We start from the raw sequence: 144,179 nt of genomic DNA on the forward strand, positions 1-144,179 counted from the left end.
GCATAAACATTAGTAGGAACAGTCTATATTAAATGACCTTGACCTCATTCTGTTTGTTGTCTTAATTTTTTTTTTTTTTTGTCAAAAATATTTTTGTAAGAAGCCTAAAGTAAAATAATAAAATAAAATAGAAACATATATGACAATACAGTAAGTATAATTAATATTGCCTTAGTGTAAAACTTTGTAACAATCTGTAATATAGAAAATCTGAAGAAAATATTTGGGAACATTTTTCTATTTTTTTACCTCATGAAATGTTTCTATAAAATTTCATTACAGACAACATTTCTTATAAATATTCTGTCTGAGTTTGGCAACAGTTTGCCTTGTTCAGGACCATCTACAACCTTGACAACAACATCTGGATAACTCTTGATAATACAACATATAACTGACCGTGGCTGAATACTGGTTCTGGCAAGTAAATGCCAACCTTTTCAAAGTTTTGCTCTTCTGAGTCTTTCTCTTTTAGCTTTTTTCTGACGCTCCTTTTCTTTTTCTTCAATCAATCTATTTGCTCATATTTTTCTTTGTCTTTCAGCCTTTCTTTTGTTGTTGTTTACTTGTTGAGCTGACCGTTCTTCCAGGAGATGTTGCTTATATAGGATTTGATTGTCTTTGTCTTTTGTCCTACTTGACGTATCCTTTTTTTTGGGTGGTATGTTGTTAGTAGATACGTCTGAAATATTTTCTCTTACAGCAATACTGGCTTGTATGTGGCTGTAATATGCATCACTGTATTGTGTGCCTTTAATTTTCTCTCATAGTAATACTGGTTTGTATTTCCGTAAAATGCCTGTAATTTTCTCTGACAGTAATACTGGCTTTGATGTCCGTAGTATGACTTTAATTTTCTGTCACAACAGTGGGCAATCAACAGGGTGTCCCAGCAACTGATGTAATGTGTGGCGTGGAGCTGATAATCGCTCCTGTGACGTCTCCCCAGCAAGTATTTTAATCTGTGGTGGCGTGCAGCTGATCATTGTATGTGTGGCGTCTCCCCAGCAACGAATTTTGTGCGTGGTCGCAACTACCCAATCAGCACTCTACCCAGCAATGATGTCCTTTATTTGCTTATCATGCACGGCCGCGGCTAGGCCATTCACTGTGTGCCCAGCTTCCAGTGTGTGTGCATCCACGGTGCCGTGCGCGGCCCCGCGCATGCGCACTTCACCAGAAGACACAGCCACACAGACAACTGGACACACACAGGGGTTTTATTAAAAAGATATATATATATATATATATATATATATATATATATATAGTGACAGGCAGCCAGAGCCATTAACACTAGAATTACCAGAGCCTACGAAAAAACTCGTAATTCCGTCCCACCTTAAATCGCTTCTTAAAATCGTTCACAGCTCTCCACCAGCGTCTTTTGTCATCTAAATGTGCTGATAAAAATCAGGCTGCAAGCAGCCGGCTATTCCATCCCCCCAACGACTTAGAACGCGCACAAACTTCTCCCAGCTCATGCCTTGATTGATTATCTGGGAGTGAAGTGGAGTTTTAGAGTGGAAATAATAGATCATTATTTGGAATACACGCATTTCACGTGTGTTCCGTTTCTACAGTAATCCGTGTAAACACATTTTTAAAACAGAAACGTTTTCATATTGTAGTAGTAAATGACAAAATGTAAGCATAAACTATATAATGTATGAAGCCTGAAGTCCAAATATCAAACACTTTCACAAAAGGTACAAATATAACAGAACAAGTATGCTTTTATTCAAAAATATAACTGCAGAAAAAAGCCACCTTAGCATGCCATATTGACACATACTTACTACAGCTGCCATGATAGTGTAATGGTATCAGCCGCTGACTAGTATCCAAAAGGTCATGAGTTCGATCCCACATGGTTCAGTTTTGAGAAGTAAACTGCTCTTATTCTTACTATTTTAGAATAAAAACATGCATTTGATTTCAGTGTGTAACAGCCAGTAATTTATGATACTTGTAAAGGTTAGTTTTTTTTTTATTCACTTTTCATTCTCAGTCTCAGTCGTGTTCAGGATCCTTCCCTATCCCCCATCTGAGAATGCTGTTTTCACATAAAGATGCACTGTAGCTCTGCAGCGTACTTGTGACTGCATTCTCGTACCAATGCTTGCGAACTGAAGTGCCTGCGTGCACTTTTCGTGGCATTACACGTCTATTTTTTTGAGCATGCCCGTGTCACTCAAACACAGGAACATATGTTGGTGTACAAGAATAAAAAACAAGTGCACTTTTATTCTAGACTATAAGTGAAGAAAAAATAAAGCAAGTTACAGTAGGCGGTTGATACGACAGCTTGCGTGGTGCAATGCTAAGAACTGCTGATTTCCGATCCGTGCTATATAAAATCATCACATTCAAATATTAACAATTTCCACACACCCTTCCTACATTCACGACATGTGTACTTGTTGCAGTGTACACATCTCTCTGTGCTATGGTTCCTATTACACTGAATGAGCACCTGACATTGTACTTTCTTCCCTATATAAATAACATTTGAGTATAGCGTCTCCAAATAAATCACATTTGAGTTATAGCGCGTCTTTATGTGAAAACAGCATTGTCAGATTGGGGGGGATCGTGAGCGACTGAGAGAATGGAACTGAATAAAAAAAGACTGAAATCAAATGTATGTTTTATTCTAAAATAGTTAAGTACATGCAATATTATTTGAAAGCGAACAGCGTCAGATCGGGCGCATATTCAAACCCGATCTGACGCTGTTCGTTTTCAAATAATATTGCATTAGTGCGATGATGTTTTTACATATATTGTCTCTTTCATTCATCTTGCGGTTTGTAATCAGTGACCGCGTGTTTTTTCCCCGATCTTGCCAGTTCGCACATGTTGTATGGTGCTGTTTTTTTTGTACTCCAGGACAGAATAGTACAGAGCAGTAAGTTCAGCGCTATATGCAATCAGACAGACAAACAGGCAGAGAAGGCACTAGATATATAAATAAACAGGGAAGGCACTGTATAATAGATATATAAAAAACAGCTAAGGGGATAGATATATAGATAGGTAGGAAGGAAAGGCACTATATGATAGGCAGACAGGGAAGCTCCTATATAATAATAAAATTACTGTTATTACTATGTAGATAGACAGGGAGTTCAGCGTGCAGCGTGTATTCAAACCCGATCTGACGCTGTTCGTTTTCAAATAATATTGCATGTACTTAACTATTTTAGAATAAAACATACATTTGATTTCAGTCTTTTTTTTTTATTCAGTTCCATTCTCTCAGTCGCGTTCACGATCCCCCCCAATCTGACAATGCTGTTTTCACATAAAGACGCGCTATAACTCAAATGTGATTTATTTGGAGACGCGCTATACTCAAATGTGATTTATTTGGAGACGCGCTATACTCAAATGTGATTTATATAGGGAAGAAAGTACAATGTCAGGTGCTCATTCAGTGTAATAGGAACCATAGCAGAGAGAGATGTGTACACTGCAACAAGTACACATATCGTGAATGTAGGAAGGGTGTGTGGAAATTGTTAATATTTGAATGTGATGATTTTATACAGCACGGATCGAAATCAGCAGTTCTTAGCATTGCACCACGCAAGCTGTCGTATCAACCGCCTACTGTAACTTGCTTTATTTTTTCTTCACTTATAGTCTAGAATAAAAGTGCACTTGTTTTTTATTCTTGTACACCAACATATGTTCCTGTGTTTGAGCGACACGGGCATGCTCAAAAAAATAGACGTGTAATGCCACGAAAAGTGCACGCAGGCACTTCAGTTCAAGCATTGGTACGAGAATGCAGTCACAAGTACGCTGCAGAGCTACAGCGCATCTTTATGTGAAAACAGCATTCTCAGATGGGGGTAGGGAAGGATCCTGAACACGACTGAGACTGAGAATGAAAAGTGAATAAAAAAAACTAACCTTTACAAGTATCATAAATTACTGGCTGTTACACACTGAAATCAAATGCGTGTTTTATTCTAAAATAGTAAGAATAAGAGCAGTTTACTTCTCAAAACTGAACCATGTGGGATCGAACGCATGACCTTTTGCATACTAGTCAGTGGCTGATACCATTATGCTATCGTGGCAGCTGTAGTAAGAATGTGTCAATATGGCATGCTAAGGTGGCTTTTTTCTGCAGTTATATTTTTGATTAAAAGCATACTTGTTCTGTTATATGTGTACCTTTTGTGAAAGTGTTTGATATTTGGACTTCAGGCTTCATACATTATATAGTTTATGCTTACATTTTGTCATTTACTACTGCAATGTGAAAAACGTTTCTGTTTTAAAAATGTGTTTACACGGATTACTGTAGAAACGGAACACACATGAAATGCGTGTATTCCAAATAATCTATTATTTCCACTCTAAAACTCCACTTCACTCCCAGATAATCAATCAAGGCATGAGCTGGGAGAAGTTTGTGCCCGTTCTAAGTCGTTGGGGGGGATGGAATAGCTGGCTGCTTGCAGCCTGATTTTTATCAGCACATTTAGATGACAAAAGACGCTGGTGGAGAGCTGTGAACGATTTTAAGAAGCGATTTAAGGTGGGACGGAATTACGAGTTTTTTCGTAGGCTCTGGTAATTCTAGTGTTAACTGGCCAGGACACCAGATGAATGGAAGGACCTGGGGAGAGAGCACCCGCGGGCCACTACCTCCCCTGGGACACTAGAGGGCAGCCCTCCTGGGCAGCTGTGGTACCACGGATTCTCGCAAGTTTGGTACAGCTCTATTGGATTCTGTGGGGACCACCAGGGGGAGCTGCAGAACCTTACCTTGAACTTCCTTCACACCTGGGAGTGATTCCAGGTAACGCTAATGAGCCACCAGGAGTATTTCCAAGAGCCAGAGTTAGGAGGAAGACAGAAGAAGCTTGCTGGAAGAGGAGTGGAGGTGGAAGGAAGGGAAGGAAAAACAAACTGTATTAGCATAGTTTGGTATTGTACTGTACTGTACTGTGCTGGGCTGTGCTCTGAGGAGCAACAAACAAGCGTTTCAAAGCTCGGAAATAAAGGGTGTTGTTTGTTGCACTTGTGTCTCTGCCTGTCTGTGTCAGTTTAGGGCTGCTGTACACACCCCGGTGGTCCACAATATATATATATATATATATATATATATATATATATATATATATAAAAATCTTGGGTCGAGACGTGATCTTCTCGGAGACACTTTGATGTCCTGCGAGAGACACTTCAATGTCCCACGAGACAAGGCAGTGAGACAAAATGGCAGCTGCTATACAGGCTTTTAAATGAATGACGCACAGTGCAAGCAGCAGAACATGCAGCATAGCAGGAGAAGCAATAAGCAAGCAGGTGATCCGTCAGCATCTCCAAAGTGTGCTTTCCGCCACCCCCTTCATAACGCGAGTGGCAGAGACGCGAATTGGCTGGTGTGTAGTGTGCCCCGTTGTGTGGGTGAGCAAAGCAAGCCTGGGTCACAAAGCCCCCTAGTGTGTATGTATGTATATATATATATATATATATATATATATATATATATCTCAATAAAATGTGTCATTTATCTTGACATCTCACTACATTTATAATTGCTGCCACAATACAACACTCTAGTACTTAGAAAAAAGAAAAATACAAAGCTTTGAAAATGTCTGCTGTGGTAGAATGAGAGCACCAATAGGCTAAGAAATTATATAATGGGTTGTATTAACAACAACAATTGGCTTCTAATTAAGAAACTGGTTAGTGTGGATCTGGTTGGAGTCTGAGGGTCCAACTGAAATGGTCATCTGTTGGCTTGCTTCACGTCTCATTTTTGTTTGGCTGCCATTTAAGGGGAAAAAAAATATTCAGAAGACTGAACCATAAAAAATCAAGGCAATTAAAATAAAGGGAAAAGAAGTTAATTAGCAGGAGAAACTGGTCAATAATTAAGAAAAGAGTTAGAGTGAAAATCCGCAGGAACAACAGTTTTCCAGGACCAGAGTTGGACACCACGGTATAGAAACCTAACTTTACAGGCTTGGCTATTATTGGATAACATAAACTAAAAGAATATTACCTGCTTATGGTCATACAGCAGGTACCTTGAATTCTATTGTTGCAACAAGAGACTTTAATTTCCGCAAGGGTGTGCAGAATTTTGGCATCCTTAATGTTTTGATGTTAATAATTCTGTCAAATGAACACTAAACTAAATTACCAATAGCACTGAAATAGATTAGCAATGGTCTTCTTACAGTAACGTTTAGAGAAAGAGGCGATTTTGAGGTGAGGCCTTTTTAATGTCAAGCTCCTACTTAAAACTGTGTTGTTGCACACACCCAGTCTAACAAACATTATTGATTTTCAATATAGGTTACCATTTCATTTAATGATTTTATCTCTTTATTTTTTAACCTAGAATACTGACTCAGAGAGTTCCTACACTAGAGGACTTAAATACAGGAGAAAGTTGGGTGAAATGACACCATTAATTGGCTAACTAAATAGATTACAAATGCAAGGTTACACCTTACCTGATGAAGGGGCCTTAGCTGCCTCGAAAGCTTGCATTTGTAATCTATTTAGTTAGCCAATTAAAGGTGTCATTTCACCCTACTTTCTCCTGTATCAATCTATGGCTAACACTGTACAATAATCTAATGCTGTAGAGGAGTTAAAGTGAGAGCATTCTTGAAGTGATGGAGGAAGACAACATATCACTGCAGACATGTGTGAACTTGGCCATCATATTGAAGGAAATGGTGGTCATTGAAGACCTTTGGGATTTCCCCAATGCTTTTGTGGTGCTTTTTGGACTCCACTTTGCTCTGAATCCGAAAGGGCTCAAATATACTTTTGAAGCAGTGGAGAACATCTTTGTGGATTTGAAAAATAAGTGCAGCAACAGAGTTCAGTCGCCAAAGAATAAACTGTTCAAGGACAGACATTGTTCTAGATAAGGAAACGTCTCTTTTGAGTTTGTATGTTCATATATTGCTGTCCGACAAAATGTGTTAAATGTACTTAGAAATATTTCTTATAGCTAGAGAACTGTTCACACCTTTCTGTGAGTTTATTGCCTGCATTTTTCAAAGATACAATCAAAAATATGTTTGAAATCTATAAAATTGTGTGAATGTTATATAGAATTTGGAGATGGAGAGGTGTAATGGTAGTTGCTAACTAAGTTAATGTAGTTGTTTTTTAGAAAAAAAAATGACAGCAGAATTAATTTTTTGATTAATGCATTAGTTGACACTGTGACTAATTACAGGTATTGATGATTATTAGTAGAATGCAAAAAAACATTTTGTTTACTATACTTGCCTGAACTGTTTGGTATTGAATGATTTCTTTAGTTTAGTAGCAAAACCCATTGTATTGATTTCCAATGGCATTTTTTGTTAGCTCAACTTAGAAAAAAATTGTTCAGGGAGCAACAATTTAAGAATTGAATACATAGATTTTTTTTAGTTTGATAGAAAAATACAGATGTTAGAACAACTCAGAGTATTTTGTTCACTATCAGTTACACTTCATAATACTTTCCAATGTTAGCTCAACTAAATATTTCTTTTACAGCTTACAACTGACTGTCAGCAAGTATAACTAAAGAACAAGAGCTAAACCAACTAAAAACATATTGGAAATTGGTACTAAGATTTTTTTTCTTGCACAAGCTGTAAATTTTTACAGTGTGCCTAAAAGTTTTGAGAGTGACACAAGTGTTGGTTTTCACAAAGTTTACTGCCACAGTGTTTTTAGATCTTTTTGTCAGATGTTTCTATGGTATGAAGTGGAATTACAAGCATTTCATAAGTTTCATGGGCTTTTATTGATAATTAGATAAAGATTATGCAAAGAGTTAATATTTGTAATGTTGGACTTTCTTTTTCAAGACCTCTGCAATTAACCCTGGCATGTTGTCTGTCAATCAACTTCTGGGCCAAATCCTGACTGATGGCAGCCCATTCTTGCATAATCAATCCTTGGAGTTTCTCATAATTTGTGGGTTTTTGTTTTTCCGCCCGCCTCTTGAGGATTGACCACAAGATTAAGGTCTAGGGAGATTCCTGGCCTTGGACACAAAATTTCAGTGTTTTCTTCCCCAAGTCACTTTTGCCTTATGACCTGGTGCTCCATCATTTTGGAAAAGGAATTGTTCGGCACCAAACTGTTCTTGGATGGTTGGGAGAAGTTGCTCTCAGAGGATGGTTGGTTTACTCAGCAATTGTCACACTCTTGGAGCTGGTGAACTCAAGAAGAGTTACTGCAGACCAGAGACATTGTGGGTACACCTAGGGGTGGGATAACTGTCAATGAAATTTGACTTCAGCTGTACTTGTGGAGCTCAGGAGGTTTCCTGCAGCTTGACACTGTTACTTGTTTTCGGAGGTTCTCAAGGTGAGGTTTGACTTTGCTGAGCATATTGATCAGATTGAGGATTCATTTTTGGCTTGACCTCCAGCAAAAGTGATGATTGCTGTGCTTCCCTCGAGTTTATGCCACTCAACCAATTTTCAATATGTTTCATAAACTTGCCAAGGGTTTACCCTGTGAACACCCTAACATCAAAATCTTAGAAAAATGGTGCATTTGAATGTATCTTTGAATTTTGCACTGTCAAATGTATACATGCAACATTTCTTATTTACGAATGTGTCCTTCATTTTCTCAAATATTTTTTTTCATAATCTTTTCTTGTAAAACTTTTCCAGGTTGAAAAAATGGTGACTCACAAAAGAACAGATGGCAGCTGGAGAGATCAGGAAACACAGGCACTCCAGTGGGCTATGTTCTGAGCCTACTGCGAAACACAGGCACTCCAGTGGGCTATGTTCTGAGCCTACTGCTGTACTCTCTAGTACCGTACATCAAGTCTAGTTTTGAAAGTCCCTAACGTCTTACTGTCTACCACACTACTTGGTCGCTTATTCCAAGTGTCTCTCATTTTGTGTAAAGAAAAACTTCCTAATGTTTGTGCAAAATGTAACCGTAACAAGTTTCCAACTGTGTCCCCGTGTTCTTGTTGAACTCATTTTAAAATAAAAGTCTCGATCCACTGTACTAATTCCCTTCATAACTGTAAACATGTCTATCATGTCATCTCTTAATCTTCCTTTGCTTAAACAGAAAATGCTCAGCTCTTTTAATCATTCTTTATAATTCATCCCCTGTAGCCCTGGAATCAGCCTAGTTGCTCTTCTCTGGACATTTTCTAGTGCTGCTATGTTCAAAAATGACCAAAACTGCATACAGTACTCCAGATGAAGCCTCACCATTGTGCTGTAAAGGTTGAACAGAACCTCCTGTGACTTGTACTTCACACATCAAGGTGCTATATAACCTCACATTCTGTTAGCCTTCTTAATGGCTTCTGAACACTTTTGGGAAGTTGATAGTGCTGAGTCTACTATGACTTCTAAATCCTTCTCATAAGGTGGACTCTCGATTTTCAGACCTCCAACTGTGTATTCAAACCTCACATTTTTACTTTCTATATGTAATTCTTTACATTTACTGACATTAAATTTCATCTTCCACAAATCTGCCCAAGTCTGTATGCTGTCCAAGTCCTTTTGAAATGATATAAATGATCCCAAATTATCTGCCAATCCACCAATCTTGGTATCATCTGCACACTTAAGCATGTTCCTAATGAGACAACGGATGGTGTCCTGGGGAATCTCCTCCCAGATCTGGACAAAGGGATCATTGAGCTCCTGGACACTCTGAGGTGCAACCTGGCAGCATTGGATAGACCAAAACATAATGTCCCAGAGGTGTTCTATTGGATTTAGTTCAGGCGAGCGTGGGGGCCAATCAATGTTCTCAATTCCTTCCTTCTCAAGGAACTGCCTGGATACTCTCGTCACATGAGGCCGGGCATTGTCGTCCCCAGGAGGAACCCAGGACCTACTGCACCAGCATAGGGTTTGACAATGAGTCCAAGGATTTCATCCCAATACCTAATGGCAGTCAAGGTGCCTGTAGAGGTCTGTGCGTCCCTCCATGGATATGCCTCCCCAGACCATCACTGACCCTCCACCAAGCCGCTCATGCTGAACGATGTTACAGGCAGCATAAAGTTCTCAATGGCTTCTCCAGACCCTTTCACGTCTGTCACATGTGTCTCTCTTCTGTGAAAAGCACAGGGTGCCAGTGGTGGACCTGTCTGTTTCTGATTGTTTGGTCAGAGACATTCACACCAGTGCCCTGCCTGGAGGTCATTTTGTAGGCTCTGGCAGTGCTCATCCAGGTCCTCCTTGCCCAAAGGCAGCAGATACCAGTGGGTCCTGCTGGTGGGCTAAGGACCTTCTATGGCCCTGTCCAGCTCTCCTAGAGTAACTGCCTGTCTCCTGGAATCTCCTCCATGCTCTTGAGACTGTGCTGGGAAACACAGCAAACCTTCTGGCAATGGCACGTATTGATGTGCTATCCTGGAGAAGTTGGACTACCTGTGCCAGCTCTGTAGGGTCCAGGTATCACCTCAAGCTACCAGTAGTGACACTGACTGTAGCCAGATGCAAAATGAGTGAAAAACAGTCAGAGAAGATAAAGAGGGGAAAATGTCAGTGGCCTCCACCTGTTAAACCATTCCTGTTTTGCAGGTCATCTCATTGTTGCCCCTCTAGTGCACCTGTTTTTAGTTTCATTAATACCAAAGCAGATGAAACTGATTAACAACCCCCTCTGACACAAGTTTCATTAACTTGATGCTATACTCTGATTAAAAAGTGTTCCTTTAATTTGTTTGAGCAGTATATATATTAAAAACAGCAGCAGCCCTTGCACTGTCCCCTGTGGAACACCACTCTTAACATCGGCCAATTCTGATGAAGTACCTCACACCATCACCCTCTGCTTCCTGTGTCTGAGCCAATTCTGCACCCTGAACTCCCATTCCTTTTAGTTTGATGCCCAACCTCTCATGTAGCAGCTTATCAAATGAACGACTTCCGGCCTATCACCCTGACGTCACATGTGATGAAGACCATGGAGTGGCTGCTGCTTTATTACCTGAGGCCACAGGTCCGCCACACCCTCTGCAGTTCGCATACCAGGAGAAGATGGGAGCAGACGATGCCATCATCTATATGCTACACAGATCTCTCTCCCACTTGGACAGAGGCAGTGGTGTTGTAAGAATTATGTTTCTGGACTTCTCTAGCGCCTTCAACACCATCCAACCTCTGCTCCTTACGGACAAGCTGGCAGAGATGGGAGTAGATTCATACCTGGTGGCATGGATCATGGACTATCTTACAGACAGACCTCAGTATGTGCATCTCGGGAACTGCAGGTCAGACATTGTGGTCAGCAGCACAGGAGCACTACAGGGGACTGGACTTTCTCCGGTCCTGTTCAGCCAACATACATCAGACTTTCAATACAACTTGGAGTCCTGCCTTGTGCAAAAGTTCACTGATGACACTGCTATCGTGGGCTGCATCAGGAGTGGGCAGGAGGAGGAGTGTAGGAACCTAATCAAGGACTTTGTTAAATGGTGTGACTCAAACCACTTACAACTGAACACCAGCAAAACCAAGGAGCTGGTGGTGGATTTTAGGAAACCCAGGCCCCTCATGGACCCTGTGATCATCAGAGGTGACTGTGCAGAGGGTGGGAAAAAATAATTTAAATGTCTACCACATAAAACTTAAAAAAAAGTGAAGGTTCTGAAGACTATCTCAAGGCACTAAACATCGACCATTTTGACAATGGACATTAGCAGCTGAATAAAATTATCATTGTGAAACTTGAAAGTCTGACGTGTCTTTTCTAATTTAATACTGTCAGTCTTGCATTCCACGCCTTATCATACTGGATGGTCCTCATTTAATTTGCACTGAATTGTAATATTTTTGTTCTATAATGTACTTTTTTTATTGTGTATGCTGCTAAGGGTGCAATTTAAAAGAAAGACTGTTAAATTTCTAATTCTGAGGATGTTTGCTTTCCTTTTGAATAAATTTCCTTGTCCCTTTAAATGACTGCTAAGCATGTTTTCGTTAAATACTGTGCAGAGGTTTTCTATTTTTTTTTTTTTACTGTAATTCTCTTTTTTAAGATTAAGCATAACTATACTTTTATATGAGCACTTGCATCAAAGAGACTTTTTTGTCACAGTGATGGGTTACTTATCAAAAAAGGGAAAACAAAAACCTCCCGAATTGACCGGTCCCTAATTTAGATGGGCGTGTTACAGTGCACCGACCGTCCCGCCCCAGTCAGTATAATTAGCGCTTCGTCAAGACTCCATTTAGCAGCTGACTGCACATCCAAATTGCGTGAACTTCAGACCTCAGGGACGGTAAGCAGCCCGCCCGTGAGTTTATAATAAAATACATTTTGCAATAAATGCACCAAGCAATGCATCTTAGTTATTGCACCGTCAAGGCAGGGTGACTGTTATTTAAAACTGGGCTGTTTGAAGTTAAATTCTACTGATTTAATAACAGGCTTGTAGTAGCGTTTTGAGTTGGTACCTTATATAAATATAACGGGACAATACTAAACACGACTTGATTCGATATTCACATTATAAGGAGCTAATTGTGCGCTTTCGCAGATGACGCTTCGATTTAAAGTTAGTAAAAAGGGTCCATGATGTTAAGTCGGTGGTTTGGGCTATAAGTAATTTTAATGGACTTTTAAAATCCTATTCATATAAAATATTGAGAATTCCAACAAAAAACAAGTGGCGGCCGCTTTTTGAACAAGACCGGCTTAGCCGGCCTAGAAAGACTTTGACGCTTTGCGCAGTATGGAGGAAATTAAAACACAAGTCTCTGCGAAGAAGGTGGAGGTCCTGTCGTGCCAGATATGCAAATAGTGCTCAAAATAAAGCGGTCCGTCTGTAAGTTTTACTAATGAGGGTAACAAGCTAAGCATTCAAAATGACCAAAAGGCTGATCGTGGAAATGAAGAGCAAAAAACAGATCAGTAAAAGACTGCAGCGTTTCACAGCACATCTTACCTAACACAATGTCGACATTTGTGCTATAAAAACAAACAACCGTTCTTTGACAATCAAATGTTACCTGCTTAAATAAACTTGAATTGTATTGGAATGGCGACATTCGATTTGACAGCCCTAGTAGACAGTAGGATTTTAGGGACATTCAAAACTCAACTTGACGTTATTATGGAGGTGTTAAGTGGATAGGACTGGCAAGTTTTGTTGAGCTGGACAAACTGCTCTCTTCAAAAAAAAAAAAAAAAAATTCTAATGCTCTAATTTATTATAAAAAAAAAAAAATTAACAGACTTTTTTTTTTTTCCCCCACAGTGGCCCACAAAGTATTTAAATTGCTCACCCAAGATAAACTTTTAAAGCAGACAGAATGTGGATTCTGACTCTGTCTGTACTCCTTTTAAATGCTTTTAGCAAGATAGAAGGTCAGTTTAATTTATTTTTTAATTTCTTTAAAGGTTGTATAAGGAAAAACAGATTCTACATCTTACACTTTTGAAAAGAGAAAGTATTTCATGGTAGTAAGGTTCAAAAACAGATTCAAATCTTCTCTCTGTCACTTTACTCATCTTGGGTTTTGTACACGTATTCTCTTTCCTTGTATTTCACACAAAAGCCCTCAATCAAAATTTGTGTAAACAAGTTTGTTCCCATCTATTTATGATCTTCACTAATGTGCTAGTGCACAATAGGCCTAAGATCGTAAAGATAAAATGATGAGGGGAATGGAAATATTAAAAATACAAAAAAAAAAACTGAAATAAACCTTTTGTAAATGAAGTCAATTTATATTCCATTTATATTTATAAATAATTTGAAATCATAGCAGTCTGGAAAATGAAATGCAGTTCGATACACCATAGGGTCAAACATTTGACCTATAAGAGCTTGTTGGACAGCCCACCCCAAAACCATGAGCTTTATGGTGGAGTCGGCCCTCTGTTTGTGGCCATAACAGCATCCACTCCTTAAGTTCCTCCAGGTCTTTATGAACCTGCCTTTGTGCACAGAGGTACACTCATGTTGGGACAGAAACGAGCCTTCACAAAGTTAGAAACCCTCAATTGGTGAACGTGTCTTTGTCTGCTGTAACAAACTACTACCTGTTTTTTTTTTTTTCTTGAGTATTTTCCTTTTAAACTTTTAAAAGAAGCTATAATACCTTTTAATTTGTTTGACAAGGGACAACAGAAAAAATTGTTTTTAATTTAAAATGTTAAATTCTTGAGTTATAAAATGGGTAGAATTACATTACAATTTGCTCTAAATTTATATAAATTGGTGACTTTGTAATGAACTGTATAAAAACTAAATATACATGGGGAGGGGAATTCAATGTTGTGTCATTCTTAACACAGCTGTGAGCGGATGTACATATTTGAGCAGGATGCGTTATGACTGTCATTTTGAAGCTATGGTGTGTCAGAGTAAATAAAGCAGAAACTCTCACTCACAGATTGGACTGTCTGCATCAATTTATCATTCGACTCAATTATGCCAAAGTTATTGAAAGTTTTAATGTGAGCTCCTTCTGAGTTTTTCATCCATGAATGACATAGGCATGTTCTCCATATCACAAGTGCTGATTATTCTCACCCTTTCCTTCTTTCTCTTTCTTATTAGCAGGGATACCTACGACAGGTGGGAATGCTAATGGTGCCCCCTGCGTTTTTCCATTTATACACCAGGGAAAATCCTACAGCTACTGCATTACATACAATGAAGACCGGAGGCTGCCATGGTGCGCCACCACAAGTAATTATGATAAAGACAAACAGTGGGGCTACTGCCCAAAATCAGGTAAGCACTTGTGGGTTTCTTTAAGTCTCTTCTGTTATTTAAAGCGTTTTTTTGATTTTTTGTGCATGACATCTGTCATCATAATTATCCACATTTCATGTGTCAGATGTCCATGTGGTATAATTGGACATTGTGAAGATAATTTTAGCCATTTCTAAAGCTAATGTTACCCAATGAGGAGATCCCTGATTTCTTTGTTTGACTGTGGGTGCTAAGTTTGCTTTGTGTAACGGAGCTAGTTCACTTACAAAATCAAATGTAATTTGGTACATTTTTAAAGGGTGTTGGAACCAGATAGATAATATGGAAACCAGGGGGCATCCTCAGACACAACAGCCACAGAACCGTAAGTCCAGCACACAACAAAAGTTTATTTGTGTGGGAAGTGCTACAGTACAAAGTACCCAGCACAATAGAGTCCTTTTTCTTTACTTTCTTTTTCTTTTCTTTCACTAATGGCCCCCATGGAGCCCAACTGGGCTGTTTCCAACTCCCACAGCCACCCAGGGAAGCTGCCCTCTAGCATCCTGGGGGGAGGTAATGCCTTCTGGATGCTCTCTCCCCATTCCTTCCATCCAACTGGCAACCTCCTCACCCAAGAACCTCTGGCTTGGATAATGAGAAAGCTGTTTCTGGCTGAGAAAATGCTTAACACCAATGGTTGTAAGGCAGGACTCCACCCCATAAGACGTCCTAGACACAAACGCATGCACGAGTTTAGGAGTGACCATCGCCTGGTGGTATGTTCTGCTTCCAGAAAGAGGATCAGATGGCACATACTATATACAGAATATCGATTCATCAGAAAAGAAAATTGGGGTTGAAGAGTAATCACCATAATGAACACAATAAAATATGCAGTGATATTTTTGGACAAACTGTCTATAAGTGGCCTGGGTTAGCTTATAAAAAATGTGACAGAGCAGAACTCCTGCAGTTGGTTGCAAACCCCCAAATGCACTGTTTAGTGCCAGGGTAGTCCATAACGCCCAGACCCACCTCTAAAAGAATTGTGTAAAGTAAAAACCTGCTGCTTCTGGACTCTTCTTGTGCTCATTACCACAGATCACATGCATTTTTGGATACAATACTTTACTTTTAAATACATTTTACTGGAAAAATAGGCACTGGGCATGCAGAGGAAAGGCAAGTCGAAAGGAACTGAGAAATTGTACTGAAGATCAACCCCAGAACCTACCCCCATTGGTTAAGAGACCTGTCTATCTAAAATGTGTTTTGCACATTGTGAGCATAAAACTGAATTACTGATATGATCTTTTTGACCAAATTATTTGATGTTGTATGTCCAGCATTGGTCACCATAGACCGCCATTCTGTCATAATATTTATCTTCATTTTACATTAAATCTTGATTTGATTTTTTCTTTTTCCAGTCGCCAATACAAAACATAAAGGCTCAGTAGCATATTAAAAAAAAAACATGTAATATTTGGGTTGAGTATTCCTTTAAAGGGTGTTCTACAAATTCTTGGATGATTCCATATTGTAACTTGCAACATGAAATCACAAGCATGACATGCGCTAGAGGAGTGTGAGAAGGGTTCAAGGAGAATTCTTTTAAAGTGCAGAACATGGTCTAGTTGTTGACCGCTCCTTCATGAGCTGCTTTATTGGGCAGCTACTTCCACTGTGAGCACTGATACCTACCTACGACATGTCATGTTCCATCTGAAAATAAGAGTGGATGGTGTGTGCCAGCTTCACAGAACATCTCCCATTTGGTGGAGCGTAACCAAACAAAAAACAAAATTGTGATTAAAAGGACTAATTGCCATAACAAACACATTAAAATATGATGCAGTATTTTTGGAAGAAATGGCTGTAAGCAGCCTAGGCATATCCTATAACAGGGGTTCCCAAACTTTTGGACGTCAAGTACCACCTGAGGTTAAGTGAGTGGCGTTGCGTACCACTCTCACCTTGTTGAAAGGGAGGGAGAGCTATAAGGGGGGGAGTTTGGGTCTAAACCGCCACAAAATCTGAATAAAAGTTAAAGAATTGGAAGAAATTATGCATAAAATTAATGAAAAAATTTGTGCATGTACATAAATTGATAAATTCTGCCCCGAAACTAAATCCTGCCTTCGGCCTGTATGTGACGCAGTTACCGAAGACGAAATTGTATCAGCTTTGTGCTTAGATCTAGTGACTACGATGTGATGAAGTGGCAGTGCACGTATAACCACAAACACGAGCGGTTTCTGTGAGGCAGAGTTACCGAAGACTAAATAGTGTTGGTGTTGTGCTTTCATCTAGTGACCAAAAGCTCAAACAGTGAAGAAGTAGAAGTTGACTTTGGAAACGGAATTATGGTAGCGTTAAATGAACTAAATACTAATTTGAATAAAAGGTTTTATTTATTCAGATGACAAAATTTCACACCACACTAAATTTGGGAATCCATGTATTATTGTATTTAAACAGTTTCATTGTTGTTTGCTTCCAACAGGCTTGTCATAAAGGGTTTTGCACAGATAAATTAAATTTCAGGGACCGCGATGCATACCACCTGAAAAGGCTCCACGTACCACAGTTTGGGAACCGCTGTCCTATATGTTGGATAAAAACCAAAACTTCAGCGTCTTTTCCACTTAATTTCTCCATAATATCAAGTTAAGTTTTGAAGGTCCCTAACGTCTTACTGTCTACCACACTACTTGCTAGCTTATTCCAAGTGTCTATCATTCTTTGTGTAAAGAAAAACCTAATATTTGTGCAAAATTTACCAGAGTTTCCAACTGTGTCCCCGTTTTCTTGATTAACTTATTTTAATGTCACAGTCTCGATCCACTGGACTAATTTCCTTCATAATTTTAAACGCTTCTCTTAATCTCCTTTTGCTTAAACTGAAAAACCTCAGCTTTTTTAATCATTCCTGATAAGTCACCCTCTGCTATTCTGGAATCCGCCTAGTTGCTCTTCTCTGGACATTTTCCAGCACTGCTATGTTCTTTTTGCAGTCTGGAGACCAAACACGCACAATACTCCAGACGTAGGCCTCACTTGTGGGATATAAAGCTTCAACATAACCTCCTTGGATTTGGACATTGTGTGGTTGGTGCCTGCCACTCACATGGTTCTTCATTGGGCACCTGCTTCCATTCTGAGCTCTGCTTTCTACAGCCCCAATTCCAAAATTGTTGGAACTCTGAGTAAAATGTAAATAAAAACAGAATGCAATGATCTGCAAATTTCATAAACTCATATTTTATTCATAATACAGTATAAAAAAAACATGAGAAACTGAGAAAATGTCCATTTTAAGAAAAGAATAAGATAATTTTTGAATTTGTTGGCAGGAACACATCTCAAAAAAGATGAGACAGGGTCATGTAGAATACGGTGTAGTATCCCAACCGTCCATAAACATTTGGGACCTAAGGAGATCATTTGCTGGACTTTTGTTGTCCCATTTTTTTTATGATATACGAATCTACTTGTTCAACAGTCCTGGGTGGTCTTTGTCATATTTTTCATTTCACGATGCACCAAATGTTTTAAATTGGTGAAAGGTCTGGACTGAAGGTTGGCCAGTTTAGCACCCAGACTCTTCTACTATGAAGCCATGCTGTTGTGATAAATGTAATATGACTTTCAGCATTTGTCATGCTGTAATCTGCAAGGCCTTCCCTACAAAAAAAGATGATGTTTCACACTCACTATTGGATGCTCCTATAGAGTAACCTTACACATACAAGCGTGCGTACGCACACAGGTGCTCACATGGTGATTTCATAAGTATGACTTGGACATCTTCAGCACATGACCTAAGGTTGTGGTGGCCCTAAATGCCTTAGTAATAATTACTGTATGATTGTCAGCAAACATTTTTACTTTTATATATCTTCATGTAGCTGATGCAGCAATGTTTTTGTCTTGTGGTTTTTTCCCCCCCCCCTCTCTTTCTGCAGGTCTAGAAGCGGACTCTGGTTCATTTATTGTTTATTCTATACGAACCCCCCCCCTCCCCCTTTACCTCCATCTCTTCCTTCTCTCTCTTCTTTTTCTTTCACTTTTGTCTCCGTGTCCGGTTCGAATCTTAAAAACATCTAAAAATATTTTTAATAAAGTTTTGGTATCAGGCGTGACGTCAGCAGAAGCTGTAACGCTCCACCGGAGAGAAAAACTGTAAGGCTAGTCGCCAGCATTCAGACATCAATTCTGATTGCTTCACAGCCGAACAGGACACGGTTAAAAAAAAAAAAAAAAGATGATGTCCGGATGGCAGCAGATGTTGCTCTCAAACCTGCATATACCCTTCTGCACTGTTGGTGCCTTTCCAGATGTGCAAGCTGCCCATTCCACGGACACTAATGCACCCCGTACCATCAGAAATACAGCCTTTTGAACTTGGCGCTGATAACAAGCCAGATAGTCCGGACGACGTGGTGTCCATTTTTTTCCAAAAAGAATTTCAAATTTTGATTGATCTGACCATAGAACAGTTGTTCACTTTGCTTTAGTCCATTTTGAATAAACTTTGGCCCAGAGAAGACAGCAATGTTTCTGGATGATGTTCACATATGGTGGCTTCTTTCCATGATAAAGCTTTAACCAGTGTTTGTGGTTGGCACACCCAACTGTGTTCACAGACAATGATTTCTGGAAGTGTTCCTGAGCCCATGCAGTCAGTGATTGCTGTGACAGAATTAGGCCTGTTTTTAATGTAGTGCTACCTGAGGGCTTGAAGATCATGCGTATTGTAATATTGATTTTTGGCCTTGTCCTTTGTGCACAGAGATTTCTCCAGATTCTTTGAATCTTTTGATAAAATTAGGTAGTGTATATGATGAGATATTCAAAGTCTTCAAAATTTTATGTTAAGAAACATTATTCTGAAATTGTTCAATTTGTAGACGCAGTTTGTTTTGCATCTTGGTGAACCTTTGCCCATCTTCACTTCTGAGAGACTCTGCCTCTCTAAGGTGCTCTGTTTATACCCAATCATGTTATTGCCAACCACTGCACCACCATTCCTCTGTGAGATCAAAGAAAGAACGCAGACAGACGCACAATTGTATATTTCATCAAAACAAAGCAGAAATGCCGAAATCGTAATGAAATGTCAGAAAAAATACGTATGTCTTTTTAAAGGCAGAATATTCAAAGTGGGGGTGTCATGATTGAAGCCGCTGGCTCATTCTATTTTTTGAAGTCGCACTGAAGCAACTCTAAACTGTCTGTGCTGATGCTTTGCACTTTTCTTCTATCAAATAGATTGAACCATCTTGTAAATAGTAATATATTTTTCATCATTTGGGGGTGCATGGCGTCATGCTCTTAAGGTTTGTTTTCATTCTCCACGTGGCTAATTATACATGCATAGGGTACGCACCTCCTTCTCTTATACTGACATGGAACTCGAAGATTGTTCTGCACATTTGGCGACAACGAGAGAACTCATTATTTATGCTGCATATGTTTCATAAAAACAAAATTAAGAACCTGCATTATTTACTATTATTTATCTGTTCTACCACTAACTAAGTCTCACAGCGTCTTTTATGCAAATGATAAGCATTATATACCCAGCGGGTGGTCCCATCCAATGTTGGCTGTTACAGCTCTGGCACGCAGGCCTCGCAAAGCATTATGGGGTGCTGGTGAAAAACGTTCTCCTACACCAGCCTAATTATCAGTAAATAATTCAACAAACAAGAGTGAAGGCAGCCAATTCACTTCAAATAACAATTGGGGGGAATACCGGTTACCACTTGTGTGCCATATTTGCATCATCTTCCCAAGTTGTCTTCTTTATTTTATATATTTTTTTTTTCAAAGGTGTGCAGTGCATGTTCTGTAACGTCCATTTGAACTTTTGCCTGCTGTGTGTGTTTCTATAGCCATAGCAGAGTGCAGCTGATTTTCCATGTGGAGGAAAATGGAAAAATTCCTGTCCTGTTACTCTGTAGTAAGGGAAAAATAAATCTGTGAAATGGAAGAATATACACAACACAATATGATGATTTTCAAAATGTTATCTCCAATAATCTTTCTGGGTTATTTGTTCTCAATAAGCAGTCTCCAAATTCTTAGAATTCTGTTTATTTGAAAATGAAGATGTTGTTGCTAAATGGACATGGCCATCTATTGTAATGTGAAGAAATTCTGAGCAGTTTTATTGCCAATGTTCACCCTGCCCTTCGCTCAAAAGATGACACTATGGCAATTGTTCACTTGGGGAAAATGATTGTGACTTGCTTTTTTACTGTAGGGGTTTATGGTTTGAATACTAATGAAATCAAGCTCTTTACAAAGTCTACGCATCATTTGTGAGTGCACATGTAGAGTAAATACTGTTTTTAATTAATACATTCTTTGAATAGAAGCATGCATAAGATGAAATGTAACAAAGTGACCCCATTTTGTTTTAATCCTTGTTTTTATGGCAAGTAATAGGCCTGGAGGTGGAGTGCATGGATGGAGACTGAAATATAAAATGGATGGTTCATGATGTAGAGATCCAAAGGTCGCGTGCCATTCATCTACACAGATGGTCTATATTTGTTTTTGTCATCCTTACAGGCATTAAGGCGGTAGATGGGAATGCAGGTCCAGAGTGTGTCTTCCCCTTTGTCTACAAAGGAAAATGGTGCTTTACTTGCACAAAAGAGGACAGTGACAAGAAGTGGTGTGCAGTGACTAGTAACTATGATGAGGACAAGAAGTGGGCCTACTGCTCAGACAAAGGTGGGTCATTTGCAGTGCTGATTTTTGGCATTAAAACTATTGTGGTGGTGCTATTTAGTTAGTAAGAAAAATAGAGATTATACTTAATGGAACCATACTCGCATATCCAGTAAATATTGTCTATGGTCACAATGAAGACACAATGCATTTCTATATCACCAAATCTCTCTGGTAAAAAAAGTCAGCCAAATAATACCATCTATAATCGCACATCCATCCATTTATTAATTTTTCAAACTCCGCCCTGCTCTGTATAACTGGGAGGAAGCTGTCGTCCATTCCAAGAAGCACAAGACACGCACAAGATTTTGCAAGGTGCCAGTCCATCACGGGGTAATAACCCATGCACACACTCGCACATTTAGTGGTACTTTGGTATCGCCAGTCCACCCAACTTTCATGTCCTTCATTACCACCAAAGCACAATGTTGTCTCAAAATGGAATCTTTAAGACAGAAGTCAACACCAGAAAGAGAATAAGTCAACTTTGCTAAGAAAACAGATTTAAAAATGAATGCCCACAGTGCATTTATTATGCAATTTACACATTTTATTATTTTAGTTTTATCTCTGAATATTGATGTGATTTTATTTGAAATTAATGCTATTCTTTCTGTGTTATGTAATGGATGATAGTTTTTTTTGGATTATAGAGAATCCATTATGTGAAGTGTATGGTGTTTATTATTTGGACACTTTTTTTTATTTTGGCATTATAATCTTTTGTTCATGTGACACACAGTTAAGTATTGCATGACAATGTGTTGAACATATGCTGAAGTTCTACTGTAAATATGAAAAATCCGCAGTGCAGCTTCATCCTTTGGTAGATATATTCTGTCTAAACACCTTCTAGAATAGTTCATCCAAGCCTTGTTTCGATTTTCGACTTCCTTCTGCTCCCAACTTATGTTTGGATTTGCCCTCATGTTTTGTTTGCTGGTTATTACGATCTGCCTGGTTCTGTCCTTTGCCTGTCTCTCATTATGAGTTTGCCTGATGTGACATCTCCGGGTCTCCTTGCATCTCATGATTTTTGGAGAGACTGTTTCAACAGGATTAATACAAATCATTTTCTGAACTGAATAATTTGTGGTTCAATTACACTAAATTGACTTTTGTTTTTTTGTGTTGTCATATCACATGTGACATACATCTAACACCTAACAAGAAAGTTACTGACTAACATTTTAAGGTTCTTCATAGTGGATAGGAAGAAATGTCAAAAGCAGCTCTTTACCTGTTACTTGTAACTCCTTATCTATCTTAATGTCCATACTGTACACCGCATATTCAACATGCAGGCTGCTCACTGACCGAAACTCTCTATTTCTTTCACTCCTTTACCTCGACTCAGTTTTCCCACCAATACAGGATTCCACAAAAGTGTCCATTTGAGCCCTTAAGGAATTACAGCTAGATAAGGAATGACAGTCCAGTACTTTTTCTGAAAAATGATGTGTACAAAGTAACTAATAGCACCAAATGATATAAGAAATACAAGCAACTGCACATCCTGGGTGGATTCATGCAGTCTTCATGCAGTTCCAGGTGGCAGTTCCTTAGCGACACATCATATGCCCTTTATCAAAATATGAAACTAAGATTTCTTACTACATTTACAGGTAAACCGCAAATAGAAAACTCCATTTACATGTCTATGTTCAGCTGAGCTGAGCTCTTTTTATATTTGAGTCCTAAAGCAGCTGAACTAAATGCTCCAATTTCACAATAAGCACCAGCTGAACTAAGCTGAAAGAATTCTTTTAAAAAAAATTCGTAATAAAAGACTGCCACTTTCTCGACTCTTTCCTTTCCAAAGAAGCACACACACTTGGCTTTGTTTCCAGTCTCCGAGCAGACCATGATATCACCCAAACTCCAGGTCAATTCCTATGGGAGTCAAAAGCTGCACTTTGCAACAAACCAAAAATACTTTGAATCATTTGGCTTTCCCAGAATACACTGCACTTCTGTTCAGCTTGGCAACACTTTTAGGCTTTAGATGTGTAATGGAAGGATTTTTCTAAAGAGAGGGGGGGATCAAGAGAGCAGATGGGCGTTGGTCGCTCAGCGCGAAACCCAGCTGCATTACTAATGTTTTGGGAGAAACAGCCGGGAATGTTCTAAAGATACAGCCATGGCTATGTAAGGAGTTGTTTTTCACTTGTTTTTTACTTTAAGTACTGGGAATATGGCCAAAGGGTCATGCTGACTTGTTTTTCACTTGTTTTTACTTTGAGGGGCTTTTTATTATACAGCCCTTATTTTTGTGTGCCTCTTGGTACCAGGTGCCGTCTCCATCAAGACCAAGTGCAAAACAACACCGCGTCCCGTGAAAGGGTGTGTACTGAAACTGATCACTTCTGTATACACTGCTTACACGTAAGCCGCTTTGGGCAAGGACGCTTAATTAGTATATAAGGGAAGGTTCCGCCCTCAGTTTCTTTGGAGGCTCAACCGTGGGGACAGCGCGCACCGCCCGGTAAATATGAAAGGCTAAAAGGGTTGATCCTTTGACAAGACTGACAAGCGGGCCCCCTCAGTCTACTGGTCTGGGATGATGGCTCTGGGTCTTTTGATGTATGTTACTGTATGTATGTATGTTATTGTAAGTATAAGTTTGTCTCTTTATTTCTATAACCCAATTATATGTATTTAAATGTTATAATTGATTAAGTAAACAAAATAGAAGTATTGGACCTCTTCTCTCTGATTCTTTGCCTACTTATGTTCATATCCCTGGAACCATTTTCCCGTAACAAAACATTTTGGCGTAGTCGCTGCAGGATTTTGGGGAATCTGGTAAAATATTGAACTATTGAGTGAGGCAAAAAGAAATCAGAGATGTCTAAAAAAAAGGATAAAAACCCTGGCACGGCTCCTTTACCTCTTCCCAGCTGGGAGGAAACAGTATGGGAAGACTGCGCTAGAGAATTGAGACATGGGGGGATTAGCACAATATTGGCAAAGTTTAGGCCCCCCAACACCAGTGAATGTATTAGCCGCACTTAAGAAATGTCAAGTGTCTGCAAAGGAACCCATAACGGGCTTGCAGACGCGGGGGTGGGTTTTGCTAACTGCGGTTAAGAATCTGGACGAAGAAGGGAGATTATGAAAATGCAAATGGACTTGGTGGGTGCGTTAGGGCGGGCCTCGATGGCCGAATCCCAGGTAGCTGTATTATTGCCGCGGGTACAGCGGGCCGAGGAGATGACGGAAAAGGTAGCCTTATGCATAGCCAAGACGAATGCGAAAAAGATGTATAAAGAGAATGCCATATAGATTAAGCAACGATCGCTCAGTGTTAAAGTGTGTGGTGGCGCAGTGGTTAGCACTTATGCCATGCTCAATGACAGTTTAGTCTTTTTGACGAGAGTGCCGTCTTGCTGTAGTATCGAACCGCGTGATTTCTTGATAGTTGGATTTGCCCTAATTGTCGCAGGAATGGATCGCCACGGAAGCAATTCCTCGTTGTCGCTGAGTCATTTCGCCAATGGAGTCTCCTTGATCTAGAAACCAGCGCCGTTTCGAGCTGAGTAGAATCGTGTTAAGAGTTAACATCCGCTAACGTCATGAGAGGCTGTTTTATATTATAGTCTGATAAGTAAAACAACCTTCAGAAAAATGTAGGAGGATAGCACCAAAAAGAAAAATTAAGCGATAGGAAAATGTTTGAGTATATAGATTTGTGTGCAAATATGTATATATCTGTACTTATATTTGTGGGGAAAGAATAACAAGCGTTGAGAAGAATATAATGCGCGAAAAAGAAAAAGTGCACTTCAAAGGTACCTGGCGCTCGCTAATGTCTGTGTATGTGAATATGTCTGTGCTGAACTTATTCAATGTGTGTGCCTGCATATTATGTGTATGCCTGAGCATTAATTGTTCTCTGTGTGTGTGTAAATATGTTTGCGCTAAAAATGTGTGAGCGTGCCTGTTATTTGTTCCGTGGGTGCGTGCGTGTGTTTGGGAGTAAGAAAGCAAAAACATGGAGACTTCTGGGTAATGTAGTTCAATTATGATTTGCTGAAGCTGCCGTGTGCATATAAACTTCCAGAGCTCTGAGTAAATATGGGTTAAAATAAATGTGAGTATGAGTAACATTTGATAAAATGAAAAATGCATTCACTTTTAAATAATAAGTGATAATAAGTGACAAAACTGAGGTAAAGTTGAATGTGTTAAAACAATAGTTTGGGTGATTTTGTGTATGTTATATAGTGTATTAAAGGGATCCCTATGTGTGTATGTTAAATAAGTTTCAGTGTGTTTAAAAGTATGTGTAAAAATATGTGGTGTTGTTTGCAAGAATTAAATAATTGAAGTAGATTTTTATTTAAATATGAAGTATTTTCTTAGTTTGAGATTCTGGGAAAAATTTACCTGATAAAGAAGTGGGTTCTTCATTCTAAATATGGGTAGAAATGTGCAAATTTCTTAGAGGGCTTTATAGTAAATAAAGACACATTTTGCATTATAGGGCATTTTGATATATTGATTTCTTTCCTCATTTCCTTTGTGTGTAATATTGACATGTTTGTGTGAAATACAGTGGAATACTGGGATCACAACAAAACTAATGGAAGGTTCACTTTTATATTTTTGATGCATTAATGAAATATTGAATAAGACATTTTATTAAGATCCAAATGTAATGTGGTATTTTAATAATTAGTAATAAAAAGAAATAAATATTACTTAGGATACATGTATAGAAACTTTAAAAATGAACACCTTGTGCAAAAAGAAAAATGTTTTAAGGACTTTGTATAACTGAACAATGGTTTGTGATTAGATACATGGGGAAGAAATGTGGAGCCTAACTTTTTGTTATATTTAATGTCACCATGGAAAAGATTAAGAATTTACCCGTCTAGATTGTGGATTTCTTTCTTGACTCTGCTTGATATGTTAAGAATGAAAACAGCAATATTGACACAAGTGTCAATAAAAGTATTGGTATAAGTATGTTTAATTTTATTTAAATTTTACATTTTGAAACCAGTTTAAATTTTGGAACTTTTTAATTATTAGGGAACAAATGCAGATAATTTGAATATTATGTCAATATTATTGGGACCAATTTTTGTAATGATTTATTATTGAGTACTTTTCCTTTTGTAATACATTGATTGACTTTATTTTAATAATGACTTGGGACATGTTTTTTAATTGAGTGGAAATTGCAACCGCAGCCAAACTGGAAACAGCTATAAAGGAGGACTTGAACATTGTGCTTATCAATTTAAACTTTTACTCTGACTGTTTAAAGACAAATTGACTCAGACAAGCACAGACTGGATTGAACTGACCATTTGTTTCACTGCTAGCAATATTTTTAATAGGGGTACCCCCAACGAAACAGATCTGACATCTTATGACATATTGTTTTTTGGATCCATAAGTAGCTACTAATGAAGAATTAATAGGCTGACTATTTAAATGAGCGTTTTTAAGTCTTTACGCCTGCAGGTGAAAGCTGTTTTTTCCTAGTGCATCGTAGATGACAGCATTTGAAGATGAACCAGAGATTGGGCTGTGATAAAGGTCTGCAGATAAACTAATTATCTGACTCCAAGGAGAACCCAGCCATACCAAAGATGGAATCAAGTCATGAATCAGGCCATCGATTAGCTGACTACTGGACAACGCACCTTGATTCCAGTTCCAGGCATCATGGATACCTCCTGCCAAGAGCTTAATTATGCTGGTGATGTTTGAGCCCAAAAGATCATCGAGATTCGAATCATAGATGACATCTGCCTACTTGGGTCCTTTTTGCTTGGGATGTTGGACCCCAACACCTGCTTTGGTCCTTATTAGAGAGAAAATCTGTCATACTTTTACTCTGCAGGGCTCAATGTTCTTGCTGGAGCCTGCTTTGACTGTCCACTTGTTTGACAAATGGCAACATCTTTTGGGTTAAAAGTATTTGAACTGTGAAAGATATAGAAGGGAAAGCTAATTATTTGTAGACAAAGCAGAATATAGGAATTCCTAAATAATATGTATTTAATGAATGTTTGTATTAATTCATAGTGGTTATTTTTAGATAAATGTTTTGATATGCCTTCTGATATTTTGTATGAGATAATAAGTCACCTTTAAGGACCAATGATTTGGTTATTTGTAAAGTTAATCAGAATTGAGTCTAATCTAACATAAGGGATCTATTAGAGATTGTTAAGTGATTGTCATTGAAGGGACAATGCACTATTACTAGTTGGGGTCAGTCCAGTTTAGATATTTTAGGTTATTGATTGTAGTGTTATAGCAAATAATGTAGAGCTTTACATTTAGGTACATTTAATTAATTAAAAAGAATAATAGTAAACATATGGGATGACACACATGACTAGTATTTTGGGGATAAGGGACACATACTATAGGTCAGGACATCTATAGCTTTTAGAAGAGGATAAAACAGTTTAGGCTAGCATGTTGATGGTGATACAGGTCAAATGATTAACATCATGGCTCGATGAGTATGGAAATCAGTGAAATGAAGTAATAATTTGGCCCATAGGAGATGGAGTGTCTTATACATACAGTGGTGAGTGTGTGGTCTGTGAATTAAAAAGCCCAGATGAAGTTTGAAGATCTCTGAAGATATGAATCCTTAATAAGAAGCTTGGGTATAACCCTTGAAATTGAAATGAATGTGACCTCAAAAATGACCCAGTGATTTGCATTTTGGAAGGTAGTGCTGACATCTTCCGAAGGGAGGATTGACACCTACTGTCCACAAAATGGTTGCATTAATGTGATAAAGGTGGCTCAAGGTTGAGACCACAGCTGGGTGTATATTTGGGCAATTTTATAAATGAGTGTGTTAAGATGTGAACATGGTGAGGTGTGTAAGGATCTCTGATTATCATTGTGCACAGCGGTGACAACCTAAAACTGAGAACTTTTGAGTTATTTAAGATAAATATTTATGCCATCTGTATCATCACCAATAATATTAATCAGTATTAGCTTTATTTGAACCTGGGTATCATGGGGGTTCATGTTAGTGAAGCAGAAATTACTCTCTTAATAGTATGTTGTTGCTTATTACTAGTTTCCTAATTAGTTATTGCTAGAGTTGCTGTCAAACAGGTGTGCACCCAATTTCTTGAACCATGGACACCTTCAGTTAAAGATTCTTATTCTTTTCTTGATGACAATGTGGATGATGAAATACCAAATCAGAAGAAACTCCTTGGGTGAAGTGCTAGTAACCGCTCCCCAGGGAGGTGACCCTCTACGGTGCGCAAAGTACCTGGGTTGAAGAAAATTGTAATTTCACTGGAAAAATATTTCTCCAAGCGAAGAAAAAGCATTTATTATGGATAATTGTTTTATTATTATTGCTTTAATGACTATATTTAACTGTTATGTATTTTGTGCTTTAGGAAAAATTGCAATCAGAACAAGAAGGGCAAGAGCGCTGGGTTTGCGCTGAGCGAGGGGCCGAATGTAATGGAAGGATTTTTCTAAAGAGAGGGGGGGATCAAGAGAGCAGATGGGCGTTGGTCGCTCAGCGCGAAACCCAGCTGCATTACTAATGTTTTGGGAGAAACAGCCGGGAATGTTCTAAAGATACAGCCATGGCTATGTAAGGAGTTGTTTTTCACTTGTTTTTTACTTTAAGTACTGGGAATATGGCCAAAGGGTCATGCTGACTTGTTTTTCACTTGTTTTTTACTTTGAGGGGCTTTTTATTATACAGCCCTTATTTTTGTGTGCCTCTTGGTACCAGGTGCCGTCTCCATCAAGACCAAGTGCAAAACAACACCGCGTCCCGTGAAAGGGTGTGTACTGAAACTGATCACTTCTGTATACACTGCTTACACGTAAGCCGCTTTGGGCAAGGACGCTTAATTAGTATATAAGGGAAGGTTCCGCCCTCAGTTTCTTTGGAGGCTCAACCGTGGGGACAGCGCACCGCCCGGTAAATATGAAAGGCTAAAAGGGTTGATCCTTTGACAAGACTGACAAGCGGGCCCCCTCAGTCTACTGGTCTGGGATGATGGCTCTGGGTCTTTTGATGTATGTTACTGTATGTATGTATGTTATTGTAAGTATAAGTTTGTCTCTTTATTTCTATAACCCATTCATATGTATTTAAATGTTATAATTGATTAAGTAAACAAAATAGAAGTATTGGACCTCTTCTCTCTGATTCTTTGCCTACTTATGTTCATATCCCTGGAACCATTTTCCCGTAACAAAACAAGATGTTTACCTGAAATCTGCCATCTGAGAAGTTTAGAGCATCTCCAGTATACTTATTCAACCGAGAGCTTAATCCTCATGGATTAAATCCTCTGTCTAAAATGTTTAAAACAGACTCTAAAAGGTGTTAGAAATTTAGTGCACTGGTGTTGGTCCAAGTCAGTTGCTGTGTTGTCTTGAGATGTTGTTGCTGGATCTGTATTCTGTATAGTTTATCCCATCTCAACCTTTAGAAATCTGACTAGATTGGAGTTTTCTTGACCATGGAGGTCAATGCAACTATCTGAATTCACTACTTTGAGAATTATTTCACGATTCTCTTACACCCCATGCCATTCAGACATTCCATAAACACATCTCACAAAATGACATTCCTACTACCAGCTTGTAATGTTGAAGCCTGGCAGGCTGGATCCATAGACGTTTGCATTAGTCTTTGACATAACCCTTGTTTCTTGCTATGACTCATCAATAATAGCATTTTCAAACAAAACAGTGGTTTTCCCAGTCATACCCACTTGTGGTGCAGGGTAGGATGAATTATGCTTTTTGATGCGCCTCATTCAGCAGTCCTGTTCCACCCAGTCACTAGTTAACTGTTAGCCTCCATGGCTTGTTCAGTGATATCACCATTGACTGGACACTTTTGGGCTGGTATCCATTCTCGTAAAACTATAGCTAATTAAACTTTAGTAAATTAGCCTTTTATGATGCTTGTGCATTTGACACCCACTAGCAGGCCAGATTTGGAACCTACTTAAACTTCATTCTTGCCAAGTTTTATTTGTAAACAATTGAAGCTTACTGGTTTTAAATGTTATTGTTTCAGGGTATGATGGTGTCAGATTAAAATGTGCTTTAGATATTGGGCAAGTAGACCTAATACAGAAGATGCTTGGTGTATGAAAATGGATTTGTGAATACATATTTTATTTTTTTTTCTCCAGCCTTTGGAGTTTTTTTTTGTTTTGTTTTTTCTGTCCACCCTGGCCATCGGACCTTACTCTTATTCTATGTTAATTAATGTTGACTTATGTTTATTTTTTATTGTGTCTTCTATTTTTCTATTCATTTTGTAAAGCACTTTGAGCTACATTATTTTGTATGAATATGTGCTATATAAATAAATGTTGATTGATTGATTGATTGATATTGGCTTAATTATTTATTCTTATTTATACACTTGTTCATTTACTATGTGTTACTTTTATGTTTGATATAATTTCATTAATTTACAATTTTTAATTCAACACACAGGTGTCCCAGTAGTTGGTGGAAACTCCAATGGCGCCGCTTGTGTTTTCCCCTTCATCTATGAGGGACAAAGTTACTCCTCTTGCATTAAGAAAAACTCTGATAAGCTATGGTGTGCAACAACCGGCAACTATGATAAGGACAAGCAGTGGAGCTTCTGTCCAGGTAAGGAGTTGGGTATGCAGAGCTGAGGAGGGCCCTAACAGAAGGAAGTGTCATTCACTGGTGGTGTTGATCGGCAGAATTTACCAAAGCATTTTTCATAATGAATATGCTGTGCTTGCCAGTGACCTCGTTTGCAGAAAATTTGCCATGCAGCCAGCTTAGACAAACATTGGTTTTCCCAGTGCGTTTGTGAGGCCAGCCTGACATGACAGAGCTGTAGCAGCCATGTGTAGAACTTTCACATAGGTGTACTGTAAAAATGTTTTTTTGGGCACATTTTACCCCCTGCCAAATCTGCTTTACCCAAGCGTGATGTCACTACTCCACCTGTATTTGCACCCCATATGTGGTTTTTTTGTTTTTTTTTTAAAAAAAAAACAAAAACTTCCAGTGTTTTTCATTGGAGGGGTGCATTAGTTGGCCATAATGAGAATGTTATGAAAATACCTTATTGATTCATTGTACCTCACTGCTGGATTCAAAATTTTATGTTCCACTCTGTGTAGCACAGACCAGGTAGTGAATGACAGTCACTTGTCCCTGAGTGTATAATGCTGATTCCTTTGCATCACAAGTGTCTTGTTTAACTCCATTATTTGTATATAATCTGACGGTGCTCCAAAGCTCAAACAGGAAATTGCTGGTACGGAGAAGCATAAACCGGTCTTTGAGACATGATAGCCACGCACCAAGTCCATATAAGATGAGAAGGTGTGGGTTAAATGCATGTGCAATTAGCCATGTGCCGCAGAACAATCCTTAAAGGAGCCTGAGTCCGCCCAAAGTGTTACTTTGCTTCTGTCAAAAAGATAGAATCTGCACAAATTGATGGGAAACACAAAAGATGTGTTAGCTGCACCCAATCTGAGCAGTTTTCTCTTCCATCAAAATAATAGAAACGCTTTGTAAATATTAAATCTTTTCATAATTATTGTTTTACTGAGTTTAAGATTTGTTTAGACTCTGCACCGCATTGCATCTACTTTAGTAACATGGACACCGGCACCCAGCTGCCAGAACTCCAAGATCAGTTTAGACTACATGTTTTGTGACGGGGCCAATTAGTACCCCTAAGATAAGAACTCTGTGCGGAATGATATCTATTTATATGGGGTGTGTGGGGTTTTTTTTTTTGTGGCCAGCTATTGTATTTTTTTTTTTATTTATTAATTTTATTACAATCAATACATAGCAATCAAGTTTTTACAAAAAAAAAGAATTATGCTAAGAACAGATCGATCCCCACCCTTGAGAGAGAGAGCAAGCCAAACGGTGTAAAATTTAAGGCTTGCAAAAATACCTAAATTAATAAATTCTCTGTGCTTTATAAACTCATTTCAAAATATTACTGATTAGATCCTGCCATGTTTTGAAAAAAGTCTGCACGGATCCTCTAACTGAGTATTTGATTTTTTCCAATTTTAAATAATATAACACATCAGTTTCCCACTGACTTAAAAGAGGAGAATTTGGGATCTTCCAGTTTATCAGAATAAGTCTGCGTGCCAACAGTGTAGTGAATGCAATCACAATTTGTTTGTCCTTCTCCACTTTAAGACCCTCTGGAAGAACCCCAAACACAGCTGTTAATGGGTAGCTATTGTATTTCTTATCGTTCTGTCTGCATCTTTTGTTTGAGGCATAGTGGTGCAATGATTAGCATTGCTGCCCCACAGCTCAGGTCATATTATTAATTTTTTTTTTTATTTGCAACAATAATTCATCCAAAACATTGAGCAGACAGGTCCCTAGACCTCAGAGAGACTTTAAAGACCATTGCACCATATATAACCCTTTCAAAACAAGTTTAGTTCCTCTTTCCTCATTGATGTCAGTGAATTTTGAAGTCTGGCAAAGCTACTGAACATTTTCGTGATTTTGCTGAGCATGCAGCAAGGCAAATTCAGCAGGTTTAACCCATCACTTTTCAAGATTAATGGTTTGGACCGTGAAGCTCATGTCTCATGGTTGGTGTGTTTTGGGTTTTTTTTTTTCTCTTTTCTAAGCCATCTTCCTGTCCATAAGTGAATCAGAAATATCCAGCATGTAGTATCTAGTAGCTCTTCACCTGTGAGGCCAGTGGAGGCCTATTATCAATTTCAGATGTCTAAAAAAAACATAACAGTTTGAGTCACAAGCATTTACAGTAGTTTGGAATATGGGGCTTTATTGCCAGCTATTTCTGAGTTTTGCATATTTAAATCTTTTAAGTTTGAGGTCACAAGCAATTCAGGTGATGCAGGGCTTGTTCTGGAAACTTAATTTAAACTGAGAGGTAACAATGATTCAATTTGATGAAAAGCATGAATATGTGCTTACCCAAAAAAGGGAAATTTACTGTCTGGCCATTTATTGTCCATAAAATTAAAGCTACTAGTCCTGTGAATGCTTTGACCGTCAAAATAAAGAAAAAAATGTATAGTAAAGAATAAACCTATATTCTGCACAAAAGATAGTGTTTAGCTAAAAGTATTCTTCAAGTTCTAAGTGAATTAATGAACTAGCATCGTGGTGTACCTCAGTAATACAGGAGACACATTTTGTAATATGATATACAAAATCACACAAGGTGTGCCGCAGTGGGCTTTAACAGGCCTGGTTTTAGATGGCCTCCCAGGCTTGACTCTCTAAGAAGACCAGGAAAAACCCTTGTAGGCAGAAAAACAATGAAAGAAACGTTGGGAAAGGCAGTTCAAAGAGAGACCCCCTTTCAGGTAAGCTGTGCATGCAGTGGGTGTCAAAAGAGGTCAATACAATACACCGAACACGCAGGCTTTTAAACGTGGATTATTGCAGCAGCTCAACATTTTCCTTTCAGAGACCCACAGATTTGAGTTTTATAATTTATAGTCAGAAGTGATTAGTTATTAATCCATTTCAAAATGGCTCTTAACTGGAGAGTAGAAGGAAAACATGTACAACTGTAAAGAGTTTGGGACAGCATGGAAGATGCCGATAACAAAGTCTAAAGTCATTCTAAAACTGATTTGTAGATTCTGTTCTATTGAAAATACTACAACACCACATTTGGTCTTTTTACCTTGTGAATTTAATTGGGCCGGTCATTCATCACTGTATCACATCACCATTTCTTTTGATAACCAACTTATCTGCAATGCCTTAATGCTTAATAAGTGTTATTAAGTAGAATTTTCCTTCATTCGTCCATTACTGTATGCAAGTCTACAGTTGCACAATTTTATGGGGGTCTTCATTGCTGTATTTTGTGCTTCATAATGCACCACACAATTTAGGACTGCCAATCTCATACCCAGACCCTCGGCACTTGCAATCCAGGCAGAATATGGTTTGGTGTTGTCCTGCTGGAAAATGCAGGGATGTCCCTGAAAGAGAGAGCATCTGGATGGTGGCATAAGTTGCTGCCATATTTGTCTATTTTTTGTGCATTATGTGCTCTCATAGGTGCCATTGGCTTCTGGACCTGAGACTGTTAACCGCTTGGATGGCCTTTTTCTTCTTTGGCCTGGAGAACACAACGGCTGTTTTTCCCGAAAACTGTTTGAAATGTTGACTCATTGGACCACAAAACATGATTCCACTGTGCTACTTTACATCTAAGATGAGACTGAGCCTGGAGAGGTTGGCAGTGCTTCTGTATAGTAATGAAGTGTGGCTCCTGCTTGGTGTAGTAAAGTCTTCACTGCTACGTCCACAGATGCATGTTAATTGGGTATTCTGGGTCCATGTCATAATTTCCATTACAGTTATGTGACAGTTTTTAAGACTCTGGTGTCTGAGGGATCAGAGCTTGCAGGTATTCACTAGTGATTTTCAGCCCTACCCTTTACTCATCATTTGACAGGATTCCTTGTATATTTTTAATTATGTTGTGTATTTTAGATGGTGAAATGCTCAAACTCCTAGTAATTTGCCTTTGCAGAAATTTGTTCTCAAGGTGCTGGATTATTCGCTGACAAATGTTTTGACAAATTGGCAAGCCTTGACCCATCTTTGCTCCTGAAGGACTCTGCCTTTTTATAGAGGCTCCTTGGATCCTAGAATTTGACAAAACAATACAACTTATTTTTTTATAGCACTTCTCACTGATTGCAGACACAGAGCGCTGTGAACAGTTCTCAATTAAAATACAAGTATAGACTATACTAAATACAGAACTGGTACACTTCAGACCAATATAGATACTGATTAAACATAAATGGAAACAACAATATCTGTCCATTTAGTAACTGATGAACTGTGACCAGTTGACAATGGAGGAGATTAAAAAAGAAGGTCAAAACAAAGTCACAGGCCACCTAAATGCTCTAGAGTCGTCTTTAGTGGAGTCCGTACTGGCCGTCCAGTCTGATGAGAGAATTTTTCCATCTGATGATTCCAACGCTACTTTACCCCAGGTGACTTTTCCAAATGCAGGAGAGTAGCCTGGTAGTAGAGCAGTGGGCACCAAATGCCACATCCAGATACAGAGAAGAGAAACCGAACAGGGGAGGGTTAATAATGGTTTAAAAAAATTTGAGATTCTTCTATTTCTGTACAGTAGAAACAACTAACAGAAATTCAGTATGCACAGCTAATCAGCAGCTCTAGTCAGGGTATAATTACTTCACCTATTTCACATCATCTCTTTATTCAACTTCTTACATTGTTATTAATCCTAAACTACTCCTGTCCCAACTTTTATAGAATGTGCTGTAGGCATCAATTTCAGAATAAAATAATATTTTCAAAAACAATGCAGTTGATTAGGTGAAACATGCAATATATGTTTTTTGTTTAAATACAAGTAGAAGTGAATTAACACAACTTCTTTTGTTTTTTTTATTACCATTTCATATTCTGCCCCAACAGTTTTAGGTTAACCTGTTTTGATTTGAAAGATTATGATCAGGAGAATCCCAAATGCAAGAAACCCACTCAATACTCACTAGTCCAGATTTACCCGAGATATGTTACAAATAGAAGGATTGCTACATGGCTTTCATATTTTCTGCCTCATATATGTTTGAGCTCTATGATTATTTCTCATCCATTTTCAGGACCTGCTTTTGAAAATCAAATTTTAGTTGAGTGGGAGAACTTCCTGGCAGGTTCAGACCCAAGCCACGATCCATCCCTGTATGGGGATGCTAGTCCATTGCTGGACTCAAGTATTCTTACACACTTCTTCATTCGGGGAATAGCCTAAATTGCCATCACAAATGATCTTTTCATGCAGTGTTTATCCTGTTGTCAGAACTGCAAATTAGTTATTTGATTTTATGATGAAAATAAATTTGTTTAGAATACATGCATGCAGGCGAAGCAAGGACAGGGACCTTAACGGATTACAAGAGATGCCCTGTTCACTGATATTCAAAAGAATGTCCTGTGTTAGGCTCTTAGAAGAGCACAGTCCATATACAGCATATCCAGTTAGCTCGTTTCCATACTAAATATGCTAGAAGTGCAGGTATTTAAGGTTTGTCAGGGACACTGTAATCAGGAGCTCCTCTATAATGGATGATAAATTGGACTGGACTGCCAATACTGATGCTCTGTGTAAGAAAGGACAGAGCCGACTATACTTCCTTAGAAGGTTGGCGTCCTTCAACATCTGCAATAAGATGCTACAGATGTTCTATCAGACGGTTGTGGCGAGCGCCTTCTTCTATGTGGTGGTGTGCTGGGGAGGCAGCATAAAGAAGAGGGACGCCTCACGTCTGGACAAACTGCTGAGGAAGGCAGGCTCTATTGTAGGCACGGAGCTGGACAGTTTGACATCCGTGGCAGAGCGACGGGCACTGAGCAGACTCCTGTCAATCATGGAGAATCCACTGCATCCACTGAACAGGATCATCTCCAGACAGAGGAGCAGCTTCAGAGACAGACTTTTGTCATCATCCTGCTCCACTGACAGACTGAGGAGACCCCACACTATGCGACTCTTCAGTTCCACCCGGGGGGGTAAACGTTAACATTATACAAAGTTATTGTCTGTTTTTACCTGCATTTTTATTACTCTTTAATATTGTTTTTTGTATCAGTATGCCACTGCTGGATTATGTGAATTTCCCCTTGGGATTAATAAAGTATCTATCTATAATAAGAAGAATGCCTCTTGCACTCGGCAATGGAAATGCAGTCTTTAACAACCACCACTGAGAAACTGAATGATGATTGTACTCTTTCAACGGCCCCTCTTTGGCTGCATTTCTATGTATAAATGTTTATACTACAATGTATATTGGGAGTGAATACTGCATTTTAACTTCCTTAGCATTAGACCCAAGTGTCACTGGGGCTGTAAAAACACTGCAAAAAGCATTAGCCCTGAGCATCATTTGGGCAACTGTATAGACACGCCTCATGTAAGCGTTAGACCAAACGATTACTTGAGCTGTGAAAGTCCACCACCAGCTCTTTTGTCATGCTGATTTTTGAGTTGCAAGATGTTGTCCATGCCCCACAAGACGAAGTCCTCCACAACCTTCTTGGACTCATCTCCATTATTAATGCAGCCTATGATGGAGGAGTCATCTGAAAATTTCTATAGATGGCAAGTGCTAGTATTGTGCTGGAAGTATGTTGTGTAGAGGGTGAAGAGAAAGGAGGTGGGAAAGATCAGTGAGCTGCTCCAGTACTACACACCACTATTTCTGACACACAGTCCCTCAGCTTTACATGCTGTCTGTTGGTCAAGAAAAATGGTAAATACAAAGTAACTTTAGGCCTGCTGGAGTTGATTTAAATGATGCAAAACGAGACGAAATGAAGTAAAACGCTTTTAGTTGTCTTTTTGTTTTGTAGCTAGTATAAATATTTTATTGTCTCTGATTTTAGTTAGCTAATTAAATGGATAGTTTTGGTGCTCATTTTAACCTTTTGCATTCCATGTGTTTTGACAGGCACTTCTGATCCATCTTGTGCTTTCCCATTTACTTACCAAAATAAAATGTACATGTTTTGTACCACCGCTAATTGGGTTGCAGGTCGGCCCTGGTGTTCTCTAAACCTCAATTATGAAGGAAAATGGAAATACTGTTCAACCTCAGGTGAGAGCATAAGACTTTGAGGATATGCACATTTATTTCTATTGCTCTTTTATCTGTTATATATTTTTCTATTTTTCTTAGTATTGCATTTCAGTTTCTTCCATGATAGAGTCCGTCCATCTTGTTTATTGTCTCTGTGTTCAGCATTTCAAAGTGTTGTGTTCTCTAGCAAGCCTGTTTTATGACTACAGATCTTCATGTACAGTCATGTAAGAAAAATACACATAAAACCTCAAAATTGAAACCAGATGTAAGGATATGTTTAGCAATGATCTAATGATCTAATTCTCACCAGGTTCTAAAAATGCTTAAAACATAACTACTTGTGACAAACACACAACAGGTTTTGCTTGTTCTCTGGTTATTCTACACAAAGATTATGGATTTTCGATTATTGTTGTTAACGTTTACCCTTTCTACCTTGGTGTCAGTGGAAAAGGTGATTCAAATGAGGTATGTCTAATGCGAGAGACATGCACTATATTAGATTTTGATCAGGAAGTCCTACTGTCTTTATTCAAAAGTAGAAACTTTTTAACATGCTGGTATGGAGCATTCACGTTTTTAGTGGGACCATTCCAAGGGCAAGACCTCTGAAATGATCTTCAAGAAGCAATTGTTTTTGCTCCTCTGTCCAAGTAGGGTTTATGAGGCCATTTCCATACATTTTGAAGTCCAGCCTTCTGCAGTGATAGCTATTTACAAATGGTGAAGATCAACACAGTCCATGATCATTGCAAGTAGAAAATGTATAAATGGCATAGCATTCAGGTGTTTTCAAGGAGGTTTGAATATTGTAGCTCAAGAAGAGAGAAATGGATCCTCTAGTCTTTTTAGTGTAGTATAAATACTAACTATGAGTTTTTCACTCTACAAAATCGTGAGGGAGTTTGGTAAAAATGGGCCTTCAAAATGCTCCACAGAAAAAAGGCCAGGACCTGCACCAGCCTGCCCAGAATTGGCCCGCGTCAATCCATTTTACATCTAAAGGCCAACTTCTGCTTTCTGGCCTAATACACCTCAAAAACGGGACACTGGCTTAAACATTTTAAACTTAAGGAAATGCTCCAAAAATGCATTCTCAAAATACCCAAAAGAAGAGTACAAACATACATAAATGGTTTGTTCATTAAGGAACAGTTAAAGAATGTCTATAATTGGAAAATTATCTATCAAAATATAGCAGGAGGGCGGCACGGTGGCGCGGTGGTAGCGCTGCTGCCTCGCAGTTAGGAGACCCGGGTTCGCTTCCCGGGTCCTCCCTGCGTGGAGTTTGCATGTTCTCCCGTGTCTGCGTGGGTTTCCTCCGGGCGCTCCGGTTTCCTCCCACAATCCAAAGACATGCAGGTTTGGTGGATTGGCGATTCTAAGTTGGCCCTAGTGTGTGCTTGGTGTGTGGGTGTGTTTGTGTGTGTCCTGCGGTGGGTTGGCACCCTGCCCAGGATTGGTTCCTGCCTTGTGCCCTGTGTTGGCTGGGATTGGCTCCAGCAGACCCCCGTGACCCTGTATTCGGATTCAGCGGGTTAGAAAATGGATGGATGGAAATATAGCAGGAATGCTGAAAAGAGCAAAAAACAAAAACAACAACATTTATTTCTATAGCACATTTTCATACAAACAGTAGCTCAAAGTGCTTTACAAAATGAATAGAAAAATAAAAGACACAATAAGAAAATAAAATAAATCAACATTAATTAACATCGAATAAGAGAAAGGTTCAATGGCCAGGGGGGACAGAAAAAATAAAAAAACTCCAGACGGCTGGAGAAAAAATAAATTCTTTTGGGATTCCAGACCATGAGACCACCCAGTCCCCTCTGGGCATTCTACCTAACATAAATGAAACAGTCCTCTTTGGATTTAGGGTTCTCACGGAAGGGCTTGATGATGATGGTCACGTAGAGTTCTGCCTTTAAATCCATCCATCATTGTTGGAGCATCATGAAGCTTTGAGTAGGTGGAGGTGCCGCAGGCCGCCACCACAAAGAAACCGGAAAAAGAAACAGAAAAGAGAGTAGGGGTCAGTACGGATTTTAGAGCCACCATGAATAGTTATTATGATGAATTGAACATACAGAGTATCAGGATTAAGTTAAATTAAGTTAAATTGAATTTATAGAAAGGCCATGTTAAAGTAATGTGTTTTCAGCAGTGTTTTAAAGTGCTCTACTGTATCAGCCTGGCGAATTCCTATTGGCAGGCTATTCCAGATTTTAGGTGCATTGCAGCAGAAGGCCGTCTGCCAGCCTCACCACTTCTTTTAAGTTTTGTTCTTGGAATTCTAAGGAGACACTCATTTGAGGATCTGAGGTTACGATTTGGAATATAAGGTGTCAGACATTCCGATATATAAGATGGTGCAGATTATTTAAGGCTTTATAAACCATAAGCAGAATTTTAAAGTCAGTCCTGAATGACACAGGTAACCAGTGTAGTGACATTAAAGCTGGAGAGATGTGTTCGAATTTTCTTTTCCTAGTTAAGATTCTAGCAGCTGCATTCTGCACTCATTGCAAGTGATTTATGTCTTTTTTGGGTAGTCCTGAGAGGAGTGCGTTACAGTAATCTAGTCGACTGAAAACAAACGCGTGAACTAATTTCTCAGCATCTTTCAATGATATAAGAGGTCTAACTTTACTTATGTTTCTTAAGTGAAAAAATGCTGTCCTAATGATCTGATTAATATGCGATTTAAAATTCAGATTACAGTCAACAATTACCCCTAAGCTTTTTACCTCCGTCTTGACTTTTAATCCTAATGTATCCAGTTTATTTCTAATAGCCTCATTGTATCCATTATTTCTGATCACTAAGATTTCAGTTTTCTCTTTATTTAACTTGAGAAAGTTACTATTCATCCATTCTGAGATACAAGTCAGACATTGTGTTAGTGAATTGAGGGAGTCGGGGTCATCAGGTGCTATTGATAAGTACAGCTGTGTGTCATCAGCATAGCTGTGGTGGCTCACGTTGTGCCCTGAGATAATCTGACCTAACAGAAGCATGTAGATTGAGAATAACAGCGGACCCAGGATAGAGCCTTGTGGAACACCATATTGGATATCATGTGTCTTCGAGTTGTAATTCCCACAACTAACAAAGAATTTTCTCCCTGTCAGGTAGGATTCAAACCAATTTAAGACCCTGCCAGAGAGGCCCACCCATTGACTAAGGCGATTTCTAAGAATATTATGATCAATGGTGTCAAATGCAGCACTCAGATCTAAGAGGATGAGAACAGATAAATGGCCTCAGTCTGCATTCACTCGCAAATCATTTACTACTTTAACGAGTGCCGTTTCTGTGCTGTGATTTGTTCTAAATTTTCTAAAAAAGACTTTCCTAATAGGCTGTCCCAAGAAAACAACCCCAGAATTTCATCCAAGTACAGAACAGAAGCCAATAAATCCAAAAGAAAACAATTCTTACAAATAACTCCAAGCAACTTCAATTTTTGGCTGTTGGGTCTCACTTCTGACCTGAACTAAATCTTCAAAAGGAGAAGACCGCAGTCGTGACATCATGGTGGCCCCACCTACTTGGGATCCACCCACAAAAACACTGGGAACGGAGGCATGTTTAAGGGGACAGAACACAAATGACTAATGAGAAGTGAAAGTAACAGCAATAACATGTGCATGAAACATAAGTCAAAATTAACAGAAAAATAAAAAATACAAATACATTCAAACTGGTACTTAACAGTGGCTGCTTACAGAGCCACACGTATTTAGATAGATACTTTATTAATTCCAAAGGGAAATTCATACTCCAGCAGCAGCATACTGATAAAGAACAATATTAAATTGTACAGCACCTGTCCTTTTGTCACTTCATCTCTGTTGCTCGCGTTGTGAAGGGGGTGGGGGTGTGAGGGTTAGGTTGGCTGAACACACGCTAAGGAGAAGCAGTCTGATCATCTGCTGGCGAGCTGCATGTTTTGTTTGTCTCATCGTTGTTTTAAAAGCTGGGAGCACATGAAGCGTGTCTGCCAAAAGCAGTCCAACAACTGCTAGGTTAGATGTCCGTGGACTTGTTTAAAATGATGTCTCACTGCCTTGTCTCGTGTGACGTTGTAAAAACAATGCTTGTCCTTTATTTCCAGCCCCGGGCGTGGTTTAATCTCTTTCTCAGGACGTATAATGCATGCTAAGGAGGGTCATCTGCTGTCGCACTGCTATCAGTCTTCCGTGCTTTACTCCACCCTCCCTCAATCGGACCTAACATTAACTTAAAACATAAAAGGCTTCAACCTGGCTGGAATGCTACAATACTTTCATATTTTACTGCTTTCATATTCTTTACCTTTCTCTGCATGTGTATCGGTCCATCATTTGTTTGAGCCTTTTGAATTCCACTGCTTTCATAATCTATCTGCCTTTTTTTCTCTCCAATGCTTTTGGGTCTCTCTTCTCCACGCTGCTCTTTCTTTGCTTAGTCGTTGATGTTTCATCTAGAACGTATTGTCCTTAAAAGCTTTATATGTGCTGAGAGCACAGGATCTGTGTGTGCTACGTGCCTTTACACGTCTGAGTGCTTTTATTTGATATTGTTTGCGTCTTGCGGGTCTTTAGTGTCTTCTGAGAACTTCCGAGAAGATCACATCTCGTCACCCTGCTTTTCCTTGTACACAATATCATGGATCTCTGAACTACAGTCACCACAACTAACAAAGAATTTTCTACCTGTTAAATAAGACTGAAACCAATTTAAGACATTGCCGGAGAGGCCCACGTATTGTTTAAGGTGATTTATAAGAATACCGTGGTCTATGCAGGTACAAACAGTCACATTAGAAATAGGTTTAAAGTTGTCAACTACAGAGAAATCTTGGGGGAGTCTATCTAATGACAAGTTCACTACATCAAATACATGAGCAATGAGCACTTTGGAGACTTCTTTTAAAAAGCCTGTTGCGAATGATCAGTGAGACAAGTGGAGGGTTTTAGCTTGTTTTAGTTGACCAATTGGAAGATCATTTAATTTACCCAATATGATTTCAAGTGACAGTAGACCAGAGATGGCATTGCAGTGATTTGTGCAAGCAGCTGACATATCGGTGGATTTTCATCCACACATGAGACTCCACTAGCATTTCAATAATTGCTTTGAGGGATGTTTAGCTGTCATAAGCAGTTGCTAGAGGTGTAAAAGAAAGACAGACATTGAAATAACCTCTGTTCAGGTAAATTGAAGAGTTTCACTGTAGCTTTTCAAATGATGATCTCTGTTGTGAATTGGAATCTCAAACATAATAAAATGGGCAGAAGGTCTTCTAAAATGAGGAGTCTCAATGCAAATCAAGCCAGTCGCGGGTGCCAAGCTAGTAGAGTTGGTAAAAGAACTAGAAAAGTCCTACAACACAGGTGTTAAACTCTGGTCCTGGAGGGCCGCAGTGGCTGTAGGTTTTCATTCTAAACATCTTCATCATTAGTGACCAGTTTTGGCTGCTAATTAACTTCTTTTGCTTTCAGTTTTATTTCACTCGACTCAGACCCCTTTATTGTTTGGCTGTTAATTAAGGAAAAAGAAACAACTATGAGACACAAAACAAGTTGCCATATGACCCGCTTACCTGTGCCCATCACACAATATGTGGAAATAAAGAAAGGTAAAGGTCTCGGTGAGGTTGGTTTCTGAGGTCACCAAAACATCTTGACGGTGTTCTTAGTAAAAACAGAAAAATCAAAAGTTTTGGAAATGTCTGCTGTGGCAGAATGAGAGCAGCAACAAGAAATGGAATTAAATAACGTGCTTAATTAACAGCAAGAATCGGCTTCTCATTAAGAGATTGGTTGGAGTTTGAAATCCCAGTTTTACCCGGTTATCTCTTGGCTCATTTCACGTCTCATTTCTGTTTGGCTGCCACTTAATGAAGAAAGAAATACATTCAGAAGACTGAATCCTTGAAAACGGGGCTATTAAAATGAAGGGAAAAGGAGTTAATTAGCAGTGAAAACTGGTCATTGATTAGGAAACAAGTCAGAATGAAAACCTGCGGCCCACTAGGCCCGGAGTTCGACACCCATGTCCTACAATATAGCAAAAGGCCATACAAAAAGGAAATTAACTGTTAAATCCTCTTATTCTTGTGCACAAAAAGGTAAATAGTCTATATTAGGATTTATTTAATAAAGCATAAAATGCAGCAAAATGTTCAAATGAGCAAAACGTAGTTGCCTAAAATGCAATCTTAAGTGAACAAGTCCCAGAAAACACAATCCAAAAAACTAGTAAATGTACAAGAAAACCAATACTTACAATACTCCAAATACATCTCAATAATCCGCTACTGGATCTCTCCACATCTCAGCCCTTTATATTGAGGGGGGGTCTATTAGCAGTGATGTCCAAGTGGCTCCGCCTCATGAGGGTCCACCCACAAAGCACACGGAACATAACATTAAAGAGACAGTAAATAACTGCAAACAAAACAGTAGAAAAAAATATGAAAAAACAAAATATGCATGAAAATAGACCCATAAATAGTCACGAAAATAGGATCTTGGCATTGTATATAAACACACCAAAATTTTATATTTTATTTTTTTTTTGTACTCTCTACCTGCTAAGTTAATTCACTAATGCATTTTAAATAGTTTCTAAAATATTAAAAAAAAAATCCTACAGAGTCCTCTATTCATTGAACATTCTGGACAAATTTCCTTGAAGAAAAAAATCTTTTATATAAAAACAGTCCTTGGGTAACTGCAACCGTAATGACCACAATACTTGAGAGCCCTTATTGCATAGTTAAAGTTTGGTCAAGCAACTAAGCAATGGTCGATATCGTGAGTCAAAAAGAGTGGTGTCAAAGCCAAAACCCTCAAAATTCAAAAGTCAAAATTCAGTGCATATTTAAGATTGCAACAGCGGCATGAATTTCTATGTTTATTCCAATTTTCCATAATCTGGGAATGCACACAGTGATCTCTGTATAGTCGCGTCACCCATTGCACATTCCCAATGCAATTTGGAAATCATCACCACAACAACAACCATGCAAATTCTCCCAAACTGACAAACAAGTGCACACAGCCAAAACGAAATGGTGATGAGAAAAAAAAATCAACTACTAGGGGAAGCCTTGACTGCAAAATATGTTGCTGGATTGAATTCTTTGGATCTGAAAACCATCAAAGAGGCGGCAGAAGGAATTTTATTCCCAGTATGAAACACGCAGGAATATTAATCAGACGTTATTCATAACCATAATTAGAAAACTAAGAGATCATGGAAAAACAAGATTGAAACAAAACCACTTGTCCATACCTCCTTTTGTCCAATTAGTGGTCTCCATACCTACCAGAACTTAACTGGTATTTTTTTTTTCAGATTGGTTAACCTGTCAGTTTGGAATATCGTGCTTATCTTAATTATTCTTATGTTCAGTTATGAGTTGATTTACAATGGTCATTTATATACAGCTTTTTCATGTAGTTTTTTTCTAGACGCAGTAGGTTAGGGTTCAGGGGGGTCTCCTGGCATGTTGGTCCCATTAAGGGACAGGAGTGGACTTTGTGCCCGGCTGTCTTGGTTATATTTTCTGAATTCAAATGTCATTAGACATGGTGAACTGGGGTGGAGAAATCTGGGTGAGTGGAGCTGTTCATTGATGGTTTATTCATTACTGGATCACTGGTAAAGGGGATTTTGGCCATGTGCCCTGTAACAGTTTTCATTAAGATTCATAATAATAAAACACTAAAGTCTGCGTGTCCAGTCTCTCTGAGCAGCCTGATTAGCCAGATTGGCTTTGATGACTCGACAACAAAAGATGGGCGAGTGTGGGTGCAAGGATAGCAAATATTTTAAAATATTCTCTTTCCTGTCTTTGACAGGCAGCGTGGCTAGTAATTGATAAATCTCCTCGACCCACTGCTGTACACTTTTTTTTTTTTCTGTCATTCTTTATTTCTCCTTTGCTGCCTTTTTCCATCTCTAATGCCTGGCTTGAAATTGTATTGCTACATGTCCAGTAACATAAATCAGCACTACATCAAAAGATTATTTCACAAGTGTATTCTCCTTTTTATTTTTATATATCTACTGTAACCTTTACTTTTAGCTTAATTCCCATGACTTGCTTTCTGAACATGTAATATTCTGTTATGTTTACATCTTAACAGGTCTGTGAAGGTTCTATTTTCTGACTTATAATCCACTATGACAGTGTGATGGAATAAGACTTTCATTGTTACTAGGAACAAACCGATTTTCATAGGCTGTTTAAACTTGAGTGACAATAAAATGACAATTAAAAAAAAAAAAATCACTGGTTTTCCATTACAAAATTGTTTTTTTTTTTTTTCCTGATTCCAGGAGTTCAAACATTTGGTGGCAATGCGGACTGGCCATATTGTGTCTTTCCCTTCATTTACAAAGGTGTGACCTACAATTCCTGTACAAAAGTGGACAGCGAAAAGGAGTGGTGCTCCATCACCAGCAACTATGATGACGAGAAACTCTGGGGCTACTGTGCTACTGAGTGTAAGAACATCTTTTATTATTTATGAATGGATCATGCATAGGACATCTTGCTTTTTCAAATTAACAGTATATTTCTTTTTACTTTTATTGATATCCAGTACCATCTCCATCCAGGAATGCATTTGTTACTGGAAGAAGGCCTCACTTTCTCCATTAATCCAAAGCTTGAATTTTACCTTAGTTCGGTTTTAGGTCAGAATGTCAAACGCATCATCTATGGAGTTAGGCATGATGGGAAATTTTTAGATTTTTTTTTTTCTTTTTTGTTTTGGTTTTTAATACCTAATGAGACATACCAGCCAATTTGAGCTGGATTACTAAAGTTATGATTGCAGCATATTGCTAAAAATCGTCTTCTTTTTCAAGAACATAAAGTTCACTGAGGCCATCATGGAAGATTTCTGTTTTTTGCCATTTTTAAACTTCTGGTATTATGTATGGATTGTACTAATAGATAATGTCAAGAAACAAACCGTCCTTTAGTTTACCTTAATGGATTTTGAAGAGGAAAAATTCCATCTTAATAAAGGGTAAAATGTCTGTGGATCGGTGTGTCATCCAACAAATGACAATCACATACATTTGTACTAATAAAATGCATTGTATTTGTCATTACAACAGAAGACGGATCACAAACATTTTTAATAATGCATTTTATTACTACAAATGTTTATAATGCACCATCTGTTGGAATGTAAAATGTGATTTATTTTGTTACTACATGCATAACAACATACAGTATATTCCAATAGATGCCACGCTACAAACATTAATGCTGAGGTCTCAGATAATTCCTTTGATTTCAATCTGTCTTGGAGAAAAAGAGAAGAAGGATTTGTTTATGGAATTATTGCTTACTAGCTATGCTACTCTTCTAAGAAATCACAATATTAATTTCTTTACCATGTAAAAATGTTATGCTTCACTTTCAGTCCTATCTTGCTTTTGTTTCTCAATGTTCATAAAGTTTACTTCAAGCCAATACTTTATAAGCTTTTAAATGCTAAGGTAAATCTAACTGTAAATTTTAACAAAGATGGCATATAAAGAATCATTTAAAGCACAGAGTACATTAGTGGGACACAGTCATTTTTTGATTTTTAATTTATTTTCTAAACTTTGGCTAGTAGGATTGTTTTTGAAGGGCCTTTTACATACCAAGTTGCAACTAAACTCATGATTTGTCTGGTAGCTGTGATTTTTAGGTGATGTAGGCCCTGATGTGTGTCAGAGGGAAAGTCAAACTTTAATGTGCTTAAGCTTTAAAACACATTAGTGAGGCCCTACCTGAAGTACTGTGTTTAGTTTTGTTGTTCTTATTACAAAAAGACACAGCAGTGCTAGAGAAAGTTCAGAGGAGAGAAACAAGGGCTGATTTCAGGACTGCAGGGAGTGAGATTCAAGGGAAGAATGAAGGAGTTGAGCCTTTACAGTTTAACAGACAGATTAAGTGGAGACATGAGGAGTGTTTGAAAATACGAAGGAAATTAGTCCAGTGGATCGAGACTGTGACTTTAAAATAAATGAGTTTCAGTGAGTGTGCACAGAAATAGGGCTATACCATTTCAGCATTAATTACAATACTGCAGGCAGATAATCGGTGTAAAATTTGACAATTAATAGGAAATTCAAAATTACTAGAATAAAGTTTTAAAAACGGTGAAATATGGAATATTAGAAATGCATGGAAATGCATTTTGGAAGACAGAATTACTTAACTTTGGATTGTAAATCAAAACCTCTTTTTATATACATTGAAAATAAAATTAGTCGGAGATCAAAACTCATCCAAATTGGAAAATGTGTAGCTATAAAATCGTCAGAACAATTGACACCAGCAGTTGCGGTTGCTGCATTGAAATACAAACCAAGCTGACACTTCATACGTTATAAACCCGCAGTTTTACCCCTGAAAAAGCATACCTGAGGATAGCTTTATTATATGCATATTTAGAGATTTTTCAGAGATACTATGCCATTCTGAAATTAGTTTCAAAATATTTGCCATAAGATTAGCGTTAATTTAAGACCAATCGTGCATATGAAGATGCAACACAGGTCATAGAAATTAAATTAACTGTTAATGACTATGAAGACATAACTGGTTGGTTGTCCATTTGGTTGAGTGGTGGAAGACTTTCAAGAGCTGAGATCTTAGAAAGAAAAGATGTTTTCCTGAAGTAAAGCAGTTCTTGTAGGTAAAAAGGAACTCTTTCTTTCCTGGAGAAAAACATCGGTTTATTACTGATACAATTGTACGTTTTGTCAGCCACAAGCTCCACTTTCCTGCGCACACAAATATTAGAAAGTTTTTCTTCGCACAAAGAACCACAGACACATGGAATAAATTACCAAGTAGGGTGCTTGACAGCCAGACTTTGGGGACCTTCCGATCTTGACATGATATTACAGTATTTTGGAGAATTTAATTTAGGTGATTTAGATGAGTGGGCATGTTGGCTTGTCAGAATTGTTGAATTGCTACAAGGCCATACTGGGACTGTTGTGTCAGGCATCAGTGTAATATAAATTAATAGAAAATGGATGGACAAATAGTTAGATACAACAATCCTTCAATTGTTTCAAACCATCTAAGTAATACACTCATGTTTATTATTTAACAATTGTATTCCCACTTGAAATATATATAAGGACTGAATATAATAAGGACTGATTGAGGTCATTTATGTGAGGTAGAATGCCTAGGGGGGACTGGGTGGTCTTGTGGCCCCTGCAGATTTTATTTTTTTCTCCAGCCATCTGGAGGTTTTTTTTGTTTCTGTCCTTCCTGGCCATCGGACCTTACTTTTATTCTATATTAGTGTTCCCTTATTTTAATTCTTATTTATTTTCTTTTTTTTTTCTTAATCATATAGAGCACTTTGAGCTACATCATTTGTAGGAAAATGTGCTATAGAAATTGTTGGTATGGTAAAAATGTAAAAATTGAGAATGCATAAGGTTTAACAATTGACAGTAGGCCTAGCAGTTAAAATGTCATTAATCATCTGTCAGTACCCATTAGCCTAGGGATCTGAAATCAGCTCAGCAGGATCACACCAGTGAACAGCGGGAAAGTAAACATACATTATGTTCATACTTTAATGGCTTTGCAATAAACTATATAAAAATTAATCTTAAATGAATCGTGTCTTAAAGCATTTTCCCACACAGACAGGCCTATGCACTCAGATGCTCTTATGGCCCACAGTGGTCAGGGGCTCCTCTACAATACATAATCTGCATGTCCCCTGTTTGTGCCGCTGGTCCTCTTGCTAGGGATTTTTGACAAACCGTGTACACTGCCAAGAGTACATGACTTTCAATGTCCCAGAGCCCTTCCCTAAAAGGGGAGAAGAGGATTGGGTTGTTCATAAGCATCTGGTGTGCTGTTACAGTGTTAACCATTAGTGTACACCAAAAGCTACACTAAAAATAACCAAATATGTTAATCCAATGAGTGCATTACATGGGATAGTCTGTGAGCATGAGATCCATAGAGGCAGGTGTGTGGTGGGAGCGCACAAAAAAAAATTAGAGACTTGACTGGGGTACATTTTGAGTCCTCTGAATGGAGATAAATGTGATTGCTACATGGATTAATGTCAGTGCTTTGACATTGAGATTTCAGTCACTGCGACTTTGGAGCACTCTCCTGTGTCTTTCACAAATTTTCTGGCATGGAGGGCCACATTTTTTATTCAGTATTTCTGGTTATTATATCTTTGTCCTTCTTTCCATTATTTTTCATTGGTTTTTCAGTCCAACCTGCTGAAAAGTATCCACTATATATTGCATGACCCATCCACTACATTTCCATATATTGGAGTGACAAGGGAAGAATGCAGTAAATTATTTATGCCACACACTCCGTCTAGCAGTAAAGCCTAAAGGTTTCACATTCAAGGTCATCAGACCACAACAATGTTTATATATATATATATATATATATATATATATATATATATATATATATATATATATATATATATATATATATATATATATATATATATATATATATATATATATATATATATATATATAATAAATATATATTTATTTATGGAAGAGAAGGTCTGTGATACGGTTTGCATATTAGCAGTTGGAGATCCACAAAGGGAGAAAATGAATCACGTATCATAAAGTAGTTTTTATTCCTGAGCTTTCAACCCCTACCAGGTGTCTTCATCAGAGGATAAAGTTTAGACATACAAGAATCAAAGGCAATATATAGCAATACCTTACAGGGGGAGACTAGGTCCGTATGGGTGAGGTTGTTGGGAGTAAAGTCTTGTTTATTAAGAATAAGTTCTTCTTAAGTTTGTATATGCTGGATTTATGTCCAAGTGTCTGTTGATGGCATTCTCATTTGATAACCAGGATTCAGCCAGCTCTCTAGCACCAAGTCAGGTGTCAGAATAGCACACAAACCCATGAACAATCTGCGCACGGTCCTCTTTAATGCCAAAAACAAGAAATCGACAGCAGAAACACTAAACGCAGTATACAGCATTCCATGCAATCCGTGCTCAGCGGTATACATAGGACAAACTTCAAAAAGAATCGCAACACGTATACAGGAACACCGCAACGCCCAGAAGAAAGGACGCACTGTCATTGATCTATAAGCATACTAAATCAACAGGACATACATTTAATTGGGACGATGTACAAGTAAAATTTAAAGCCAATAATAAAAGTGCTAGAGAGCTGGCTGAATCCTGGTTATCAAATGAGAACACAATCAACAGACACTTGGACATATATCCAGCATATACAAACTTAAGAAGAACTTATTCTTAATAAACAAGACTTTACTCCCAACAACCTCAAACACAAGCCTAGCCACCATACTCCCTCAACTATATATATATATATATATATATATATATATATATATATATATACACAGTACAGGCCAAAAGTTTGGACACCTTCTCATTCAATGTTTTTTCTTATTTTCATGACCATTTACATTGGTAGATTCTCACTGAAAGCATCAAAACTATGAATGAACACATGTGGAGTTATGTACTTAACAAAAGGTGAAATAACTGAAAACATGTTTTATATTCTAGTTTCTTCAAAATAGCCACGTTTTGCTCTGATGACTTTTTTACTCTCTCTTGCTCGAACACCTGTGAAGTGAAAACCATTTCAGGTGACTACCTGTGACTACCTGTTGAAGCTCATTGAGAGAATGCCAAGAGAGAGTAAAAAAGTCATCAGAGCAAAGAGTTGCTATTTTGAAGAAACTAGAATATAAAACATGTTTTCAGTTATTTTACATTTTTTGTTAAGTACATAACTCCACATGTGTTCATTCATAGTTTTGATGCCTTCAGTGAGAATCTACCAATGTAAATGGTCATGAAAATAAGAAAACACATTGAATGAGAAGGTGTGTGTGTGTATGTATGTATATATATATATATATATAGATATATATATATATATAGATATATATATATATATATATGATAGAGAAAGAGAGATAAATAATATATATTTTTTTTTTTTACCAAACTTAGCTTTCTAATTTCTATATTGTTCCCAAATCACAGAACTTGGGAAATATCAGTTCACTTAATTAGCCCAGGAGTCTAATTAAAAACAGAAGCTGGTTGGAACAAAAACCTGCAGCCACAGTGGGCCCCCAGGACCGAGGCTGGGAAACTCTGCTCTAGGTGTCTTGTTAAGTGTATAGTTGGTTGCCCCTCTATCAGCCTCACTACTCTAGCAGAGTTACTCCATTGAAGGACCCTTTGGCCCATTTTGGGCAGAATCTGTATTTTACAAGTGAAACAGATATTCAAGGTATTGTAGCACATTTACACAGTAGGTAATACTACTGATTTACTGCTTCAGGAACCATGGTTTGGCTGATGATCAGAGGTGCTGATGTCACTTGATGTCACTTCTGTGTGGTATCAAATCTCAATCCAGACTCTTCATGTGTAGCTCATGGCTGGTGGAATGAGCTGCCTGACTCAATTTGAAACTCTGACTGCCTCACTGACTCTCTCTCTTGTTTGGTGAATTTCTTCAGGGATATCTGATATTTTATTCTGAGTTCTTCACTTGTGGTAATCAATTTTGTATCCTGGTCCTGTCACACTTGATCTTAAACAGTCTCCCCAGGCTGATGTTTACTTGATTATGTTGACCTCTTTTGTAAGTCACTTTGGATAAAAGCATCTGCTAAGCAAAATAATGAAAATGGAAGTGACTGGGGTAATGTGCATTTTTTCCCTGATTATTGTTGGCTCTAAAGCGAAGTGTTTCTGGTGTTCATGTGTGTGCCTAAGATGGACTGTTGTCTAGGAAAGGGTTGTTTTTGGAGATGGCTTTATAATCAAATAAGCAGACTCGGAAATGGATAACCTGTTTTCAATTGCATATTTGCTTGTTTAGATAGTAATGAATTTTTTAAAATATTGTAAATATTGACTTTAACTTTTGTTTACTTTCCTAGGCAACAAAAAGTAAATCCTTTTGATGATGTGTTTAGATGGTGAAGGAAGACCACTATGAAGTTCATCAAGGCTACTTGCAGTTTTTGTTTTCCACTCCATAATCCTCAATTGTAATAATATCAGTTAAATCATAGATAATAAGTAGTGTGTCAAATTAATTCTGGAATCTAAATTATCCTAATGGAGACCAAATCTTTAAAATGTTATATAAATATAGCCAATTCTAATTTGCTCACCACCAATATATTCCCTTCTTTTCGAGAGCAACTAAACCCTTATTTAGTTTCATGTAGCCATTAATTGTAAACTGATGCACCATCTGTGTTTTTATTCAATGGCCTGTTAATTACTGTCCTGTGTGCTTGTAAACGTGTTTCTGCAGCTTGCTGATATTACGTTTTTTTTAATGAGGTAGAGTGAAATATGGATTAGAATGAGTTACCTATGCCCTGGTATTTAACAGTTAATACATATACTGATGGTTAACTAATTCAGCACTACTAGATACAGTAAGTGCCATAATCTTTATTTTAGAAGCCCTGTATAAAATTTTAAATAAATATTTCAAGTGGGCCTTTGTTTGTTAGATCTCCTTTTAATACCAATACAAGCTAAAACCAAGAAGAGAGTTCCATGGACTGATATGCGTTACAGCATCTTTATTTATTTAATAAGATTTTTCTGTTTGTCTCAGTTAAATTGTTTGCTGAGATCTCCCACGAACTCATCTAATCTCATCTTAAATGACACCTGTCATGTTTAGTGTTCTAACTTGGAGCAAATAGACCAGATGTCCTCCATCTCATCACACTACCAGATCTTGATTAGCCTGTGACTTGTTTGCATGTAATATGCTTGCGCCTTTTACAACTGCATTAGACTCGTCATTCTTCCATGCTTTGTAAAGCACTTTCTAATGGTGTACTCTGAGAAAAGTGGCATATAATAAAATTTGCATGATAAAAGCATTTTTTTCTGTGTCCTTGTCAAATTGTGTGTTCAGAAGCCACCAGTAGTGATATCACTTTATCTAAATTTGCTTTTAGATCTTGCCATTGAAGAAACAGAACTGCTGAGTCTTGTCTTGGTCTCATTTGCAGACTATTAAACCTCCAGGCAGATTACTGCAATGTTCTTGGTGAAGCCATTTACAACAGAACACAATGCTAACCAAATCTTTTGTTCGACTACTTTTCAATACCCCTGCAGAACAATGGTTCAGTGGGTAGTGCTGTTGCCCAATAGATCCAGAGTCCTGGTTTTGGATCAGATAGCCTTTGGTCATCTTGTAAGCTGGACATTCTGCCCACATCCTTTTAAACACACTGGTTTGGTTGATTGGCTTTGCGTAGGTGTGACCTTTGATGGACTGGTGTCTTGATCGAGACTTTTTCCTGCCTTGTACCCAATGTTGCCAAAATATACTATAGGTTCTAATGACACTGAATTGGATTAAGTGAATTTCAGAAGAGAACTTTATTGGTGTATAAAATATTGGTTGGGCTATATTGATGTACCATAACTGCTCATACCTATTCATTAAACAGGAATTTTTAACTAACTAAACAACACAGCAAAAATGTTAATCACAATTCTTAAGAAAGCCTTATCTGAGGCTGATTTCACATTACATGACTTATCGTGGAGCATGTCTGAATGGCCAACCACAGTCACTGATCTTGTCACTGATCTCATATCATTGACCGCATTCACCAATCTCCTGTCAAATTACAAGACCGTAACGGTCATTGGCCATATTTACTTTACAAACTGAGTGCTGACTTTCTAGCACATCTGTGCTCACCCAAATTTTAAACTGTGGAGCAGTGGGGGGATATCAAGAAGAAAACCGGGCTTTGACCCAAACATTATGGAGGGCAATGTAAGTTGTGATATAGGAGACTAAATAATAATCTAAAGATCTTGACCTACGTTGTTCTCCTCTCTTGCTAAGTGAATCTTAGCCTGGCGAGGTCTATTAATTTTTTACATCTAAGACTAGGGGGCTTCGCTCGACAACCCCCGTGTTTGGTTTTCTGGATACACACTTAAGATTTTTTTTTTCTATAAATTGTTGATATTTCATTAGTTTCCCTTTTATTTCAGAACTAGCAAAATACCCGCGCTTCGCAGCGGAGAAGTAGTGTGTTAAAGAAGCAATGAAAAGAAAAGGAAACATTTTGAAAATAACGTAACCTGATTGTCAATGTAATTGTTTTGTCACTGTTGTGAGTGATGAGTGTTGTTGTCATATATATATATATATATATATATATTTACACACACACACATAAACATATATATATATATATACATATCTATACATATACACATATATACATACATACACACACATATATACACACAAATACATATATATATATATATATATACATACATACACACACACATATATAAACATATATATACATATACATATCTACATATATACACACACAGCTATTTCGTATCAGTGCAATACGCTGTTTGTTAAAACGGTTGACTCCGCTCTTACGTGCAATAACAAATCAAATCATTCAGTTGTCTTTGCTCATATGTCATTTTAGAGCTGGACGCCTGGCATCTTTTTGGCCACAAGTTCGTTTCTGTTTGGTGTGAGGTTCTGTGTTGTGGAGATTCTCAGGATGGATTGCAGGTGCTCATCAGTGAGGCGACTCCTGTGTGCTGTTTTGTTAGTCTTTATCACTGAGAAGAGCTTCTCACACAGATATGTGCTACCAAACATGCACAAGGTTCGAGCCGCATGTAGACGGACTTTTTTTGTTCTTCAAAGTCACCAAAGCGCCGTGCAAACTCAGTGTGCAATAACTGTAGTAAGCGGTAAGTGTTCGGCAAGTTAGCTGAAGCGCTGCATTATGGGATCTGTAGTTTATTGTGTTACCAGCGCTTCATATACCCGGGCCATTAATAACAATAATACAGTATATAAAATGATCTCACGGGCCGGATATAATTACGCCGGGCGGATGTGGCCCATGCCCTTGAGTTTGACACATATGGACTAAATAGAACTTGAAAAGATATATTTTTTTAAATGTGACGCGCACTACAGCCTGCATGCCTCAATAAGTCATCCTCCCCTCGCTCTTACTTTTTACCGTTCATCTAATGAATACACTGAGTATGGCTTTACCAAAACAATCATTGATGGCGAATAAAGTATCCATTATTCGAGTATGTAGAGCGGGTTATATATATATACATATATATATACCCGCGTATCGCAGCGGAGAAGTAGTGTGTTAAAAAAGGTAGAAAAAGAAAAGGGAACATTTTAAAAATAACGTAACATGACTGTTGTGAACGGCACCCGAGCACAGACAGGCGGACATGTTGTTTCTCAAACCACCACACGTTTATTTACTACAATATTTACAACTAATTGGTCACAAAGACCCAGTCCAATGGTCACACAGACCCAGTTTAGTGCACAAACAAACCCCAAACAGTCCTGGCCACAATGCCTTGTCTTCGGGCCGCCTCCACTCTCCTCCTGAGCTTCGTCCTGCTTCCACCCGACTCCAGCCTCGAATGAAGGGAGACGGCCCCTTTTATAGAGGACCCGGATGAGCCCCAGGTGTTCCCGGCAATCCTCTTCTGGCCACGCCCAAGTGTGGCGGAAGTGCCGGCTGTCCTCCCGGCTGCTCTCCGGGCGCCGTCATAAATCTTCCCCCCAGCACTTCCTGGTGTGGCAGGAGTGCTGGGGAAACAAGTCCCCAAGGCATTGGGGCGCCTCCTGGCGGTGACCACGGGCCCCTACAGGGAAGGGCTTCCATGCCCTTGACCCGTGGCCCCCAAAGCAACCCGGAAGGCGAACCCCACGTGATCCAGGCAGGGCTCTGACCCTTTTTCCGTCCCTCCTGGCGCCCGGCCGGGTCATGGCCCCTGGCATCCCTGACAGTGCCCCACAGCCAGCGAAGACCTCTCGTGGGTAAGAGCGACCCGTCCCGCGAGGGCAGCAGAGCCCCGAAACGGGTCCCACTCGAGGATAGCCGGGGTCCGGCCCCGCACTCCTAGCAGGGACAGGGGCGGAGACACAATCTGAGCACCAACCCATGGTGCATCCCTGTGCCTCGCACAGGTTGTGCTCCCCCCTTTTACCGGCACCCCGGGGCCTCCTCGATCGGCACCCCCTCCGAGACCTCCACGCCTTTGTTCCGAGCCACTCGTTCCCCGTAGGCTCCTCCAGCTGTGAGCGCACCTGCGCACCAGCAGAGATCATTCCGCAGACGGCCCGACATCAGAGGGCTGTTCCACCACGAAGAGATTCCTTCAGCTCGCCCGGGTCCGTCCCTACAAAGAGAATACAGGGCAGAACCGCTGCCAAAGCACCCAGCTCGTGCCATGCACGGGCAGCGTTCTCCCCTCCAAACACCCCGGCACTTGCCTGATCGGCATCCTCTCCGCGGCCTCCATGTCCCTCTCGATGATGGAGCCGCCGGCACCGCCTGCGCTCTCTCCGCCGGCCTCAGGGATTCCCTCTGCCGCTCCAGAGGGTGGCCAGCCGCACGCGTGCACCCAGCAACGCGTCTCACCGTGTTGGAGGAGGCAGCACCCAGCCGCTTAATCCTCCCTTCACTCTGGGACGCCTTGACGGTACGCGACTTTGTATTAACTAACACAAGCCCCTTTCCCGTCTGCGTCCCTTTCATATCGGAGGAATCGGCACCCAGCCCTTTATTCCTCCGTTCACTCTGGGACGCCATGACGGTTTGAGACTCCTTATGGAATAAAATGCGCCTCTGTCCCGTCTGCGTCCCTATAGTGCGGCGCAAGACCGCAGCCAACTCGGGGCGGAGGGCGCTAGGACCCGGGGCACTTAGCAGCCCGTGTCCATTCAGCGTCCTCTCGACTCCCCTCGCCCAAGATACAGCCAGCGGCGCCGCACTCTCCTGTCGGAGGGCTGCTTACTCGGAACTGATCGTTAACATCACAGCCTTTTCAACAGACCCTCCTGCATGCTGTACGGAGTCGGCTGTACTCACCGCCTCCGCTGTACCTCTCGGCTGGAGATTCCAGCGTTGCGCCGTCCCGTTGTTGATTGAAACGTTCTCAGCGCCGCGAGCGCCTTCCTCTCCAGTTCCAGCACCTCAGCCCGGAGGGCACATAGCATCTGTAACACACGCTGCTCTGTGGGCTGAAGGGACAACCCCAGCTCCGCCAAAGCAGCCGGCAAAGACAGGAAGTTAACCGACGCGGAGCCTACCTGTCTGTCAGCCTCCACGCCGCCACTTCCTGGGGGCCTTTTCCTCCGGCCCAATCGGGTCTTCCCCCTGCCCGTGATGGACATTCGTTGGTCCCGCCTCTCTGCAGTCATCGGCGGGTACACAAGACACACCGTCCAATCGCGTGCCTGTCAGGGGGAGGGACTTCTGGTCCGCGCCATCTTGGCTTCCCTTCTGCGGCGGCGCCGTGCTTGCCGGCAGCCTTGTTGTTGCCGGCACCTTTTGAGCTGCAGCGTCTCCTCCTCCGCAGCCCTCGCGGCTGCCGCTGTGCTGCCGGAGCCCGCAGACCGGCATCGCCTGCCACTGGCGTGGATCCGGGAAGCCCCTGTCTGCAACAAAGAAACACGCCCGGCCCCCATGGGCCGGCTGCCGCTAGGCAGGGAACTCACCTCCCCGGACTCGTCAAACCGAGGACACCTCCTCGGCGTGGCCTTTCTTGACGCCATGCCGTCCCGGAGCCTCCAGCAACGGCGCTTCGTTGGAGACCGCTGCACTCATTGTAGGCACGCCGCCTCCCGCATCAGGGAATAACGGCCCTCCCTGCGGACCCCTGGCGGTCCGTGGGGTTCCTTTACCCAGCGGGGCTGTGTGCACGCAGCACCCGCGTATGCGTGGTGGGGTCCCCTGCTGCACCGGGCCGTCCACAACAATATTTTGTTGATCAGGTCTCCGCCTTGAAACAGGCGGAGCATCCTGCCGACTACGCCAGATGTGAACGGTACCCGGGCACAGACAGGCGGACATATTGTTTTGACACCACCACACGTTTATTTACTACAATATTTACAACTAATTGGTCACAAAGACCCAGTCCAATGGTCACACAGACCCAGTTTAGTGCACAAACAAACCCCAAACAGTCCTGGCCACAATGCCTTGTCTTCGGGCCGCCTCCACTCTCCTCCTGAGCTTCGTCCTGCTTCCACCCGACTCCAGCCTCGAATGAAGGGAGACGGCCCCTTTTATAGAGGACCCGGATGAGCCCCAGGTGTTCCCGGCAATCCTCTTCTGGCCACGCCCAAGTGTGGCGGAAGTGCCGGCTGTCCTCCCGGCTGCTCTCCGGGCGCCGTCATAAATCTTCCCCCCAGCACTTCCTGGTGTGGCAGGAGTGCTGGGGAAACAAGTCCCAAGGCATTGGGCGCCTCCTGGCGGTGACCACGGGCCCCTACAGGGAAGGGCTTCCATGCCCTTGACCCGTGGCCCCAAAGCAACCCGGAAGGCGAACCCCACGTGATCCAGGCAGGGCTCTGACCCTTTTCCGGTCCCTCCTGGCGTCCCGGCCGGGTCATGGCCCCTGGCATCCCTGACACTGTCAATATACAGTATTTGTTTTGTGAGTGTTACTGAGTGTTGCTGTCATCAAGGATTTGATTATCATTATTTCTTTCAATCAGGTTCGTATTTGTAGGATGTGTTGTGTTCAAGTTACATTCCGTGTTTGTCAATCGTTGTAAATGTGACAGGTTTCATTCATCGATTCGTTTCTTACTGCATCAATAAACAGCTCGTCTTCTTCTTTATCTGAGACCTGACACACTGCATGCACGGGTTTTTTTTACACTGTCTTCCTTTAGCGGGACATTGACTTTTTCCAACGTGTTCTTTGTGTCCGCAGTAGTTGGATTTATGAATATGCTTATCAGACGCTTCATATTTTTTGCTGCCTTTTCAATTGTGTAATTCGGTTTTTGTTCAGCGCTCTTTGGAACTGTTGCTTTTTATCTGTGCACTACGTCAGTTCACGTGAGCCACTCGGTGTACATGCATCGAAGGTTCCCAGCTGTGCTGGTGCCATCTCGTGCTGTGTCCATGGCTGTATTTAATGTTACCTTAGTCCTGGCACTTAAAACTTTCTCTCGCAGTTTCGCTGAGTTTGTGTCAAACACCACCCTGACCATCTCATCTTCCTCTCCATAAGCACAGTCCTTCACCCGTGAATATTTACCCGTGGCAGTTTGCTATTGGATTGCGCTGACGGACGGCCTTATATGGGCAGGCACTAAATTACAAACGCCAGCGCAGCCTGTCTATGAACTTAATTTAAAGTGTAGGTTTACATCGTGCTTTGTTTCAAGTAGCAGAACTCATGAATATGGTTGTATATGTCACTCGCCGCTTCTTATTGTTTAGCTGCCTTCTCAATTATATAATGCATGTTTTCTTGAGCGCTTTTTGAGGTCTTCCTGGTTTTCTATGTACTGCGTGATTACGTGGGAGGCGTGATGATGTCACACGAAACTCCGCCCCCACGGCGTTGAAGCTCATCTCCATTACAGTAAATGGAGAAAAACTGCTTCCAGTTATGACCATTACGCGTAGAATTTCGATATAAAACCTGCCCAACTTTTGTAAGGAAGCTGTAAGGAATGAACCTGCCAAATTTCAGCCTTCCACCCACACGGGAAGTTGGAGAATTAGTGATGAGTGAGTGAGTGAGTGATTGAGTGAGTGAGGGCTTTGCCTTTTATTAGTATAGATTCTGTAAAAGCAATATTTGGAATCTTTCGAGTCCCAACATGGTGAATCTTTTAAATTAGCTGTTTGTGACGTGTGTTTAATGACTTTGCACCATAATTCAGGACATGTTTCTCTGTTTGGAATTTCAGCACAGACAACACGATCTTCATCATCAGCAGTTAATAATTTTTTTTGCAAAGTAACTAATAAATGCATGTGAGGTAAACTCTGTTTTTGAAATTCTCTGACTTAAACTTCAAAGCCTTACAATATTTACATACTTCTGCCATATCACCATGTCCATATATTCGATCTCTATTCGCCTTTTCGTTATTTCTCTGAGTAATAATTTCTCTTTCTTTGCTCTAATACGATGTTTACTTTCTTTTTTTTGACCCTGTTGTTTTTTTCTGCTTTCATATTCTGTATCTTGCTCTGCATGTGTTTTGAATTCCAGTTTTCATTTTCTCTAACCTGCTCTGCATGTGTTTGGCCCCCTTGTTTTTTAACCTCTTTATGAAGTTTTACTTTTTTTTGTACTCTTTGTCTTTTATTTCTGACCTTGCTTTGTCCTGGTCAGTGGTGTTTATTTCCCTTTTTTCCGAGTAATAATTTCCGTTTGTTTTCAATACTCGATCTTTGTTTTCTTTTTTTTGATACTTTCTAATTTTCCTGCTTCATATTCTTTAACTTTCTGTGCATTTTTATTGTGGCAACTTTTTTTTGAGCCTTTCGAATTCCACTGCTCTCATAATCTCTAACCTGCTCTGCATGTGTATAGCTCCACCGTGAAGTTCTACTTTGTCTTTTACTCTTTGTCTTTTAATTCTGAGCCCAATTGGATGTGCTTTTTTCAATTCCACTTGTTCCGGGCTGATTATTACTTTCCTTATTTTCTGAATTTGCACCTTGATTATTTTTTTTCTTTTTTGCATTTTTTTTTCTCTCCAGCACTTGAGTCTCTTTTCTCCGCGCTGCTCTTTCTTCTTCATTCAGTCGTTGACGTTTCATCTATAACGTATTGTCCTTATACGCTTTATATGTCATTATGTCATTGTCATGAGTGTTGCTGGCATATATATATATACACACAGACACATATATAAACATATACATACATATAAACATATATAAATATATATATATATATATACACACATATATACATACTGTATATACAACATATACATATCTACATATATACTGTATATACACATATATATACAAATCTACATATATATATCTACATATATATATATATTAGGTGGGACTCGATTAAAAAATTAATCCAATTAATTAGAGGCTGTGTAAGAATTAATCTTGATTAATCGTATGTAATCGACACGTAAATTTGCCCCAAATCGCAAATGTTTTTTTTTTATTTAAAACGGTTTTAGTGGGCTTACAGAATCAAATAATAGACATGGACATGAATATTGTAAACTGAAGCTGTTTTAATTTCTGAAAAAAAGCTTTAAACTGCATTTGAATTCAAAACAGAAACAAAAATATCATCCCTGGTTAAAATTGGGCAGACTTAAAAATAAAGTGGTAGTTTAAGTACTTTAAGTACATTTTCAGAATAGTATTGTCTTTAAATAATAATAACCAAAATTTCAACATAAAGTGCAGTTTTTCTTCTTAAAAAATAAGTCAGAAACATAAAAGGTAATTTGACCAGCTTACTCTTTAAACTCTGAGTAACATTAGCCAAAATTATTTTGTACATTAGGCTAAAACAGTGTGATCATTGAACATTTTGTAATTAGATGTATTTAGAATTACTAACGGTCACGGAAGTCCAATGATCCCCAGTAAGAGCCACAAAGTCCGCTTTCTGTAATGCATCTAATTTTGCTTGCTTTTCAGTGTGCACAAAACCATGCTTTTATCAAGGCTTCGCTCGGTAGTCGAAATGATCAGTCGTAGGAACGCGCTTTATTCCGACTCTAACATTTTTGTAGCTGTGATGTGTGCATCAGTGTAATGGATGTACCAGGAAATCATGCATTGACAAAAGTTCCCGCTTGCTTGGAATTGAAAGTGTGATTAAATGCGTTATTTTTAACGCTTATGGAGTACATGCATCGAAGCTTCTCAGCTGTGCTTGTGCTAAGAAAGGGAAAATTTTAAAAATAACGTAACATGATTCTGCTAACCTAATATTTTTCATACGCCCCAAACCAAGGAGATGCGAAGGTAAAATGAATCGGTAGCGCGTACATAGTCAGTACATCCCTCTCGAATCAACCTCAATGTCGGCATTAGAGGCTTAAGACTCTACAATTAGCCACAGGTGTGGCTTGTCTATGCTAAAGTATGTATTGTAGATCGGGTATATATATACATTTATATATATATACCTGTGTACCAGTGGAGAAGTAGAAGTTATGAAAAGAAAAGGGAACATTTTAAAAATAACGTAACATGATTGTCAATATACAGTAATTGTTTTGTGAGTGTTATTGAATGTTGCTGTCATCAAGGATTTGATTATCATTATTTCTTTCAATCAGGCTCGTATTTGTAGGATGTGTTCAAGTTACATTCCGTGTTTGTCAATCGCTGTAAAGATAAGAGGTTTCATTCATCGATTAGTTCCTTACTGCATCAATAAACAGCTCGTCTTCCTTTTATCTGTGATGTGACAAACTGCATGCACGGGTTTTTTTACACTGTCTTCCTTTAGCAGGACATTCACTTTTTCCACCGTGTGCTTTGTTTCCGCAGTAGCTGCACTTATGAATATGATTGTATGTATAAGACGCTTCATATTTTTTGCTGCCTTCTCAATTGTGTAATTCGGTTTTGTTCAGCACTCTTTGGAACTGTTGCTTTTGTCTGCGCATTGCGCCAGTTCACGTGAGCCGCTTGGTGTTCTTGCATCGAAGGTTCCCAGCTGTACTGGTGCCATCTCGTAATGTCAGCTAAGACCCGCACTTAAAAGTTTCTCTCGCAGTTTCAATGAGTTTGTGCCAAACACCACCCTGACCATCTCATCTTCCTCTGCATAAGCACAGTCCTTCACCCGTGAACATTTACCGGCAGTGTTTGTATTGGATTGCCGCTGATGGACGGCCTTATATGGGCAGGCACTAAATTACAAACGCTAGTGGCAGCCTGTCTATGAACTTAATTTAATATAAACTTACGGTTCACGCCGTGCTTTGTTTCCGCAGTAGCTGTACTTATGAATATGCTTGTATGCATCATTTGCTTCATAATGTTTTTCTGCCTTCTCAATTGTGAAATGGCGTTTTGCGCTCATCGCTGTTTGAGTTCTTCCTTGTTCTCTACGCACTTACGTAGGAGGCGTGATGATGTCACAAACTCTCCCCCACGCCATCTCCAACTCAAGACTCCATTACATTATATGGGGAAAAATAGCTTCCAGTTATGACCCTTATGCGTAGAATTTCGAAATGAAACCTGCCCAACTTTTGTAAGTAAGCTGTAAGGAATAAGCCTGCCAAATTTCAGCCTTCTACCTACACAGGAAGTTGGAGAATTAGTGATGAGTGAGTGAGTGAGTGAGTGAGTGAGTGAGGGCTTTGCCTTTTATTAGTATAGACTGGTTATACGTAGGGCATGTCTTGCAAGAATCTCATGTTCTACGTACCCGTGAAACGGTCCTGGGTCAATCTCTTGGCACAAAGTCTCATGTTTAAGGTTCCCACGAGACGCTCCATGGCCAATCTCTTTCGTCTCGCGGGTCTTTTAAGTGTCTTCCGTGATCTTCACGTCTCTTCTCCCTAGTCCTTCTCTCCCAGGATTTTTTTATATAATAGAGAGATGTCTCCCTTAAAGGTTTTCCAATGCTGTTTCTGGCCTGGTGTCTTTGTAAATACAGGGAATTCCAGTTTCCATATTACATCTTGCCTGAAGAAGGGGCCTGAGTTACCTCGAAAGCTTGCATATTGTAATGTTTTTAGTTAGCCAATAAAAGGTGTCATTTTGTTTGACTTCTCACTACAAGCTTGGCTCCTGAAATTATAAGCAGACCACCATTTGAAGATCTTAGTTTATGACTTGAAATGTAGGATGACAGACACTCCCAAGATACAGGAAGGAGAAGATTATTTAAGGATTTATACTCCATTAGCAGTATTTTAAAGTTAGTTCTAAAGTACACGGGTAACCAGTGTAACAAGGTTAAGACTGTTGAGATGTGCTCAGATTTTGTTTTTCTAGTTAATATTCTTGCTGCTGCATTCTGAACTCCCTGACACAGATTAATGTCTTTCTTTGGTATAACTTTTACAAAGTTCCTGAAATGGAAAAATGTCATTTTAGTAATCTAGTTCATTTGTGATTTAAAGTATAAGTCAGAGTCCATGATTATATCTATGGAAATGGTACAGTGGTGTGAAAAACTATTTACCCCCTTCCTGATTTCTTATTCTTTTGCATGTTTGTCACACAAAATGTTTCTGATCATCAAACACATTTAACCATTAGTCAAATATAACACAAGTAAACACAAAATGCAGTTTTTAAATGATGGTTTTATTATTTAGGGAGAAAAAATCCAAACCTACATGGCCCTGTGTGAAAAGTAATTGCCCTTGTTAAAAATAACCTAACTGTGGTGTATCACACCTGAGTTCAATTTCCATAGCCACCCCCAGGCCTGATTACTGCCACACCTGTTTCAATCAAGAAATCCCTTAAATAGGAGCTGCCCAACACAGAGAAGTAGACCAAAAGCACCTCAAAAGCTAGACATCATGCCAAGATCCAAAGAAATTCAGAAACAAATGAGAACAGAAGTCATTGAGATCTATCAGTCTGGTAAAGATTATAAAGCCATTTCTAAAGCTTTGGGACTGCAGTGAACCACAGTGAGAGCCATTATCCACAAATGGCAAAAACATGGAACAGTGGTGAACCTTCCCAGGAGTGGCCGGCCGACCAAAATTACCCCAAGAGCGCAGAGACGACTCATCCGAGAGGTCACAAAAGACCCCAGGACAACGTCTAAAGAACTGCAGGCCTCACTTGCCTCAATTAAGGTCAGTGTTCACGACTCCACCATAAGAAAGAGACTGGGCAAAAACGGCCTGCATGGCAGATTTCCAAGACGCAAACGACTGTTAAGCAAAAAGAACATTAGGGCTCGTCTCAGTTTTGCTAAAAAAACATCTCAATGATTGCCAAGACTTTTGGGAAAATACCTTGTGGACTGATGAGACAAAAGTTGAACTTTTTGGAAGGCAAATGTCCCGTTACATCTGGCGTAAAAGGAACACAGCATTTCAGAAAAAGAACATCATACCAACAGTAAAATATGGTGGTGATAGTGTGATGGTCTGGGGTTGTTTTGCTGCTTCAGGACCTGGAAGGCTTGCTGTGATAGATGGAACCATGAATTCTACTGTCTACCAAAAAATCCTGAAGGAGAATGTCCGGCCATCTGTTCGTCAACTCAAGCTGAAGAGATCTTGGGTGCTGCAACAGGACAATGACCCAAAACACACCAGCAAATCCACCTCTGAATGGCTGAAGAAAAACAAAATGAAGACTTTGGGGTGGCCTAGTCAAAGTCCTGACCTGAATCCAATTGAGATGCTATGACCTGCATGACCTTAAAAAGACGGCTCATGCTTGAAAACCCTCAAATAAAGCTGAATTACAACAATTCTGCAAAGATGAGTGGGCCAAAATTCCTCCAGAGCGCTGTAAAAGACTCATTGCAAGTTATCGCAAACGCTTGATTGCAGTTATTGCTGCTAAGGGTGGCCCAACCAGTTATTAGGTTCAGGGGGCAATTACTTTTTCACACAGGGCCATGTAGGTTTGGATTTTTTTTCTCCGTAAATAATAAAATCCATCATTTAAAAACTGCATTTTGTGTTTACTTGTGTTATATTTGACTAATGGTTAAATGTGTTTGATGATCAGAAACATTTTGTGTGACAAACATGCAAAAGAATAAGAAATCAGGAAGGGGGCAAATAGTTTTTCACACCACTGTATTTTCAAGCAAGAGCATATTTAAAGGGGAGAATCACCAATACATTGTAGGGGACATGGCAGTGTAACAGTGCTACCTGAAATGGGCACATTTTCCCATCAATCTGTGGAACTGGACTGCTATGGCCTTGCATAGGAGCTGCTGGGAAGAGGCCATCTTTGTTGCAAGATTAAAATTAATTGCCAGTAGAAGGGTGGCTTTTTCTTACCCCAGGAGAGCTACAGCATTTTTTTCTAATATTAGTTAATTTACAATTGTTGTTCTTTATACTTAGATTATTGTTCTTCTCCAGATCTGAGTTAATCATGGCAGTGTTTGTTTAGATTGTCTGTGTTGGAGTCTTCAAACAGAGCCTGCTCCTTATATAAAAAATGTATGGAGATTCACAGTGTGATACTGATGACAGTTTTATCCTGATGAAATACAATGTGTAAAGAAGGCTTAATTGCTTCATGAGCATCTTAGGGAAATTGCAAAAGTAAAAGGCTTTCTTACAAATATAAGAGCACACAGAGCAAAGGTCAATGTTCTCTTGAGGCTCTGCATGCATAGGAAGCTTTGGAGATGGAGGTTTTTGCTCTCAAAGACTTCCCGTTATCAAAGATCCTTATTACTGGGAATGGACACAATGGTGTTGATAGGGCATAATATTGGAGCTCTAACTAGTAAGACATTTTCATCTGAATATTCATATCTCTGAGAGGAAGATACATTTTTTTTATTCTGTGTGAAAACATGGACCAGTAATTATGAATCTGTAGTGTCATTTGCACCACCATATTTTAATTTTTCTCACTCAGTTCCTCAAGGGAAGATAGGCTTTGACTCTTGTCCTCTAGAAATGAAAATTAGAAAGATGCAACTCTTGTCAATGTATTGTTATGTAAAAAAAAAAAAAAAACTTCCTAATGTTTATGCGAATTTTACCCTTAACAAGTTTTCCAACTGTGTCTCTGTGTCCTTGATAAACTTATTTTAAAATCTCCACTGTACTAACTCCCTTCATAATTTTAAATACTTCTATTGTGTCACCTCTTAATCTTCTTTTACTTAAACTGAAAAGGCTCGGCTCTTTTAATCTTTCCTCATAATTCATCCCCTGTAGCCCCAGGATGAGCCTAGCTGCTCTCTTCTGGACCATTTCTAGTGCTGCTATGTCTTTTTTATAGCCTGTAGACTAAATCTGCACCCAGAACTCCAGATAAGGCCTCACCAGTGCATTATACAGGTTGAGCAGAACCTCCTGTGACTTGTACTCCACACATCAAGGCGCTATATAACCTGACATTCTGTTAGCCTTCTTAATGGCTTCTGAACACTGCCGGGAAGTTGATAGCTTAAAGTCCACTATGACTCCTAAAACCTTCTCATAACGTGTACTCTCGATTTTCGGACTGCCCATTGTCTAAATTTTGACTTCCTATATGTAATTCTTTACATTTACTCACATTAAATTTCATCTTCCACAAATCTGCCCCAGCCTGTATGCTATCCAAGTCATTCTGTAATGATATAACAGATTCCAAATTATCTGCTAATCCACCTATCTTGGTATCATCTGCAAACTTAACCAGCTTGTTCCTTATATTCCTATCTAAATCATTTATATATATTAAAAATAGCAGCAGCCCCAGCACTGCCCCCTGCTGGTCACCACTCTTAACATCGGCCAGTTCTGATGAGGTTCCTCGCACCATCACCCTCTGCTTCCTGTGTCAATTCTGCCCCCATCTAAAAACATCACCCTGAACTCCCACTTCTTTTAGTTTAATGCCCAAGCTCATGTGGCACCTTATCAAATGCTTTCTGAAAGTCAAGATAAATATCATATGCAACACATTTTGTTCACATCCTTTTGTTGCCTCCTCATAGTATTCCAGCATGCTAGGAAAACACAACCTCCCTCTTCTGAACCCATGCTGACTGTTCTGAAAAACTCCTGTACTTGCCAGGTGTTGCTCAATCTTATCCTTAATAATTCCTTCCATTAATGTTCCTGTCATGCCATTTTCCAGTCCTTCAGAATCTCTCCAGTTCGCGATGACTTCCTAAAAATATGTGTCACGGGTTTAAATCTGTACTCGCTAGCCTCCTTAAGAACTCAAGGGTAAATATCTGGTCCTGGTGATTTGTTTGATTTCAGCCAATTTAATCTGAGCAGCACTTCTCCCTCTACAATTTCCAAATCCCTCAGTACCTTCTTAGTAGTCCCTGTTAACTCTGGGAGGTTATCCACTTCCTCACTTGTGAAGACCTCAGAAAAATGCAAGTTTAGGGTGTCTGCTATTTCATTGTCTATATCTTTTATTTCCCTTTACTATTTCTGATGTACTTGACCTCCTCCTCAACTGTTCTTTTACTACTAAAATACTGAAAGAATCTCTTAGAGTCTTTGACGATGCAGGTTCTCGCTCCATGCTCCCATCTCTCTTTTGGGAGCTGTTGAACCCAACACCGTTGGTAATGTAACCAGATGAGCTGGACAGTGAGGACACAATGAAGCAAGGGGATGGTGCAAAAAAGTGCAAATGCTTTTATTTAAAACAAAACTAAAACAGTGTTCAAAATATAGTACAGTGTTCCAAACATCATTAAATAAATAATCCATTAAAACAGAGTGAAAAATGTGGAGTTAAAATCCAATAAATAATTCCATTAAAAAAAGGTTAAAAACAATGGCTGGAAGCAGTCCTTTAAAATGAAACCCGGTGCCTTCTTTCTACTTGGCATCAGGCGAGTCGCCCTACCTGCAGCTGACTTCTTCTGCTGGTTTGGAACCGCTCTGGCCACACTACCACACCCCTCTTATGTAAAAACTGTCCCTTTCTTCTGAACCATGGACCTGCTATACCACAGGGTCTTCTTTTGCCTTATCAGCTATTTTCCTTTCCAACTGTCTTTTAGCCTCCCTGATATCCTTCTTAATAGTTTCCCTCATGTTCTAATTTGCTCTACGATTCATTTTGGAATCGTTAGTCTTATATGTCTTATTCATCTGTTTTATCCTTTGCAGCTTCTTTTTTAAATCTTTATTAACGCACTATGAAGTTTTTTTAACTTTCCTATTAATTCCACATTTTGGTCTGTATCTGTCCTGCATTACATGTAAAAGATTTTTAAACCTGTTCCACTGCTCCTTGACTGTCTCCCAGTGTATCCTCCTTAGACTTTGTCGCATCTGGTTAAAATTTGCCCTGCCAAAGTTGAACTTAACAATTTTACTCTTTGCATCTGCACTCTTACTGATTACTGCGAATTGTATTATATATTATGGTCACTCGACCCTAGTGGTTCAATCAAGTCTACACCTTCAATTCTGTCCTGATTATTGCAAAATACTAAATCCAGACAAGCATCACCCCATGTTGATGTTTTAACATACTGTGTTAAAAACAGTCACTGATTACTTCTAAAAACTCCTGCTCTTGTGCTCCTCCATTTGCAATTTATACTTTGGTGACCGCCAGTAACCAGCTGTGAACCCACAATTTCTGGATGAACAAGTGGAGCACTTCTGGTTGCATCCACTGATCTGTCTTTCTCAATCAGCCTCCACCTTACAGTATGGGAATTTTAGTGTATATATAATCTTTTACAATCTATTATAATATATACCTATATAAAGTTGTAACAACAAATTATTAAAACATTTAGAAAAGGGCTGAAGGTAATTCAAGGGAAACACAGTGTACCTTAAAATTTAAGAATGTCTGCCTCACCTTAGGGAAACCAGGAACTTGAATTTCCAAGGTTAGAATGAGGTAAATGAGTAATGAACACCCCTCTAGAAAGTGAGGATAAACTAATGGGTGAGCCCTAATACTTCTCCTGTGAAGAGGTGCTAAGATCACGGCAGCTTTCAGATAAATGGGAGAGTCGACAGAAGTCAGAAAGTTCTGATGGCATTAGTTGATTGGATGGTAATATTAAAGTTCTGTTTATTATGAATATTAATAGTCAGATGATGTGATGTATTAGATGAAGTAATGGTAAAGAAAAGTATAAAAGCAAATGAATTGAATTATTGATTTCTCACTCCATGGACAGATGAGACATTTGTGCATACTCAGTGCAAATAAAGAAATGTTCTGCATTCTCATCTGGGCTCCATGACTGCCCTGTTTGAACATAGAGGAACGTTTTTTCCACAACAGTGGCTCTGCCACAATTCATGAACATATGGTACTACTACTACTACTCTGTAATATGGACTATAAATTTTGGAGTAGCAGTTTTCCCAAATATAAAAGCCAAAAAAGACAAGTAGTCATGAGAGCTGGTTTTGCTTCTAAGTGTGCCAGTCATTGTACTGTACTATATGTAGTGTGCTCTGCACAGCACATTCTCTAAATTAAGTTGCTATTAACTTAATATATGGCTGTATCAGAGAGGCTGACTATTTTTTAATATGCTACAGTCATTGTTGTACAAATGTTGGTTTTCATCCACACACAGATGAGGGAATACAGATGTCACACTGACATTAAAATCTCTGTCAAGTACTCAGTGGAGTGCCTGAGCAGACTCAAGCAAAGCACTCTGGAGACACGACAACCACATTTGAGAAGTCGGTGGCACATGTAATGTTGTTAATGAGAAAAGAAAGACTTGAACTGAGCCAAATGAACAATTTGCTAAATTTTACACTTTAGAGATAGCCTTCTAGCAGATTTCTGAGATGTCATTCTAAACCAATTCCACACTGCAAAGATGCAACCACAAAAAACTGACATTGACATCTCTGTAGCAGAATGCCTTTGGTCTTATTTAAGGGATTTTATGGCAGCATAGAAAGACTGTTTTGAGGCTTTTGAGATGACAGCCTTAAATATGACAGGAGTCTTTCTGTGCTGTAAGCACCTTGTTCAGCAAAGAGGAAACTCAAATTGTTTGAGGAGGAAAGCTCACAGCCAGGTGTAAGGGGAGGCAAAAATCTAAAATATAAACATTTAATGTGGCCATAGATAATGCTTACAAGCATTTAACCAAACTCTTTGGAGTTCTTTTTATGTCAGATCAGATATCTAACAATGACATGGTAATGGAAAACCCAAATCTCTCCATTGGAAATCCATTAGACCTTGAGATCATGTAATTCTGTTTTTTCATGTTCGACTTTAAGTGTAAGAAGTGTCCAACTAAGTTGCTTGAGATATTGCAGATGCCTAATCTACATCCAAAGTTTTCCAAATGTCTATGTGGCACCTCAGTTGGTTCTGTCTGCTAGTGACAAACTGCCAGGATGAGTAGACATATTTAAAAAATAATACGTAACATGTGGCAAGCATGTCTTGTCTCATTGTCACGTACAGTATGCCTGCAGAATGAGAGAGCTCAATTTTGATGAACTGGTGGAAAACTTTGAAAGGAGAAAAGCAAGAAAAAGACACAGTATGGTAAAGCGTGGCCAGAAAAGGTCAATATGAGGAGAGAGGGCAGACTCTGACTTCCTAATTATCACAAGGAGTAATACTATTGGAAGATCAGATGGTTTTATTGGTTTTCAATAAGAATTTTCTGTTACTGTCCAAATACTGCCTTTTTATGACTAATGAATGAGACCCTGTTACACCCTGTTGTTGTACAGTACATATTTGTGTGTGCCACATCTCACATTGTATATGTTTTTAAAATCAAAGGTTGTAGTAGCGAAATACCACATAGATAAAATGTAAAATGTTTTCATGCTTACTCAAGGCATTTTGCATTTCTGTTGAGAGCCTCTACAGATGCACACCCATGGGCCTCGTGGCACTGTGACTCAACACTGCATGTATCAGGTAGTAGTCGGGCAACAGCTTATTGCAGCATTTTGCTGATACATGATAGAGTCAGATAAATATTAATTCAGTATGTTATTTCTCTTCGACTTCCCACTTGAAGTGCCTAATCAATACTCTCCTTACAGTCTGGTTCTGCATCTCATCCCAAGTGAGACCTTTGTCCTTCAAACTTTCTTTTACTTTATTAATCCACCTTCACTTCAGCATCCTTCACTTTCCCTACCCATGAATTTCCATTTCATTCACTCTTTGCCCACATTTTCATTGTCTCTCCACATCACATATCCCTACCACTTCAACCTAATTTCCTTTACTTTCTTAGACATTTCTACCACTTTTGTTGTAACATCTGATTGTCTCATTTCTTATTCTGTTCTTTTTTGTAACTCCACATTTCTATCTCAAACATTCTTATTTCTGCTTTGTCTAACTTCTCCATACATCATTACTGGTTTCACCACGGTCTAGAAAAACATTTTGGTTAAACATGGCAGCGCATATTGATGCAGAAGGTTTGCTCTCTCCAAAACATTTCTATGTTGTTTTTATTTTGCAAAGTCAACTAGTCAACATTTCAGCTAGAAATATCATAATATAACATACAACCAGCATAATTTGCTACAAATTGAATTGCTGGGCAAAGAACTGGATTTTACAAGAGACTGCTGGTATGACTGGCACATCCCAGAGGAAGTACCAACCAGAAGGTGCAAGAGGAGGAGGAGAGAGCAGAAGCAGAAACAAGGCTACTAGGCTGTCATAATGCAAGTCAAATGAGGTTCTGCTCAAGCTTTATAATGCATTGGTGAGGCCTCATCTGGAGTCGTGTGTGCTACAGGATACAAAAAGGACACAGCGGTGCTGGAAAAAGTCAAGAGAACAGCAACTAGGTTGAGTCCTGGAGTTCAGGGGATGAATTATGAGGAACGTTTACAATTTCTGAGCCTTTTCAGATTAAGTAAAAGATGATTAAGAGGAGACATGACTGAAGGGTTTAAAATTATAAAAGGAATTAATCCAGTGGATCAACTTTGACTTTAAAATTAGTTCAACAAGAACATGGGGACACAGCTGGAAACTTGTTAAGGTTGATTTCACAAATACATTAGAAAGCTCTTCTTCACACAGAAACCATATACATATGGAATATGTGACAAAGTAATGCTCTAATATTCAATCAATCAATCAATCAATCAACATTTATTTATATAGCACATTTTCATACAAAAAAAATGTAGCTCAAAGTGCTTTACAAAATGAAGAATAGAAAAATAGAAGACACAAAAAAAAAATAAACAAAAGTCAACATTAATTAATATAGAATAAGTAAGGTCTGATGACCAGGGTGGACAGAAAAAACTCCAAAGGCTGGAGAATAAAAATAAAAAAATAAATTAAAAAAAATACATAAAAATAAATAAATATTCTAAAAAGCTATATTCTAACCTGTGCTGCCAAGCATTTACCATGCTAACACCTGGTCACACACTACTAAAATGGAATAACTAGAGTTTATCATCATCAACAAGTTTAAAAACTTGTTCATGATTGCTTGAATAGTATAATAACAGAGGTTCAATTCAACTCAATTCAGTTCAATCTGGCTTCTTTCTGAGATGCCTGGGCTATGATGAGGCCATTCAGGGCCACATCCTGTTAGTAGACCACATACGAGAAACAACAAACTGGTAAGTGCAGGGAAGGAGGACTACGCATATACTGTACATAAAGAATAATTGGTGAAAAGATTCTGCTATCACTCCCGATTTATATAGTATATTATGCTAAATTGCTGATGCTTTCTTCTCTTTAATGAGATTACTGTTGTCATTGTGTTAGCTGTATATGTTTCACTGAATGCTAGTGCTAATGTAGCACTAGCCTTACTACTAGCAGCTATTAACACTAAAATCCCTGAATCTTACGAAAAAACTCATAATCCCAGGCCACCTTAAATCCCATCGCACCTCTCCATCAGCGTCCTTTATTTTGCAAATGTGTCGATCAGCTCAAGCAGCAAGCAGCCTGCTATCCCATCCCCCTACCAACAGAGCTGAGTCCGTCACAAAATTCTCAGAGCTCAAGTCTGTTTATTTGGCAGTGAGGTGCCTGCAGTTGTATAGGGTAAATAATATATTGTTATTTGGAATACATACTCTACATTTCATGTGTGTTCAGTGTTTACAATGATCTGTGTAAGTGTAAGATGAAAGGAAATGCGAGGCAAGAAAAGTTGAACACATTCCTAAACCAGAAATGTTTTCCATGTTATACTAATAATGAAGTGTATAATGTGTGAAGACTATAGTCCATATATTAAATAAACACATGTGCCTTTATTCAAAAATATAACCAAAGAAAAAAAAATAATTTGATTTACATGTTGCTGTCAATGAATTAAAAACCCAAGCTCAAATGTCAATTGACAGGAAGTTGATATGTATTCTTAAATAGTGCAGAGGTAAGAACTGCTGCCTTATAACAATAAGGTTCCGGGTTCGAGGCCGGGCGCTCCACATTTTGAGCAGTGAGCTGCTATTATTAATTACTATAATATAATAAAAAACATACATTTGATTGTCAATCTGCAATTTGCAGACACCAATACAAATATCCATACCAGATCGGTCGAGCCCCGGGTTAACAATGACCACCAACAGTACTGTTAGCCAACAGGGTGCTGGTGCAAATTGGGCTACTGTTGGCCGAAGAAGTAGAAGAGGTAGGAGATGTGTCCGGAGGCAGGAGGAGAGGAGGAATGTAAAGAGAGTGGAACTAGGGGTAGAAACTTTGAATGTTGGCAGTATGACTGGGAAGGGCAGAGAGTTAGCAGATATGATGGAGAGAAGGAAGGTTAATATATTGTGCGTACAAGAGACTAAATGGAAGGGGAGTAAGGCCAGGTGGATCGGAGGTGGATACAAATTGTTCTATCATGGTGTGGATTGGGGGAGAAATGGAGTAGGGGTTATTCTCAGGGAACAGTATGTCAAGAGTGTTTTGGAAGTGAAAAGAGTGTCAGACAGAGTAATGATTATGAGCTGGAAATTGGAGGTGTGATGATTATTGTTGTTAGTGCATATGTCCTGCAAGTTGGGTCATCACACCTCCAATTTCCAGCTTCATAATCATTATTCTGTCTGACACTCTTTTCACCTCCAAAACACTCTTGACATATTGTTCCTTCAGAATAACCCCTAACCCATTTCTGCTCCATTTCACATCATGATAGCACAACTTGAATCCACCTCCAATCCACCTGGCCTTACTCCCCTTCCATTTAGTCTCTTGCACGCACAATATATCAACCTTCCTTCTCTCCATCGTATCTGCTAACTCTCTCCCCTTCCCAGTCATACTGCCAACATTCAAAGTTCCTACCCTCAGTTCCACTCTCTTTACCTTCCTCCTACCCTCCTGCCTCTGGACATGTCTCCCCCCTCTTCTTCTCCTTCTTCTTCATCTTCTTCTTCAGACAACAGTAGCCCAATTTGTGCCAGCACCCTGTTGGCTAACAGTACTTGTGGCAGTCAATGTTAACCTGGGGCTCGACCAATCCGGTATGGAAGTTTGTATTGTTGTCCGCATATTGATTTGGCCGGGCTTTGGACTGACACACTGAAACACACTGGTTTGTGCATCCTCTGTGGCTGGGTTTTTAATCATTAACAATATACATTATTTAAATTAAGTTAAAAATGCATCTGTATAATTTAATATATATACTTTACTGCATTTCATCTTCAAAATGATATCAAGAGCTTCAAGAAGATACCGCCTGGAAATCTAAATCAACTTAGAAGCCAGTCGTCATCATCTGTAAATATGTGCTCTTTTCTATTGAATTCAATTGAATTCCTTTATCGTTATTGTATGATATAATGAGATTCAATATGCAGATCCTCCATAAACTTATTTTCCTACAAAATGGTAAAATGACAACAGCAACAAAAATGTGATAAAAAAACAGTGAAAATGTACAATATGAAAGCAAAAGTGGCTCAGGTTGTGCAATATTACAACTGTAATGCAAGTTTGCAGTGAGGCAATTGTACTTATAAGTTCAAACAGTTCTACTGGGACCACTTGATGGACTGATTGAGTGCGTTTATGGCTCTTGGGATGAAACTGTTTCTGAACCATGAGGTCCGTACAGGAAAGGCTGTGAAGCGTTTTCTGTATGGGTGAAGTTGAAATAGACTGTGCCCATGGCTGAGGCAGTGTGTGCTAGATGCTGTACCCCGATTATTCTCCCCGTGTTCACACAATCTGCCGTAGAGCTTTCCGATCAGATGCTGTATAGCTGTGATACCCCAATCAGATACATTGGGTTAACATACTGGTGCACTGAGAGCAACAACGCTAAAGCAGTTTTGGTATCTGGAATAGTTTGGCCATTCTGTGCATCATTATATTGTTACAGGTTGATTACAATTAGATGCCTTAAACTAAAAAAACGATATGCATTTAATTTCAGTGTATTTGATAAAGCCGCGTCAGGGATGTGAATCAAATAAATAAAGGGAAGCCACCCAGGAACAGTAGCACTGCCATGATGCTGGGTGCCCCCAGTTTGCAAAACTGAGCCGAAAATGTGCATATGCTATGGTTTGACCTGGCGTGAAAATGTGCGTGGCTTTATGCCAAATTTAGTTTTTATACAGTGCAATGTGAGCACAGAAACAGGCGTACACAACATTTTTGTGAGTTTTATACATGAGGCCCCAGGTCTTTAGCAGACAAGAAGGGCTTGATTTTGGGTCTGTTTCTGAGATGACAAAAACTTACCATTCACCACAGCATTTATCTGATTGAAGAATCAGAGGGAAGAATCAAAATTCATTCATAGAGTTTTTACATATAGAGGCACAGAGAGCAAAGATTATTAGCAAGGCTACTGATGGAAACAGGAAGACCAAAAAGTAGCACCTTTGTCTTATTCTCATTTAACTGAAGGGAATTTTGGCCATCCAGCATTTAACTTCTTTGAGGCAGTTGAGTCAATTAAATAGTGAACGCTTATCAGCTGGCTTCAGTGGTAGAGACAACTGTGTGTCATCAGCATAGCACTGAAATGCGATATAATGATGTTAAAGAAGTATGTATTGGGCAAAGAGTTTTGGGGCCAAAATCAACCCCTTGGGAATTCCATGACAGACAGTATCTGGGAAGGAGAAAAAAGTGTGGATGTGGATAAAAGATCTGTTATTGAAGTAAGATTTGAACCAGGCCAGAAGTTCACCCTTAATGTCTACCAAATGCTCCAAATGATTTAGCAGAATGGTATGGTCAGTCGTAACAAAAGCAGCACTTGTATCAGGCAAAGTTAGAGAAGGCACATTCTCCAGCGTTGCTTCTACACAACGGATTATTTGTCACCCACCCAATTTGTGAAGTTTGCTTTTCCAGTCATAATTATGTTTTGTGCCTTCTGTTTGCATTGATGGCATTCCACAGTGATAATGGACAATTTGGAAATTTCTTCTTGGAGCAAAACAGCCCTCGCCCAGTGAGGTTCAGTGCGAACCCCCATCCATTCTTCCCAAAAAATGTTCAACACAGATGCCTGAGGAGCTTCCCAAACAGCAAATAGGAGTAAGCACAACACTGTGAACCAGGAGGTCGAGTCGTCATGAGCCCCCGCTGAATCATCTGCTTTAAAGTCTTATTAAAACATTCAGTCAGGTCACTCGTCTAAGGATTATAAATACTGGTGCTCAATTGTTTAATTGCAAGGCTCTTGCATAGCTGCTTCATGATGCTTTTGACAGAGCCTTTGCAACAGTCAGTCAGGGCATCAGCCTTCTGCAAAATGACCACCTATGGGATATCTTGTTGCATAATCAATCAACACAAGCATATCCTGATAACCATTCTTACTCTTGGACAGTGGACCAGCAATGTCTAACCCAGCTCTCTTGAAGGGGACATCCAAAATAGGCATCAGTGAAAGGGGAGACAGAGCGAGTCTATGAGTGGAAACAGTTTGACATGACATGACAAAACTACTCCACATGTCTGCCCATATTCAGCCAATAAAAATGTTTCAAAATGTGATGTCTTGTCTGCTCCGCACCAATTCTGGTACCACTTGTGATGTGTGGGTCACAGCCTTGCTCAAGACAGGAGGAGGTGAGTCCAGGTTTCCTAAAATATAGCTTTATTGTTAAAACATTTATCCAAACGGGAGCTGTCACACAAACACATGCAGCATGCAAGTAGGGGTGATGACGTTGTCCTTCTTCTGCTCCCTTCTCAGATCAAAATAACAGATAGCCTTCCTGCACAAGTGACGAGACATAAAGTGAGTACATGGCCTGGTCAGTGGCCTGTTTAAATGTTCCCCAAGTCAACTAGTGGGAGACAGGCGTGTTATGTGGGAAGAGCAGGTAAACTTACAGTTGCATAGGCAAATTGATATAGACATAGATATATATATATATATATATATATAGAGAGAGAGAGAGAGAGAGAGAGAGAGAGAGAGAGAGAGAGAGAGAGAGAGAGATTATAACTAAAACAACATGTGAACTGTTAAAAAAAATCAAACAAGATGCTGCTTGAATTTGATAACATGCATGTTTAATATTGATTCAGATAATAAAAAACATCACTTATGAATTACGTATAGTCATCTAAAGGAAAAAGGATAAAGAAAATGTTAATGATTGTTTATGAAATTATAGACCACAATGCATAGCAATACAAGGAAAAAATATCCATTAACATACTGTAGAGCTTTTCTCACTACTCCAAGCACCACCTGGATGATGCGACTGCAGCCATTTTACACCAGTACACTCACCACACATTAGTTATTAGGTGGTAAAGAGGTGAGGGACATACAGAGGGGATGGGTAATGCTAATTATGAAAAGAATCAAAAACACATTTCAGGGAATTAAACAAAGAAAGTAATCATCCAAAGCTTTTAATTATATTGGTGAGGCAATTGCGCTGATTATATTTCCATTATCCCACAATCTTTATTTTATTAGGAAAATTATTCCAAGGTGCACTATCCTAGCCCACCACTTGTCACACCAAGGTTTTCCAGTGCTGAAAGAAATAAGCAGGAGGGCGACTATGTGGCTGTCGGAGGGGAGAGAGGGTCTTCAAAACCAGACAGCACATTGCTCTCTTCTGGAATGAATTTCAGCTTCGCAATAATTTCTTTTAAAATTCTGCCCTTATTTCTTGTAACATTTTCTTTGGCTATCTTCAAGAGCTTGTCAATTTCTTCTCGAGTGTAATTGATTTTTTGGGCAGGATAGTCCTCAATAGTTGCCTCTGAAAAACAAGCAACGGAAAAATAAAAGTGTTATTTTGAACAAAATTACGGCATAATCAAATCAAACAGTTTGATAACTAAGCCCAATAACCAAAATCCCATTAATGTGACCCGATATTCAGAACAACTTATGCACATAAAATATCACACATTAAACTAGCACACTGAAATGCCCATTTAGTAAAGCGGGAACAACGGAACATTGGAAAGACTGTCTGTTTCAAACTCCTTGTGCAGTTATTAAGTTCTGTTTACCAAACATGCCAACCCTTACATCCGTTTTTCTTTGTGTTTCTTGTTGCCCTCCTTCACTCAACATTCCAACAGAGTTGTGGACAACATTACACACAGACACCAGACGTTTTCAACATTAATTTGAACTCTGTGAGTGAACGTGATTTCGGACAGAGTGTAAGGAGACCTGTGGCTAGTGTCAGTAATTGTTACTTTACCAGATGTTTCCTATGGCCATAATAACAGGGAGGTGATTCATCTGGAAGTACGGCTGTGAATCACCCATCCATCCATCCATCCATTTCCTAAACCTGCTTTATCCTGAGCAGGCTTGTGAGGATGCCTATACCAGAAGCACAGGGCACAAGGCAGGGACATTCATTGTTAACGTTACCCCATTCAGGTTTCTCTGCCTCTACGCCTTGGTGTTCATTATAGTATTATTCTTTATGTTGTTGCAAAAAGGCAATCATCACATGGAGCAAGGTTATTATAGTTAACGAAAACTAAAATCAAACCTGAAAAATAAAAAAACATTTTCGTAAACTGAAATAAAATAACAAACTGAAATGAAAATCTAAAACTAAATGAAACAATTAAAGTAGCTGTAAAGAAATAAAATAATAATTTACTGAAAATATTTTTAGATTTCATCACAACCAGACTTACACAATATTAACCCTGGGATGCAGGAGTACAGAAATTAATCAAAATATATTAATAAGAATTTCATATTTTGCTTTTGAATAAGTATTCCTGCTGTTAGTCTTTAACCCTTCTAATTTTTAACTCTGAAACAACGTTATCCACCACAAGCCGCCTGCATATATTCATCCAGTGAATGGCTGCTGGTGACGGAGGGTGGGTGTTGACACAGCATTTGTAACGACAGAGTGAACTGAATACGGGCGCTTGAAGTGTGTAAAGAAGAAAACAATTTGCTGTGTGATATCAGTGACAGTTCTTCAGGAGCGGATAGTAACAACATGATAGATTCTGGTTCAAGTGTTAGTGAAGCATACTAAGGTGATCGTTTTACTTTGAATGCACTCAGTAGCTTTCATTCAGTGGATCTCCAGGGCTTAAGAGAAAAATAATTAGATACTGATAATCCCTTACAGAATTTCAGTTTGTAAATGTCAGCATGTTAGCTGTAATTCTGACTTGAGCCCAAGACACAATATGTACAGAGCAGCTACTACTGCAGCACACACTAAGCCAAATTCCATGTTGTATATCAGTCTGATGTCCGTTATGATGAGCTGCCATATTTCTTTGTACTTCTTGTATATCAAGATGTAACTCAAACGCCTGAAGTCAGAATGTGCTGGTCAACAAAACATTTACTGTATGGACAGAAAATCACGACTGAGTAACGTTTCACTTTATTTCCCAGGGCTCTGCATTTTGTTTGTCAAAAAGTCACCTGCCCCTTTGCACAAGATAAATACATTTTGTCAATAAAACAGCACTGATTGAGACACTAAATCAGCATGTTGTTACTGACCAATCACTTTTGCTTTGAAAAGGTTCTTTAAACAACAAAGTGGTACAAACGTTGCAAAATTCCTGAGCTGGCAATGTCTCTACTGAACTACAGGTAGGTAGGTGAACAGAGTCTGCCAATTGGTGAAAAACTAAACCTACTAATGTGTTTTTATATTTATTCTGTAGTTATTAATTTATCTTTTTTTAGTTTTACATTCTCAGTTCAAAATACCTCATATTGTGAAAATAATCCAGTGCCAGAATTATGTTTTAAAATATTTGTCACCCTCTTTTCAATCTTTTTTTATCTCTCAAAATAGATAGTTGAAATATCACCCTCTTTTTGTTCTTAACATCAGCCACGTCATACATATTGCATACCAGGGTTTTTTCCTGCATTGCTTCTGAAGCTGCTCAGTTAGGTTCCAGAATTCCTGTGATCCTGCTATGGATAAGCGGGTTTAGAAAATGTATATATTGCTCCTAATCTCAGCTGCTGTTTCTGTCACTTTGTTGTTGTCCATACTCCTATTTCAAACTCTTACTCTGCTCATAAACGGTTTGCTTATGCATTAGCTATTCAAGTCTCACTATCCCATACCCCGACAGAAAATATTTTAAAAATTATAAAACCTAATTGTATGAAATTATTCATATTTGGTATCTAATTTTGATTATTTTATTCGAAGTTAATTAATGTTGATTTATTTTGTTTTATAATTGTGTCTTTCATTTTTCTATTCTTTAATATGTAAAGCACTTTGAGCTACTGTTTGTATGAAAATGTGCTATATAAATAAATGTTGTTGTTGTTGTTGTTGTTATTTTTGTTTTTATCAGACAAAAAGAAAACCAGATAGTAAACCATGTAGTGCATTAAGCCCTCACTAACAAACTAATATTATATCCAAACTCATTAAGTGTACAGTTATGTCTAATTGTGACACAAAACTAAATTCCATAGTGGCTCTTTAACCATACCATAATTACTAAAACTAAAACTGAAACTAATATATATAAAAATAAAATAGGAATGTCTTTCTGAAATAAAAGCTAAATTAACACTAAAAATACACGATGAAGGAAACTGAAACTAAATTGAATTTCTAAGTAAGGTCAGAAATAATATAGTGTCACACACATGCGCATGGGAAACAGCTGAAGGGCCTAAACGCTAGTAATTCTGTGCCAGGACAGGGGGCGGCAGAGTGTACTGACTATCTCTCTCAGTCCCTAGAAGATCTTTCCCAGGAAATCCCACCTGTTGCCAGCCCCAGGCATGATGTCACTTCTGGGCACAAGGAAGCCACTCCCAGTTCCTGCACCAATGACATCATTTCCCTTCCAGGTCTTATAACTGCCATCTTGCCTCAGTACAGGCAGTTCTGTTCTGGACTCTGATCTAAGCACATTGTGCTACTAAAAAGCAAGTTTGCAGTCGAGAAAATATTATATGGGTGGCTGCCCCAACTCTTTATGATGTCTCAGACTTGTTACGATAGAAATAAAAACTAGAAAACTAAACTACTGAGCAACCAGAAATCAGTATTATATGTCCAGTAGCAGTATAGGCATCCATCGATGAACGGCATATTTAATTACGTTCGATCGCACTTATGTTTGTGGTCTGTAGCTGGTATCTTATCTTATTTTTGCTTTAATGCACCATGTAAATTCCAAACAAAACAAATTATGCTGTCTGCTGTAGAAGGGAGCACTACATATAATACCTGTACATATTTGTATTTAACAGCTAACAGATATGTTACAGATTTATACTGTCTATCTATCTGGCACCAGCTCCTTGTGTCCAACATTGTTCACTCACATCTCCTGTGTCCGTTACGTTTTGTAGCTCCTAATATTTTCATGAAGGCAAATCCACCACAGTCCTTAAACACCTCACATTTAAAATGTGGTTTCATAAACAGCACAGAAGGTTGGCAAAGGAAAAAGGCTGATTGAAGACTTGTGAGGACTGCGATCCCCCTTGAAGACAAAGAGGAGGATTGTTGTTTCCCAAGGAGAACAGCTTATCGGGGTCCTTTCTTAGTGAGTATAAAGGGTCCTTTCAAGGATTATTAAGCAGCTGCTTATCTCTGTGTGTCAGTCCACTGCTCATCCTCTTTGTCTTGAACGGGTTGGGTGTTCGGTCACTGTCCTCATGACTTTTCACACACCACAGCTTTTCTACCACAGGTCAAGTCGCTACACAAAGTTAAAAGTTATCAAACAATACAAACGTGTCAAAGCAGTGATTTTAACACACATGACTTTGGCTAGTCCCACTCTACAGTAATGACAATTTTGCAAAACAAGGAGGTTTACTTACTTAAACATGAGTGTGATATTATTGTATCTTATGTTGCACAGCATATTTAACCTCTCCCCTATAATTAATGAGATATGCCCATCATGACTTGAGTTCACAATGCAACCTGTATGCAAGTCGATGGATACCTGTACTCATAATACAGTGTTCTCATTATGGTCAGCTAATGTATCCATCAACTGAAAATAATCAGTCAGTCATTTTCCAACCCACTATATCCTAACACAATACCAGCAAGCACAGGGCGCAAGGCAGGAACAAATCCTGGGCAGGGCAACAGCCCACCGTAGGACACACACACACAATATAGACAATTTAGGATCGCCATTGCACCTAACCTGCATGTCTTTGGACTGTGGGAGGAAACCCACGCAGACACGGGGAGGACATGCAAACTCCACACAGGGAGGACCCGGGAAGCGAACTCAGACGGGTCTCCTAACTGCGAGGCAGCAGCGCTACCACTGCGCCACTATACCACCCACTGAACATGGTACATTTCTATTTTGTTTTCTTTTTCCTAAATGCATGCAGCATGGAAGGCTAGAGTACTGAATGGGTTACAACATCATACACGCCCAAAGCACATGTGAAAGTTGTGCACATGGCTCATACAGCTCTGTGATGTCACACTGGCCTCGCATCATGGGGTGCTGTGAAAAGAATATTCACCAAAGGCAGCCACACAACAAAGTTATAGGGAAACATGTATCTCACAAAGGTTAATGGTGAATATAGCATATTTGCTGGAAAAAAATGCTTTACCAAATTTCGCTGATGAACACTTTCTTCCATCCATAAGCTGTTTACAACTCGTATCCCATGTCATTTTACAAAATGATTTGACTGTTGTTTAAAGTAAACTCATTCCCTCAAAACCAGCACACTTTGATTTCTACTTGCCGTGCTTGTTGGCTTCGTTGAACAGGGGCATGTGGATCACTGTTGGAGTCGAGTAGCCATTGTACACATTGCAGTCCTGAGGCCATTGGCCTTTGGTGTCCACCATAGGAAAGGGAAGATGGTTTGCCTCTGCATAATCTCTAGCTTGATTCAACGTCTAAGCAAGAAAAAGCAAAAAACAATAAAAAATAACACTTTGCTTCAGTGATATTAATCAATAATTATAAAAGTAAATATCCGGTAAACTTTATTTTGCTGTAGTTTTGCGTGACTGATTTAGAGTATAAAAACATCTACTCATTTTGTAACCCAACACAAGGTACAAAAGTTGATGCCAATCTGAGCAATGTCAAGAACAAAGGTGAGACTAGATGCCAGTCCACTGTTTGGCACACTCACTCACACAGGGGCTCCGATTAAGCTAACAAGTGACTTTTTTAGATTAAGGAGGGAACCAAAATAACCGGAGAAAAACCCACCCAGATGGTTCACCATCTTTGTTTTGTTTCTCAGTGTTTGAGGGCCTGTCACTCTGTATGGGGATTATTAATTAAATAGGAAGATATGTGAAGTAAATACATAGTCGTCCCTCTAATAACTTTTGGGTGTACAAACAGGTCCCACCAGTGAGCTGTTGTCCCCTGCCGCCATTGTCACATTATCATTCATTTGAATTTTCGCAGATGTCATTAAAAGATTATTTGCATGGCAGATGCCTTCAACCAAAGTCATGCACCTGGGCACAGTCGGTACAACTGAATTGCTCACTTAGAGCATGGGATTGAGAAGACCGCCTTGGTGGCCACTACTGTTATATAACTGTAGAGGATCAACAGTGGAGCCCATCAGAAATACTTTGTTTCCATAGAACATCAATGCTTTTGGTGGTGTAAACATCAAAGTATTGTCAGTTGAGCAAGTGTTACTCTTCAAACTCCGTAACTAATTTAACAAATGCTGAAGATATGCTCAAGATATGGGGAGAAACTGTTTTGCTGCTCACGAGTATCCAAAGCAGCTCAACTGGACAGCAGCAAATACAAGGCCCACCTGCTTTATTCTTTAGATCCAGCCAACCTCTCTGAATTGGCTACTGGCCCAGTAGATTGTGTGCAACCATACTGGTGTGTTCAAATGGACTGGGAAACTGTATGTGTTGTCAAGAAGCACTTGTCAAGAAATTAGAGAAGATACTGTGGAGGATGGCCGGCTGTTTATCCCGGCCAATACCCCCAAGCCGCCAGGTGGAGCCCTCCTTGCAGCATGGAGGACTCCAGAAGACCAGCAGGGCATCATGAACAATGGAGTTTTTATGCACAGCCCTGATGGATGCCATGGGGGCCACTAGGGGACACTGCAGGGAGGAGTAATGGATATTTTCCCTATGCCCAGGAAGCACACGTGGACAAGAGGAATGATGTGCTTCCGGGGTGAAGAAAAGAACTTGTACCTGACCCGGAAGTGATTGAGAGTCACATGGACTGGGGATTAAGAACACTTCCGGGTCAGGAGATATAAAAGGACTGTGGGAGCTCCCAGACGGCGAGCTGAGCTGGGTGGAAGGGTGGCAACGTGTCTGGGAGCTGGAGGATTGGTTTATTGTTATTATTTGTGATTTGTATGATTATTGTGGAGGAGAGGGTGTTTTGTACACTGTGGAAGATTAATAAAGTCAATATTTGGACTTTTACCTGGTGTTTGGAGTCGTGGACAGGGGTTCAAGGGAGCGAGAGCGCCCCCTATCTACCACAATACGTAAAAGTCACGAAACACTATTATCAAAACTCTGACGCCTAAACTGTAAGCAAAGCCTAATCAAGAATTACCAGAAGTCAATGACAAAAGCACAAGATTATCACCAGAGAACAGACACCAAAACTGTTAACCAAATCAAGAAATGGAATGCAATGAATCTTTAAAACCGGACACTAAGAGCACAAGTTAAAGTCTTTGAATAGCTGCCATTTCACCTAGTTTAGTATCAGCTACCTAATTAATTATTTTGACATCTATATTCTTATCAAGAACATTTACATATAATACAATAACAGCAACTTGTAACATCATGAATTCTGACAACATTTCACTGTAACTCTTCGCATCTGGGATTTAATTCATTTTACACCCACCTAGTGATGGCACCCTGAATGCCCACTTATTTTAGTCTGATCAGTAAGTCTCTCATGTGGTACTTTATCAAAAGCAAAAAAAAAAAAAAAGAAAAGAAAAAATAAAGGCAATTTGAAAATTACGCAGTAACTGGAAAGCATGGAAGCTGACATAATACAACACATTTCAAATTGCTTAATGGTAGTTTGGACATGTGCAGTGCTGGAATTGAGCCATTGCTAAACAACATGGCGTAGTGAGATTTCTTTAGGAAGTGGGAATGAAAGCTGCTGAAATTCACAAGCCCACGTCAACACGGCAAATGCCTTCATCAGAGAATGGGCTTGTGTGCACCACGTTGATGATCGACCAGATTGCTCTTCATTGCTTACACTTGTTCATTCCATTTTAAACATTTCTACCCATTCATATTCTTTTAATCGAGTCCTGCTGTTTTCCCTTCTGTACTGAACCAACCAACATCCTTTGGTGAATTTCAACAGGTTTTACTCCCTCTGCCTCAAGAAATCTCACTATGGTGTGTTGTTCAGCAATGGTACAATCCCACAGAGGAGCATCCATGCTCATTTGATCATGGCTTCAACTAGTCTAATGACAGAGCACTGCGTTGTGTGATTTTGAACTACCCATCAGCCATCACAAACGTGTTTTATTGCGTCAGCATCAATCCATTGCAGTTACCGCATAATTTTCAAATTGCCTTTACTTATTGTTTCTCACTCATAGTATCTTTTGTACTGCTTTGATTGTATGCTGTTGCTGCTTAGTTAGATGTGATCTCTTCATCTCAACTTTTTACTCTAGAATTGGAAAACAGGTTGATAATACACATTCCCAATTTAAAAAATGACTGGGCTTACTGGTATCACTACCTAAGGCAGAGATTCTCAGGTCAGGTAGTTCTACTCACTAATGATGGCCCCAGAGAGTGGAGACATGTTCTATGTTTAGCACATACTGGACATTTGTACTGCATTTTTATTGTTACATGTGACAATAGTGACCCAATAAACCCCTGCTGACTGTTCACAACACGTGATGCTCAATCTTTTTCTTACCAACTGTTTCTAGCAATTTACTTATGATGTACATTAACTTTATTGGCCTAATCACCCTTTTTAATTACATAATGGGAGATCAGACTGATATTTCTTTAGTACTTTAATCTGATCAAAGTAAAGTATAAACAAATAAAAATAAATAGTAATACCTTGAAAATATCTCCATCGCTGTAGTCTAATGAAATGATCACATCCACTTTCCGTTTTGGTTGTAGCATCAGAGGGTAGGCACAGTTTATAGCTAAAGCAGCATCCACAAGTGACACAAACCTCTTCTTTATCACATCATGGTGGGTTTTAATGCCATCATCTGTAAAGACCAAATTAGGAACATTTGAAAGACATTACAATATACAGAGTGGCCATATAAGCTGCTTCACATATTCTGATGTATTTGACTTATTGGCAGCCAAGACTACATGTACTGTAACTGGTAGATGCATGCAGCTTTATTTGGAAAATTAAACTCATAAGACTATTAAATTATTAAATACAAATACATCCATTATTCACTACTTAAAAAAATAAAAAAGCATAATCAGCCTTTTGCTTAGTGTTACTAAAGGGAGTTCCATTATTATTATTATTATTATTATTATTATTATTATTATTATTATTATTATTATTATTTTCTATTCTGTTTATTCCTAAAACTCCAGAACATTTAACAATATAATAAATATATTCATAAATATAAAAATACACACTTATTCAATATAGTTAGATATTTCTTGTAAGAATCATTTATCACACAGAAGATAATTTCAGCTAGTGTTTTTTGCAGAACTCTTAACCTTGATTGTGTCTTTCAGCTCTTTCACATTGAAGTTCAGGGATGGATTTTCAATTCCCTTTTGCAAATCCTCAAACTTCTTAGTTTTCAGCAATTCAGTTGTGAATTTACTTGTGTTTTTAAAGTCTTATTGGCATCATGATGTGGCAATTGCCATGTTGAGGATCTGCCTTAACCAGTGAAGAACAACAATGGTACCTGGTATCACAGAATTTTGGTGCTTCAGTGTAAAGCCCTGCAAGTGCCTTGGAGCAATGACTGGCACCCTGGCTGGGATAAGGGATGGTTTCACACTTGGCAGGAGGTCATAATAGTTGGACTGGGCTAACAGGCGTACTTAGAGAAGTACATTCCCCTACATGATACGTAGCAGTGTTCGTCCGGGCTGAGCCCAATAAGGACACCCACAGGGTGGCATGAGAGTTGAAGTCTGGAAACGCAGTCCTGTTATGGGTCTTTCTGTACTACCAGAGTGCACTGCTGAGGGAGGACTGTCATGGTGTCCACATGACCCAGAAGTGCATCGGATGACCTGGGCATGAAACTGGAAGCATTTCCTGGGTTGGATTTAAAAAAAAAAAAGCCTACAGGCTTAGTTATTTGAGTGAGAGTCGGGAGGCAGTGAACAAACTCTACGGGAGATGGAGGAAGGAGAGAATTTGTAATTGTGTATTGTGGTTGGTATTTCTGTAAAAAGGTGTGGGAGGTAACTAAAAATCACAATTGTGTTTGGGCCTTATTGTGTCTGTGGTTTGGGGCTTAGTGGTGCCCCCTTGTAGTTACATCCCCTTAGAACAGAATGCTGAGAGAACGTACAGTTTACAAGGAGAAACAAGGACTCACGTCACAAACAGAGTCGCTTATTGTATCAAATGCTCATTTAGACAAGCCAGATTCATTTTGGAACAAAGTGCTTTGGACTGATGAGACACAAATGGAGTTATTTGGTCAGAACAAAAAGTGATTTGCATGGCGGAAGAAGAACACCGCATTCCAAGAAAAACACCTGCTACCTCCTGTCAAATTTGGTGGAGGTTCCATCATGCTGTGGGGCTGTGTGGCTAGTTCAGGGACTGGGGCACTTGTTAAAGTCGACGGTCGGATAAATTCAACCCAATATCAACAAATTCTTCAGGATAATGTTCACGCAGGGGTTGGATATTCAAACAAGACAATGACCCAAAACGCAGTTTGAAATCTACAAAGGCATTCATACAGAGGGAGAAGTCCAATGTTCTGGAAAGGCCGTCACAGTCCGCTGACTTGAATATCATTGAAAATCTATGGGATGATTTGAAGCAGGCTATCCATCAAATTGAACTGAACTGGAGAGATTTTGTATGAAGAATTGTCAGAAATACCTCCATCCAGAATCCAGATACTCATCACAGGCTATAGAAGGACAGCGTCTAGAGGCTCAAAGGAGCAAAAGGAGGCTCAGCTAAGTATTGATGTCATTTCTCTGTTGGGTGCCCACATTTATGCACCTGTCTGATTTTGTTATGATGCATATTGCATATTTTCTGTTAATCCAATAAACTTAATGTCACTACTGTGTCCATTAGGCATGTCGTATATTAAAAGGAAGTTGCTACTTTGAAAGCTCAGCCAATGAGAAACAAAAATCCAAAGAATTCAGAGGGTTTCCCAAACATTTTCATATGACTTTTATATACATATATATATATATATATATATATATATATATATATATATATATATATATATATATATATATATATATAAGCTGTATATGGATGTACAGCACCCTGAATAATATTTCTAACAAATACACATTTTTTCCTTGAGTATTTTCTCCACTGCACAACAGTTTAACATTACAAATCAAACAATTCAGCAGTCATTAAATTACATGTTGCTGACTTTCATTTATGGGTCTTTGCATACGTTTCAGTCACTTTTTTCTATATGATTCCCACCCAACCCCCCTCCCCCAATTTAAGGCCACCATCATGTTTGGCAGACAGCAATGGTAGGCCTTTTAAAGCCATCGTATTTAGTTCTTTGTCGCATATCCCTCACATGTAATGACTGCTTGGTCTGCAATTCATAGACATCAACAGGTGTTGAGGATCTTCTCTGGTGATGCTCTGCCAAGCCTCTAAATAGCTATCTTCAGCTCCTGTTTGTTTTGGGAACCTTGTTTCCTTAAGTTTTCTCTTCAGCATATGGAAGGCCTGCTCAATTGGATTGAAATCGGGTGGTTAGCTTGGCCATTCAAGAATTTTCCATTTTTTAGCTTTTATAAACTAAAAAACATAACATACTCATAAGCGAGGAGGGTGTGTTGAGCATATGGATAGAGTAGTTTGAGTTTGATGATCAATGAAGAGAATGAGAGAAACAAGGTTGGATGATGTGGAGATAGTGAATCAAGAAGTGCAACAGATTAACAAGAAAAATGTAAGGACAGCTATGAAGAGAATGAAGAATGGGAAGGCTGTGAGTCCAGATGACATACCTGCAGAAGCATGAAGGTGTTTAGGAGAGATGGTAGTGGAGTTTTTAATCAGATTTTTTAATGCAATTTTTGCAAAGTGAGAGGATGCCTGAAGAGTGAAGAAGAAATGTACTGGTACTGATTTTTAAGGATAAGGGGGGGTGTGCAGAGCTGTAGTAACTACAGGGGGATAAAATTGATGAGCCACAGCATGAAGTTATGGGAAAGAGTAGTGGAAACTCAGTTAAGAAGTGAGGTGATGATTAGTGAGCAGCAGTGTGGTTTCATACCAGGAAAGAGCACCAGCACTTTCATCAACATCAAGTTGAGTTTTGAAAGATCCTAAAGTCTAACTGTCTACCACATTACTTGGTCGCTTATTCCAAGTGTTTATGGTTCTCTGTGTAAAGAAAAACGTCCTAATGCTTGTAGGAAATTTACCCTTAACACGTTTCCAACTGTGTCCCCGTGTTCTTGATGAACTCATTTTAAACTCACAGTCTTGATCCACTGGACTAATTACCTTCATATTTTAAATTCTTCACACATGTCTAGGGTTGCCAGATACCTGTAAACCCAAAGGTAGGACACTGATGATCATAAAGGAGGACAAAATCATTATAAAGGAGCACAAAAGAGTATGCATCCCTTTCTATTCACGAAGAAAAGCGTGAACTGTGTGTTACAATGAACACTTTAAAAACAACTAATTTGACAGGTCACAAAACCAGTCATCAAATTTAAAATTTAGAGTACAACTATGCATTTTCATAATTTTTAGATGAGGCAAATTTTCGCAGCAGCTCATCATTCCCAACAACATAGGCGTGGAACTCAAGACAACAAACGTTCTTAAAATTGTACTTTATAAGAAGAATTGCTCAACAGGAGTCAACAGGAAGAATATTTCTTTCTTTCTTTTGTCCACTGTAACATAGAGATTATAGTGTGTAATTTCAGCCAATAATATGGTGAAGTCAGTGATTGATGAAAGCCGGACATTTTCACCTTTTTAGGCAATGCCTGGCAGACGGAGGACACAATGCCGAAAAGTAGGACATGCCCTCCTTTTGACGGACGTCTGGCAACCCTACTCATGTCACCTTTTAATCTTCTTTTGCTTAAACTGTAAAGGCTCAGCTCTTTTAATCTTTCCTCGTAATTCATCCCCAGTAGCCCCCATAATCAGTCTAGTTGCTCTTCTCTGGACCTTCTCTTGTGCTGTTATGTCCTTTTTGTAGCCTGGAGACCAAAACTGCACACAGGACTCGAGATGAGGCCTCACCAGTGTGTTATAAATAGTAACAATAATAAGTTATGTTTAAGTGCAAGATTCAAAGAACTGGGTAAGCTGCCCTCATTACCATCCTGATATGGAGTCAAGTGGACACCTAATTTTTATAATTCCTGTTGTCCTTTGTAAAATCTGATAGAATGATTGCTAATTTCACATCATCTGTTGTTGCACATCTTTCAATACATCATAAGTCATACTTGTTCTTAATAATAAACACGTGGATTCAGGTTTGTGTCTCTTAAAGTAGCAGGTCAGACTGTGGAGTCAATCTACATTTATTTGTGGGATGCATTTCTGATGTGATTTCACTTTTGTGAGGACATGTTGGGTGTAGTTCCTTGAAAAGAGGCCTGCACAAGACTCAGATCCACTCCATTCTTTTGCAGAGATTTTTCCAGAAGACAACTCAGTGTTGCACCTAAAATACTAAGGTGCATTAGAGGAATTAGCAGGTAAAGGGGCTAATTATGTCCACCGATATCACTAGCAGTCATCAAAAACTGATTTATTATTGCTCAGTTTATTGATAAAAGAAAAAAATTGAAAATGATGAAATTAGAGAGCGAATAAAAGCTACAAATTAGTACTCTGGTGAGTTTGACAGAACTCCCACAAGCATTAGATACCATCTCATTTTACTCTTACCCTGCGTTTTATTTATCTTAGAAGTTGGATGTCAGCACTGGAAATGGCATCACAGCTTAGTGTTCCAGTAAAATATTTGGAAAACCAATATGGATGCATCCAGGAAGACCTTTGTTGAGTTTGCAGCATCAGAATAAATAGCAGTTGATAACAACACACTACGCAGTGTGTTGCACATCCAAACACCTTAACAACATGTCCACAGAGAGAAGGTGGACAGCACTGTGTGTACGACTGATTTAATGCAACACAAACAGACAGAAGTGCTAATAAATAGTAAATACTATAGCTTTCAATAAAGTGTGCGATGTACGTCGACATTTTGGATTGACATCATGATCTGAAGTCGGACAAACTCAGACTTGACAGATCAGTCACGAATTTCTGAGTTGGAGATCCGAGTTAAGGGGGCATTGCATTTGGATATTCTGACCTCCCATTTCCAATGGAACGCAGCACAAGTTGTTAAGTGTGTCTCACCCTTGAAGCAATGTCAAGGAGGATGCCATCGAGTGGGTGAACCAGGGTGGGTGACATTTGTAAGCATAACGAGAGTGACATGGTAGGTAATGCAAACTTCAGTTACACTTTATTGTAAGGAAGAGACATACAGCTGTCCGGCACACGGCCTGGACTGACTGACTGACCAACCGTCTGTCTTAAACACACTGTAGTCTGCCAGTCAAGATACCAAGGATGTGTCTACCTACACTGATTGTACCTTCTCCTTCCACAATGCAGGCTGTTTTGATTAGACTGGAGAAATGAAAAAAACTTGACACTCACACTGGTTCCTTCTTTATCTAAGTGGTCCTACAATATTTATAGGGAAAACAATTGGCAAAAGATAACTGCCACTTCCTTACCTGCTTCTGGGAGATGGTAAAGGTAATTGAAAATTGTTCCAAACTTCCAGCGTAACAAGGCATCTATTGTGTTCTGTATGAAACTCAGTAAATCACAAACTAGAAAACACATAAATGGAAATACAGTCAATTTTAAATTAATAGCAAGTTACACATAATCACCAGCCTACCCTCCTCAGTTACATTTGGTCATCAGATAATCCATCGTGCTCAGTGGACAGCAGTGGACAGCTCATGGTTTGTCTAGTACATTTTTGGTGTTCTTGGCTCACGTGCTGGTGGTGTACATTATTAGAATCTCAGTACCACACATCAGAATATAGATCATCAAGAGTTCCTGACGTTCTTTGGTTGTCAGACTATGAGACTACCTCCTGAAAATGTTGGTATAAAAATGCATACCCATAATGCATTTCTGGCACAGCCTTGAAAGGATACAGAGAAAGGCTACAATGTATAAAGTTTAATCTGTATTAACCTCCTTGGTGTTGACCCCGAGGAGCACTGGAGTTAGGAATTCTATGCCAGAATAACACTCAGGACAGTACTCTGCTACCATCTTGTAGATGAAATAACATTATGCTGCGATCAAATCACAAATTTTTCTATGCATTCTGTCACTCTATGGCAGCTTATTAATATTCATGATTAATAAACACAATGGCAAGTAAACAAAAATCTGTAAAGCGAGTTGTATAACAAAGTGAAACTGAACCATTAGTTGAATCCAGTGACAGTGATGACAATGTGAATTGGTAAACAGACGTTGACACAGATGCCTACGCCAATATATGACCAAACCATTCTGATATATCTGGTAACGTTAAGCTGCTGAATGGAAAAAAGGAAAAATGATTTCAGTCAAGTGGTAGGAGAAGAAAGACGTTAACCCCCAAAGCACTGTTATCAATGTAGCAACTGTCAATTGTCATGTGAAAGGAAATGTGGAAGTCACAAGGCTTGTGCTGTTCTAACCCACAATAACTCAAAAGGAGCGTCGGCAATGCAGATCAGGGACTGACATTCTGCAATCTCTGTTTTCTGTTCTTAAAATTCCAGTCTGTGCCAGGACACCAACAAATCTGGTTGAACTCTACCAAACCTGCCAAGAAAAATGGTCAAACAATTCAATCAGAATTCTGCCAGAAGCTTGTTGATAGCTACCAGAAGAATCTGATCGAGGGGAAATGTGCTAAGAAATATGCATCCAAATATATCGTGCATTGTATGTATATTGGGTGGCACGGTGGCACAGTGGTAGCGCTGCTGCCTCGCAGTAAGGAGACCCTTCTGGGTTCAGTTCCCGTGTCCTCCCTGCGTGGAGTTTGCATGTTCTCCCCATGTCTGCTCCGGTTTCCTCCCACAGTCTAGAGGTTAGGTGCATTGGCGATCCTAAATTGTCCCTAGTGTGTGCTCGGTGTGTGTGTGTGCCCTGTGGTGGGCTGGCACCCTGCCCAGGGTTTTTTTTCCTGTCTTGTGCCCTGTGTTGGCTGGGATTGGCTCCAGCAGACCCCCATGACCCTGCAGTAGGGATATAGAGGGTTGGATAATGGATGGATGGATGGATATATGTATATTTTTGACCCTGATGTATAATCATGACTATGAGATGATTTCAGAAAACCCAAAATAAATAAAACTTGTGTGCTAAATTTCTGGGGTTGTATTTGTAATGAAGATATATGTTGTACAATCAATCATTCTGCCACAGAGAAAGATCAATTGTAGAAATCACTGAAAGCCCAGTACTACCCTGACATGCATGTTCGTTACGGGAGTGGATGGAAACTTTTCAGCACAACTGTATTTCTGCCATCATATGCTTATCAGAACTGGAACTGTAACTACTTCCACCTTAATGATAATGACAAGTGTCTGTGTATCTGTGTGTCCATCCAGTTGCTATTTCTCCATTATAGGTAATTTAGTATGGGGATCATAAAAGCAGTGCTAATGATTGTGATGCACTATTTGTTGGAGTGAAAAATGCAATGAATTTTATTAGTACCAGTATATGCATTACAAGATACATTCCAATAGGTGTTGTACTGCAGATGTTAACGCTGGTTGTTGATTACTTAGATTATATTATATATGTAAGCACATACTGTGAAAAAAAACTCAAGTTTTATATTCACTGCCTTTCTACATTATGCACTAACACCAATGCAGAGGCCCTCAGATTGGATTCAATCAGATTTGTCACGAGTGAGCTTTATGAAAATCACCAGCTGAGTACCAAATTACTTTATTGTCAATTCCAGGTGTAGTCTGGCTGAACTCATTAAAGTGTGAGAAGGCATGATTCTAATTTTATCTATACTAATAAAAGGCAAAGCCCTCACTCACTCACTCACCACTAATTCTCCAACTTCCCGTGTAGGTAGAAGGCTGAAATTTGGCAGGCTCATTCCTTACAGCTTACTTACAAAAGTTGGACAGGTTTCATTTCGAAATTCTACGCCTAATGGTCATAACTGGAAGGTATTTTTCTCCATTAACTGTAATGGAGTAGAGCTGCAAAGACGTGGGGGGCGGAGTTTCGTGTGACATCATCACGCCTCCCACGTAATCACGTGAACTGACTGTCAACGCAGTACGTAGAAAACCAGGAAGACCTCCAAAAGCGCTTAAGAAAACATGCATTATATAATTGAGAAGGCAGCTAAACAATAAGAAGCGAAGCGAGTGACATATACTACCATATTCATGAGTGCTGCAACCTCGGAAAGAAAGCAAGGTGTAAACCTAAAGTTTAAATTAAGTTCATTGACAGGCTACCGCTGGCGTTTCACATGCCCACAGGTAATGCGGGATACAAGTTTAATGATAGGACGAGGATATAAACGAGAGTTTTGATCACTTTGTAACTAAGTTAAAATTGTAGGTGAAGGGGTGTGCTTATGCAAATTCCGAGAGACTGTGTTTGTGGGGATTGACAGTTAAGGCGGGTGGGGAGTCACGCCATCATCTCCCTCCCACCTCATTTCGCTCTGAGCTGAGCTCCGCGGCTAACGCCGTCATCCGAAGCAACTTCGTCAGACTGCCACCAAATACTCACAGAAAAATCCACAAGTTAATACACACACTGTCTCTAGAGTTTCTACACACTGAATCCTCCAGGCACTACTTACAAAAGGTCACATTGACAATCGTGTTACGCTATTTTTAAAATCTTTCCTTTTCTTAGCACAAGCACAGCTGAGAAGCTTCGATGCATGTGCTCCATAACGCTAAAAATAATGCATTTAATCACACTTTGCATTACAAGCAAAGGGGAGCTTTTGTCAATGCATGATTTCCTGGTACACCGATTACATTGATCAGCGCATCCCGATTCATTTTACCCTCGCACCACCTTAGTTTGAGAAGAAGTATGAAAAATATGAGGTTAACAAAGAAAAACAGATCACCAATTCAAGCTTTATGAATAATCGATTCGCCATCAATAATTGTTTTGGTAAAGCCATCCTCCTTCCATTTTATAATTTTTCCGCCACTAGCCAGGATTAAATGAACGGTAAAAAGTAAGAGCAAAGCGACGGTGACTTATTTAGGCAGGCATATATATGACAGCAACACTCATGACAATGTCAATCATGTTACGCTATTATTAAAATGTTTCCTTTTCTTTTCATTACTTTAACACACTACTTCTCCGCGTAGGCGGGTATTTTGCTATATATATAATATATGAATTACCTCCAAAGAGCGCTGAGACTTTTGATATCATGAACGTGTGTACAAAAGGGGTCTCCTGCCCAGCAAAAGTCGAGCAGCCAGCGCGTGCATAGCTGTGCCGGCCTTTGAGACGCTGACTGCGCTTCTGCCTTAAGTCAAAGTGAGCACTTTTAATTTTTTCATCCTCCCCTGCGCTATAGCCCAGACAAGTGCAAACACGGACCCCTTTTCTACACCACGGCAAAATAATATTAAGGCGATTCACACTTTCTTTTGCACGATACGATTATCAGGTCCTCAACTCGGATTATGAACACACGCACACGAGTGGAGGACTGACAGTGCCATCACAGCCGATTAATGGCGGGACGCCTCACCAGTCTACACAAGACCCACGCGACTGTCCCAAAAGGCGATCATAACGCCAGCTTAACACATCTCTATACTATATAAAAGAAAAAGGCAACTTTCCTTTCTTTACACCTTTTTCCTTTTATCCCAAACCAAAGCCTTTCTCTTAACACTGCAGAGGACACAAAACTAATTTTCTTTAAATGCCGGTAAGGCACATTACCAAAGGCACAAATTTGAACGCTCACATAGAAAATGTAATTTCTATACCACAGCCGTCGTGTAGCGCTTTCAAAAGGGATCTACTACCGAGAGATGATCCATATACATTTTAGCTGCTGTTAGTTACTTACCTGTTGTGTTACACAGTCTTTAAAATGTAGTTTACCTGCAACCACTCCAGTAGTGCTCAATGTACCTGTACTTCTTAAAACGTTAATGTTTTACTGTTTAATAACTTATAGACTATATTTCATTATTTTTCCCTTGCACTCAGTGACCAAAGCTATACACACACATATAGACACATACAAACATACACACAAGTATATGTATGTGTATATATATGTATATATGTGTATATATATATATATACAGTATATATATATATATATATATACACACACACACCCCTATCTAGATTATATATATATATATATATATACACACACACACACACACACACACACACACATACATACATACATACATACATACACACATATATATAATTTGTGTGTGTAGATATGTATATAGATATGTAGATATGAAGATATGTATGTGTATATATATATATATGTATATTATATATATATGTATGTATGTGTGTATGTGTGTGTGTGTGTATGTGTGTGTGTATATATATATGACAGCAGCAATCCAAGCTGTGAGAAAACAGTAAAAAGGAGGCGTGTCAGACGTTGTGGTACATTTTCTGATGCAGCTAGACGAAAACAACTTTGTGACGCTGCCACCAAATACACAAAACAATTACTTTGACAATCATGTTATATTATTTTTAAAATGTTTCCTTTTCTTTTCATAACTTCTTTAACACATGACATCGCAAAGCTGGTATTTTGCTATATATATATATCACAGCGACACTCATAACAGTGACAAAACAATTACATTGACAATCATGTTACGTTATTTTCAAAATGTTTCCTTTTCTTTCTCTTTCCTTCTTTAACACACTACTTCTCCGCTGCCAAGCACGGGTATTTTGCTATATATATATAGATAGATAGATAGATAGATAGATAGATAGATAGATAGATAGATAGAGATATATATAGATATATATATATAGATAGATAGATAGAGATATATATATATAGATAGATAGATAGAGATATATATATATATATATATATAGATAGATAGTGATATATATATATATAGATAGATAGAGATATATATATATAGATAGATAGATATGAGAACAACACTCATATCAATGACAAAACAATTACATTAATAATCATGTTACGTTATTTTTAAAATTTTTCCTTTTCTTTTTTATATAACTTCTTTAACACACTACTTCTCCGCTGCGAAGCGCGGGTATTCTGCTAGTTTACTATATAATAAAACACTATGGTCTGTGTGTCCAGTCCCTTTGAGCATTGTCAGTTTGGCTTTGGCAATGAGGTGAGAGGCACATGAGGAGGAGTAAAGGCATATGCTAAGAGAGTCGCCCTCAAGGTCGGCAAATAAAATTCAGAGCAGGAGGTGAGAAAGCGGCCTCTAAAATAATGAGAGTGTGTGAGAAGCAGGCTTTATAGGAACTCATTCAAGAGCAGGAGTACTGGTGAAGAGACATCCACACACATGCACATACAGAGGGAAGGCACTGAAGGTATGTGACAGAAAAGCGATTTGCTATTACCTGTCTTTGAAAGATACTGTAGCTACACAATACAGTGCTGAAAGATCAGAAAGACCAAAAGTGCAAGGTGCTAACAAGAATAGTACCTGGTGCTGCATTCATCTCTCGTTCCATAGCAGATCCCTGAAGAAATCCTACAGCCTCTGGAGGGACAATAAAAAACATTGAATAAGGTCATAAGAAGAAGGCACATCAGAAGATGATCCCAACCTTTACTTTGTATGTTAATTTCATAGAGCAAATTGTTTCATAGATACTTTAGCAAAATACATCTGTAGTGCTTCCCTCCTAGGACTGTCATGTCAGAAGGGCTTTTCTTCGTCAATGATCCTTAGATGTGTGTTTCTAGAGAGCCAGGTTCTTGATAGGGATACCCACAGCAAATTGTCTACATAATTTGACCTGCATGAACATTCTACTTAAAATTTGAATGTAAGAGAACATCACCTGGAACATGAATTTACTGGGTCCTACTCCTTGGGCCAGGCCTGGGAGTGGTTTACAAGTGTCCCATGTAAATTCAGAAAGGCTAAGCTTTATAAAACTTAATGGAGCTGCTGTGTGGGCTCACTACCCACAAGGCAAAGGGTGAGGTGCAGGTGAAATACCAGGCAGGTGACAAGAAAGAGTGAGGTAGATCCAGATTTACTTTGTCTTGACAGTGGAAAGTGACTCTTGCAACACGAAATGTTACTTCTGTGTCAGAAAATAAATTGCCCCACAGAAGAAGCATCATGAAGGTGCTGGGATACTCTGAAGTCCTCGATATTTGGAGCTCATTCAGTTGGAAGATAGGGTTCTTCAAGGTGACTTGAATTAGAAAATGGGAAGATGTTGCATCATTTTTAGGGTTCAAAAGGATGAAAACTACTAAGTCTGTAGTCCTCCTGGAAGACTTTGACTCTCTGATGATAGATGCTGGAGATCTGAAGTGGTAAGTTGTTAATGGATTTTTATGGCAGTTATGGATTGTGTATAACAGACACCATGCTTGAACAAGAGGTGGTTCAGTGGTGCACCTTGTCCTAGAATATCTAGAGTTAAGGGTCAATCATCAACTTTGTAGCTGTGTTCTGTTCTGGGGTTGTATGTTCTGGGCACTCGGGGGCCTGAGATGTTCTGAAAGACCCTAACAGTTAGTGAGACTGTACTGGGAAAGAATATGTTCAGAATGAGGGTACAGACATAAACCTTGTTCAAGACCTCAGTAATGGAGCCATCTGCAAGGAGCTCTGTCCAAAATGTTATTGGTACCTGTCATGGCAGCATCCCTCGGAGATGTTGGTGAAAGGAAACTACCAGGTTGAAAGTGGAGACCTTCCACATAACATTAGCAAGAGGGTCTCCACATTTGACTGAACAGTACAGGCAGACAAGAAAAGTATGCACCTAAAGATTAGTGGTGAGCAAATTATGTGTTGGGTTCAGTAAAAACACAGAAATGTTTGGGAACTTTTGCTAATTCAGTGACATGCATTGGGGAAGGAGAAACCAAATTAGTTTTAAATGGATTATAATGGTGCAATGATCTTTAAAGTGTCCCAGAGAGCTAGGCATCTGGCAACTGTGATGAACCGCTTATTGGGGCCAAAAATATGACCGGAGCGATGAGGCAGCAATGCTAACCACTGCACCACCATGCCTATATATATATGCTGAAAGAATCTCTTTGGGTCGTCATTCACCTTATCTGCTATATTCCTTTACAACTGCCTTTAAGCTTACCTTTCTTAATGGTTGGCTTCATGTTCTCCTATGCTCTATGATCAGCAGGATGGAGTCTCATTCGTTATCAGAATTAAGCAGATAAATTGCTTCACAAACTGACAATGGCCGTACACCACCACACACAGAATTGAGAAACAGCTATCAATCTGTCAGTCTCCTTCCAATTATTGTTTCAGGCAACTCCTTTATGCCTTTTGAATTAATTGGAGCTTCACATATTATTGTGCATTTCCGTGAAAAATTTTCCATTTCATAAGATTCTGTGTATGCTCTTATCACTAACTTCATGCTTTGGGACTCCCAGTCAGAACAGATATCACACTTGCCTTGCAAAGATTAATGGGCTGCTGGGAAAAAATGCTTTGTCTAAGGCAAGTATAAGATTGGTTTTCATGGAAAAAGTCAATGAACAAGGTTGCGAGCAAACCCCACAAATATGAATACAAAACACCTCTTTCTCCAGTGAACACTAATAAAGATTTGTTTAATCAGGAAAGACAGCAATCCTGAACTGCCAGCAGAACTACGCTGCAGTTAGAAATCGTATAAAATCTGAGATGATTGTTTTGAAAGACTGCTTTTTCGAAGAGGGTTAGGGTTGGGTTAGGTTCGCAAAAGAAGAAACCATCTGTATCTCTTCAGTAACCTAATAGGAGAAACTTGGCCACAAAAAGCCAACTCATTCACTTTAAATCAGACTCTGATTGTTTCCTAATTACTCTAATTGAAAAAGGAGAACCAGTGCAAAAAGCAAAAACAAGCAGCTGCTAAATGAAAATAAAGATAGGCTAGCATGACTGGTAAAAGAATTTTCTAGAGTACCATCTCATCGTTGATGGGGCACCACAAGACAGTCACAGATCGTATGTAACAAGTTACCTCGTAAAGTACTGCAACACACTATTGTGCTCTTTTGAAACTGCATAAAAATAACAAAAAAATACCATCCACTAGTCAACACTCCGTGTCAGCATAAATCAAATTTGAATTAATAAACTGATGTACAAATTCCTTGTTTTGGTCACTTGTAGGTGCATTAATAACTCACACGTGTCACAGGTCTATTCAATTGCTCACTGCCAGCTATGTAAATTTTCTAACCACCTTAGATGTGACATTACGCTCACCATTCTCCTCAATGTGACCTTCAATGAGGGAATGCAATGGTAATAATAAAACTCTTACCTTGATCTATCAGTTTCTGATTGATTTCAAACAGTTTTTCTGAAAAAAAAGAAAAGTAAAGTAATGAGGTGTTTTAGGATTTTTGTGCTAACTCGCAGTTCTGCAGTTTTCCTTGCTCTTTATGTCTCTTATTTGCATTTATATAGAACTACTCAAAGCACTCAGTAATTGCAGGTTAAGGGCCCAACAGAGCAGAGTCACTTTTGGCATTTACGGGATTCGAACCAGCGACCTTCCTTCCGATTGCCAGTGCACATCCCTATGCTCAGAGCCACCACTCTGACTCAGATGCATCTGCATTAATTAATTTAATAAGTAATCATTCATTGAAAAAACTAAGTGGAGTTCTGGCAAGCGAATTCCTGTCCAGATCAGAGGGATACCAAGAGGCTGGCACTACATGTGAATGAAATGTTTAGAGGCATTCGATTCTTAGCTTCATCAGTACTTGAGAATTTTCTCCATTGTGAACTCACAGAAAACACCTGACTTTGCTATTTTTTGTTTATCAATCCATTCCTCCATCTTCTAAATCGAATGATTGCATCTTAGAGACACACAATAGCATTGGATTTAAGTGGGGTCCTACTGTGGATGGGAGACCACTCTGTCACAGACACACACACACACAAATAGACCCTCATACTGTGCCTAAATCTTAAACATCTTTAGGATGTGGAGGGAAAACTGAAAGCACTGAAGAGAAACACAAATGTAAGAAAAAAAAATTGGACATCAGTAGGCTTTGCACCCAAGGAACCAAGTTACCCAAAGTATTCGATAACATTTTAGTCATTAATTACTGCTCTGATACTGATCTTACTGATTATAAAATAGGTCACTATGATAGCAATTCCTAAATTAATTTCAGATTTACAATATTTGAAGGTTCCTCAAGTACCTATTTAACTTACATGATTTGGTTCAAAAATTAATCAGCACATCGCCATCTCATAATAGGCTTAAATTTCGAGTTTGGTGTTTTTTCGTCCAGCTGTCTTAGCTCTAGACTGTCCTGAAGAAACTGTAACACACACACAGACAGACACAGAACCATCATCAAGATATCAATGTTTTCAGTATCAAGGAACTGTAAAACATCGATGAATCTAAAGCTTTCGCTCTTTCCCCATTGGCGATAGGTTATGGTGGAAGAAGGCGCAAAGCAAAAAAGGGATTTGTCTAGCAATCGTCACTTATGCTGGTCTCCTGCAGCTCATTTTCACAGATTCATAAATATGGTTGTGTTAGGGCACATGGGGAATGAAATGGAAATACTGGTTTAAAGAGGTGACATATTGACACCACCTGAGATTACAGGTTATCAGGCTTACCACGTTGTTAAATAACCCAATAAAACTCCCTTCATCTGACTGTCACAAAGCCAACCACACAAAATATACACTTACATTTTTCAGGTAGAAAAAATGCTTTGTGTGTGTTGAAGTGAATCAGAATAGTGAGAAACTGGTGGGTCACGCCATGTGACATTACAGGCAACAGACAGGTGGGCTCAGTAATACTTGAAATCCACATAAGTTAGCTAGTAGATAACAAAATGTTATATCATAAGAAAAAGAAAATAACGAAGTGCAGCTGAAAGCAAGCAACTAGAACAATAAGCCTTGTCCACCTCTTCCCATTGCAGCTGACCATGATCTTTTTAATAAAATCGTGGAGAGAAACCTGACAGGCAGGGGCAGTATTTGAAGAGAAATAAGTAAATAACTTTGGGGTCTTAAAATATCCATCTTAACAAAAGGACAAGCGTTTATCTGTTCTTCTGTGTATCCACGTGTTGGTCCGGTTTGTAGGCCTCTGTTACAGTATATTCTATATAACAGAGTATGGAATTTGTAAAAGCAGTGCTAATATTTGTAATGCACCATCTGTTGGAATAGAAAAATGTAATGCATTTTATTCCTACAAATGTTAGTGAAGCACCATTTGTTGGAATGAAAAACACAATATATTTTATCACTAGATGCCAAATTACAAAGTACATTCCAATAGACAGTGCACTGCAAACATTAACACTGATATGCTGAGGTCTACGTTGAGTACTTAGCCTGCCTTAAACTGGTAGCACAGCTAGTTTCATTATTATTATGGTTGACACCACAGCAGTTTCTCCCAAATTTCAACAAACTCTTCACAGCATGGATTTAATTTAATTTGGTCCCCAAAATAAATGTTTCTTTGAATAGTTTCAGATTTCAATTTTCATTAGAACATCCATGTAGAATTTTTCATGTAAAAAAAAACTTACTGTAAAGGAAATTGTGGACGATTTCTCATTAGTAGTAATAGTACAGGTCTGAGTTTTTTGCGTTATTTTTAGAATTAATAGCACAATGAATTTGGTCCATTTGATTTGTGGAATTGTCATTTTTGTTGCTTCAGATTGTTATCCCTTTTCATGAATACTGTCATGTTGGGGATATCAACTTTGCCATTGTTATATCACCAGAGGCTATCACAGTACACCATGTTAATACTTGCATTTGATTTTTTGAAACATAAAAGGCTGTCATTGATGCCCCAGTTCACGTGATACAGATCTGATGTGGTTAGCAAAAAAGCAACAAGGAGTCAAAACATTTTCAGGTCTCATCAAAAACGTTTTACATCCGAAGCCCCCATTCACGCTGTCACCAGTCCTGCTTCCTGTGCTTTGGGTTGGCTGTCTCTTAATGCAGAACCCTGGCAGTGATAAATGCACTCAAACCAGCAGATTCCATACTAAAACTGACAAATGCACAAAACAAACACAACAGCAACATTTGTTTCTATTTCACTATTGCAATTCATACTCAGGGCATAGCTTGAAGTGCTTCAGAAGACATCAAACAAAATTGGACACATAAAAGTGTGTGTACTGCCTCGATATTAGCACAGGTGCCCCTCAAGGCTGTGCACTTTCCCACTTTAAGCAAGAGAGATGATCGACAAGCTACAATACTAGGAAGTAGGTGAGGCAAAGGTCAAGAGCCAAATGAAGAAAATTAAATTCCCCAATTATAAAAGAAAGTTCAGTCATGCCTGTGGTTCACGAAGCCCCTGTTCATGAACAAATTGGCTCACAACCAAACATTTCATAAAAAAAATTGCCGTGGTTAATGAACAAACACATTTTGGTTGACAAACAAAATCCCAGCGACACAAGAACATCTCGTTAGCCGAGCATCCTGTCCACTCTCTCCGAGTCTCCGGTCGCGGTCAGACGTGCACACTGTGCTGTACGTCCTTATTCTTACCGTACACGTGTTTTGTTCTTTATTACTGTAACTCCTGTTACTATTTCAGCATGGCCCCTACGAAAGTGAAGAGTGATAGTGGTACTGAAAAGGTGAAGATGGTGGTTAGGAAAATCACCATACAAGTGAAGAAAGAAATCATTGAAAAGCAAGAATGTGGTGTTCACCTGTCGGATATCGCATTTTGTTTTTGTATTAAGGCTTTTTATACTGTAATGTCCTTTTTTTCAGATTTTTTACTATAAAAAAACAAAAAATAATGAAAAATATAGGGTTAGGTGGGCTTGTGAAACAAATAATTACATTTCAATACATTCTTATGGGAAAAATTGCTTTGGACTACGAACAAATTGGTTCATGAACAGACTTCAGGAACAGATTGTGATCATGAACCGCAGGCACCACTGTACAAGGAAAACAAAATTGACTAACTAAATGTGAAAGCAGCCCACAATACCTGTGACGTCAGACTCGTAGCTCCCACAGCATCACGAAACGCCTACAATGTCAATCATGAAACACTCCTCACACTAAAACTCTGGTCCACTGAGGACATTGTCGCTTTGTGTTGTTGACATGTAAGATGTCAACTATCTTATGAGGTATGCCAGGTTACACTTTAGTTAAAAATAGAGTTTTGGAAAGATTATTCGACTCAGATGATAACAATTGTTGAGGAAAACAGCTGACATGGGGCATTGTGAGCTAGAGTTGTTTGATGAACATCATCATACAAAAGACCCCATGCCTCCTAGCAACCCCTCATCATGTCATACCAACAGATATTCAGTAAACCAGGCATGTGCTGTGCTATTTTCTTCCTCATCATACCATGACCAACCCGAATGGGAGAAAAGTTGGCTGGAGATTGCCCAATGACAAAAGCATCTTAGGAAACATTTATTGGGAGAATATGACGTAAACTCACATGACAGTATAAGACATTGATGTCATACCTGCAGTTCTCTCTGTAAAGTAGACCGACTGTATTGTCTGTGCCTGAAAAATTCACATGTCCACTTACACCTTTTTCTTTTCTTTTGTGGCTTTAGAGCAGAGTACAACAAGAGTCAGCAATGCAGCTCCTTTCTTTGATGACATTTCGTTACGCCTGTGGCTTGTTTTTGAAAGGGTAAACGCTTAGTGGCAAAACGTCAGTGGGTGAAACTGCCTGTCTAGGGCCATATTTACATATAGTCTGAACACCCGCATTGTCAATTGTACTGAACGTTCTTGTGCAGTGTGAGCACTTATACAATTAATGACTATACTGTGTAATGTGAGTAGTCTCTTGACCAAGATTCTTAAAAATCACACAGTGTATTGAAATTAAAGAACAAAATAGTTTCATACTGTTATGACTGCTAAAGACTCTGACTACCTGTTTTGGTTCCAGTAAGAAAAACTCAAAAGATTCATGTTTCATACCTCTTCTTGTTTTATGAATGCAATGTGGTGTACACTGGCTGTTCAAATCATCCTTTACATGGCTTTCAGTTAATTGAAAATGCTGCTGCCATAATAATTACAAGAACCAGAAAGTATGAACACATAACTCCAGTTCTCAAGTAATTGCACTTGCTTGATTTCAAAATCCTTCGTTTAAAGTATTAAGCCTTAAATGGCTGAGGTACTGCTTTCTTATCTAAAGTTATCATGACTTACAAACCAGAGTGCACATTAAGATCTCAAGATGTCGGTCTACTTAGGATTACAAGAGTTAATAAAATAACAGTGGGAGGTCGAGCTTTTAGGTACAGGGTCCATAAACTGTGGAGTGGTCTGTCTGCTACTATAAGAGACGCCCCTTCAGTGTCAGCTTTTAAATCCCAGCTAAAGACTCACTACTTCAGTTTAGTATACCCTGACTAGAGCAGCTGATTAGTTGCACATCTTTGTGGTTAGCCATTAGTACTAAAATATAAGTAATATGGTATTTAGAAACTGCTACTAACCCTCACCTATTCTGTTTCTCTTCTCGGTATCCTCACATAGCACCTTGTGCCACTGCTCTACTGTCAAGATGTTGCATCAGATCAGAGTCATCTCTGATAAAGGAGCACTGGACTCATCTGGTAGAAGGGTCCTTTCATTTGATTGGCCAGCCCAGCACTGACTCAGCTGTAGAATGGCCAATGGGGGGAGGCAGCTTGCTGGCCAAGGTCTCCAGTACTCTGACTGTGTCCAGCTTGTTGGACTCCTTTTCTACAATCTGGCCGTGGTTCTATAGTTAACTGTTGGGTAGATTTTGTTGCTTTTCATTTATGTTAATTAATTTCTGCTTTGTTTTTGATGGATTTGAACAAATCTGTACTCTCATATGTGACTGTTCTGTATTAAGTGAGTAGTATCAACTATTGTTACATTTGAGAGTCATCGCTTGATCACTTGGTAAGGAGTGTCATGCAAGAACAAAGTCATTTGTACAGTTGTGTTTTATTTCTGAAGTGGCCATGATAGATTGGCCATTGAATTCTGTGTTCTGCTTTGTGGGCCATATTTACACCATTTTTTGATATCTATTTCTCACCCAACTGACCTGGAAGGGGGTCACACTCCCTCTCTCTCTCTCTTAATGGCCTTTCCCAAGATTTCCTCCATTTTTTTTTCTACAAGGTTTCTTGGGAGTTTTTTTCTTGTCTTTTCGGAAAGCTGCTATACCCACAGTTGGTCCTCACCTTCTACTTGTTGCTCCCAGGATAGGCATTGACTCTAGGAGACCCTGAACTCCATAAGATTAATGAATAAGACCTCAAAAAATGTTTACTTACTAATTATGTATTTATTCGAAGTTTTAAAGTCTGCCATTGCACTGCCCCATATACCTAAAAAAACAGAATAGGAAAATTGTCACAAAATATGATTAATCATTAGAGGAAAATAACAACAGGATAAGCAGAGTTTGTGTGAAAGTCATTGAGTATTTCCATTACTTCTTCTTTCATTCTTTCTCATTGGAAATGTCGTTTTTGAGCTGCCTTGTTGTCAATCAGGTCTTAATTCCATTCACTTATCATTATGAGAGCCAGTATACAATAGATTCATAAAGGACTCAGAGCCTTTCACTTTCTGCACACTTGATTGTGTTGTAGGTTTCATTTTTAATGCATAAATTGTTCATTTTCCTATCAATCCACACCCAATAACCCATAATGATAAAGTGAAAACATGTTTTGAGAATAGTTTGCAAATTTATTAAAAATCAAAAGTTGAAATCTCTGCTTCACAGAAGCATTCAGACGTTCAATTCAGTACTTTTTCACGTATCTCAAAATCACTTCCTGCTCATTTCAAATACATTTTCAGATATCTTGTAACAAACAGGATGTCCCATTGAAAGAATAGCTACAGGAAGTGATTTTAACATATCTCGAAATGCATAAAAGGTCAAATTAAAATATCTGAAAATTCATTTTAAGGATTTCTTGAAATGCACACGCAGTTACAGTGTTTTGAGATATCTCATAATGTATTGCAGATTTCTTATAATGTAAAGGAACTTATTTTAAGATACCTCAAAGCAAGTTTCAGATCTTTTTTAAAGTAAGTTGAATTTTAGGATATCTGAAAATCAGAATATTGTAAATATATGAAAAGGATATTTAGATATCTTTGAATAGCTTTGTCTTTTTAAAGATATCTTAAAATTGGAGAAGCCTAAAAATGCACTTTAGATATCTCAAACAAAAGTGAATTTGAAGATACCTTAAATGCTTTTTATATTTTAGATATCTTAAAGTGATTTCCTGCTTATTTTAAGATATCTTTAAAAAAACATGAAGTAATGTCAAGATAGCTGAATATCCTTTTCATATGTCTACAATACAATTGGAGATCACAACCATTAAATTGTAATTGTCAAATATCTAAAATGCATTTCTGGTATCTTAAAATGAAACTAAAATATCTTAAACTAACTCCTTGTCCATTTCAAGATATCTCAGATACATTCTGTATAAAAACGGACACAACTAAGTCGCTTCTTCAGAGAGTTTTTACTTGTGAAGAGGATTCTGGTGGCTGCACTCTTTGCAGAAGTGATTGTGTTACCACTGTGGTAGAAGAAGTGTTGTCATTTCCACATGGTGTGACCGAAATGTTTGCAAATCCCCTTAAATGAAAGTCTACAATGAGTGCTTTAATCAGAATGTCTGAATTGCTTGATTTGAAATTTAAATTGTGAAGCAGAGTGGGGAAATCAAGGAAACATGCAGTATGTCTTTGTCCCAGACATTATGGAGGGCACTCACTGTAAGTCCTGATTAATAGAAAAAGGTTTTCAGAGACTAAGAAGCACCGTCTCCCATGATCACCTAAGGTTTCAGAACTGCAGTGAATCAAAGTAATCAGCAGTAAGCGGATACCTTGTAATCGACACAAATCAGGCTCCGGGTGTCTTTTTGTCATAACTCCATTTTCAAATTCGCTCCCGAGGTCACTTGTTTTAATAAATGCTTCATAACTTGGAAAGCCACATTCATAGGGAGTGAATTCAAACCAGATTTCTATAGAAAAAAAAAAACAAAGAAAAAGAAATAAATAAAACATTTTTAAAAAATGTACTTGTATCTCCAGCTTTGTGCTCTGTTCAGTACTAACTATTGTCAGTGGTGGCTGGAGGGTCTCGTGGCCTTGGAGCCCCTGCCGATTTTGTTTTTTCTTTTTTTCTTCAGCCCTCTGGAGTTTTTTTGTTTGTTTGTTTTTTCTGTCCTTCTGGCCATCGGACCTTACTTTATTCTTTGTTACTTAGTATTATCTAATCTTATTTTTATATTTTTCTTTTTTCTTTCTTCATCTTGTAAAACACTTTGAGCTACACCATTTGTATGAAAATGTGCTCTAGAAATAAATGTTGTTGTTGTTACTGGCAATCCAATTGACCACCAATTACTTAAAATACGAAATCAATGCAGGAGACATTTCAAGGTAGAGATGTTCTTATTTCTTTGTCTTGTACATGATAATCACCATGTTCCACCTTCTCAAACCTACTCAGTGTTTATATTATGGAAAACACCAGCGATTAATACATTTAGGGTCAGCTGCAGAGAATTATCAGCTGAGGATGATGCCCTAGAATTACCCCTAGAATTGCACTAAAAGTCACACTAGTATAAGAATGTGTCCAACTTCACAGTACAACATAAGAAGTATTTACAAAGTCCCAGCCCCAGCAAGGAGTAAGAGGCCATGTCTGAGAATGAATGACGTCACAATTTCACGGCACCCTTTACCCTAAATTAACACTCATGATGTTTTGTAGCTTTCTGATTCTAATGCTGAGGCTTCATCACAGAGATAATAACAATAATAATCAAAGTAGTAGAAGAAGAAGAAGATGAAGGAAACCATAATAAGGTAGGACATTGTGCTAAGCTGCATGTAACTGTTGCCCCTTTTCAACACCAACCATAATATTGTAATGAACATCAATGTCAATTTTATTTATATAGCACATTTAAAACAACATACACAGCAAAATCTTCAGTGTAGTTTAGTGTTGTTTTTTCAGTGTTAACTTTTTCTGAGTTAACAAGTGTTAATTCTGGTGTTGATTTGAGGACATCAACACTTGGAGTGTTACAGAGTGTTTAGATTGAGTGATGTTTTGGGGAGTAGGTGTACATTACACCAGCAAAGAATGGATTTGATTTCCGGCGCTAGCCGGAACAGCACTTCCTTTTTATTTAATGGCGGCCATTACTGATTGCACTGCGAGATGATAGATAAATTAAGTTGAGTATGATACTTATTTTTAACAAATTAACGACTGAAAAAACAATTGACTTTCAATCAGTACATTTTTACAATAGTAAGTATATAGCCATTTTACGCTTATACAGTAAGTGAGATTTATAATGTTAGAGTTTCATGCTAATATTACTACATTAAACCCCTTGATGAATGGAAATAGACTACTTGTTATTTTAGCAAATTAATGATTAAGTAGTACTACTTCTTAAACTCAAAGCGGCCCAGTTTCAGGACGACAAAGGTTCAAAAAATGTTTTAAAACACATTTCACCGCATCATGCAGACAAACTACACTACATACAAACACAAACAACCCCATTTCAAAGCTACAGGTCTGTACTACACACATGGAAAAAATACATTAAATTGCTAGTTGGATTAAAACTTGAAAAGTTTCTAACTGAAGGTAAATTTGAATTTAATTAAGCATTAGCTAATGTTTCTTCTGATTTTGAAAAATTTTATTGACATTTATTATCAAATTTCTCCTTTGATGAGACAGATAGTAATGTGGAGGAAGATATTTTTCAAGAGTTGATTCAGAGCAACCCACAGATATGCTTCACAGTAAGATGTCCTCCACAAGGACTTTTTGCTGACCTGGATGTTTCTGATGGTATATAATTTCGTTCAGAAATGTTCAAAAGTCTTCATAAAATATTAGAAAATTAATCAGTATTGATCTTCTATTTTTGGAAAAAAAATTTTCACCCCCTGCTACCTTAACACCGAGTACATGGACTGATGCGCTTTCAAACTCCAGTGATGTAGAAGGGTTGCGGAGAACACAGCTGGACCTGCCTGCAAGCTCAAACTCGAGTAGACTAGATTACTGTAACGCACTCCTCTCAGGACTACCCAAAAAAGACATAAATCATTTGCAACGAGTGCAGAATGCAGCTGCCAGAATCCTAACTGGAAAAAGAAAATCCGAACACATTTCTCCAGTTTTGATGTCACTACACTGGTTGCCTGTGTCATTCAGGATTGACTTTAAAATACTGCTTATGGTTTATAAAGCCTTAAATAATCTCACTCCATCGTATATATCAGAATGTCTGACACCTTATATTCCAAATCGTAACCTTAGATCTTCAAATGAGTGTCTCCTTAGAATTCCAAGAACAAAACTTAAAAGAAGTGGTGAGGCGGGCAGGCGGCCTTCTGCTGTTATGCACCTCAAATCTGGAATAGCCTGCCAATAGGAATTCGCCAGGCTAATACAGTAGAGCACTTTAAAACACTGCTGAAAACACATTACTGTAACATGGCCTCATAACTTCACTTTAACTTAATCCTGATACTCTGTATGTTCAATTCGTCATAATAACTATTCACAGTGGCTCCAAAATCCATACTGACCCCAACTCTCTCTTCTATTTCTTTTTCCGGTTTCTTTGTGGTGGCGGCCTGCACCACCACCACCTACTCAAAGCATCATGATGCACCAACATTGATGGACTGAAAGCCAGAAGTCTACGTGACCATCATCATCAGGTCCTTCCATGAGATCCCTAAATACAAAGAGGACTGTTTGACTTATGTTAGGTAGATTGCCCAGAGGGGACTGGGTGGTCTCGTGGTCTGGAACCCCTACAGATTTTATTTTTTTTCTCCAGCCTTTGGAGTTTTTTTTTGTTTTTTCTGTCCACCCTGGCCATCGGACCACCTTACTCTTATTCTATGTTAATTAATGTTGACTTATGTTTATTTTTTATTGTGTCTTTTATTTTTCTATTCATTTTGTAAAGCACTTTGAGCTACATTTTTTTGTATGAATATGTGCTATATAAATAAATGTTGATTGATTGATTGATTGAGTAATGCCTGAGAAGTTGGGAGGTTTGGTAAGTACAAACATTCTCTTCTATTTATTTCTAATTTAAGGAATTAAGTGTGATTGAGACATGACGGCTTTGTGTTGTTTTTCTATATGCAATTTTACAAGATGATTCAAGACTTTATTGTGCTGTTCAATACTGAAACAAGATTTCTTGAGCAGTAGGAGACAGCAGAAAGTCATTAAAGAAACAAAGTCTCTCACTTTGACAGCAGAAGTTCAAAGTTATATCAGTGCAACAGAGAAACAACAGTCTGAAAATGGTAAGTAGTATTTTGAAATTTTAAATGACAGGCGAGGCTCTCTGTTCTACATACTAATTAATATTTCTGAGCATTGACCCCTTCTCATTTTCCATCAGATTGTAACAGCGACATTTCCTCTTTCTTGCTGCTGTTCTATTTGTTACTACCTTATGCAGGGAGGAACGAGGCTACAATCAGTCAAACTGATGCTGTTGAGAGGCTTGTACATTTACATAAGGTAAATTTACTAATGCAAGATCAATGTCTTTGCAATGTGTTGTACAGTCATAGATTGTTTTGGTTGATTGGTACTGAAAGAAGTTGTTCTCTTGCTTTTCACCCAAGACCAATATGTAATGTTTAATTTTTTAGTCTTATTGGTGACATGTAAATTTAATATCAATTTTAACCATATCGCGTTGGTCTGTACTTGTCTCTGCTTTCTAGCATATTATCTTCTTCCCTTTGAGCATGACATGAATTACAAACACTTGTAAGTTGTAATTGCTGACAACTTCCATACTTACTGTGTTAACTTTTAGGTGTAGCACTTTTCATATTTTCAACCTGATAGAATGTTATTCATTGTTTGAAGTGTTTAATGTATTAAATTATTCTGTTCTGTTTTGAAATTGCTGTGTATTTATTAAATGCATCGTGTGTCAATTTTTATAGTCCTGTACCAGCATTTAAAAACATTTCAGCAGGAGAGAAGGTCACCAACCATACCTACTTACAGTAGGACAAACCAAGAAGAGGATCGACAATTTTTATGTGGTTGTGGACAAGCAGCTCATCCTTTGTGCAGGAACCACCTCCCTGAGTGCCATTGATGAACTTTCAAAGTTCATTGCGTTTTTAACGTCTCCTATGAAGAATCTCTGGCAAATGTCTAGAGCGTTTTATTTAATGCTATCCTTATTAAATGATTACCACTAGCACTTATTTATTTTTTACACAATTGCCATGCATGTTGATGAGCTCAGTGTTACAGGGCAGTGTTTGCACAAAAGGATTAATAGCAGCTGTAACCTATATGTAAATGTACAAATATGTAAATTAACCTTTGTATCCTCTATAAATTGCCATTGACACTGGGTTTTTTATTTATTAAAATGCTTTTGGTTGGGAAACCTGATTTTTTTTTTTGTTTTATCGGTTTTGAAATATTTTCAAAATCCTGTCTGTCCCCCTTAGTTTTACACTTGGTGCGAGGGACAACAAGAGACAACTGACCAGAAGATCTAAGCACTCTAGGTGGCTGGTGTAAAGCACACAATTCAGATAAATAGGTAGGAAAATGCCCATGTAAAGATTTAAAAACTAGCAACAAGAATTTAAATTCAATTTGAAAACTGACAGGCAGCCCGTGTAAAGAAGCTAATATTGGAGAACCAGAATGAGACTTTCTTGCCCCAACCAGAAAGCGAGCGGCAGCATTCTGGACCAACTGTAACCTGCGTATCAGGGATTTGCTAATCCCAGAATACAGCGAGTTGCAGTAATCAAGGCGAGAAAAGATAAAAGCAGGAGTAGCTTTCTCAAGATCCCTAGAACATAAAAAAAGGCTTGATCTTACTTAACAGACGAAGCTGGAAAAAACAACTCTTGACTACAGAATTAACCTGTTTCTCAAAAGAAAGGTTGCTGTCAAAGATAATACCAAGACAGCGGACTTGAGGTTTGCAAAAGACGGAGAAAGAGCTGAGAAGTCCAAGAAGAGAAGACCAAGACACACACATGGAATGAGAATAAAGCTCTATAATGGGCACATGTATTTAACAATGAATGCTCCAGAGATTGTTCCTTTGGAAGACAGAGGGTTGAAAATAAATTGGAAGTCAGACAGAATATCTAAGATTTAATGAGTATCTGGATTCAGAAGGAGAGCTACTGTAAAGGCTGGATACCTTTAAATATCTACCATCAGAGATATCCCAAGATGGAGAATTAGATGTACAGATAACATATAGAATGCTGTGCGGATGGAGAAATTAGAAGAAGGTTTTGGGAGTATTATGTGTGATTCAAAAATTAAGGGGAAGGTTAAAGGTAAGGTTTTTAAGACCAGCAATGGTGTCTGGAGCTGAGACATGGGCAGTAAAGGGAGTGCAGGAGAAAAAGTTAGATGTGACAGAAATGAGAATGTGGAGATGGATGTGCGGAGTTGCAAAAAAAAGGAGACAATAAAAGATGAGACAACACAAGTGGGAGAGATATCAAAGAAAGTACTGGAAATAAGTTAAAGTTGAATTGAGATGTGACTATGAGAGAATATGTGGGCAAAAGAGAGATGGGAATGGAGTACCGGGGAAGAGAGAGCCAGGGAGACAGAATCAGAGGTGGATGGATGAAGTAAATGAAGATCTGAAGGAAAAGGGCTTGACTGAGGAGGAGGCGCAGGACTGAATTGTATGGAGAACAAGCACATCGGCCCCACATAAAATTGCAAAAAGATGAAGAAGAAGAAGCTTCATAGAAAGTTCCTGCCTTGTGCCCTGTGCTTACTGGTATCCAGGCTCCGGCTTCTTAGCTACCCTGGTCATGATAGAGATGATGGATGGATGATTCACAGCTGTACCTTTACATAAATCACCCACCCACTCTTATCCCAATACAAAATGCCTCATACAGTAACTAGCCACGGCTATTCTTGCACTGTTTCCGAAGTTACATTCACTCTTCCAGTGTCGTATTGTCTTCCACTGTGCCAGGCTGAGCCCTCTCCCCATAATCCCCTTAATCTTCTGCGAGGCTCTATTTATTCAATGCCCCAGAAGTCTCTGCGTGCCTTCTTGCACCTTCCCAGGCTTGTAAAATGTAATGTGAATGTTCCAGGGGTTCATGGAATGCATAGGTCAGCGTGCCCATGTGACATTTCAGCATCAATCACCTATTTAGCCCGGTTATCTCTCAGGGCAATGTGCAGACTACTACAATGCAGTTTATACCCATGACCACCTGTGTGGTGATATCCCCTGTGATTCATATTTGTGTGCTTATCATCACTTTAGACAATGATTTTTATGTGCGTGCTGCTTGAATAAATGTAGGTTGCTTTAGCATTACCTCACCTGAAGTTGTGGAGAAATGTGTAGATGTGCATATTGGCTCACACTTTGTAAGGTCATTTAAAGTTACGTGCAAAATTCAAGCGAAAGGGATTTATTATGCTCTCTTTGAGGAGAGAGATGCTCACCCCACTAAGACCAAGGCCTCAGTTAGTAGTGGGATAACCTCAGACCAGCAGCTGAGGAAACTAAAACACTGGCTTTTAGACCCCGAGCGGTCAACCCAGCAGCAAGCATGTGTACTGTGGTAAAGAGTAACACAATGGCTAAGGCCATTGCAGAATAAACCCTTACAAATCACGGAGCAGGTGACCTACTTCATGTTATTAAATAGCCTGCCAAAAAATCTCACCCAGGTAGTCTGGGGAACATTAAAAAATATAACTGAGCTTATAGAGCTCATTGAAATATCCAAGACAGCCTAACAATCGGGGAGGGCAGAACAGCTCTTTAGCAGACGCCAGAAGAATTACGTCCCGAAGTCTTTGCCCCTCCATTACAAGCCGGAGCCTGTTCCAAAATCCCCTAATCTGTGGGCATGCTGCCTACTTAGTATTGAGGAGGAATGCAGGTGGGCAAGAGAGGGGAGCGTTATGTGCACTTACAGATCCCCTGATGATAAGCACTTGAAGACTGTGGTATATGACCCTCAAACCGATGGTCTAGTAGAAAGGTTCAATCAGACTCTCAAACAAATGCTACGTAAGGTGGACAGTGGGGACGGGAGGAACTAGGATCAGCTCCTACCCCTCGTTCTTTTTGCTTATTGGGAAGTCCCACAAACCTCTACAGGATTCTCGCCTTTGGAATTACTACATCGATGACAACCCCAGGGCATATTGGATATTTTGAAAGAAGGATGGGATGGAGAGACTCTTCCCTCTACAAATGTATTGGAATATATAGCGCAATTATACAATAGATTTGGAAACATTCGGTCCATACTGTACTTAAAAGTCACATGGAGATGCAAGCAGCACAGGCCCACTATTATGACTGTGGTTTGTCTATCCAAGAATTCCACCCAGGAGATCGTATCATGGTCCTAGTTCCTACCTCATATTCTAAATTGCTCACCCATTGGCAAGGCACCTACTAAGTTAAGGAGAGAAAAGGATTCATCGACTATTTGGTGAAATTTCATGCTTATCCAATGTCTCAAGTGGATGACATCCACAAGAGGGTAGGACAGGCAAATAATCTGACCACGCTTGATATGATGAAGTACTGGCAGGTTCCTTTAATGGACTCCATTAAGGTCAAGACCATGTTTAGCACCCCTAATGGGCACTGGCAGTATTGTGTCCTTCCACTCAGGTTACATGGGGCACTTTTCAGCATCTGGTGGATAAAGTTCTCTGTCCTCATAACTTGTACAGTGCTGCCTACTTAAATTAAATGTTTTTGGGTTGAAAGAAACTAAATGTTTAGGCTACCTGGTGGGTTGGGGTATCGTGAAGCCAAAATATTTTAAGGTAGATGCCATATTGAAATGGCCCCATCCGCGAACCAAGTGACAAGTTCAAGCGTTTCTCAGTTTAGTGGGGTATTACCACCAATTTGTACCACAGTTTTTGGAGAGAGCGGCGCCCTTGAGTAATTTTAACAAAGAAGAGGGCCCCAAACAATGTGGTATGGACTGATAAGACGGGCGCTGCATTTAATAACTTAAAACAGGACCTTACATCAGCACCAGTATTGAAAGCGCCTAACTTTTCACTACCTTTCATTTTCCAGGTGGATGCTGTGGACACAGGCCTGGGAGTTGTGCTGAGCCAGAGCATCGATGGTGTTGAACACCCCATCATGTTACTGAGCCGGAAACTGTTGGATCGAGAGATCAGGTATGCGGTGGTGGAGAGGGAAGCCCTTGCAATTTAATGGGCGATTATGCAGTTGAGGTACTACCTCTTGGGCCGGGAGTTTACTCTTGTTATGGATCATGCACCCCTAAATCAGTTCTGTTTTGGACTCTGCCCTGTGAACATCTCAATGAATTTACCCATTTGCAGCCAGGACATAATATACGGGAGGCTGCCCCAAACCTTTGATGTCCAAGGTTCATTCTTGTGACACTTCTTAAATTAGGAAAATTGATAGAATGGTTTTTTCTCCAACTCTTAACAGTAGAACCAAATTTGCATCACCTTGATGGTAGATTCACCCATGATTTAAATAAAGACAGTCATGCTTCATATATTCTTCATATATTCTCTTGTTATCATTAATTTCTTGTATAGGAATTTCTTGGCTTTTTCATATACTTAAAGTGAATAACGTTTACAATAAAAATAGCCAATCTACAGTATCTGTAGCTTAACAATTGCAATTATTTTTTAATCTACTCTCTATATATAAAATCATAAGCCTAAAAGTGCAACGATTTTGTGCAAATATTTTATGTCACGTTTTTTGTCATGCTATAAATCAAACTTATTTTAAAACCTACATATATATGTTTGGTATCATTCTTTTCAGAATTTATCTGAACTTTAATGTGACATTGTTAGATTTTCAGATTCTTGTTCCATTTTTAAATCATAAACTATATGATTTTGTCAAGATTTTGTGCCAAAAGATTTAACCACACCTGGGGCCGGAAATAAAAGACAAAGAGTAGGACAGCTGCTGTATAGTCTTTTAAATGTTAGATCACACGTCACGGCAGCAGCAGCAAGCCAGCAGCTGATCGAGCAAAGAGAAGGTAAAAAAAACTGTATGTGTTTCCCATTGTATCACCATATAAGAGAGGGTTTCGGAGGAGCGGCCGCATCTCCTTGGGGTGCGTCCACCCACCCTCTTCACAATGTCAGGGGCAGAGATGCGAAGTGGCTGGCGTGTAGCGCAGGCTAGAGGGGTTGGCGAGCAAAGCAAGCAGTGGGAAGCCCCTAATAAGTCTATATGAGGACATACCTTTTCTTTGTACTCCATCCCATTAAATTGATAAGACTGTCTAGTAACTTGTTGTTAAATGAGATAAGGTGAGACGTTAATTGTCTGCTCAATCGGATGGAGAATTAGACAAACCAAGGAGAAACTCAAGGCCAAAACAAGACTAGCTGTGGATTAGTTAAAATTGGTATTGATCTTGTTCTGCTGTTCTGTGAGACAACATTCAGACTTGAGGATAATCTGCTCTGAGTAGCAAACTACAGTATGTCGTCTGGACTTGATCCCCTGTTAGCACTGTACTACCTCTAGTACCCTGCAACTGACCCTTAGAGATCTTTATACAGACAATGTATTTGCATCTTATGAGCTATTACTCTCCAAGTTTAACTTTTTTCCCATATGCAAATTTAGAAATTTTGTTAAAAGTAATCTATCCAACTTTCAACATCTCACACCCATATCAGTTCCAGGGGCTATATTGGTAAGTCTTGATGAAGATTAGGAGAGCATTTCAATAATACATAAAAATATTTCAAATGATCTGCCCTTCAAAGATCTTAGGAAATGGTGGGAATGGAACCTTTCAATTAGCATCTCATAAAAAGGAGTAAGACTCAGTCACATATCAAATACACTCCAGTTCTAAATGCTCCAGTCATTCCATTATTCACCTAAAAGTCTTTCATCAACCACATTTATCTTGTTTGAATTTGTCCCCAGGGCAAGACCCAACCTGCAAGCGTTGCCATCTAGCTCCAGCTTGACTAGGCCATCTGTTTTGGGAATTCACTAAATCTTTACGTACCTCCCAGACAACATCTGTTTTACAATGACTCCTAAATCATTAATGGCGACATTTGGTGTACTCCTGGATGGCATGAAAGTGCATAGGAAGATGTTGATTATAATATCCTATACCATACTGTTAGCGCGCAGACTTGTTTTGCTCAACTAGAAGATCCAAACCCGCCATCTATATCTCAGTGGATGGGTGACACTGTATTATCTCAAAATAGAAAAAAATGTACTTCTCTCACTGGTTAATATGACTTTAGAATCAACATTCTGATCCTGTGATTGACTTTCAGGTATCATTAATTAATTTGTCATATTTAAAAGAGAATTTTTTTTTTTGCATATTTACTTGTCTTTCTTATTTTTTAATCTTTGCTGGGACTTGAATCTTATGTTTTTATTATTTTCATTTTAGTTTTTCTTCTATGTATTCAGTTATACGTTAGTTTAAATGTTGGACACTACTGTTAACATCTCACAATTCTGATAAGGTTCCTCACACCTTCACCCTCTACGCGTCCATCGACAAACCAAACTCTGAACTCCCATTTTTGTTAGTTTGATGCCCAACCTCTTATTTAGGACCTTATCAAAATGTTAAGATAAATAATATCGTAAGCAACCCTCTGGTCCTATTCTTTTGTTGCTTCCTCATTGAATTCCAGTATGTTGGTAGAAAAATGACCTTCCTCTTCTGATCCCATGCTGACTGTTCAGTAAGACTCTTGTTCTTGCCATGTGTTGCTTGATCTTCTCTTTAATGATTCCTTCTATTAACACTAGAATTACCAGAGCCTACGAGAAAACTCGTAAATCCGGCCCACATTAAATCCTTTCGCACCTCTCTGTCAGCGTCTTTTGTCCTATAAATGTGTCGATAACAGCAAGCAGCCTGCTATCCCATCCCCCGCCCACCGCCGCAGTTCAATTCACAAAGAAGTTTGTCAGTGCTCAGTGTTTATCTTCGAGTGAAGTGCTGGAGCTTTATAGGGTAAAAAAGCACATTGTCATTTAGAATACATGCATTTCATGTGTGTTCCGTGTCAACAACAATCTCTGTAAAAACGTTGTTAACACAGAAACGTTTTCATGTTTTAGTAATAATTGACAAAATGTAGACATGAAACATATAATGTGTGAAGCCTGAAATACAAATATGAAATAAACACTTTCACAAAAGGTACAAGTATAACAAAACAAGTGCACTTTTATTCAAGAATATAACCAAAGAAAAAAGAAAGCAGGTTACAGTAGGCAGTTGATATGACAGCTTGTGTGGTGCAACGCTAAGAACTGCTGCTTTCCAATTAAGAGGTCGCGGTTTCGATATCAGCTGCTTCAAAAATGTACCATTTTCAGTAGTGAGCTGCTTTTATTGTTTATTTCATACAATAAAAACATACATTTAATTTGTGTCTGTAAATTTATAGTACTTGTCAAAGTTTTTTTTTTCAGTTTTACTGTCTCACTGACATTCAAACTTCCACAAACCCCCAATCCCCACCCCTGCCCTCCGAACTGAAGCCGTTCTCAGATAAAGACGTGGTCCAAACCTATTTTGTTACACCCCCTCTTTATTTGAAAACCGTGTCAGATCTTGTGAGCGAACGAGACTAGGAAAACTGTGGACGTGGATGTGAGTGGTGTGCGTGACTGAGAATGACTGTGGATGTGAATTGTTATTATTCAGTTTTATTCTTGAGTGTTCCTGCTAACACTGAATTAGTATGCGCCTTCTGATCAATGATGTCACTGATAAAAAAAGAGAGACTTAGGTATATATGACATTTGGAATAATTCATTTTATGACCTGTATTGTACATTTCGGAAAACGTTGTTGCAGTAAAAAAAGGATGCTAGCTTTGACAAGTACTATACATTTACAGCAGCTGTTGCAGCACTCTATTCAAAATGGTAAACTTGAGAAGCTGCCAGCATCCATCCCAGAAGCTCTTGATTGGGAATCAGCAGTTCTTAGCATTGCACCATGCAAGCTGTCGTATCAACTGCCTACCGTAACCTGCTTTCTTTTTTCTTCGTTATATTCTTGAATCAAAGTGCACTTGTTTTGTTATACTTGTACCTTTGTGAAAGCATTTATTTGATATTTGGACTTCAGGCTTCACATATTATACAGTCATGATTACAACTGCATGAAGGTATGCAAATGAATATAATGTTGCATTAGTGCAAAAACATTTTCCGAAATGTACAATACAGGTCATAAAATTAATTATTCCAAATGTCAGATATACCTAAGTCTCTCTTTTTTGTCAGTGACATCATTGATCAGAAGGTGCATACTAATTCAGTGTGAGCAGGAACACTTAAGAATAAAACTAAATTAAAAAAAATCAAATCCACAGTCATTCTCAGTCACGCACACCACTCACATCCACGTCCACAGTTTTCCTATGGTTTTCAAATAAACAGGGGGTGTAACAAAACAAGTTTCTACCACGTCTTTATTTGAGAACGGCATCAGATCGCATGGGGGGGCTGGGGGCGTGGAAGCTTGAATGTGAGTGAGACAGTAAAACTGAAAAAAAAAATTTGACAAGTACTATAAATTTACAGATGCAAATCAAATGTATGTTTTTATCGTATGATATAAACAGTAAGAGCAGCTCACTACTGAAAATGGTAAATTTGGGAAGCTGCTGATATCGAAACCGCAACCTCTTGATTGGAAGGCAGCAGTTCTTAGTGTTGCACCATGCAAGCTGTCATATCAACTGCCTAGTGTAGAGTGCTTTCTTTTTTCTTCGGTTAAATTCGTGAATAAAAGTGTACTTGTTTTGTGAAAGTGTTTGCTTCATATTTGTACTTCAGGCATCATACATTGTACATTTCATGTCTACATTTTATCAAATGTATGAAAAATGAAAAATGTTTCCGTGTTAACAATGTTTTTACAGAGATTGTTGTTGACAATGAACACACATGAAATGCATGTCTTCCAAATGACAATGTACTTTTTTACCCAATAAAAGCTCCAGCACTTCACTCGAAGATAAACACTGAGCACTGACAAACTTCCTTGTGAATTGAACTGCAGCGGTGGGCGGGGGATGGGATAGCAGGCTGCTTGCTGTTATTGACACAGTTATAGGGCAAAGGGCACTGGTGGAGAGGTGCGAACGGATTTAAGGTGGGATGGATTTATGAGATTTCTCGTAGGCTCTGGTAATTCTAGTCTTAATGTACCTGTGATGCCCGTTAAGTTTACTGGCCTATAGTTACTTGGATCTGCCTAATCAACTTTTTTACATAATTGGGTAATATTTGCCATTTTCCAATCCTTAGAATTGTAAAAAGTACGGGTTCAAGGACAGACCCCTGAGGCATTCTACTAATGATCTCAACTAATTTGGAACATTTCCCTACTATCTGTACTCTTTGTCCCATTTAAGCAACTTGAGATTCAGTTTTGTAGGTTAGCTTTTAATTTCAAATGTAATCTTTGGTATAAAAAGGCTTTTTGGAAGTTTAGATAAAATAAGAATAGGATGGCAAAGCAAAAGGACAGTTAAGATTTAATTTGGTTACGACGATGTTTGATTTTTAACATAATGTCTTGGTTTTTGTGGTTGTTTCTCTCGACTGCCATGCCTCAACAGCAAATGCTACTTCTGCCACTCAACTCATTCTCAAGTCTTTTTGGGCCCAATTTCAATCAAACAAACTTAACATTTTGGAAATGGCACCAAGTCAGGAATCATATGTCCTTCGCTCTCCTAAGATGTGTAGTTTAACGACTGAACTGCTTAGCCATCTTAAGATGCACACAGACAACCTTTAAAGGGGTCACCAAAAGACAGAGGAAAAGGGTAATGGAATCTTTTTTCTGTAATTTTATTGAATATGGAAAATGTATGTACAGTATTGATTTATTTCATTACCTGAGGGTTTGATCTTCTCTTCAGGATGAAGGATGTCTTCATCGATGGCAGCATATACAGGATATGGGTTCTGCCCCTTATTCACATATTTTTGATGTTGTGAAAGACAGTGATTGCCTTCCTGAAAATACAGAGATCATTGTTAAAAAAGTGATAGAACTTTTTTGTCCTCAGGGAAACATTTAGCTTTCACAGAATCTCTTTACCATTATTTTTATTATTTTACTAGCTGTCCCCGCGACTGGGCTCACATAGTAGTGAAGCAGGAAAAACTTTACAAAACAATAGATGTTGGCACTTTATCTGATCGTGTTCAGCTCTGATGGGAGAGCGTCCCCCACATGAGGAGAAAAACATGTGGCTGTGATATCTCTGGCAATCAGCAGCTACACTCTAAAACATACATACTGTAGCTCTCATCTCTCCCTCAAACACGTCAAACGTTACTCCTTAACAATCTGTAGATGATAATGTCTGCTGAACAAACAGGTATCACTAGCTAATCGGAGGCAAGTTACACTTGAACACGTGGTGAGAGGTAGAGCGACTCGAATGGTGGCTGGCGCGTGAGTGAAGAGGGCCCCGCCCCCCTCCACTTAGCCCACTGCGCGTCACTTTCAGATTTACGCTAATAAATTGGTACTGAAGCAAAATATGATACTAAGTGCAATGAGCAATGCAAAATCAACTGAATGTTCAAGCAAATTATAGAAAAAAAAACCTGATCTAAATCCATTAAGTAGTTCTCATGTGAAAAGCAGACAGACATGCAGGCAAACAAACAGACAGACAGATGTTGGATTTTATATATTTACATAGAGATATACAGTGGGTACAGAAAGTATTCAGACCCCCTTCAATTTTTCACTCTTTGTTATATTGCAGCCATTTGCTGAAATCATTTAAAATATTTTTTTCCCTCATTAATGTACACACAGCACCCCATATTGACAGACAAAAAAGAGAATTTTTGAAATTGTTGCAGATTTATTAAAAAAGAAAAACTGAAATATCACATGGTCCTAAGTATTCAGACCCTTTGCTCAGTATTTAGTAGAAGCCCCCTTTTGAGCTAATACAGCCATAAGTCTTCTTGGGAAAGATGCAACAAGTTTTTCACACCTGGATTTGGGGATCCTCTGCCATTCCTCCTTGCAGATCCTCTCCAGTTCTTTCAGGTTGGATGGTAAACGTTGGTGGACAGCCATTTTTAGGTCTCTCCAGAGATGCTCAATTGGGTTTAAGTCAGGGCTCTGGCTGGGCCATTCAAGAACAGTCACAGAGTTGTTGTGAAGCCACTCCGTTATTTTAGCTGTGTGCTTAGGGTCATTGTCTTGTTGGAAGGTAAACCTTCGGCCCAGTCTGAGGTCCTTAGCACTCTGGAGAAGGTTTTTGTCCAGGATATCCCTGTACTTGGCCGCATTCATCTTTCCCTTGATTGCAACCAGTCGTCCTGTCCCTGCAACTGAAAAGCAGCCCCACAGCATGATGCTGCCACCGCCATGCTTCATTGTGGGGACTGTATTGGACAAGTGATGAGCAGTGCCTGGTTGTCTCCACACATGCCGCTTAGAATTAAGGCCAAAAAGTTCTATCTATGGTCTCATCAGACCAGAGAATCTTATTTCTCACCATCTCAGAGTCCTTCAGGTGTTTTTTAGCAAACTCCAAGATAAACTCCCCTTTATAAGCCTCCACCTTTTCCCTGTACCCTCAGTTCTGTTTTGTGCACATCAGTGCTGTATACAATTTTGCGACTTTGCAGCCAGGAAACCAATTATAAGGGTGGCTGCCCCAAACCTTTCTATGACTCTGAGTCGAGTTTGTGACAATATATATTTACTGTATATACACACTGTGGAACGAGCCCCGGACACAGACAGACAGACAACATCTGGTCACCCAACACACACATATTTATTTACAGTCCAATATTTACAAGGGTGCACAACCCAGTGCCTCCAGCACCAATCCCCCAAAGTCCAGGCCTCTCTCTACAGTGACTTTCTTCTTCAGGCCGCCTCCACTCCTCTCTAACAAGACTTCGTCCACTCCTCACCCGACTGCAGTCATCGAATGTAGGCAGGCTGCCCCTTTTATAAGCACTCAGATGTCCTCCAGTTGTGTTCCGGCCATCTCCCACCGACACGCCCCAGTGTGGCGGAAGTGCCGGCTGCATCCCAGGAAGCACTCTGGATGTCCCTGCTTGTCTTCCCCCTAGCACTTCCGGTGTTGCGGAAGTGCTAAGGTCCAGGGCTCTCCAGGCACCGGAGCGCCCCCTGGCGGTGACCACAGGCCCCTACAGAGTTGAGCTTCCAAGCTCTGCACCTGTGGTCCCCAGTGCAACCAGGGCGGTCGCTCCCTCGTGGTCTGGAGGAGGCGCAAGGTAGACAGATGATCCAGACCCCAACAACGAATACAATCCAGGACACAGCGACTAAAAATGGCTTAATTTGACAGAATGCAGTCCGACACGTAAACGAAACACAAAATACAACAACAAAAAACACTTTTTCCTCTCTTGGACACCTGCCCTCCTTTTAAACCCCTCTGACCACCTTTGATCCCAACAGCCCCTGCAGGGACTGCTGGGAGATGTAGTTTTAACTCATTGTAGCACTACAATGTATGTCTAGACCGCATCATCCAAAAAAAGCAGAAACCTTTCACTTATTGGCTGCACCTAGAAATTCTTCTCATTAAAATTATGAACTGTATCAATAAAAAAGGGCAACCCTGGTGGTGACCCACATCACCCAAAATGAGTCTGACCTATTTACAGCAATGTGAACCAAGCTTTTGCTCTACTTGTACTGTGACCAAATAACCCACAACAGTACCCCATATTCCTGAAGAACTTCACTCAGGACACCCCAAGGGACACCTCACAAAACTGGTTGGGCATACTCCCATGAATCCCCCAGAATTCTTGTGAGGATAAAAAGTTGGTCCAGTGTTCTGTGCCCAGGACAAAATCCATAATGCTCCACCTGAATTTGAGGCTGAACCAACAGCTGGATCCTCCTTTCCAGAGCCATGGCATAGGACTTTCCAGAGGGGCTGAGGAATGTGATCCCCTTGGATCTTCTGGTTTCCTTTCTTAAAGATGGATACTATCACCCCAAATTGCAAATCCAGAGGTACTGTCCCCGAACTCTATGCAATGATGAAGAGATATGTCAACTAAGACAGCCCAATAACATCCAGAGCCTTCAAAAACTCATCCAGTGATGGGTGAATCCCCGTTTGAGTCTCCAGATTTACTTCCTCCTGATATCCCCGGTTGAGATCAGTAGCCCTTCATCCCTGCTATAAATCGCATTGGTAAAGTACTGCTTCTCCTTACTGAGTTGCCCGACAGTTTGCCAACATTGTTTTCTGGCCAACCAAACGTCATTTTCTTTGTTAATTTAATTTTAAAAAATGTCAATAGGAAAACATTAAAACAAAAAAGATACATAAATGTTACCATTCTGATCAGACAGCTGACTATTACTGCCCAGAAGTCTGTCAATGAGTAGTCTTCTTTTTTGGCAGCTTCCACTAATCTTTGCAGATGTTTTTCTTCTAAGATGCAGTCAATTAGAGTTGCCCAAGAAATCTCTCGGTCTGAAATCTTACTGGAGATGTCTTCAATAACAGATTCTAAGTTTTTGGACCATTCATGATTGTCATATAATAAACTCATAGTCCTAGGTACAGAAAAAAACAAACAAGCATATTGGTGATTTGTTATAACAGAAGGTTCTGCTTACAACATGAATGACAGTAACAGTATGGTGCTATCACCCTTTAATGCCAATATCAACACAATAATGAGACTCTGACAAAAGTGAGGATTTCTAGCATCACACACAGACCCTCGACACAAACCACTCCACAGGAAGTTATGCTGAGCCCCTTCTGCTCTCCTTGTTTCCTCTGAATCTGTAGCCAGACACATCTCTAAATCCATCATTACATTTGCTGACAGCATCACCATCAACAAGGCAACATGTAAAGAAAAGGCCTGGCTGCTAACTCAATAGTGCCAGGGCAAAATAAATCTGACCCTTAAGTGCCCACAAAACCAAGGTGACTTTGGGAAATAGAAGGCAGACCATGATGCCATTCACTGTAGATTCAGAAAGTACTCAGATCTCTTCACTTGTTTCACATTTTGTTAGTAGCAGCCTAAAATAATTTCTATTCTTGCTTTCCCCTCCCTAAGTAACACTCAATACCCCAGGAATTTTTGCATAGTTATTAAAAATAAAAAAAACTAAAATTCCACATTAACAGAAGTATTCAGACCCTTTACTTGGTATTTAGTTGAAGTCTCTTTGGCTGCCATTCCAGGCTGGAGGCTTCTTTAGTCTGATGCCACAAGCTTCACACAGATTCTTGACGAGCCCTGACAGGGTGGATTGAGACTGACAGTAGGGAGCTAATTTCATGTCTTTCCAGAGATATTTTGATTGGATTCAATCCCAGATTCTGACCAGGCTAGTAAAGGACATTCTCAGAGTTGTCCCTAAGCCACTAATTGTGTTGTCTTTGCTTAATGCTCTGATGAATTTCTACAGTGGGTTTCATCCTTTGGTCTCATCACATACTTGGATGGCTCAAGAACATAAAGCCAAGCACAGTATGGTACAGAGCACAACTGGCACTCAGCTGCCTTCTGTCCAGTATGTATACAACAATATTTCAGAAAGGTAAACAGGATTGCCTGCAGTGGGCTGGCGCCCTGCCTGGGGTTTTTTTCCTGCCTTGCACCCTGTGTTGGCTGGGATTGGCTCCAGCAGATCCCTGTGACCATGTAGTTAGGATATAGCGGGTTGGATAATAGATGGATGGAAACTGGATTGCCACTTTGAATGTGAAGTATGCGTTAAGTCGTATCTCACCAAGACTGTGAAGACGTGGCGTAAAATATAACTCATACCCCAGTATACAGCTACTATAGATGCAGCCACCTTGCTTGTGCATCTCAGTTATCGACTATAGCACTGCCATCTAGTGGAAAGCCATATAATTTTTTTTAGACGCAACAGTTTGTGAAAAATAGTGCTATAAATAGATAGTCCATAGTTATGCTGTCGCGAGAAAAATATAAAGCTGCTGATGTTTAGAAACAACTAAATTTGTTTCAAGATGAATATTTTGATGATAATGACAGCGATCGAGATAGCGACAATCAGTTGGATGATGTGGAACCTGTAGGCTCTGGTGCTGATGTGGATAGCTGTAACAAAGGCATTTCTTCATCACAGGTCACCTGTTTTATCACAACTGTCAGGACAGCATTTCAAGATCATTCTGCCGCCCGCTGAGTGCAAATAGTCACCAACTACCAGATGTGTTGTGCGCAGCTAGCATGGACAGTGCAAAGAAAAATGTTAAATATGGAACTCATGTTCTTCTAAGCCTGCACTCTGTGTTGTGCCATCCTTCAAGGACTCTAATTCAAAGGCAGACTTTAGTCATGTTTCTGGTCAAAACAAAGTAATAAACAGAGTTACTGTTGTTAATGAAACCATTGCTTTCAAATCTATTTCTTCACATTTTTGTATAAATTTTGATAGAGTTCATTATTTATCATAGACGCCTGGACCTACTGTATACTGCAGAGTTCTGCTAATAAATGGTTCAGCAGTCAATGTGTAAATAAACACCTCGGACATCTTTCTTCCTTCACTCAACTTTTCTGGCAAATGATGTCTGACCATGGGCGCCAGATCCACTTGATTCAGGGACAGATCATAATAACACATATTTTAATATAAGGAACTGTATCTGGCAGTTGAGTCATGGCAACTTGACTTCTTTCTTGTTAGGTAGATACGTTTCACGGCTCATCCAAGCAGCTTCAAGCAGTGAAACTTATCTACCTAACAAGTCCAGTTGCCATGACTCAACTACCAGATAATTTTCATCTGGATGACTGAGAATCTTCACAAGTCATAAGGGACTATAGTGTATGTGTTGTATATACTGTAACTGTACAAGCAGGTCTCAGTTTACGGTGATTTCTCAGCAACAAATCAGCACATAAAACCACAGAATATTTGTATTCAACTGAATTTCAATTAAATTTTATCTCCTAAATTCCATTTTTTACTTACAAATGAAGCAAAACAGTTTTGGCATGGAGGAACACATAGCAGTAATTACTCAAAATGAGGAAAGATGCTGCACACTACAGACTAGGTCACCATTTTCAATCATTTTGTGTGTGATATGCATGCTGTTTTGGTGCGGTTGTGTCTTTTGTTGGTTTTGCATTATTGCTAGCTTTTCTGAGCAGACATGTAAATAAGGTACTGCCCACACTACTACACTTTCATTAAAAATGCAGACACTTGTCTTCATTTTTGCCTTTTTGTCCACACTACCCTAATATTTTTAACCCATGAGAATGAACACTTCTGAAAACACTCTCCAGGGCTGAATACCTTTAAAAATGCAGGTGCATCATTTCAGTGTGGACGGCTGAAGACAAAGATTTCTGAAAACTCAGAGCCTATTGCACTCCATTTGGTTTGTGTTTATTATGTGGCTCTTCTCCGATTGGATCCTGATCATTGCAATGTCTCATTCCTTGATTGGTCATGCTTAATGGAAGAAAAAAGAATCGCTTACGATGGTTGTCTGAGAGGTGAAGTTCAGTCAGCAGGAGGACAGACGGCTGCCTTCCACTGAGCAAAGTACTGTGGGTAGCAGGAAGAAAGAGAAAGCATGGTTGTTTTCATTGTGTATTTAAGCACTTCACAAAGTTAGAGAGTTCCTTAGGAATAGTGTGCATCAAATGAAGCTTTGTAAGTTCTGTTCATTTGTTTTTTGTTTGTTGTGGTATAGCGGGTCCACAGCTCACGTCAAGAGGCCAGTTTTAAAATAAATAATCGCCACACTTGTGGCTTAGCAAGGTGGCGTGGTTGTGTGGCTTAAGCAGTTCCTGGGGAGCTAGTGATGTGGGCATTTCTCACCTAAGTGCTCAGGTGGGAAATCTTCTGCATCCGTAATTGTTTCCGGGAGCTGCTGATTGCCAAAGCTGCCACGTCCTCTTCATAGATAGGTGCACAAGGCAGCTAGGGAGGTGGGAGAAGAAAAAGGAAGGAAAAAGAAAGATGGAGGTTGCAGGAAAGCAGGAAGCAGCATGGACAGAGAGATGGTGCAAGCAAGCAAAGGCTCGCAGGCAGGCAGCTGGACAGTTAAGCCCTGGCAGGGGTGTTTGGCCAACACCGAGAGCAGATGGATGTGGTCGCTCCCGCTGAGCGGTAGGACGGCAGGGCCGCATAAGGCCGAGAAGGCAGGAGGAGTTGGGAGGCTTGGGCGGTGAATTCCCTGACATGAGCATCCTGGTTGTTAGGGAAGCCAAGTCTCGAACTGGAGAGTTCAAGACCGAATCCAGGGATTGGGAAGCCTCCAGACCAGTTGAGTGGAAAGAAGGTCATCTGCAGGTAGGGCGACTCTCCTGTTGCAAAGCCCGATGGGAGAAGCAGGGGAGCCGCCAGGTAAAAAGAAGACACCAGGCTTTGTTTTTAAAGAGACTGTTTCAAGCATTGTTTTAACCTCGTTTTTAAAATACTTTTTTCTAACCTCCACTTCACTTCTCTTTTAAATGATTATTTATTTAAAGATTTGATGCACTGCACTTTTATTTGAACACTTGCTTTGTTGTTATTTTAATAAAAGCACTTGGCACTTTTACACCATCCCCTTGCTCCATTGTAGTGCCTCACTGCTGAGCTCATTGGTAACATTACCGACGGTGACTGGTTCAAGGGCTCCCAGAAGCCAGACGGGAGCGTGAAGCGAACCCACATTGTCACATTTGTATTATAATAGTTACACTTATAATTTCATTAACACTAAAAAGTTTCTCAATAGTACCTTTAGTTACAAGGTACCACCTAGTGGCCAAGTTCAGTATTGCAACTTTAATATTAATATTTGTGTAAGATTTGCAACGTGATTTTCCTGGTTGTGTAATCTGAGAACTAAGAATTGATCTACTTTACTTTTTATTGTAGACCACACACCCACACTGTCATATGTACAGCTATATCTGCAAATTAAAGGTTTGGATTTGAAATCTACCTTCCAAGTGTTTTAATGAACACTCTACTGCGAATGCCAACTATTCCTGCACAACAAGAAGAAGTCCTTTAGTTGTTTCTCTATTTCAATGGTTGCTTGCGATGTTGCTAATCTGTATGCATCTAAATCAGCATTTCTCAACCTTTAAGCATTTGCAACCTGAGTTTTCATAACAGTTTTAACCGCGCCCCCCTACCGTTGTTTGGAAAGCCTCTTAAAATTTATTCCGATATTTTTTGCTGCCGATACACTGCTACAAGTTTTATTATACCTACTTTTATCGACATTTATCTAACTCTATATTTCTTTTTCTAGTATCAGAATGCAGTTTAAGTTAATTTGTTTTGGTTTAAATAGATGTATCTATACTAATAAAAGGCAAAGCCCTCACTCACTCACTCACTGACTCACTGACTCACTCACTGACTCACTGACTCACTCACTCACTCATCACTAATTCTCCAACTTCCCGTGTGGGTGGAAGGCTGAAATTTGGCAGGTTCATTCCTTACAGCTTCCTTACAAAAGTTGGGCAGGTTTTATATCGAAATTCTACGCGTAATGGTCATAACTGGAAGCAGTTTTTCTCCATTTACTGTAATGGAGATGAGCTTCAACGCCGGGCGGAGTTTCGTGTGACATCATCACGCCTCCCACGTAATCACGCAGTACATAGAAAACCAGGAAGAGCTCAAAAAAGCGCTTAAGAAAACATGCATTATATAATTGAGAAGGCAGCGAAACAATAAGAAGCGAAGCGAGTGACATATACAACCATATTCATGAGTTCTGCTACTTCGGAAACAAAGCACGATGTAAACCTACACTTTAAATTAAGTTCATAGACAGGCTGCCGCTGGCGTTTGTAATTTAGTGCCTGCCCATATAAGGCCGTCCGTCAGCGGCAATCCAATAGCAAACTGCCACGGGTAAATATTCACGGGTGAAGGACTGTGCTTATGGAGAGGAAGATGAGATGGTCAGGGTGGTGTTTGACACAAACTCAGCGAAACTGCGAGAGAAAGTTTTAAGTGCCAGGACTAAGGTAACATTAAATACAGCCATGGACATAGCACGAGATGGCACCAGCACAGCTGGGAACCTTCGATGCATGTACACCGAGTGGCTCACGTGAACTGGACGCAGTGCACAGATAAAAGGCAACAGTTCCAAAGAGGCTGAACAAAACCGAATTACACAATTGAAAAGGCAGCAAAAAATATGAAGCGTCTGATAAGCATATTCATAAATCCAGCTACTGCGGAAACAAAGCACACGGTGGAAAAGGTTAATGTCCCGCTAAAGGAAGACAGTGTAAAAAACCCGTGCATGCAGTGTGTCAGGTCTCAGATAAAGAAGAAGACGAGCTGTTTATTGATGCAGTAAGAAACGAATCGATGAATGAAACCTGTCATCTTTACAACGATTGACAAACACGGAATGTAACTTGAACACAACACATCCTACAAATACGAACCTGATAGAAAGAAATAATGAGAATCAAATCCTTGATGACAGCAACACTCAGTAACACTCACAAAACAAATACTGTATATTGACAGTCATGTTACGTTATTTTTAAAATGTTCCCTTTTCTTTTTCTACCTTTTTTAACACACTACTTCTCCGCTGCGATACGCGGGTATATATATATATGTATATATATATATATCCCGCTCTACATACTCGAATAATGGATACTTTATTCGCCATCAATGATTGTTTTGGTAAAGCCATACTCAGTGTATTCATTAGATGAACGGTAAAAAAGTAAGAGCGAGGGGAGGATGACTCATTGAGGCATGCAGGCTGTAGTGCGCGTCAACTCTATCTGAATTGCGATCACATTTGAAAAACATATCTTTTCAAGTTCTATTTAGTCCATATGTGTCAAACTCAAGGGCGCAGGCCACATCCAGCCCGTGTAATTATATCCGCCCCGAGATCATTTTATATACTGTATTATTGTTATTAAAGCCGGGTATATGAAGCGCTGGTAACACAATAAACTACAGATCCCATAATGCAGCGCTTCAGCTGCCTTGCATCAGGGTAACCTGAATGCAATTCAGAAGATACAGAAAACAGCATAATTAAATAAGAATCTGACACTTCAGCGGACGTTTTAACCCATGCACAATCACAAAGTGATTTCAAGTGAAGCTGCTTTTATGGGAGACACAAATGCACCAGTTCACCTTGCCCCACTTTCCCTGTTGCCAAGTACTGTTAAACCAAGTCGTCACTACGGTGTTCCCAAATACGCACTTTGCTGATAAACTGAGCGCACTGCGCACTGAGTTTGCACGGCGCTTTGGTGACTTTGATGAACAAAAAAAGTCCGTCTACATGCGGCTCGAACCTTGTGCATGTTTGGTAGCACATATCTGTGTGAGAAGCTCTTCTCAGTGATAAAGACTAACAAAACAGCACACAGGAGTCGCCTCACTGATGAGCACCTGCAATCCATCCTGAGAATTTCCACAACACAGAACCTCACAGCAAACAGAAACGAACCTGTCGCCAAAAAAAGATGCCAGGCATCCAGCTCTAAAATGACATCTGAGCAAAGACAACTAAATGATTTGATTTGTTATTGCACGTAAGAGCGGGAGTCAACGGTTTTAACAAACAGCGTATTGCACTGATACGAAATAGCTGTGTGTGTATATATGTAGATATGTATGTATATGTATTTGTGTGTATATATGTGTGTGTATGTATGTATATGTGTGTATATATGTGTGTGTATATATGTAGATATATATGTATGTATATATGTGTATATGTATAGATATGTATATATATATATATATGTTTATGTGTGTGTGTGTAAATATATATATATATATATATATGACAACAACACTCATCACTCACAACAGTGACAAAACAATTACATTGACAATCAGGTTACGTTATTTTCAAAATGTTTCCTTTTCTTTTCATTGCTTCTTTAACACACTACTTCTCCGCTGCGAAGCGCGGGTATTTTGCTAGTTTTTCATATTTTCGATTCTTATTTTGTTTTTTTCACATCTTTGCGCCCCCTTTTTTGTTACTCTAGGGCGAGCACCACAGGTTGAGAACCGCCGATCTAAATTGTATTTTATACAGTTTGAAAATTGCATAAATGAGCAAATAAATAATTTAGTCCATAGTCATCTTCACTATTTTGATGGTGTTTATCTCCAGATTGCTTGGACCACACCAAAGGACCAGCTGATCAACCTCTTTGTGTATGCAGACTCGTCACCATTTCTGATGAGTCCAATGTTGTTTGTGTCTTCCACATATTTGAGGAGTTTGACAGAGGGGTCCTTGGTGGTGCAGTCATTAGAATAGTGGGAATAAGAGCGGTGGGGGAGAGCACACATCCCCTGGTGGGCACCAGTGCTGATTGTGCGTGAGCTGGAGCCGAGTTTCTCTGGTTTCACCTGCTGTCTCCTATTTGTCCGGAATTCTATAAATCCACTGAGAGGTGGAGTCAGGGACAGAAAGCTGGGTTAGTTTAGAGTGGAGGGACAATTGTGTTAAAAGCTGAGCTGAGGTCAACAAACAGAATCCATTCATAGGTCACTGTGTTATTAAGGTTTAGGAGTTAACGCAGAGGCCTATTGACTGCATCCTCCACTGACCAGTTTACATGGTAGGCAAACCAAAGGATGTCCAACATGGGGTAGGGAACTGTGATGTCCTTCACTTAGAAGAGGGTCATATTTGTTTGTATACATGGATGCTTAGAGCCAGTACATTATTTAAATACTACATTTAAAAAATGTGAGAAATATTTAGATTTTAATAGTTTAAAATTTCACATAACAGAGTTTGCCTCATTGCGAGTGTCTGAGAATCAGAGCAGTAGTCGTTCATTTCATAGCCACATGCCTGTACATGGCATTGGTGCTCATTTTCCTGATTTTCCAATATTGCATTTTATATATTGCTTGTAATTTTTTTTTAATTGAGGTAACTTATTGAATCTCATTAAGAAGTCGCACTGTCTGTTAAAAGTCTCAGTCTTCAGTTTAGTTAGGAAAGGCAGAGCTTGAAGGACAGAGTTTGTAAAGCCTGCGGTACATTATAGTTGTGCCATTGAAGCGAAAGCTCTCAGTGACTTGTGACTTGTTATTTATAGGCTACATCTCACATCGAATTCTACTTCAATAAACACTAAATGTAAAGAAGGTAGTGCATCACAGAATTGACACTTATTACACAGTCGTATCAGGAGCCACTGCAAACACGTCTGTCACACAGAGTTTAAAAGACCCTAATCTAGCAGGTTGTGCGATTTGCCTGTCTTCATCAGGTGCTGTGAAGTACTTGATCTAAAGTTACAAATGTCATCTGCTGACAAAGCAAACAGACCTTTACAAAAATGTAATATATAGCAATATGCCAAAAAAAATACGTGGACATTATCGTTCAACATTGTGTAACATATATAGTTCCAATATATATTTTAAAAATGATTATGGAAATAAGGAAATATATTTCTCACAATATATTGAAAAATTACATATCTTTCGATATTATATAACACATAATTTATGTTCTTACTGCCGGCAGTAAGTCAAACCCGTTTCCAGTGAGAATTGTACTCTGTCAGGGCTGCCCTTTGTCACAGATTCTGTTCATAACTTTCATGGACAGAATTTCTAGGCACAGCCAGGGCATTGATGGGGTCTGGTTTGGTGGGCTCAGGATTGGGTCACTGCTTTTTGCAGATAATGTTGTCCTGGGGCCTCATGTATAAACGGTGCGTACGCACAGAAATGTTGCGTAAGAACTTTTCCACGTACAAATCGCGATGTATGAAACCTACACTTGGCGTAAAGCCACGCACTTTTCCACGGTACCTCATGCCTTGTCGTACGCAAGTTCTCCGTTTGGTTTTGCAAACTGGCGGCACCCAGCGTCAAAGCAATGGTACTGTTCTTGTGTGATTTCTCATTATTTTCCTGACGCGGCTTTATAAATACACAGAAACTAACCACATATTGTTTATTAGTGTAATGCATCTGATTGTAATTAACTCGTAACAATATAATGGTCCAGGGAACAGCCATAGTATTCCAAATACCATAACTGCTTTAGCGTTGTTACTCTCACTTCTATTTCTTCTTCTTCTTTCAGCTCCTCTTGTTAGGAGTTGCCACAGTGGATCATCTTTTTCCATATTTCTCTCACTGCACGACTCAGAGTATTTATATCACTGTATCTGAGTGTGAATCACAGCAGCAGCTGATCGGAAAGAGAATTATCGGTATACGGCATTAAGCACACGCTGTCTCTGCCACGGCAAAACGTTTCAAAGCCTTTCCTGTACGGACCTTGCGGTTCAAAACAGTTTAATCCCAAGAAATTTAAATGCACTCAATCAATTGCTCCTTGTAGAACGGTTTGTACTTATAAGTACAATCACCTCACTGTAAACTTGCACTACAGTTATAATATCCCACAACCTGGGCCACTTTATAAAGCACGTATTTACATATGATGACGATATCATTTTTAAGGTGAAATGCAGCAAAATATGTTTGTTAAATTATACACATAAAACTTTAACTTCATTTAAATAATCTATGTTCTTCACTGGGAGTGTCTTTAAGGATAGAATAATTAAACATGTACTACGAAGATATTTCAATGTTCTTTAAACGTTTTGAAGAATCGGCGCTAAGCTTACAGATGGCTTAACGTCTATTACAGAGCTGATTGTATGGCGATCGGTTACTTGGGGAAAGAAAAGCAAGGACTGCAGTGACGGCTACGCCAATATATATTGAATATAAAACAGAAAGATAAAATAACAACACAGCTAAAAACGCAGCGACAAATTTCGACAAAAGATAAATGCTTGTCACGAGCACGAGGCTCATGAAACACATGTTTAATAATGTGCTTAAGCTCCTATCATCATGAAAATGACATCACGTATACATCTCAGTATTTTAGTTATTCAGAGAGCTGTGATATCACAAATGTAATGGACTCTGTGTCCAGTTGGAGGAAGAGAGCCAGTTTAAGAAGCAAGTAGTGATCCACACACATAGATCACATACGAGTAGAAGATCAAATACAAAACAAAGCATTTAACGTGCTACTTTAATTACGATGTAATTTTGAGAAACTGGTTAATTAAACGATTTTAAGATGAAGTTTATAATGTTCTACTAAATGACAAAATAAACTACGTGATTAAAGTGGAAAATTCGAGATTAAAGTGGACATTTCGTGCTTTTTCCCCACCGTGTGCCTTTTTTCTCTGTACCCTAATAAGCTTTCATATGACACTCAGACAGTGGGCTTACAACTCGGCTTTTCATGGCGACTTTGATATGTAACTTCTTTTTTATTTCCAGCACTGTGCGATTTTGTGAATGTGAGCTTTCAAGTTTCTCCAACACGCTATGTCACTCGATCAACTTCATTTTGTTGATTATACCACGGTTTATTTGAACAAATTGTATGTTTTTCCTTTGCCTCCACTTGGTATTCGCTGAAATTCTTATATTTTCCCGTGCTTTTCCCATTGTCTTTTCACAGAAGGCTACGCTTAAGGGCGATTTATATTGATTTGCATATTCAAATAGGCGTAATTCTGGGAGGATTTGGGGCGTTACAAAATGCGCGTGCACGAGCGTTAGTTTTCACGCTGATCGGGATTTATGTAATGGAAGGACGTGGAAGTTGGAGTACGCACAGATTCCTGCATCTGGATTTTTCTGTGCGTAAGCACATTTCGGCTTTTGTGCTTACGCCATGTTATAGTGCGAGTTCTACACACGGTGTTATACATGAGGCCCCTGTTTGCTTCATCAGGCCGTGATCTTCAGCTCTCTCTGAATTGGTTCACAGCTGAGTGTGAAGCAGCTAGCATGGGAACTGACACCTCCAAATCTGAGACCATGGTCCTCAGCCGGAAAAGGGTGGAGTGCCCTCCCTGGGTTGGGAGCGAGATCCTGCCCCAAGTGGAGGAGTTCAAGTATCTCGGGGTCTTGTTCACAAGTGAGGGAAGAATGGAGTGGGAGATCAACAGGCTAATGGGCGCGCAGTGATGCGGGCTCTGCTTCGGTCTGTCGTGGTGAAAAAGGAGCTGAGCCGCAAGGCAAATTTCTCAATTTACCAGTCAATCTACAGTATGTTCCTACCCTCACCTATGGTCATGAGCTATGGGTAGTGACCGAAAGAACAAGATTGTAAATACAAGCGGCTGAAATGAGTTTCCTCCGCAGGGTGTCTGGGCTTTCCCTTCAAGATAGGGTGAGAAGCTCAGTCATCCGGGAGGGGCTCAGAGTAGAGCTGCTGCTCCTCCGCATCGAGAGGAGTCAGATGAGGTGGCTCGGGCATCTGATCAGGATGCCACCTGGACGCCTCCCTGGTGAGGTGTTCTGGGCACATCTAACTGGGAAGAGGCCCCAGGGAAGACCCAGGACACGCTGGAGGGACAATGTCTCCCGGTTGGCCTGGGAACACCTTGGAATTCTCACGGAAGAGCTGGAAGAAGTGGCCGGGGAGAGGGAAGTCTGGGCCTCTCTGCTTAAGCTGCTACCCCCGCGACCCGACCTTGGATAAACGGAAGAGGATGGATGGATGGATAATTTATGTACTTCAAATATATAATTTTAAGTGTATTCTGAAAAATAAGGAATCATGGATTTCCTTTAATATATTGCAACAAGCATATTTTGTCTAATAAGACATGCAATAAACTGTTTGTCCAGACTCAAGACAGATCATTCTCAGCTCGTCTTTTTTCTTGTAAAAAGCTAAACACAGTCTTCCCAATGATTCCAGTTCATCTTCAACCAACTAGTGTAACTCACTAAAAGAAGCTGAAGTCGGGTGCTCCATCCACATACATAGGTTTGGTTTATTAGTAATAATAATCATAATCCCCTTTTCTCACTATTTAAAGCACTTCATTGAGTGGCAAACCACTTCAACCACCACTAATGTGTAGCCTCCACCTTGATGATGCAACAGCAACCATTTCTGTGCCTGTACTCTCACCACATATTAGCAGTTAGGTGGGTGAAGAGGTGAGAAAGAGAGAGAGAGAGACAATTAGAGACAGGGGATGATTAGGGGCCCAGAATGACTAGTACAGTGGTGGGCAATTTAGCCTGGACATTGGGATGCACCTTATTCTTTATGAAGGATTCTCAGGGAACTTTTATGACCACAGAGAGCCAGCACCTTGGTTTTATGACTCATCCGAAGGACAGCACCAGGTTTATAGCACAGTGTCCTCACTACCGCACTTGGGTAGACCAAGATGGTCTCCCATCCAAGTACAGGCACAGTCTGAATTTGCTTAGCTTCAGGAGGGCCTCTTCTGAAATGCAGGTGGTGTGGTGCTAAATACAACCTTATTAGCTGCTTGCACTTGGTTAATAACAGGATTTATAAATTTGTGTTGTGTCAGAATGTAATTTAGTTTAGAACAGGGCTCAGTCTGTTGGATGAAATTTTCAATGCCAGTTTAATGTATCAGTATACTGAAATATACAAAAATGACAGGTATCTCAAAATATCAACTCTAAAATATATTGTATACTACACTAGCATTTTGTTTAATAATGAAATGTAGTAATTATCTAAAATGTATCTTACATTTTTCCTAGAATTTAAAAATATATAAAGAATTTTTTTTTACATTTTGAAAAATAGATTGCAATATGCAAAACATGGCAAGAATTTACATGTTTCACAACATAATGTAATGTATTTATCTTTGAGATATATCATAACATATTTTAAAATGTATTCGCTTTGGTAGTAAACAAGCATGAGTGAACCCCGTTGAATTTACTTCGCTCCCAGTATGGTTGAAAACATGGAAGTCCTCGTGAATTTTCACAAAATGCACAAAAGTCAATGGGGAAGGAGAAACCAAACTGATTTTGAATGGTTTATAATGCAGCTATCTTTTAGGTGTCCCTGAGGTCTGGGAAGTCCAGTCATTTTCTAACCTGCTGAATCCAGAACATGGTCACGGGCGGCTGGAGCCTAACATAGCTAACATAGGCCACAAGACAGGAACAATCTTACAGACAGGGCACCAGTCCAGCACAGGGTGAACACGCTCACACACATACACACACACCACACCCACACACATGGGCCAATTTAAAATCGCCAGTCCACCTAACCATCATGTCTTTGGACTTCTATGAAGGGGGGACCCAGCACGTAACATCAGATCTCCTTAGGTGAGATCAAGGATTGGGAAATTCGGTCCTTGCATGTGTGTGAACTGTTGCCATTTGAATATGATGATTGCATATAGTGCTGAACTGATCTCTCTGAATGAATAATTCCAAATATCATATATACCTATGTCTCTGGTTTAGTTTATTTTTTTGGTGTTGTTTTTTATTTTGATATCATACACCATAATTCAGCGTGAGCAGGAACACTCAATCAAACTCAATACAAAAAAAATCAGTTGAAGGTGAGATACGAAGAAGGCAGATTGAGCAGCATTTGTGTGTCAGCTTTTATCCCTCCAGATCAGAGAATGTCCAGTTCCATTGCCTCAAAACACCACTCACATCTACAGTTATTCCCAGTATCAAATAAAATCTAACAGCATCAGATCCCTGGGACAGTAGTATGTATCGTGATCATGACTGAGAGAATAGAAGTGAAAAAAGGTAACTTTCACAAGTCCTACAAATGCACACCATCTGTTACAGACGCAAAGCAAATGTATTTGTGTACTGTATAATATTAACAATAACAGCAGCTCACTACAGAAAACGGCAAATATAGGAGACAGTAGGGATCGAATCGGGGACTCTTGATTGCAAATCAGCAAATCTTACCGCTACACCACAGAAGCTGTTGTCTTAACTTTGAACCTTTTGTGAAAGTGTTTATTTGATCTTTGGACTTCAGGCTTCATACATTAATAGTTTATGCCTACATTTTGTCATTTACTACTAAAATATGAAAAATGTTTCTGTTTTAACAATGTGTTTACACAGATTATTGTAGAAATGTAACATGTAATGTAACATGTAATGAAATGCATGTGTTCTAACTATCAATCTATTATTTCCACTCTAAAACTCCAGCACTTCACTCCCAGAAAATCAATCAAGATATGAGTTGGGAAAAGTTTGTGCACGTTCTGCGATGGTGGGGGGATGTGATAGTAGGCTGCTTGCTGCTTGTCTTTATCGGCACATTTACAGGACAAAAGACGCTGACAGAGAGGTGCGAACGGATTTAAGGTGGGCCGGATCTACGAGTTTTTTCGTAGGCTCTCTTAATTCTAGTGTTAATTTTCATTGAATGGCCATTTTTTAAGAAAACATAAAAAGCAAACCAAAACAATTCTGTCCAAAAAAAAAATGAATTAAGGTAAGTCACCAATTTTTATAAAATAGTGAAAAGTTAATAAACTATACATCAACTAAATGAAAAATAAACTGATGAGTAAAAATGAAATACAAATTATAAAACAGAGCTAAAATAATTTTGCAGGTAACAAACCAACTTGTTTTACCGTTTTATTATGAAGAACAGAGCCTGTTTGTATAAATACTGTTAACTTTATCGGCTAAACAAAACTATCTGATTGTTGGACTAAAAGACTGAAAGGCAAATCTCCAGACAAACATTTATTTTTCTGCTATTTATGTTAAAATATGCATCCGTGTCCTCACCAAGTTGATCCAGACACTCCACAAATGTACGTCACATATTTTAACAGTCCAGTTTCCTGAAGACCTTTGATTGAGCCCAGCAGACTCAACATGGCACGGAGACCACCTCCAGAGCCCAGCACGGCGACGACTGGAACCTGTTAGGAAAATAGTAATAAAAAAAAACCAAAAGTGAATCTCTGAAATGGTCCAAAGTCACACACTCAGTTTACCAAATACTTGAGCGTGGGAGAGGCACTATATAAATAAAATGTATTATTATTATTTATTATTACCAAATACAGAAAAAACAATGGTAAGACGACAAGTTTTGTAGGAGCATCCCCTTACCAGAGCTGTCAGAGCTATTATTTTAGAGGGATTGCCAAGCTCATTAATGGGCACACTTGACTTTTGCTTCCAGTTTGTGTGGCACTCCAACAGTCCCCCTCCACTGTTTTTTTTTTTTTTTGTGTATAACTTTTTGCCGTCTTTGTGAGAGTTTGTTGACCCCTTGTGAGCAGCCCCACCATAATCCTGCTGGCTCTGTTTCTGTCTTTTCACTACATTATGGATGGGACCCTCAACCAAGCCAGGAGGAAAGTTTACAATGTGCACTGAAAGAAGAACAGCCTCTGCACATACAGTATATTGATTTCAAAGATTATTAAACATAATGGATCATATCAGAGGGGCCTTGTTTCCTGATGAACACATGATGTCCTTCTGGAGATTATAACTTATTATGCAGACTTTACAAACAAAAGCCACTTTTCCCACCAGGCCCACTGAAGAATATAATATTACATAAA

General features: G+C 39.2%; 1 protein-coding gene across 3 annotated transcripts; it reads left to right on the forward strand.

Moving 5' to 3' along the window:
• The first annotated feature begins 12,187 nt into the window (after positions 1–12,187).
• LOC120526377 (epididymal sperm-binding protein 1-like) lies at positions 12,188–54,040 on the forward strand. Of its 3 annotated transcripts, none has more exons than XM_039749510.1 (8): positions 12,188–12,271; positions 13,250–13,359; positions 14,558–14,734; positions 21,281–21,445; positions 30,929–31,090; positions 37,957–38,103; positions 46,426–46,593; positions 53,072–54,040. In XM_039749510.1, the coding sequence occupies exons 2-8, from the start codon at positions 13,305–13,307 to the stop codon at positions 53,083–53,085; spliced, it is 888 nt and encodes a 295-aa protein (XP_039605444.1). In that variant the 5' UTR covers positions 12,188–12,271; positions 13,250–13,304; the 3' UTR covers positions 53,086–54,040. The 3 variants fall into 3 exon arrangements, with proteins under 3 accessions (XP_039605444.1, XP_039605446.1, XP_039605445.1); XM_039749512.1 differs by having other exon boundaries at positions 14,561–14,734; XM_039749511.1 differs by lacking the exon at positions 12,188–12,271 and adding an exon at positions 12,272–12,286.
• Positions 54,041–144,179: the final 90,139 nt, after the last annotated feature.

Source organism: Polypterus senegalus, chromosome 3, assembly GCF_016835505.1.
Source record: "Polypterus senegalus isolate Bchr_013 chromosome 3, ASM1683550v1, whole genome shotgun sequence".
Lineage (NCBI taxonomy): Eukaryota > Metazoa > Chordata > Cladistia > Polypteriformes > Polypteridae > Polypterus > Polypterus senegalus.

What these genes read in the sequence shown, in the direction of transcription:
- LOC120526377 (XM_039749510.1), top strand. Translation starts at nt 13,305, where the DNA reads ATGTGGATTCTGACTCTGTCTGTACTCCTTTTAAATGCTTTTAGCAAG. An exon ending in GGGCTACTGCCCAAAATCAG is followed by an intron (nt 14,735 to 21,280) that starts GTAAGCACTTGT and finishes TCATCCTTACAG; the next exon opens with GCATTAAGGCGGTAGATGGG. An exon ending in GAAATACTGTTCAACCTCAG is followed by an intron (nt 38,104 to 46,425) that starts GTGAGAGCATAA and finishes TCCTGATTCCAG; the next exon opens with GAGTTCAAACATTTGGTGGC.